Source organism: Streptopelia decaocto (genome assembly GCF_964273445.1).
Source record: "Streptopelia decaocto genome assembly, chromosome: 1".
NCBI lineage: Eukaryota > Metazoa > Chordata > Aves > Columbiformes > Columbidae > Streptopelia > Streptopelia decaocto.
This window is the reverse complement of record NC_138663.1, coordinates 105,556,255-105,700,433: the sequence shown is the minus strand read 5'-3', so window position 1 is coordinate 105,700,433 and position 144,179 is coordinate 105,556,255. Positions and strand designations below refer to the sequence as shown.

Genomic DNA, 144,179 nt, shown 5'->3' with positions numbered 1-144,179 from the left:
CAGGAACATTCTTTACCCTGTGTGTTGCTACACTGCCTGGCCTGTCCATCATACATAGTTTAGATTCTTGGACACTGACGCACTATAAAGTGTCGTAGGAGTGTGTAAAATTACATAATATGCTGGAAAAGCTTCAATGTTACAGAGGACCCAATGATTGCAGCAACTGAAAGCATACTGAAAAATGGTGTATGCCTGTGAGCAACAGTGACTTACTGAGCTATTCCAAATCTAATGTGGATTGTGTTTCTGGTGTTTTATTCCACGATCCTTTCAGACTGAAACCTAGAACCCATTAAGCAATACCCTGTAACATCCCCAGTACCTCTTAGGTGTATACAGAGGTGTAATATTCATGACATAGCAGAAACAGTGTTGTCAAGGGAAGTGGGTTGTTGACCTAGTAAGATACAGAGAGCAAAACTTTGGTCCCTTTGGGAGTTTTGTCCTAGCTTTAAGAAGAATTGGGTTTCGTATGGTGTGGCAAATGTGTTTACATGTTTGGATTGTGTTATGAATTTAGAGCATATTATTTACAGGAGTTATTTATGTGTGTTGTACTTTACATGCTCACAGGCATTGCATGTTTGGCATTCAGTATTAGTATGGTGGCACTTCTTAACTATGCATAATCAGTTCTGCAAATGATCTGTTTTTTCATTGGCAAGATGAAAAATTCAGCGTATAAGTCTGTGTTTAAAAACCTAAACAAAACATCTGATTTTCCTAAGGTGTTTCCATCCTGCTTAATGCTTATATTTTCATTTCATTGTAGTTTACTTGAAACAAACTTTTTTTGCCCCCCAGAAATGGTATTTCTCTCTTTGTTCAAGAGATGTTAAGAAAATCCAGTGTAATTATCTGTGACCTTCTAACTTAATATTGTTCCATATTAGAATTTGATACAAGCTGTGCTCATGGGAAATGGTTCCATATGGTATGTAATTTTTTGCCATTCATATCAGAAACCAGTAAGTTACTAAAATAAAAAATAGCATTCCCATTCAGATACTGCACACACATTTCAGCCATGAGGAATTACAGGGCAAACAACTGATTTGTGTTAAACTTGTTCTTTCAAATAAAGAATGACTTAAGACAGAAGTGGAAAGGAGATAAGTTTTTTCTTTGTATACAGTGTATCTACAGTTGAAGGTTTCTTGTTTAATTGTAGATTTGGGAGTGCAAATGAATTCCACTTACTAAATTCCATGTTATTATTTTTTTCTTTTTTCTGGAAATAATTGATTTAAAGAAAGATCAGAGAGAGAGCAAAAACAGTTAGACTTGCAGAAGCCTTCAGTTCCTGCTATACCTCCGAAGAAACCTCGACCACCCAAAGCAAACTTTGTGAATAGACCTGGTACCTTGCCCCCAAGACGACCAGAAAGACCAGTTGTGCCTGTGACTCATACAAGGTATCGTTTTCCTCTGTGATGTGCTTTTGGGATTAGTGGAAAAAACAGACATTTAAATAATTTGGATTTTATAGTTAATGTCACAATTTATTTCACAGCAAACTCTATTTAAAGAAAAAAAAAAAAGGAAAAAAATGAAATCCTGTTAGTCATCTGAGTGGATCATAACTATCTTCTCAAGAATAACATTCTTAGACTGTTCATGACATGTTAATTTCTACTGATGAACACACTGTTACTGCAACATCATTTCACCTGCAGAATATGTGGGAAATATCTGCATCAGCATGTTGTTCTGTTGCTGACTTTCTTAGTTTACTTCAGATTATTCCAATTTAGCCAGGGCACTAAGTCAGTGCAAAAGCTTGGATCGTACTGAAGAGCAGCATTAGACAATGCACTTTCAAATACTGTCAGTTTTGTTTCAGTCTGTTTTCTTTGATCATTTTAGATCTATTTTTAGTCCTCACAGAATGTTCTTTAAGCTGGTGCCACTACAGAATACTGATGTCAAGTATTTATGCTGTAATGTTGGTCGTTACTCTGTAGTTACATGATGCTCTTTGTCAGAGGTAGTTACAGCCTTTGAGGAGCACTGAGAAATTTGACTTGCCAACACAGCTCCATTTAATATATGCTAGAGCTTGGAAAAGCATAGATTGCAGAAATCAAAGACCTCAGCTGTAGTCCTGATCGAGTCTAGGTGGCCACCTTGATCATCAACATTTGGGCTGTGCACTGTAGACTTCCTTTATGCATAGTGTATAGGTGAGAACCAGAAAAAAAGCAGTTGCCTAAAATGGGCAAGCTGCACATCTTGCAGAAATACAAGAATATAGGCATAGAAATATTTTTACTATTCTGCTGTTACAAAAATTAGCCATTGAACTGCCATTGAACTACTGATGTTCAGGTATCTTTTGTTGTATCCTTTGCCTGGAATATTTTAAACATATTATAAATATTTTAAACATTAATGTTGTGGAGCAGTGCTTTGTTGCTCATCTGTTCTCCTTTTCTCTAAGTACAAAATTGTATAAATAAACTATGCATTTTAAAGATATTTCAGTTTTCTTCTTAACAAAGTGAAAAAGCAGAACTAAACAGTAACTCTTTCGCATCCTTAATTATCCAAACTGTGCTGTCTAGCACCAAAAAAAATGCTTCATTATTTTTATCTAATAGCATTATATTTGAAAGAATTTTAGTTGTAACAGTAGTTAGATCGAAACATAGAAAGAAAGGTGATTTGTAGGGTGATGATGATGTGTGTTGATGATCATAATGCCAGCAGTTTCCCTATTAATTTCTTTAGCAGCTAATTCAAATTAATGGATTTGTCTCATATAGCGTTTCTTCCTGGTAAGTTCTAACTTGTAAGGCTGTTTAATAGGAAGAGGGCAGAAAGTTCATATAATGAAGTAATCCATGGAATAGACTTTTAATTACTTGAATAATTAAGAAATGTGAAACTTGAAATTGAAGCAGTCACTTGAATAAAGTTGTTTTGGTTTTAAATCAGTTCAGTTTAGTAAGATAGTCAATACTTTTAGGACCTGCTGGTATCCATTTCCCACATGTGAAAAACCTAAGACAATTAGAATAAAAATTGAACCGGCAGAATTTTTGCTGACCTGTTGTGGTTTAACCCTAGTGGGCAGCTCAGCCTCGAACAGCCACTCACTCGCTCCCCGCAGTGAGATGGGGGTGAGAATTGGAAGGGCAAAAGTGAGAAAACTCATGGGTTGAGATAAAGACAGTTAAACAGATAAAGCAAAAGCTGCACACACAAGCAAAGCAAAACTATGGATTCATTCACCACTTCCCATGGGCAGACAGGTGTTCAGCCATCTCCAGGAAAGCCAGGCTCCATCACTTGTCACGGTGACTTGGGAAGACAAACACCATCACTTTGAACATCTCCCCCTTCCTTCTTCTTCCCCCAGCTTTATGCTGTGGCACGATGTTATCTGGTATGCAATATCCCTTTGGTCAGTTGGGGTCAGCTGTCCCAGCTGTCTTCCCTCCAGTTTCTCGTGCACCCCCAGCCTCCTCTCTTGGGGCATGGTGTGAGAAGCAGAAAAGACTCTGTGAGAACCACTCAGCAATAAGGGAAACATCCTTGTATTATCAATACAGTTTTCAGTACAAATCCAAAACATAACACCATGTGGGCGGCTATAAAGTAAATTAACTCTATTCCAGCCAAAACCAGTACATGACCCTAGGAGGGGGAAATTGCTGTAGGTATAAAGTGAGTGTCATGATATTTCTGTGGCTGCTGCTGAGCAGAAGAGGCTTTTTTTTCTGTTCTGACTAAGTGGCTTGCATCTCATGCATCTCACTGTCTTTTTATGGTGATAATTGTCTTTCCATTTAAATAGAATCCTTATTCATTGGAGGCAGGTTAGAACTTCAAGGGCAATAGGAAAGACAAAAAGCATGAGGTACGGGGAATAGTTGTCAGTTTGCTCCAAAGGCTTCACAGTTTATTTAAACATACCTGTGATTATACAACTTATAGATGACTCAGTTCTCTGGAGTAGGCAAGCCATCAAGACCTACAGAAAGCACATTTTTACAGCTTATCTGAACCAATCTACATCCATGCTCCTGCTAATAGGGACAGGTTCCCTCTCCTGGCAGCCCGTTCCTGCAGCCTTCCTTCTGTTAGCACCAGCATTTGTGCAGCCGTTCAGCCATATGGGTCAGGGAGTTGCTCCAGATGGCTATTAATCAGTTTGCAGTGGTATTTCTATTAGTGGGGGGCTTCTTTCAGGCTGATCATCTGTCTGATCAAACTGACGGCCTGTCTGCTTGGACACGAGCAGAGGGAAGGAGATGTTGTAACCAGGAAGGGATGGTTCCACTCCTTTCACAACAATATGGATGTAGATTGGCATTTCACAACAGAGTTGGGTTTTTTTCGTGGGATTGTTGTCATATATCTTGGTATCTTTTGTAGTCAAATGGTAGATGTTGTGACTTTCGGCCCTAAATCACACCACTTGAAGAATCTCCTCCAAAACTGTACTCACACATTTCCTAGAGTGCTTCCAACTCACATGATCTTCTCAGTTTGCCGGGAAATATATGTGTGCAAAACAGAGTACACAGCCAGATGCTCATTTCCCTGTCAGCCAAGAAACTATGGTGCTTCTTATAGATTTACGAATATATAAGCGATTAAAACAAAAAAAGTCAGAGACCAAAAGATAAGAAAACTAAGTGATCACGTAGATCACTTGGAGAAGTGATCATCATCTCACCAATTAATACATCTTTCTGTGAATGTGCTAAATTTATTCTGTTGCCTTCCTGGTGCAGACTACCTGCCATAATTGATAGCTGCGTAGGACTAGTTTGTTTTTCAGGTCATAAACTGGTCTCTATCTTTTTTAGTTCATAGAATACTTATCCTACCACAGTGTTTAGCTGGATATATGTTAACTTAATCTGTGATTTCCTTCCTTTTTTAACACATCTTTTCGGGCTCTCTGTCACAGCCTTCTCAAAGTCCAAAATAGGGTTTCCAGCCACTTTGTGTTTTGCTCATAAACTGCTGCCATGAGTTGAGCTTCCGGCCATCTGTCATCAGCTTATGGCATCAAAGGCAGAGACAAATGAAAAAATCAAGATTCAGGAGCTTGCTATATATTTTAGTGTCAATGGCTAATTATAGAAATGCACATCTGTCTGGGTTGTTTCAGGGACAGATCTATAGTTTTACCCATAATTTGGGTAACTTACGTGCATCGTAATTGTTGCAGCACTATGCTGGGAATAGTCATTATGGAAAAACTATGGTATTTGTTAGGTGACCTGATAATGATGGTAAATACAATTTTTTGCATTAATTGAACAATTGTTGTCACAGTAAATGTCCCAGGGATTTGTCTGTGTGACCTGTGCAATGCCAAGCTACTGGCCTACCACTGGCCCTTTTAAAATTGATTGTTTCAATAATCAGATTATTTTAATAAACTTAAGTAGTTGTGGGATCGAAAATACTACAATGAAAGAATAATCATGTTGCTTATATTTGATCTCTTGTTTGATTTAAAATAGTTTCTCTGATTAAAGTATCACAACACTTGACACCTGCCTGTTCCAGATATGTCTCAGACAGACTAGGTTATCGTGGTTCTTTGGACCTGTGGAAACAATATTTGTAGTCTAATCTCATAGGCAACATGCAAAAATGTGGTGGAGGAGCTGCATTTATGAGTGAATACTAGGAACCACTGAAATACGTGATGTTAACTTGAGGTTCTCTCCCTTTCTGCAGTATTTTACATCATCCATCACTATAATTTATACAAGCCAATTAATTAGAAAAAATAACGAATAAGATGTTGAAGAATGTCCCTTTGCCCTTAGGTTTCTGTCATGTTGAGATGCTGTGAACATCTGAAGAATTATTCAGGACACTACAGTGTCTAAAATAGGCTTTTTTGACAGGTGTTAAGGAGAAATGAGATAAGGTTAATCCATACAGCATGTCTTCTTACTGGAGATTGCTCTCTCTGACAGACACATTGCTATTACTCTAGTGCTACAAAGGAAGAATATTCCACTCTCTCATTATTAATCGTAAGTTAGTTATCCGTTTACTCTAATCCACACAAAAACTCCAATAAAATATCTCCTCTTCTTGATCCAAATGCAGGAGTGATAGTCCAAAAGTGGAATTAGTGGGCAGTACAGTATCCGGCACTCTAGAGAAAGACTCCTCTGAAAGAAGCAATGACATCGGTAAGTTATAGTGCTCTTATTGTTTGCCTAAGAAATTTATGCTGTAAATTTCTGCTTTTTAGTGACTTTGTTATGATCCAAAAGGCAGATTGAGGATTTGGCAATTAATGTGAGTGCATATATACCAAATTTTAACTGTAGGATTAAAGGATCATTTCTACTTTACTTTAAAAGGTTATGTTGGGGTTCTCTGTTTAAAAAAAAAAATAAAAAAAATAAAAAAGGAAATATGAAATGGTGAGCTATTTTGAATAGGAGAGTTTTTGTTATTTCTGTTTAAAAGTTTGAAAACAGTAAGAGGGCCAAAAATAATAAGTCATGCTTGTTTAACAGATGTATTATTATATTAATGCTGCCGTATTTTTAATGCTGCAAAAGATAGGCATTTTGGTGCAGTTAGTAATCTTTACAATTTCTGATGCAAAGGAACAGAGACCCGATTCAGGCCAATTTGAATAAATTGTCCCGCAAACAGCAGTTAAAAGCAGTCTAAACTTCTCTTGAAAATAATAATTGGTGTTCTTGCAGCACAAACAGTTTAATTGGGAAATCACCTGGAAAGGAGTAACGGTGGGTTGTTTCTCTGTCTTCTCTCACCCTCTTTCCATCTCCAGTTGGCAGTGCAGGACAGATGTTTGCTGGGGAGGGTGCTGTGGTAAGTGGCACTGGGAAACAAGGTGCTTCCACCTTTGTCCCAGCACTGTAGGCACAAGCCGTGACGGCCATCTTCTACCTCTGCTTACAAATAAGCTGGTGACAGCTGCTGCCGTCGCTCTCCGCAGTCGCAGCTGTGCCGCCAGAGACCTGTTTTTGTACGAGGCAGAATCAGGGTACCCTGAATGTGTAAGCATTGCTACCCTTAGCTGGTGGTATTAAATGTTATTTTGGTGTGGTGATTTCTACCCAGACTGCTTTACTAGTACAACATTTCTGTAGAATTGTGTACTTTCAGCAGTCAAACCTGCCTTTTCTTCGGACTTGAAAGGGAAGCTTTAAGTTACAGGTGCATTTTGATTGCAGTGTAACAATAAAATGCTAAATTGATTTCACATAGGTTTATGAACTCTTCAGCATCCATGTCTGCTTTTTTTTTTAACCTTCTGCTGTTCCTATGGTTCATGATAGTAACATTCTTCTGGAGAAGCAAAAAGTATGTTTTTGCCCAATTCTCATTTGACATAAACATGGAAGGCTAGAACCTTGTGATATATTGCATGAATATTTTTATTGTAGAGATTAATAGAAAGGAATGTTATGGAAATGCAGTCAAATTCTACCATTTAGTGTTTGCAACCCGTATTTACAAATTTACTTCGAAGCATGCAAGCCTTTGCTTACTTGAAAGAGAAAGCTATTACTCCAAATAGCATATAGTGGTGTGACAGAAGTAAACTTTTTAAATCCTTGTGCTAGTTTCCTTGAAACCACTATCAGGTTAAAAGCTTAGGGTGTTTTGTATTTTTTTTATGGGTTTCGTTTATTGTTTTGTTTTTAAAACAACCTATAAAATGTTAGGAAGGAAATTTAATTTATAACAATTTTCGTTCATTTCCAGAACTTAGTTGGGGATTTTTTGTGTTTTGTTTTGTTTTTTAAATGCAGAATAGGAGCCAACCAGAGTCCATAAATCAAACCACCCACACAACATGTTGTAAAAGGTTTAGCTGATGACCTCTTGTTACCACTAACAAGGGGAACCTATTGAACCCAAGGATAAAATAGTGTGAATACTTAGATAAGTATAAATTGATAGGGTCAAACCAGAGTGGCATTTACAAGGGCAAATCATGTCATTCTAGCCTGTTAGGCAACTTGAGAAAATAAAAAAAATAAATAAATAATTATTTTGGAATGAGAGTGGACCCAAAGATCATACCTCCTATAAATTTTCAGGAGGCTTTTGATGGCTTCTGTCAAATATTGTTAAATAAACAGCCTTTTAAGAGAGGGTAGAGTAATAAATTAAAACTTAATAAACCAAAACAATTCACAGTGGATTAATGTCTTTTACTGTGAGGAGAGGTTTGGAGTTCAGGACAGTTTATGGGGCAATGTAATTGGAAAGATTTATGATAACTGTTACATTTTTTATTTATTTACAAAGAGAACAATGGCTTGGAGAAATCTTGTGGCTATATGAGTTATTATTGAAAATGATGGATGAGCAAGTGGAATTGTCCAGTGTATTCCAAAATACTAATGGATGGGGCAGTGTGAGCCCAGATATTATTTAACTGCGATATGTGCTACCGGTGTTGCCCCTGTGCCATGTACTCTGTGGGGAGGACAACCTCAGCTTCTTTGAGGTTCATCCTTCCAGTCAAAATGGATCTGATTAAATCTACCATTTGATGTCTTTTCAGTAATCCAAATTTACACAACGTATTAGAGTGGACCTTTGACAGACAAGTTGGGGCTTGGATCTAGCCTTTGAAGAAAATGGAAATTAAATGGCCTTTGCAGCAGCTCAGGTCTATGATTATTCTGGTTAATGGGCTCCTCTTTATTCCTCCATTAGCCCCAGTGCCATTCCTGGGCGCTGAGAGCTCTCAGGGAGGACAGAGGAAAAAGCAGCCGTCAGCCGCAAGTTGCCTCACCCTCTTTCATGTTCATGCTAGGTACTGATGGTGAATGGTGGACTGAAAATGAATACTCCAGAACTCTCCTGGCTTTTTTGCACTAGTGATGCTAACCGGGATAACAGCTGTTGCTTTCTCAGTCCTGTAACCAGCTCTTGTTCTCTCATTCAGAGCAGAGAGATGTACAAAAGTGCTGGAGGGACAGTTCTGGTTATAAAAGCAAACCATACTAAAGCTCGATGGAGGGTGCGAGACCTTTTTAAAGATTTCTGAGTTGGTTCCTTTTCTTTATCATGATGAGACCAAAACCTTTATGACAAGGGAGCAGAAAGTATAGAGTCCTTCGGTATGCCATCTCCCACAAACCAAACAAGTGATCAGCAACAAAAAAATCAGTAATTCCATCAACAATTGAGAAGCAATATTGGGGAATCCAGGTTCCAAACTTGTATTCTGTCTAGGTCCCCTGTTCTAGATCAGTATGTTAAGCATTGCTTGGTTTGGAAACGGCATTTTTCTGTTTTATTTGGTAAGTAATATTCCACCAGAACAGAAATCCCCGCAACTTTAAAAAAACCTTTAAATACGTTCTCACCCAACTTCACTGATCACTAAAGTCACAAATGCTTGAGCAAGGCTGAGGTCATGTGTAATACTGTGCATAATGTTCTCGCAGTTGCATATATAAAATGTTATTTTTATGTAGATGTTAGTGGATTACTTGATTTCAGTAGCGTGTTCTGCAGAGTTGTGAGTTGACATTTAAATTTTTTTATGATAATCCAGCACTGATTACAATTTTGCAATCTGTACTGACAAGAGCAAGTCCAGTTCAGCAACATCACTGATTATAATGGCAGCTATTACTACTGCTGTTCATGCCTTTGCTTCTTTCCACAAAACCACTGGAAAACTAGCCTTCAGAATGCATTATTTAAGAGGAACCATTCCCCATTCCTCCTCACTTCTTTTGTTTTCTTTTTCCCTGTTTTCAGTGATGCCTTTACTTTCCTTTCCACACATCTTTCATCCAACTTTTCCTATTTACATCTCTTTGCCATGGGTAACTTTTCTTCATGTCATAAGGGTAAGGCTCTTTTTTTTTTCCCTTTCTTTTCTGTCCTGTCTTTGCTTTACTTAACAATGCATAACAAAGAAATACAAAAAGAAGTATTTTTAGAACACCTAATGTATACATGGCTATTACCACTTTTTTTAAAAATTAAAAGTTCAAGTTGAGTGTACGGTGGCAGAAAATCTTGCACCGTAGCACTGAAATGAGAAATCAATATAGTTTCTTTTCTTGCATTATAAGAAATTTTAGTGACATTACACGTACTGTTTGCATGCACTGTTTGTCAATGCTGTGGTTTCATTAACCTGTTCTTACAGACAGATGGTGTCATCGCAAAGTTTAATGCATATGTTTACTTGTGATGTCCTTACCTGTTACAAAACAAAATGTTCAGCTACTTACTAGGATTGTTTTCTAGTCTGGAAAACAAAACAAACAAACAACAAAGAACAAAAAAAAACCCATAGAAATTTGAAGAGCACCTACTGACTGTTGGTAGAAAGTGCGCAGTCATGTCACCCAGGACTTCATCTCCAGCATTGTTGTGGTTATATCACAGTAGTTACATCTGTTGTAAAGTCGTATGTACCATCAGCTGTTCTGGATTGTCAGTGGCTTTCTGAGCTCAGTTTAAGATACTCCTAGAACAATATAAACTACACTGAAAGTTAGCCTTGTTTTACCAACAGAAGGGTGGTCCTTATGTAGAATTACATTGATTTCAGCAGCTTGAATTCAGGCCTTATTGCATAACTTGGCTTTTTTCTAGGTTATGCTTTTCTTTTTAATTCCAAAAAGAATGTTATATCTGAGGGCCAGGACAATGACAGAAACATCTAGCACATACAATAGCTTACTAGATCAAAACCTAATTCTTCCAGAAATCTACTGAATTGTTTCAATTAGTTATTGATATTGAGTTATTTCTGCAAGTCAGGATTAATCCTAAGTCTGTTAACTATATATATACACACTTCAGAATCCTGCAATCCTGAAACAAGTCTTGTCTATCTAAAATTGGTTTGCTTTGGAATCATCTAACACTTAAAGTCATTGTGGATTTAAGCCAAGTGATTTAAAGAATAAACAACAAAGAAATAAAAATAATATATCAACTATGGAAGTGCTCAGTTAATTCACACGAGAAGCAGTTTCTCTGCTTTGTAAAAAGACTGAGCTGCACAGGCGCTTCCCACACGGAGCCAAGCAGATAAGTCTTTCCAATATTTTTCCTGGCTCTTCACACATTTTGCATTGTATTTATGAAAGCAGTTAATAATCTTCATCAGTGCTAATGTAAGGCGCATATGCCTTAATTGATTCCTGCTGAAGCCTGTAGTTTTGGTATGAATTTTCTTCAGAGATTCCCTGAAAGCTGGTTAACCTGAGTCCATTTTTCAGCATATTTCTTCAGACTTTAATCTTCAGAGCATTTGCTAGTGAATCACGGAGCACTGGCCGAACCCACGTTATTAGCCATACTCTTGCTCTGTCCCTCCCTCCAAGGCTGGTGCTAACTTGCCTGGAAAGGTAGTTAAAAATACCCTACTTGAAAATACCTAATAAACAAACATTAAAAAAAAAATAATCCTCAGTATATCGTGTTTCCTTGACCTGTACTTGCAGTTCTAGAGCTGCAACGTGCTCATATTTGCTAGGTTAGGTGATTGCTGTGCCTCTGAGTGGAAGAAAAAGTGATCTAATAAGATTTGGCCCACAGAAGGGAAAAAGATGGAGAGTATTTCCAGTAAAAGGTTGTAGAATGGAGCAGGTTTGTCTTTAAATCATAGGCTGTTATACTGTGAGACATAATAATTATTTTGCCTGAAGACACAGAGTAAAAGTTGGAAGAAAGAAAATACTGGTAAATATAAGGGTTGGATAACAAAATGTGACTCATATAATGAAGACTGAAATCTGCCTAAGCCAGTTATTTCTTTCTATGCTGCTGTTCATAATCATTTTAATATAGTGAAACAAAGGAGCAGAATTACCCAACCGGGTTAAGTAGTAATGTTTGCGTCAGTGAATCAAAACCACCCATAGACATAGTTGTAAATCGTAAATATTGTAATCAGGGATATTTTAATGGTCCATTACATAAATTCATTAGGTCTCTTGCCCTGGAGGGTCCAGAAAAAGTCAGTGAACCAGAAATTTAAATCGTTCTCCAAGTGTGACAAATTGAGGTGCCTAAAAACAGCATATCCATTTCTTCTAGCTCAGTTTTCTTGACCTTTCAGTTCTTTCTTGGCATCTTCTAAATCGTTAAAAATAAAATCCTTATGAGGGCACTGGCAAGTGGTTAGCAAAGCTCGTTATGGCAGCTTTCTACATTCAGCTATTAAAGCGATAAAAATCAGGGTTGAAATGGGAAAAGATAGTCATATACTTGAGGAAAGGTGGCTGTCCGGTGACTCCTAGGAAGCCTGGTGAGCTGAGCTGTTTCCTTCCAAAGCAAAGAACACATCACAGTTACACTGCTTACCACGGTAAGCCTGCAGCCAGGGAGTCCTCCTGCTTACAAGTGTGTTACCCAAATCTTTTAAGACTGTCTGCAATTCACTATGGGTGGGATTCTGCTGCCCTGACCCTGGCTAGGAGCACGGCTGTGTTCCTCAAAGTGTACGATGCTGTTCAGCATGGAGAGAGTAGCGGAATCTGGACACTTGAAGTAGTTAAAATAATTGTGGTCTTCTGAAAATTCTCAGTAATATTCAGCTTATTGTTTGAGTTGTTTTTTAATTAATGCTGTATATTGAATGGACACGAATGCAGAAGATTTTGTCTGCAGTATCTCCATCATATTTGATAGCTTTCAGGATTATTGTATTTAAACACAATATATTAATAGATAACATTTCACAAATCTATTGTCAACCTTTAAATGTATTGAAGATGATAATGAAATGAAATCCATCTCTCTGGCTTTTGTGACATTATCTTCTTCAAATGAATTGAATGCCACCTTCACTTCATTTCTTCCAGCCCTGCTGTATTTCTGTTCTGTGAAACCTCACCATTAGCATTTTGAATGTCTTGATTCTCCTATTATCCACCACTTTCCATTGCTAATTCAAAAAGCTTTCTGTGTTCATTATGTGTAAATTACTTTGCCCAATGACTAAAAAACCTAAACATAAAATTAAAGCTAAGACCTACGAACATTTTATGCTAGAGTAAAAAATGCAGGGGGTAAAAGGGGTAAGGAAGGAAGCATAAGCATTTAACTTTTTCTTTCTCTGTTTTTGTGTTGTTTGGGGTTTATTTTTTGTGTGTGGGAGGAGTTGAAGGGTATTTTCCAGGAAGCTCAAAGTCTAATGAGCTGGCTATTTTTTTACAAACATCATCATCATGCTTTAAATAACCATGTCTACAAATGGACATAGCAATGGGGGTAAATATCCTATTCTTAATTGCCTTGGAAGAATACCAGGGAATAATTCTTGTACAGCTAACATTTTTCATGTTCATTAAATATGTTTGCTCAGTAAGCCAGACATTTTATTATGTGTACTACACTAGTATATTAGAATTACTCTGATGTCTGTCTTCCCATCTCATGAATTACTTAATGAATTACTACTGTGATCAGTGAGACAGTAGTAATGATGAATGCATCTTTTTATTTGTGGAACAAGTATCAACTGTTTTTTTAACCAGGGAGTGGCACTGTTAATTGATGGGTGCCCTCTATGTTCTATGTGTTCGACAGAACCTTCCTTGCTGTTTGTTGTTGCTGGACATAGAGAAAGCCAGACTGGTGCAGGGTTCAGGTCTGTTGGGTGCTGATGCTGCCTTACTGGCAATTAACAGGGCTGTGAATACAGTAGCCCATACTTTATTTTTAATGACATCCCATTTGGTCCAGCTCAGGAAGGTTCTACATTTTGTTTAGTATATAAATTTAAGCTCCTAATTTCTGATAGGTACAGAAATACAAACTAAAATCAAACCTCTGCATTTAATGACCTCGGCGAGTATAATACAGTCACACCCATATAACCTTGCTTTCCATCAGCAAAAAATAATCAAATAACCAGTATAAATGAACTAAATACTGAGTCTACAGTGTAAAGGACAGTAAAGCAGAGGTCTCTTGAGTGGTTCTGTGCCTCATTTTTACTAGTTACCAGTTTACTAGATGGGAATTTTTCTGAATGAATACCTCATAGGAGATGGCTGTGGAAAGTCGTAATAACCTTAGATGCAGAGTGGATTTGGGAGTGAGAACCACATCTAAATAAGGAGAACAAGCAGGGGGAATAAAGGGCATATGAAAGTACTGGAAATGGATGTACTATTTTAGCATTGTACAGAGTGTTGTCCCTTACACTTAAATAGGATTTCATTTATAGTATCAGCTGAATGGCTGTGATTTCACTAGTTGGGCAGCAGATTCTACCTATGGAGCCTTTCCAACTTCTGCCAACTTCTACTGTGCTCTTTCTTTAAAATTAGGTGCAGGTATAGGCCGCTTTAGTTTATTTTTCAAGCTAGCAGAAATGCATTCAAACATAGAAAAAAAAAAGAAGAATTCCCAGTATTTCGTGCTAATAGAAGCTTTGCACATAAATGTTCATCTTTGATGGTATTCATAAAATGCATGGGGCAGATTTTATCTGCCAGTGCTCATTTCGTGACCTACCTTTGGACGTAGGTTGCAACAGTCAATAAAAAAGCAATGAGAGAAATACCAAGTAGAGGACAGTGGGGTCACCGGTTATATATAGAAAGAGTTGGTCCAAAAATAGAGTAGTATTTGGAGGTGAATAACCTTAGACTATTTTAGGGCTATTGAAGGTCTCTTTCTTGCTTCTTTTTTTATCTCCCAGAGATGGAAGAATATTGCTGAATAAGGAATGTCCTATTCCATTTACTTCCTAGTTGCCAAATCATGAGTTCTTTGAATCAGTTTAAGTGTCCTTCAGTGCATATAATTTATTGCACAGGTGCATTAATTCATTTGTTTTCCCATTGTGTAATTTTGTGCAATGGTTATAATGTAGCAACAAAGCTGTATCTTCAGAGATTCATTGTTCTGTAACAGGTCTGAAAATTAAGTATCCAGTACATATAACTATTAACTTAAAAGCTATTTCTTCCTACCTGTGTACAATGAAAAATAGTCTTTGAATAATGAATATCATTCCAGTATTTGATTCATGCCTGAAAGTAATTTTACACAATTTGCATTTATCTTAAGTACCTCTTGTATGTTTTCTGACTCATTTCTGTTTAACATTTGCAGTAGGGCATTTTGAAATGGAGTGAAACTGATATAAGCCATAAAAATAGATGAATGGTGTTAAGCCATTTGATTCAGGCATGTAATCACGAGCTGTGGTATTCCTTCAGCCCTCATATCGTTCTCTCATGTGAACATGCTACCATGTGGCTGAATTCAGTAAACCCTTCCCCAGTGCATTTCACAGACCATAGACTGTCGATGCTGCGTTCGAGCAGACCTGCTTTTCCTGGGCTTTGTACAGTTTCAGGAGCCTGTCAGAGTTTTTACTTACCATAACCTCTGCATTACTGAAGGGAGATATTCCTCTCACCTACAGCTACTGGAAACTGTTCTGCCTCCAGCTGCAGGTGTCTGGGAACCTGCAGATTACTTCAGCTCCATCATTCTCACTCTGTGCTCCCTTAAGCAATTGCTGCAGATGCAGCACTGACAGTACAGTTCTTGAGACAACGTGTGTACTGTCTTATTATTCAGGAAAAGATTACTAACCCCATTTAATGTTGGAAATTTTGAGATTGTTTATTCCATGCCAGAGGACCCACACTGTCATTTAGCTTTCACTATGCTGAAAACCAAGCCAAAGGCTCCTCTACACATTCCCCCTCTGCTTTATTGTGTTTGAGATGGAAGGGCAATTCTGCTTGGCAATGATGACTGGATTACGGCTGCCTTTGACTTCCAGGTTTTTTTAGTGCCATCGTGATGGCTAAACATGTGTGGAACACTGTGATACAATGGGGAAAATGGGACTTGTTTTCTTGGAAATGAGATAAAAAGTTGTAATTTTTTCCCTTTGAGGACAATTGCCAGAAGATCAAATCAATTCTATTTTATTTTTAAGACTTGGAAGGTTTTGACTCTGTAATACCAATTGCTGAGAAGCTTAATCATCCAACTACAACCAGACCAAAAGCTACTGGCAGGCGACCACCCTCCCAGTCTCTCACATCTGTAAGTTAATTTTCCTTTTCTTTTAAAAATATATTTTTTAAACTTTTTTTTTTTTTTTCTGATTCCATCCTCCCCCTTCTATTTGTGTTCCTGGTGTTTTTACTACGTTAACACAGACATTGCTTCACACATACAGTGAGGCAGAGAGATGCAGTTCAGGAAAATTAGTGTCAAAAGGCTGCCAGTGTTTTGAATACTGATGTTTAAAACATTCCCTCCCTTATAAGATTTGCACCCCTTTATTTGGGTGCTGCCAAGTACTCCTTGCCAGCCATGACTGAGGCCAGAAAAATCCTTTATAAAAAACTTTGGAATAGACTAGTTTGTGCTAAGTATTAAGGATTTTGATAATGTTTCCCAAAAGAAGCATTTCCCTTGGTTTCTCTAGGACCTTTACAGATTTTGAGGACAAACAGACCATTTCAGCCTTCAACAGCTCTACTTCGAGCCATCATGTGTTTCTTCTTGTTTGTAGTGTAATGGTGATTTAAATTTAACTCTCTAATATCTATCTTTAGACAAGTTGGTCTCGTAAACTATATTTTGGAAACTACTGTTTAGTTTTTCAGTGTCTTTTGCTTTGGGGTTTGGGGCTTATTTGTTTCCATGCTTTTTTGCATTCTGGAATATCAGAATGAGAGCAACTACAGATGGTTACCGGTGTTTGTGTTGCTGAAGAAAAAACTAATTGGAGGGAAGCAATAAGGACTATTGTGAAACTCATAGAACACAAAAAAGAAAGCTTTCAAAGTTGACTATGTACATAAATATAGAAACAGAAAAGAGAAATAAAAAGGTTTATCTTGCCCTGTCAAATCTGTGGGGAAAGGAACAAGGGGTGAAAAGAACCTTCCCAGTTTGCACTTTTACCAAGAGGCTGAGCAGGAGGCAGCCGAGCGGTGCCTGCAGGGGCAGCGGCAGCATCGCGGGGCAGAGCTGGTGCCTGCAGCACGGGGCGCAGCCTCCCAGCCAAGTCAGGTACTGCTCTTCCTGCGGATAGCACGGTGCTTTTTCTTATCTAAAGCAATGCACAGATGTAAATTAATGTTGAATTCTACTCTTCAGTATTATTTCATGAATGCTTTGAAACCATTCTGGCCTTAAAAATATGATGTAAAAAAAGGAGATGAGGAAAGGAATAGCCCTGACTTTAAGTATTCTTGCTTTGAAAATGATAATTAAAAAAAAAGTCACCACAGAAATGCTTTTTTTCCTCCTTTAAATTCTGGTACAATAAACATACCTGCACCTCTTTTTTTTTCTCTCTTGTGATATGTGTGTGTTTGTCTACACAGTCATCACTTTCAAGCCCTGATTTCTTTGACTCACCAAGTCCTGAAGATGAGAAGGAGGAACATGCTTCCATTACTCACAAAGCTATGGAAGCATCAAGGAAAGCAAGGACTGTTACAATATCACAAGTAAGTTAATCAGAATACCTCTGTGTAACCATATCGTGGAATCATAGAATGTTCTGAGTTGAAAGTGACCCGCAAGGATCATCAAGTCCAACTCCTATTATCATGTGTGTCTTGATTTTTAAAAACAGTATTCAGATATTTGGTTTTCAAATTTAATTGAACAGTCACCTGGTAACTAGCCCTTTAAAGAAGCTGAAAATTGTAAAGGTTACTAAAGATTGTTCTGTGTTTGAAATGCAAGTCTGAAGTGAATTGCACAGTTAAAATGTCTTCATAACCATACTGTGAAAAAAATCCTTCTAGTGTAAATCCATTTCACAGAATCAGAGAAGCTAGGGAAATACATTTTAGAAACAAAAGCCCTTTTTTTGCAACTGTAAACTGAGTTTACATTAGAAGAGTCTGTAGGCAGGGAAAAGACAACTCTTTGACCTGCTCTAATAGTATATGAATTTGAATTTGCAAGTATAATCACTTTTTATACTGGTATAATTGTATTCATTTTATAGCTTTGTGCCATTCTTAGTGTATATTGGTAGAAAACTATAGAATAATTGAATATTACAGGAGGAATGTGTAGATCAGGCTTTAGAGATTAAAGCTTTTTTTTAGTATGTAAAAATATCTTTAATGATACAAATATTGCAGTCTAATCGTATAACAAAAGTATTTGAAAGATGAAGTCATCATGCACTTCTGTGACCAAGTTTAAGGATAATGTCTTGCTATGTAGCTCCCTCTTCTGGGAGCACTTGCTTTAAGGAATGCTCTTTGGGCCAATATTCATAAGTTCTATGTTGGTTATGTCAAGGATGTGGATGACATTCCTGTAGAACAAGATGACTGCTATCAGAAAGTATCTGCTTGAGGCTTTAGTGTTGATAGCGAGTTGAGCTCTGGAACTAAGTATTCAGTGTGGATGACTCCAGTTGTGCCTTGCTCACTTGCTCCAGGTTTTAACTCAGCTGACATCTCGTTTCAGTCCAAAGGAAACTTATATCTACCAATATTGTATTGGATTATTATCCGTGAAGGATCCATTTATAGGTAGACATTAGTCACACATGCACACACACACATATATATGTGTATAAAATGTTAAAAGGATATTATTAAGGTCATGAAGCTAAGCATTCAAGCCACTGGAGTGATTCAGCTTTCTTGTGATTATAATGCCATTTTTATTTCTATTATCATAGTGTTTTTCTGCAGAACACTTTTTTGATGTGGTGCTTGCCCAGGACAGGTTCTGTGCTCAGTCACGCTTATGTAGTGGAGAAGACTGGTTTTTTGCAGGACTTGATGGATCTTATTCTCTCCTCCCCATCAGACTTTCTCTCAATTTTCATCTGACCATTAACTTTTCTCTGAGTTACCTTATCCAGCCAGTGCCACTGCCCCGGTCCCCAAGTCCTCACTTACAGTGTTTCCTTTCATCTCCATACAATTTTTTTCTTAATATCTTACCCTATTTGCCATTGAACCTCAATAGCTCTTTTTCAAAGATAGAGTTGGAGAGTTGCCTAGTGCTTTTTCCTATTCTTGGCCAAATCAGATTTTCACACACTCTTGGTTTACTGTTGTATAATGCACACATTAGTATTGTCAGTTCACAATATGATAAATAATTAAGACTCACCTTACTTGCCATTGTGATAACTGTATTTGTATACTGTTCTGTGCATGCAATGAAGTAGCTGGTCATGTACATTAGGTGGACTTAAGATTTTCTATACCTTGTCTAATAAGTAAAGCAATGGATTGAAATTCCAGAAGCATGGGATCCTTCTGAAATACCCACATAGTTCCAGGGCAACTAGGTTAATGCTGCAGTTTTCTGTTAAGTTCCTCGAGGAATAAAGAGTCATTGTTAGTTATGGGGATTCACAGAAGCTTAAGTTAACATAGGACAGTACCTTTATTTCCTGTTAATATATTATAATCTTGAAGCCATGGGATTTTGTTTTTCTTTTTATATCATAGCAACAAGCAAACTTAAGAAATATTTTACAATTTTAGTAACTGATTTTTTAATTTTTAATAAATGTTGGGTGTTGAAGATTCCTTCAATGGTTAGTTGAAAAATTGTAAATTTAATCTGCAAAAAAAATCCAACTTGGATTCTTGGCCACACAGTTTGGTACTCTGCGGGAGACATCAATGGAGATAGGTATGTTCTCACAAACTTGTGAGAGAAACACTAAGCATCTTTCTTGGGTTCATTTCACTTCTAAGTTTAAGAGCTTGGAAATGCTTGTTGCTGACTGGTGGTAGCAACTGTGGAAAGTCTTACTGAAGCTGTCTGAACTTCAGCATCCCAGGTAGACCCCCTCTGATGTACATGTACAAAGATAATGACTAATTCTTACATTTGTCATGCACTGGCCAAAACTGTCCGTATTTTACTATGAACCGTGTTTGGTAGAGGTCTGTTGTGGTTTAACCCCAGCTGGCAACTAAGCCCCACGCAGCCACTCACTCACTCGCTCCCCCAGTGTGATGGGGGAGAGAATTGGAAGCGTAAATGTGAGAAAACTTGTTGGTTGAGATAAAGACAGTTTAATAGGTAAAGCAAAAACCACACATGCAAGCAAAGCAAAACAAGGGATTCATTCACCACTTCCCATGGGCAGGCAGGTGTTCAGCCATCTCCAGGAAAGCCGGGCTCCATCACAGGTAATGTTTACTTGGGAAGACAAATGCCATCACTTTGAATGTGTCCCCCCCTTCCTTCTTCCCCTATCTTTTTTTGCTGAGCATGAGGTCATATGGTATGGGATATTGCTTTGGTCAGTCAGGGTCAGCTGTCCCAGCTGTGTCCCCCCTCCCAGCTTCTTCTTGTGCCATGCCAGCTGCACAAGCTGAAAAGTCCTTGACTACTTAGCAGCAACTAAATCATCAGTGTATTATCAGCATCATTCTCATTCTAAATCTAAAACCCAACACTATACCAGCTACTAGGAAGAAAATTAACTCTATCCCAGCTGAAACCAGGACAAGGTCTGATTTTCATAAAGCTTTCTCCAGACATTAAATGTTATTGGTTTTGTTGCAGGTGTCTGATAATAAAACTTCTTTGCCTCCAAAACCAGGAGGTTTGGCTAGTGGCAGTAGTGTGCAACCATCACTATCCCCCTCACCATCACCTGGATTTCACTCAATTGCTATGGGAACAACAGGCCACAGGTCAAATTCCCCATCCCTGTTCGGTACTGAAGGAAAGCCAAAGACTGAGCACTTGAGCCAAGGTCAGACTGCCCTGGAGGAGCTGAGAACACAAATTAAGGAGCTAAGAACCATTATTGAAACCATGAAAGACCAGCAAAAGTAAGTAATGTAAATCACAACTGTAGGTGGGATGCATCCGTTCATGTGTAGGGGAAGCAGTTTCTTCCTGAGCTTGCTCTCCTCTGTGTTACTCTGCACAGTTTGCCTTTGTGACTGATTTTCATCTGCTTTCCTGACAGAACATGTTCAGGGGTAAGAAGCTCAGGAAAAAAGACTGACAGTATCCATCTGTAACAGCTCCTTTTTCCTCTGTTATGACATAAGCAGATGTTTATGGGGTATTAAAGTTGAATTACAAGCTATAAGCAGTGAAAAAGTTTCTTATGTTGCTTAATTTGCCAATAACTATTTTGGAACTCTCATGTTTTAATAAGGGGTGCATTTGTTCCAGTTGTAGTAAAAATTACTACAAGTTCCTAAAATTATAAAATCAGTTTGTTGTTTGACTGTTAGCACATTTTCCCAGGAAGCTTTTATTACAAAAGAAGGAATCAAATTGTGATTAGGACATTTGAAGACCTTTGTGTTTGTGACCCTGAATCTTAATATTTTAGTGCTGGGTATCTTTATTTTCTTCGTGCTGCTCATTTCCTAGAAGAAACTGGTGCTGGTGTGCAGCTTTTGCTATTCCTGAGAATATTTAATGTTTTGGAAGCTAAACTTTCACCGACCTTGTCAGTTGTGTGTAGCCCAGGCAAGAAAAAGAAAAGGGGAAGCAGCGTGCAGAGACTGTGGCAGAACAGAGGTGTGGCGGGAGTCTCGGAGAAGATGGGGAGGGCACAGTTCCTGTTGGATCCAGCAGTGAGCCCCATGGCTTCGCCTCTTTGGCTGCCAGTTGCTCCTCTGTTCTCCTTGGCCCTTCCTGCACGGGCTGCTTCCACCTACTGGTTTCTGTCTTAAGGTGAGATCACTCAGTGGGAACATGAAAAGGTGTCTGCTCCCTATAGCTGTTTTCTGCTTCCTGACAAAGAAGGATGACAGCAAATTGATATTTGGGATCATTAAGTCTTATAAATGAAATGGAATGTTACATTGTATTGCTGCAATAAACAGCATTTAAGTGGCTTAGAGTACATGATAGCATGGGCAGGACTTGTGTTACCAGTTCCTGTAACTCACCAACAGCCGATCTATCTACATTTTGTATGGAGAAAAGGACACTGGGTGCTGATAGAGTGTTGATACAGCAAGTGCAGAGCAAAACCTGTGGATGCGGGGCTGTCGGGAGGAAATGTGTTATTCATTAGCCAGATGGGGTGTGGGGGGTGCTCTACTTTTTTTATAGTCTTTCTTCTCTGTAGTACAGCGTATAGTATACAAGAGTGTACTGACTTTAAATAGTTGTTCAGAGGAAAAAAGGTGACTAGTGAAACAGGAAAAAGATGTCTCCAAGAGGTGCTCCTTTTTATTTTACTACTTCAGTCATTTCATTCCAAGATTTTTTTGCATTCTTTTAACAGAAAAGAGATTAAACAATTGCTGTCTGAGTTGGATGAAGAAAAGAAGATCCGTCTACGATTGCAGGTACTTAAATTATTTATAATGTTATGGAAGTATTGGCAGGTTTGACTTAGCCTCAGGAATGAGACATTCAGCTCTGCTAAGATACTTAAATTCCAGTGAAATAAAAACTACTAACATTTCTGAAAGGGATATACCTGTTCCTTTCATGGTGTTGCCAGTCTGTGTCATATACCTTGCAATACTGGGTTCTTACTGAAATGCCTGTTAGTTATCTAAAAATTTATCAGCATGAGTGGACAAATTTTAAAAAATAAACACAATATAGTATTCAAACTATATTTTTTAGTCTCAGTGTTAATGGTTTGATTTTGTCGCAAGTGATACCTTGTATTTTTTAATGGTTCACTGTCTTCCAGAGCTTTGTATTTTATAGTGGGCTTGTTTCAGTGTTGCTATGCTTGGAATATTATTTCATATAGTCGGATTTTTATGTTTGTTACAGACTGTACTCAGGTTGTCTTTACTAAAGCATCCCAAACAATATAAAAGAAGGTGCTCTGAATAAGAGCCCAGTGGCTGCTACCATGGTTTGCAGAGTACCTGAGCTCTAGGTGTTGTCATGCTGGCTTAGTCATTTGCCAGGTAGCACCTGCCCTGCCCGTGTGAGAGTGATGGAACTGGGCCTTTGTTGGCATCATTGGCTGGGCTGCTTCAAAATGGAATGTGGCTGAAACTGCTTTTCTGGATTTCAGAGAGTGATGTACTTGATCAGTGATTTAGTATTGATTATATTTTATACTTTTATGGTTCAAGTCAACTGCTCTCTTTCTTTGTGCTAGAGAGAGAAAACTGAATTGTAATTTCACTGGGCTGTTCCTGCTCAATAAAGCGCTTGGGAACGTGGCAAAGGGAACTGGTGGAACTGGAGACTTCAATGTCTGTTCTCCAGGGCTGCCTAAAGGACTTCATTCATGCAGCCACATAGGAGTATGGCTTCTAGCAACATGCAATTCATATTACTCTAAAATTTAAATTTATTCAGATAAAATCAATGAACATTTTTAATAGCTGCTCTTGATTTCGTATAGCAGGCCAGACTATTCAGAGGTCTGGACTCTACCTCCTAAGATGGTTTTATCTCTTTATACAGAGACCTGCATTGATGGTTTTTAAATTATGATACTATAACTTTATGCTTTTACTTCAGTTCAAATGTTGCTTATATTGGTAAATGTTCAGATGCTAGACAAGGAGGCATAATTAGCTGTACATGAAGATGAGAGTCCAAAAAAAAAAATAAAACAAACCACAAACTTGCATTAGTTTTAGAGTGTTCTGCTAGTCACAAAGTGCAGCTCTCAGTCCATGTATTAAAGACAACAGCCTCAATGATATGGTGCAGCTGAGCACTGAGGTGTGTCTCAGTACATCTAATACCCCTAGCTCAGGGTTTCCAGTGTCTGTCTGAGTGGTCAAGTGTACAACAAGGGGTGATGATGGCTTCAGCCACCTCCTTTTGATTCCACAGCTGCACCTCAATCAGAGCCCTTAAGGTGCCTGGATGTAGCCTGGTGTGTGTAGAAGGCAACTGCCGTCCCTGCAATAAAAACCATCCCTACAGGAGAGAGGCAGTAGTTTTTGCTCCTCAGCTACCAGTGTTCGTTGTCAGCAGTTCAGTTTACTTGTGCAGCAGCTGCTGCACGGACAGAGTGCTCATTCTGCAAGTAATTCATGGCAGTAAGCTGCATAGCTTCTAAAAGTTGTGACTTAAAGAGTTTGAAAGGTCTTGTGGTGCATTCAATGACTATACCTGTCAAGCTCTGAGGGGAGGAAGCCATGAGTGGTCATCTTATACAGCTGAGAAGGTCACCCCAGTTCATGAAATCTGGGGAAATAAGGGTAGTATAAAACTGGACATCTGTGGACAAGATGGAAAATGTGCTTTTCAGGCAGAATCAGCTGTGTCTCAGTTTGTAAAAGCAGCTAATCTCATCACAATTTTTTTTTCTTTCAGATGGAAGTAAATGACATAAAGAAAGCTCTTCAATCCAAGTGAATACTTGATAGGTGGAATGTTGCATTATTCTTCATGACTGAGACTCAAATTTATGCCCCAGCCAAAATAACTTTGTGCCAAATGATTTAAGAATTGCCTCAACATCCCTTTGTTTGAAGGATTAGCACAACAGTTTTTGATAGCACAACAGAAATACCAACAGCGAAGACAGAATTTCCACCTGAAGCAGTGCTGTGCAGCACTAGTTGTGACTGAAATTGATCTTCTTGTGCTAAAGGCTCTCTACTTCAAGATCCTAGGTGAAATGAAAACTCAGGCAGTTTAGTCCATAGTGGTACTATTTTGATGATATTTTTCCATAAATAAAATGTATTTCAGATTATCTGTTTACAAGCTTTATGATTTTGACTTTTGGTTTTTAATTGTCTTTTGTCACAGATTTTAAAATGTTTGTACTGCATATAGCCAGGAATGAATGTTAACATTGGGACTGGAGGGATTATTTTTGCTTTGAGATAGAACAGCCTACTCTTTGTTATGGTTTTAAGTTCTGATAAATATGCAATTTTATGTCCCCAGGCCCTCTACAATTTAAACTTAGGTTGTGTACAGTAATGTATTTACAAGAAGGAAACAAACCAACAGAAATCTGGTCTTTGCAATGATTTGTGCCTTTCTCTGCCACACACTGACTGGAGCCAGTTGCAAGCCAGGTCTCCCTAATGTAGCTACCACCACCAGGAGGACTAGCGTCCCCGGTGCCCGGCGGAGGGCAGCTTCTCAGTGTCCAGCTGCTCAGTCAGTAGAGCCAGGTTTGTGCAAGGTGGCAGGACAAAAGGGCGCAGCTGAGAGCAGCTTAGTCTTGAGCAGCTGTGGCTTTTTAGCTTTCCTGGTTTTGATAGGCCTCTCCCTCAACTGGAATGTTCATCTCCGCTTGATTTTCATTAGACCATTTAAACACCCGCCTCTGTCCCCAATTTTGCACAGAGTGAACAGAATATGCATTATTAAAGCAAAAATAAATAAAAGTAATTATAAAACGTGAATAAAATGTTGTATTATTTCATGCACAAGGTTCTCTATTGTGCGACATTGTTTCATTTGCTGGTTTTATGTGGTACTCTTTGCTACATTATGTTTTATGCTTATGGACCGATACGCTTTATAGTCCTGTTTTTGCAGCAGGACTTTCTTTTCATCATTTTACTGAAATGGATGCTTACTTCATTTCTTCCAGTTTCTCTGTTTGCTTTCATCCTTTCAAAATAAGGTCTCTCATTTTTCTGTTTGTGGTTCCATGTGTTCTTTAATAGCTGCGGAGTATCTCATACCTTGTCAGCAATCTCTGTTAAAGCATTTAAATAATGGATATTTTTGCACAGCGTGGATTGAGTGAGTGAGTGATACTGGTGATGCTTCGGAGTGACAAATCCCTCCCCCCCCGCAAAGAAACTACTTGTCATCTCATCAAATGGTAGAGCTGGCCCCAGCCAGCATATCCTGTATCACAGTTCTCACCACCCTGCCTGCCAGCGACTGGGTGAGATGTAGCATTCAGTTGGCTGCTCACGTTCACACGTGGTTGGCAGAGTTCCCATAATCTTTGTGATATGCCATAGATATATCAAATACACACTCCACCATACCCACATTTTGCTTTATGGGTCTCAACTGGTAATACAGAACCTCACTGTTGGGATGATTTCCTCTGCCATAGCATGTGCTGTTGTAACAGTGGTGTTTGAGATTGAAAGATCGGGTAATGAAACTTGAGAATTTTTTTTAAAGTCCCAATACATTGCTCAATGTACTCAAACAGAAGCACTAATAAAATATTTTATCACTAAAATGGTCTTATTTAACATTTCTAAATAACTGCATTAAAATATTTTTATACAAAGGATGATAGTCCCATCATCGCTTTCCAGCAATAAGGATTTCTAGATTACTTCCATATTTTTACTGAAGTTAGTAGCAGAGTTAGGAGAACAGGGGGAAATGAGGCATAAGGAATGAGAATTCTGTTTGGATTTGTAGTCATACATTTGCAACATGCACCCAGAAACGAACACTTCTGGCTTCCTAATTGCATCCCTGGAAAGCAATAAACTATTGCGTCTGTGTTAAGTATTGATTCCTGAGATGTACCTGAGAAATATAAGAAGCATCTCATAAATGTTCAATTTTTTGCAAATGGAAGTCTGAATTCGGCACCGAGTTTCCTTTAATCACATTACATTCATTTTTTCTTCATCCTGATTAGATGATAACTTGTCATTTTTATAAATCCAAGTTAGAAGTCCAGCATGTCATGCTTTGTAAAGGAAGATTAAATAAGGTTTTGTGAAAATGCTTTTGTTCTGGAAGTTTATTATTCTGGGAGAATGGAGTTTGTAGAGATACAAGCTCTTCTTGCTGAATTTCATTGTAATAATACAAAGCATTTCACACAGCACCTGGATTGTTCCTTTTTAAGGAGGATTAGTTATGCATTAAACCTGTGGATATAAACTACAGGTTTAAAAAATATTTGGGTTTCTATTTAAAGAAAACCAGAAAATGCTGGTGAGCTACAAAGTGATTTTGATATGAAATTGATAAAATATTTTTGTTTGAAGAGTTGTGTAAAATGACTTTTCATTAATATGCACACACCAGTCTTGTGGTAGACTCTGTTTATGAGTAGAAGTCAGGCCTGAAACACCAGGCTCATACCTTTGGATGATAATATTCAGATTCTTGATTTGGTAAAATGTTATTAAGAAAACACTTTAATGTTAATTTAATGTTCTTTTTTGAGCTCTAAAAGGTTCAAGTATTTCTTTACGTGGGATCATAGCAGTCAGCATTTTTAAAAGTTCTGTGTGGAAATAAGATGGTAAATAGTCAAAGTGTTTATTGAGTTCTGTTACCTAAATTTCACCTTCTGTATTTTTCTTATTAACAATCCGTTGATAAATGAGGAAAAGTGTTAAATGCTGTGTTACAGGTCAAAGGATTGAACACAACTACATGCATTAAATTTTTGTTTCTAGGCATATGATAACCAACCGCCCAGTAAATGTTGTGAGCTGCTTTGTGTATGAAATGTCCACAGGAGTGCCGTGCTCTGCGACAGCCAGGACTGAAATTCACACCTGTGAAAGTGAGGTGAGAGAGTGCTGTGAAACAACACCCTCAGAAATTCCCGTTTTGCTGAAGTTACAGAACCATTTCACTCATCTTGCAGAGTTGACTGAGGCATGCACAGGCCCCGGCCCCGCCCTGCTCCCCTCCGCACCGGCTGTCCGGCTGCAGGGGCGGCTGCCCTGGGGCTGCAGCGTTACCAGCTCCTCTGCTCCTCTGCTGCGGGGTTGGCATGGCGTGAAAACACCTGGGGTTCCTGTGAATTCCTTGGTTGTGACAACTCTCACACTCGTAGCCTGGGTTTGGGGCTTTTGTGCTCCTGCGGACCTGCCTGGGGAGTGAAGGGACGCTAGGGTCAGGGGCGCTGCAGTTTGTCGGTCTCACAAATACTTAAGTGCCAGAAGGCAACGAGAGAGGGCAGCTGGGTGCGGGTGATGCACAGCGCTCCCACGCATGGGCACGGCCGGTCAGCAGTCCCACCTGCTGGGCAAGGCGGGAAGAGGCGTGAGGTCTCTGGTGTCTGCTCTGGAGAAAGCACCCTGGGACTGGAAATAGGAGAGAGGCACATTGATGGGGGAAGTGGGAAAGCTGGTTAGAGAGAAGATAGCTTTCACACAGGCGAGCTGTGGTTCAAAAGGCAGGTGGGAATACTGCTTTAAAGTAGAAACAACCAACCACTCCACAACTTCTGCACTGAGGAGGTTTTTCAACCATGCAGGGCTGGCAGCTGCTGGGCAGCTGCCGGTTCCCATCAGCTTTGGCGAGGAGAGGGTCCTCCAAGCACTGGCTTCTGTTCAGGGCAATCCTTACCCTAAAAAGAGCCAGAGGAGGTGGAGCTGAACTCCCTACACTCAACATCGGGTACTTGTATCCATGGTTATTAATACCCTTCAGACAGAAATTACATTTCACTTGGCACCTTTGGCCTCAGCTGACTCTTGAGCTGGCCTAGGAATTAGCAGCTGGTTGTGAACACCCAGGCCCAGTCACCCCCCTGCTTCCTGCAGCTGCTTCCCTCCTCCTGCCACAGCCCCTCTGCTCCTGCTGTTCCCTGCCTTTGGAAAAGAACCAACTTCCTTAGGTCATCAACCCTGAAGGTGAGGGGCTGCCAGAGCTTCCCAGACTGGGACAGAGCAGCTGAGGAAGCAAAAGACATTTTTTAAATGTCTGCAGGAAGCTGTGGTGCTGTGGGTGCTGCTGGGGGATGGCAGCAGGCCCCTCTGCTTTCTACTCAGGGTAAAGAAGGTTGTTGAACACCCTCAACATACTGTTTGGTGTTGGCTCTTTTAATTAATATGATTTCCAATCCTGTGCAGACACAAACTTTTACAGGTAGCTAGTGTAAACCACTGGCAGCCTCAGGAACAGATATTTGAGAGACTTTGTGCTGCCACAGTCAGGCTTTTCTTGAACTGGCAATGCAGCTGTTTCCCTGTTCAGCACTCACAGTCCCACTGTTAGACAGAGTAGGGTTTGCAGTGCAAATACCTAAACTGACAAAATGACTTGATGCTCTCATGCATTACAGAAAAAAAAAACAAAACAAAACAAAACTGAAAGTATTGGAAATTCAAGTGTGTTTTTAAATGTGCTGGTACTATAGGATGAAAAAATTAGGATGTAAAGTAATTTTGTTGCAATTGTTACCCTACAAATTGTAGGGTATCTTACTGTATTTTAGCAAGTGATTTAACTGTAACTCTGGACAAGTCTCTAGAACCATGAGAATAATTGTTCTGACACATTGCAAAGGTTAAGATACGGAGGCAGGGCCTACCGTACTGGTCTCTCTCTTAGCCCGTCACGTAAGTAGGTTTCATACTCTCTTCCTTTTTTATGTAGGAAAATGTAGCTGATAGTCACATGAAAACATAACTGACTGTTATCAGGACAATCTCAAAAGTTGTAATAGGCTGTTTCTCTTGGAGAAGAAAACTCGAACATTAAAATGACAAAGCAAATAAGATAAGAATGATGCAGCTTCACAAGCAATTTTGAATATCAGGACACTGAAGAAGCATCTGTTTTCAAAACTTTCTCTGGTAAAACCTGTTCACTGCACCCAGACCCAACAATTTCATGTGCTGTGGGAGATCATTTTCCTAAATACAAGAAGCTCTTCCCTGAGCGCTTCATACTAGCCAGTGACCCATCAGGCTGCCCTTCCCCTCCTTGGAGCACAGCAACAAAAAGTTTAAGATTTTGTGGGAGTGCTTTTTGGGAGGGAGGGAAAATTAAGCTGGGCAGCTGTCCCTGATACAGGATGACCTGTCACTTGGTTTTACCCCCTTCTGGGGATGGTTTTCTTTGTGAAGGACACAAGAAGTGCAGGAGATAGCACAGGTCGTACCATCTGTGCACCATGTACTTTCTCTCAACACAAAGCACCAAAAAGCAGAACAGCAGCTAAGAAAGGATAAGTATAAAAGTAGATGCACTTGTGTGGAAATTGCTTCTACTAGATAATTTGTCTTCTCAATTCAAAGAGCCGAATTTACTCAGCCCAGCTGGAAGTACAGGTGTAGCCATTGAGCCAATAAAAGCACAAGGCAGGGAGAAATGGGGCAAGCCCGAGTTCTCCCACCCACATTTTCACTCACCCTCTAGGTCCCCTGACTCAGGCCTCATGCTTCCTTGGCCTTCTTCTGCATAGTTATAAATGGCAGCAATCTCGGACTCTAAACCTCCGCTTGCCTTGAATCTGCTGCCTTCACGCTCTAGAAACGTCTGTCCTAACATCCCTGTGACACACAGGAGGGGAACTGCCTGCCTAAGGATGCAGCCCACCACCTCTGCCCAGGCGAAGGTGCTGATGCTGCAGCTTGGGTAAGGTAGTTGCCTTCTGCAGGCTCTGCCTGGTGTCTCTTTGCAAGCTGGACCAAGACATTGCTGTGCCTCTGTTAAACAGAAAACAAATGGGATGCTCCACAAGTTGGTTTCATGGTGCAGCAGTGTGTGCATGCCATGTGGAGATCTGTACCTCATTGATCTTCTCATTTAGGGATGTAAGAAAGGTTATCTGACTTTTATCCTATGTGCATGTGTGTGCCAAATATATTTTACTACTTTGTTGCTGTGTGAACAGTTAAGGGCACTCTAGAGCAATACTGAAGTCATTCACAGTTCTCCAAGTGGATTTAAACTTCTAGAGAAAACAAGGCTGTCAGGTAACACAAAGGATTACATTTTACTACTGCTTCTGGAAATCTTACTGCTACCGTCAGCTCAACTCTTGTTCAAAGAGCTGTTATTTCAAATTTCACAGATCAAAAAAAGAGGTAGATGTTTCTATTATAAGGCTATTAGCAAAGCATGTGTTGGTTCCAGTGAAAAGGTCAAGAATGCTCTGTGTTTTCTAAGTGTCTTGGATTTGGACAGGAAGTGAGTTATTATTTAACTTGTTTTTCACTGCAAAGTGCAGGAAGAAACTCTTCATTACTTTGACAGAAATGCAATTTGACACAATGATGGGCTGAAGGTCTCACTTATAGCATTATAAAACTTTTCTGGAATGATTCCTGTCATGCTGGCAGAGAGATGCCTGAAAACGGACTGCATTTGAGTGACAACATATCTGGACATAAAATTTTCTACCCATACAAGAATGGCGAGTTATTTGGCAGTGGCTTTAATAGCCTCAAGCATGTGACACTGCTCTAGCAAAGAATAAATCTAATCGAAGTAGATGAGGCAGAGAAAATGAAGTGTCTGTCATTGCATCTTGTCTCACTGTAACCCAGAGAGCTTCAGGACTAGTTGCAGATCGGTGTGCAGTATTAGGTACATTCAGGTCCCATCATTACAAGTACTGAGAACTGCACCTTGCCAGACCCAAATATTAAAATCAAACCCAATGCTAATAAGCTCACACTGACAAAGCAAGGGAATCATGCAAGCAGAGAAAATAGTTGCCAGGGGTTTTGAGAAAGGCTAATATTGCTTTCTCTCTCACCAGGTGCCTTAGCTGTGCTCCTACCAATTATTGCCTACTTCTCACATTGCTAGTTCATAAATGTGAATTACTTAATGGTTTTTTTTAAGCCCCTATTTTGGACATTGGTAGACTTCTTTCTTCACATATAAAGCTGGTATTTAATACATGATGCAATTTCTTGGCTGCCTCAACAAAAAGAAAATGCGGGTGCAATTTAAGGATTCTTGTTGAAGTAGTACTAAATTTCCACATTTGCCTAAATATATGAAGTTTTCATTAGCACCTATTACAAAAGCGAGTATTGACGTAACAGATGAGCTTTTTTTTATTTGTCACCTAGAAGAAATTCTTGCCTCTTCAGGATTTCTTTACTTTTCACAGTCCCAACTGGCAATACCAAAACCATTGTGATTACAAATATTTAAAATGCTTTTAAGCAGCATTGACACCTTTGCTTTTGCTAATCTTCTAAGCCTCATGTATCCTCACGCATCTGACGTCTACAGCAATATAAAGATCACCTAAATGTGAATAAAAATGAACCACGTATTCTAGTCCTCTCCATCATTTGTGCAGCATGTGTGCATAACCATGTTGTGCTCCCTGTCACAGTCACAATTTTGCTGGGCTTTTGTTAATCAGTAGACAGATGAAGCCTGTTTAACTGAAATAACATGAAGACTCAGGTGACCTTTATCATGAGTATTTCTTCAGTGAGAAATAACTTCAAAAAGGCTAAAAGTGAGAATCTTGTCTTAAAAGAGTATGTAAAAACAATGGCAATGAAAGCACTGAACTATGACATGGAAAGAAGTCAAAGATACTTCGACCAAGTTGAAAACGGGAAAATTAATCAGGCCCAGTAAGAATATTTAATCTTCTGCCCATGCAAACATTTTAAATCAGACCTCTTGAAGCTGTGTCTTGTCCCTCAAGGAAATGTGTATTTCTTACCCCTGGGACCTGCCTAATGAAACCTAACACAAGGAGCAAACTGTTAGGTTTAGGACTGCAAAAGAGAAAATATTCTTCATATCAAGATGCTGTACGTGTGAAGAAATCTAGGCCCAATACTGTTAAAGTATTAATAATTAGTACTTGAATACTAAAAGTCAGAATGCTGTTGACAGTCAGCTCCATCTTCCAAAGTTGAAAATGTTCTCTTTCCCCAGGTTTTCTCAAGGTTTTCTCTAGCATTTCTTGTCTTAGTGGGGGTTCAGATATTCCCCAGTCTAAGGGAAGTCTTACTGGATGGGAGCCTGGTTTGGTTTTATCCCATCTGAAATGTGAACCAGCAGTTATTTGAAATGTGTTGAAAACTGGAGAGAAGTGATTTTCTGTTTGACTAATCAATTAAAGATTGTATTTTGGAGAACTGTAGGTAATGTCTGGCTTTAAGCTGGTTGTTCCCTGAACTGGGTGAGGAAGGCTGGAGAGCCACAGGTACTTACACCAGAACAAAGTTTTTAACCAAACACACATGCCTGAGTCTTGTGCAGTTGATCTGATTTACCTGTCTGATAGAGAGAAATAGTGTGAATAATGCCAACTATCAGCCACAGAGAAAGTGTGAGCTCTCTGCATTGATAGAGATTCAGCAAGCATTGGGATTATTTTTTTTAATCCTTCTCTTTGCTACTTTATTTACTGGTGGGTGGTTGTGGGTTATTTTGGTTGTTGTTGGTTGGTTGCATGGTTTGTTTGTTAGGGGCTTGTTTATGGTTTGGTTTGGGTTTTGGTTTTCTAATGCACTCTGTCATCTGTAAGTGAAATTCTGGCTTTGTGGAAGCTATTGAGAAGACCTGCATAATTTCTTCACTGCCAGCCTGCACTCTTCAATCATTCATGCTCCCAAAGACTTGCCCAATAACTACTCAAAATCCAAAGGCAAGAACTTTTGATTAGAGTGACAGATATGCTGGAAACTAATGGAGATGAGGAACTTGGAATAAAAGCCGATTTTGAAACTGATTACATTTTGCTCTGCTTACTTGTGAGTGTTCAGAGCATATGGATGTGTAGCATTATCATTCTTCAAGGAAGGCAGAGAGGAAATTAAGAGAAAGGTCACCCTTGTATTTCATACAAGATGTCACCGTCCTTCATTTGCAAGGGGTGATGATGTGCAAATGCTGTGTGCAACATGCTTCCCTGTGCAAAACAGTGGATTGGAATAGAAAGCTGTGCTACGGATTATAGTCTGTGACCCAGCAATCATTTTATTTGCCTTTATTCTTTGCCAGTAGGTCAAATGAGCTTGTGACACCTCATGCTCTGCAGTGAAAGAAAAGTAAGAGGAACCTCTGAGATCTCTGAACCCAATTCCAATGTTGATTTGGTGGCCAAGGTGTTTTGACTTCACTCTGAGACACCCAAGTTTCCCCTTGCAACAGAGGTGTGCTTTGCTGCAAGTCAGCTTTTAAAGCCTGTAGCATTTTTAGGCCTCTCCGTGAAGCGTTTCTTCAAGAATGACCTGTATTGTTTAGCTTCTGTTGTACAGCCTTAATATTTTGAATCTAACTTTTGGAAAAAAAAAACCCAAGCAGTTCATTAGAATTCTTAGGGAGCATTTCATTTAAACTCTAGTAAAGTTTCTACATAATGACCATGAAAAAGAAAAGATCTTTTGGTTGAATCCATACTTAAAAAAAAAAAAAATCTTATTTTCCCATTCAATCAAAAAATTAATTGTTTTCCTCCTCATCCACATGACAGCAGTATCTCTGTGGTTACCTGGAGACCTGCTCACTGTGAATGAAAATAAGTGGGGCAACACACTAGAAACAGTCATACCAGTAAGTCCATTAACAAAATGTTTGCATGGAGTAGTTCAAACACCATTATCTTGTGGAAGGCTGGTACAGTGGCTTCCCAGAAAAGAATTTGAACATCAAAATATTTTCCAAGTGTCTGATCTTCACAGTACAGAAAAAATTATTGCACCTGGGATTCAGGCTCTCTGGACACATGTCCATGTGAGATGGCTGTCACGCTGCCAGTGTTTCCTGGGGGGAAGCCTGTGCAGGATGCTGCTGCTTGGCAGTGAGGGAGATGTAGTTTTGACTGAGGATGCACCTGTGTGTGGGGCTGGTCAGGGCCAGGTGCCCCTGGATGGACTCCTGGGCAACTCGCCACCGCGTGTGATGGATACCTGGGACACCAAGCTGGTGAGCCGGCTTCAGGTATCGCTGCCAGGGCACGGGCAGGTGGATGGATTTGCACTTTGGAAGAACAGCTGAACCCTGCAGATTCTCCGCAGACCTGGGTGTGTTCTGGTTAACTTGGTGCCTACCTGAACCAAGAGATCTTGGCTTTCCCCAACCCTGGGTAAAAAGGGAGGAGCCCTCTTTATACCTGAAAATGTCAATGTGCAATGAAATTGCAGCCTGACATTTATGACACCAGTTCCAGCCTGTGCTTTCTTAAAAAAAAATATCAGGAAGCTAAGGTATGCTGCAGCTGCATGTGCACCAGGGAGAAAGGTGGCACATCTGCCTGTGGAGTCAAATTCGGTATGCAGCTTTACTGTTTGAACATTTTTTAAAGTTTGTAGCCCTGAGGGAAAGAAAAGGAAGGACTCGCTCCCCATTAGACCAGCTATGTCTAGAGAAACAACTGCTGCTTAGAGATTTGCAAAATGGTAAAAACCAACCAACCAACCAACACCAAAGCAAAAACCAAACTGGTTTCAAGGACATCTATTTTCTTTGGAGCACTTGCTGTCTTTGTGAATTGCAGTGAACATATTGTTCCTGGTGTCTAAGTGGCAATGAATATTCTGCAATAAGTGGATTTGAGGTGCAAAGCAGTGCTTGAGAAAATTGTGGCAACAGCTTTATGTTACTATGTAAGAGCAAATGTTGACTTTTCAAGTTTCAGCTTGGTTTTGTTAGGCTGGGTTCTGTGCAAGGGCAAAAGGCCTCAGAAATTATATGAAAGCTGGATGTTCCCTTCTGGCCTGGACCTTTGAATAGGCAACTCTGGGGATAGAGTGGCTCTTTTTATAACCTTGATACTGGACCACATTTCCAAAAGAGGAAAGTGTGTTGTATGACTTACCTCTTTTCTTCTAGATTTAACATTTTTTGGTTCGTGCAGAAACAGTTCAAATATCCCCAAACCTGAATCTCCCATTTGTTCTCACTCAGGTTACTTGCAGAGACTGAAGAGACTGTTGCTCAGTGGAAATGTCAGGCATACCAGTGCTGAACCACAGCTCCTGAAGACTCGGTTACAGTATATAAAATGAAGCTTCTTCCTTTAAAAATGCTCCTTGTTTTTTAGCTTCCAAAAAAGCACACAAACTCTGAACAAATTGCACCAGGTTAAGCTGCTGGAAATAGATATCGAGAATGTGACAGCTTGTTAGGAAAAATTCTCAAGGAATAGTGAGGATACTGTTTGGAAGATGAGTGAATATAATTAAGAAAAGGGGAAAATATCCCTTAATTGTATTCACATAGAGTAGCTACTAAGAGACACCATCACTGTTTCAAGACCAAGCAACAGACCTCTCGGCTAGCAATTTAGAATGGTACCAAATGTTAAAAACCTGCATAATGAAACCCAAATGTGCATCTTAGATCTACAAAAAACTAAATTTTGGTAATATCTACAAGGCAGAAAAGGCTTATTTATTATGTCTCAGTGGCATCCCACTAAGCAATTCCAGCCTGCATATTTGTTCTAAATTGACACTTCAACAATTTTCACAATTACAGAAAGCACCACACCATGCATCTGTTGTTATGAACCCATTAAATTGCAGATTGGTTTTGCATGTTAGTTGCTGAAAGCCCAAGAATGTTCTTGAGGAAGATAAATGCTTTCCTGTGCAAATAATCCCTTAACTTTGCCAGTACTGTGTTTTTTCATTTCAAGTTTTAATACCAGCCATTCAACCAAACTTTCTTATAATGCAAAAAATACGAAGTAGGATTTGCATTGGGGAGGATCATAAATGTACGTGCTAGTGCATTTTGCTGGTCAAAGGCTCCAACATGCACCCTGAATATCTTCTAAATGCAGGTTTCCATTTTTCTCCTGTTACATCAGCTACTTGGTGCATTACTGGATCAAGGCTAATAGAGTTTTTATAGGAAAAGTCTCGCTCTTGCCTAAAGAGGAAAGCTGCCAGGAATGACTAGCATCTCTGGTGGTCATCGTATCATTCTTCCAAAATCTCACGTACTTGTGCTTTTGTAAAAAAAAAAACACGCACAACCTGTGGACCAAATCAAACCTTTTACTTGCCCCAAACTTCAAAATGAGAAAAAGGTTTACCTCTTAAATTATTTCCCCACATTTTGTCTAAAATCCTTATGAGGCACTAAGCAAACATAAATGCTGCACAGCATTATGCTGTGCTCATGGGGGAGAGTTCCTCAAAAAAACTGCATACTGCAATTCTAATATACAGCCACCAAAACACGGTGCCAGACACCTAAAGAGGAAAATACTGTGCTGGAAGTCTTTGGTTGTTGTTTTTGTTGTGTTACAGAATATGGTAAATATGTTAAGCTCTGATAGGCACAAGGAGCCACGCTGCAGCAAAAGGTGAACATGCTGTTTAAACCCTCGTCTGTCACAGTGAGTGAAACGACATGAGAAAGCTTTCTAGGCAGGTTTTCTAGGCAGGTGTCCTGCTTCAAAGGATGGCAGTTTTACACTGCTCCTTCTATCACTGGGGTGATCTCCGTGGGGTGTATGTATCCTTTTGGCAGCTGGGGTGCAAGGCTGAGACACAAAGTTATCCACACACAGCCTGCTTCTCACGTTCTCTTGCTGCACAAACCAGCAACTCGCCCAACCCTTGTGCCAAAGCTGAGACTGCCATTACCAATTTAGCTAGTTAGCAAAATGTGTTAGGAAATGGGATGTTCAAAATTAATTTTGCTCTTGTGAGGAAGCCAGGAGTCGCCACAGAGTTTATAGGAGCTGATTGTACCATCGTTGTGGGAGTTCTTCGAGAAAAGAGAAGCAATTGAAGGATGAACTGTTATCCAAACTTCTGATAGAGTTGTCTGTGGTCAAAGTCTCTTAAATAATAGCTCAAAGAAGAACCACAGAATGTTAGGGATTGGAAGGGACCTCAAAAGATCACCTAGTCCAATCCCCCCGCTGGAGCAGGAACACTTAGATGAGGGCACACAGGAAGGTGTCCAGGCGGGTTTTGAATGTCTCCAGAGGAGGAGACTCCACAACCCCCCTGGGCAGCCTGTTCCAGTGCTCCATCAGCCTCACCATGTAGAAGTTTCTTCTCAAATTTAAGTGGAACCTCTTGTGTTCCAGTTTGTACCCATTACCCCTTGTCCTGTCATTGGTTGTCACCAAGAAGAGCCTGGCTCCATCCTCGTGACACTCATCCTTTACATATTTATAAACATTAATGAGGTCACCCCTCAGTCTCCTCCAAGCTAAAGAGACCCAGCTCCTTCAGCCTTTCTTCATAAGGGAGATGCTCCACTCCCTTAATCATCTTTGGTGCCCTGTGCTGGACTCTCTCCAGCAGTTCCCTGCCCTTCTGGAACTGAGGGGCCCAGAACTGGACACAATATTCCAGATGTGATCTCACCAGGGCGGAGTAGAGGGGGAGGAGAATTTCTCTGGACCTAAGAATCAGTGGGGGGAAAGCCGTGGTAGTGCGAGTCGAGAGAAGAAAAAAGCAGTAGCAGGTGCCTTAGCTTCTAAAGAAACGGGGCGGCTCTGGGGTGCCAGCAGCGGCCAGACCCCCGCCTCCCGAGGGCTGCCCTTGCTCCCGCGGCCCGGGGGCAGCAGCGCCCTGGGGAGGACGGGCAGCCCCGCCGGGACTCCGCCGGCTCCTCAGGGCTGGCAGCGGCTCAACGGTTCCGTTGGGCTCAACGGTTCCGTTGGGCCACGCTCGCGGGGAAAGGCTCCTCGCGGCAGCCCAGGGCAAGGGGTAACAGCCCGAGGCGCGGCTCGGGCGCTGCAGCCCGCTGACCTTGACCGAGCCCTTGTCACCTTCGGAGAAACCCGAGAGGGGCGCACGGTGCCACCGTGTGAAGTAACAACAGCCCCGGCTCTAACAGCAGAGCGGCGGGCGGTGCGCGGAGCCGCTGCCCGCACAGCGAGGGGCGGGGAAGGGGAGTAATAAACGAGGCGCGGTCGCCCCGCCGGTGTTTCCTCCCTCTCAGTACCGCGGAGGGTAGCGGGGTGTGTTCCCCGGGAAGGCACGGCGAGGCCGTGCCGCTGTGTGCTGAAGGGGCAGCTGCCCCAGGTTGTTCTGTCCCGTCCCGGGAGGGCGGTGCCGAGCTCCGCTCCACGCCGGCTGCCTTCACCTTGCCCCACCTCGCCTCCGTGCCCGCCCGCCGGGGCGCGGTGCCGCCCAGGCGCGGAGGCGAGGGGAGCAGCGCGGCCGGGAGCCGCCTCACTCTGCGCCCCCGGAGTTTGCCCAACTCCTTGCGATGGGGCGCGGTCCTGCCTGAGCACCTGCCGGCAGGCACCGGCTCCCCACAGCCCTCGACGCCGCTATGGAGAACCTCGCGAGCGGCAGCGGGGCGGCGGAGCCGGCGCACCCCTGCGCGGAGCCGGAGCTGCCGGCCGCTGGCCCGGCGGAGGCGGCGAGCGGTGGGGAGGCGGCGGAGGCCGGCGCGGCAGCCCCGCGGCCGCGCTGCCTGCGGGCCGTGTACGTGCTGAACGACCCTCCCAAGGGGGGCGCCGGGGCGCGGAGCCCCGAGGCCGGGGCGCGGCAGTGCCTGCTGCGGGCCTGCGAGGCCGAGGGGGCCCAACTCGGCACAGTCAACTTCGGGGAGCTGGACTTCGGGGAGACGACGGTGCTGGACGCCTTCTACGACGCGGGTGAGCTGGCTGGGCTGAGGCGGGGCGGCGGGGCGGGGTCTCAGGCTTGCCCCTGCCCGGTGCCACCTTGCCGAGTTGTTTGGGGTCACGGCCGTCCGAACTGGGAAAGGCTCAATGAAGGTGGTGCTGCGTAGACCAGAGAAGAGGGAAAAGGGGGCAAATGTGAGGCTGTGAGGGAGGTCTTGAGAAGAAGTTTGGAGACAGGAAAAAAGGTGCAAGGGGAACCTCATCTAAAGGGAACAAAAGCCTGCTTTTCAGGAGCATCATGCATATGGAGGAGGTATGAGAAAAAATTCAGGCCCTTACACCAGCTCTTCTAGTCACCACAGTGTGTTGCCCCAGCAGGGCTGTGTATCCTATGGTACCCACCAAGCCTTAAGGAGTAGCAAACTTCTTGCTAGTGTGATTTGCTAAGAACCCTCTTCCAGCTGCTAGCCTGGCTGGGAGCTCAGAGCAAGACAGAGTATGAAGATGGGCCAGGCAGAAGCCTCTGAGGTGGCATGAGCAGATGGTTCATGTTCTCGAACTCCAGACCTGGACAGTCAAACTGGCTTGCACATAGCCAGGCACAGAGCGATCCAGGATTGCTCTGAACAAGAGTGTAGAAACTTACCCCAAGGAAGAAGACTTGTGAGTGTTGCCCATCCCGTCTGGGCTCCAGTTGGTGTCTGGTCTCTGATGGTTCAAAAGTAAGCTGCTGTCCCTTCTCCACTCAAAACACCTGTCTGGTTGGGCAGCGTGGAAGAGAATCATGAGCTTTGTGATCCAGCAGAGGAAGCCCCTGAGTCAATAGGTATGATTAAAACTAGTCAAGGTGAGTAGGCGGACATGGTGCAGATATACTTTTTCTTATATCTGTATGAGCAGGCAGTACTGTTGAGTCCATGTTGATGACTATTACAGAAGGAGACCTTTGTTTTGCTCATGAGATGTGTTAAAGAATACTTCTTGAAACTTCAGTCTTATTTTAAATTCTCATATGATTATGAGTTCCTTTCATACCCTTATAAGTCACCCAAATATTGAGGAATGTCCCATCTGCTGTTGCTTTTTAACTTCTCAGTCAGGGGGTTCTGTTATATCTCTACTTGCAAGGTTGAAAAGTGTATAAGAAATATATTCTTTGTGTGTCCTAGTACACAACCGTGAACTACCAGTTTCTTTGTGTATCTCCGGTATTTTTGTAGCACTTTTGAAGGTAAGTGTAACAGTGTAATTATAGTCTCATCAATGCAAAATGATTTCTCTGTTCCTACTAATAGTCCTGTTAATATGTTATGCACTCATCTATGCTGCATTGTACTGAGAGCTTGAGGCAGTTATTTAAAATGTTTTCTTAAGCTGCTGCATTCTGAAGTGGGTGTCTCTTGTCTGAGAGTGTGGGCCTACCTTTGCAGACTTTTGCATTCAGGTAATCTTGTAGAACCAAGATAATTTTATTGGTGATTAACATTACTTTGTTATAGTAAAGCACCTTGTTACTGGATACTACTGTAACACACTGATGTCCAGGTTTATTTGGCAGATACTTCATATTGTTTTAAATGTCCATTAAAAACTCATTGAATAGGGCTGAACTAGGAGTTGTTCCAAAGGAGACTGTTCAAAATAGTCTTTGTGTGGGTTTCTTTCCAGTACTAAAATTCTGAGATGAGCCAGAGGGACAACTTTTTAATCTGTGCAATGTATACCTTTATTTTGTAAGCATTTTGTCAAAGCATCCTTTCAGGTCAAGTTACCTGTATTAAAAGAAACTCAAGTGTATTGACATGAGTCACTTCTGTCAACCAGACCTGCAAGCTGTGAAGAAGCAGAGATTTATGTCTGTATATACTCTTTTTGAAAACCACTCTGAATGTGTTAGCTGTATTTTAGCATTACTTTATTGTCAAGGGCCCCAAATTAACTGCAACCATCCTTAATTTAAAATAATACTGTTGCGTATAAACCATCATTTTAATGGAGTATTTCTTTTGCTCTTCTGTTATTTTAATATTTTAATAAGTAGTTCTTGTAACGTTAACATTCTTAATAGGTTTTCTGTTCTTGCATTGCTACAGTTACTGTCTGAACATATGTGACATATCCATACTTCTCTTTAGTCTTTTTTTTTTTTCCAATAGTTGTGCTGTACTGACATTTGCCCCATCCTTTGGAGTTTTCACAGTTCCTATGCTGTGTCTAAAATCAGTGTTTAGAGAAGTCCTCAGTGAGAACCTTTACACTTCTAAAATTTAAACTTATAAAATTATGCTGGCACATTGAAATATAATGTCTTAGTACTTGCTGTTTCATTTCCTCCTCCCACATGCTGCGGATGGGGAAATTTTTTGTTCTTTTAAGAGTGTCATATGGAGTAGTTGCTTCATTCTGCAAAAGGGCCAAAAAGTGTCTGTTACACTTTTCATTTTTTGTTTTGCTTTCCTTTTTTTTTTCCCCTCCCCCCCTTTTTTTTTTCTTTTTGGTATCAGCTAGCAGTGGGCCTAAACTCCTTATTGGATTTTTCATTACCATAGATTTTAAAGTGTTGCATCTACAGTTCTCAATTTATGTACAAAGATCTGTCATTGTTTCTTGAGAACTTTTGTTATGTCCTTCTTGTTTTCTTGCTCTGTGTTGTTTATTGGTGAGTTCTCCCCAGCTCGTGTTTTTGAATACATATCAAGCTGTTATCCAAAAATGCTGAATCTTAACATTGCTCATTTACATACAACAGTCTTAATCTGCTGCCCTGCAATTTCTTTGGTCTTTGAAAAATCAGCCCTTTAAGTCTTTATATTTTATAGATACAGTCCATTGTTGCTGCATTCTCTTTCCAGAATATGTGTTGGATTGGGATTGTTGGCAATTCAGTGCTTAATGAAGAACAACATTAAGAATGAGTTTTAATATGAGCAATCTTATGTCTCATAATGAACTTCCTGTGTTAGGAAATTACTCCGTGTTTACTTAAAAAACAAAAAACAACAAATAACAACCTAAAGAAGCTTTATTAATGCTTGTGTAAGATACCGAACAGATGTTTCCTGTACTGAAGATATCTATTAAAACGTATATTTACATTCTGTACACCATGGGCAGAACCTTGATAAGTAGTTTCTCTTGCTCTGTTATGAGAGTGGGAGTTCTAAAAGATACTTGCCCATTGCCATCTCTTGGTTTGATAGTTGGAACCTTAACCAGTAAGTATCTACTAATGATTAAAGACTGAGCAGTGAGATCCATCTCATCGTGAATAGCAGTGACAGGGTCTTTGTCAAAAGTGCTAGTTGTTGTCCCCTTTTCCCCACTCTGCTGGAAATTGTAGCCATTTACTTAGAGTCATAAGACACGCCTCCTCCCCAGCAAGCTTATCTGTCTTATTTAGTATAAATCTATAATGTAATGATTCTTGGAATTGGTACCTTGCTGGTTTTGACATCAAAACTTTAAGGACAGACTAAAGAAAAAGATCAACAGATCAAATCTGTCTGCAGGCAGATTTTCTAGTAGATGATTTTTCAGTAAACCACTAAGAAGAATGCTGCACCTGTGTACACCTGTATTCCATAATAAAAGTATTATGTCTCTTTTCTCCTTGAGTATACTCATTACTGACTTCCCATCATTTGAAATCTTATAATGAATGGAAGTGTGACTTAAGGCATAACTTATTAACAGTTATTGCAGACTGGTAGGCAATGCAGGATGACCCTGACCTTAAGAAATCACTAAACTTTCTAAGATGCTTTGCTAAAGGGGACCTACAGCACTTGCAAGACCAAACCAAACTGTAGAATAAGGGCTTTTGATAACAGAAAGATGAGGTCTCTTTGCTCAGTCTGTGCTAGAAACAAGCTGTCAACAGACTAATTCATGTTATGCAGAAGTGGGTGATGGAAATAGAGATCTACTCTAGGTGAACATCCTTTAGCAGGTGGGTTGGACTAGATGATATCCAGAGGTCTCTTCTAACCCAAACCATTCTGTGTGATTCTGTGTAATAAGGATGCTTGCATACATTGACTGTATCTCTGGGAAGAAAGAGACAAAATCTTTTTATATTGAAAGCCACAGATCCTGGGCATTGGTGTGAAGCTTTTTTTGCACAACATCAAAGCAATTTTACACAGAAACAGTGACTCTAGGAGCTAACTGAAGATTTTAAAAATTCTTCAGGATTATCCCATGCAAAAAATCAAACTACAGGCACTATAGTGCATTCATAAATAGCTTAAGAGACATAGTAAAAAGGTGAGTGTGGCTTCGTGATGTTACAGTCATTCAGCCTCTTTGTGCTCTTACTATAGCTGCAAAGGATCTTTCTGTTCTGCATTTACTATGAAAGCAAATATGATGTCAGAGTTACATGTCTAATCTGTACCAGTGGAAGGATGATGCTAGGTAGAATGAGAAGTGGCTTTTACTTGTCTACCTGAAACTCTATCAAGGCTTATTGCCTCAAGTGCCACAGTATTTGGCTACAGTGCTGAGTAAAGGAGTGGCCTCTACAGTTGTATGAGTTTTAGATGTTTCCATTTTGGTTCTGTGAAATCCTATTTCTGTAGTTAATAATCCTTTTACCTCATGAGGGATGTGCAGCAATCTGTTCTGAGGCTTGGAATATTTCTTTGGCCACTTGACCACAGCATTTAGAGATGGCTGCCATCACCGAAGTCAGCAGGATGAGTTGACTGAAAGGAAGACAAGCGAGAGAGTCTCGAGTCCTGAGGAATAAAGCTAGAAGTTTGCCCAAGAAAAATGAGTGTTTCTCTGAAAATCCAAGAAATTATTGTCAGATCATTTGTGAGAACAGTGGAATATTTTGAAGTTTGCTTCTGTTGTTTTGCTAAGTATGAACTTCTCTGACCAATGATAAGACAGCCTCAAAATGCATTGTTTGATACCTGTCTCTGCAGCCACATCTTCACTCAGAGCCAGTGTCAGACTTGGGAAAGGGCCCAGACGGAGCCTGAAACAGGGGTCCTTCTCTACTTCTGTACCGTAGTTTAACCACCCTTAACCCTGATTTCTTGTCCATGAAGCTCTTCATGTTACACCATGAGAAGGAGAAAATACATGTTCTGGATCCTGATTTTCAGGCTCTGGCAGCCACTGAAGGAATTACTGCTGCCTGTACCCAGCTGCCAGCCCTGAAGCCCTCTACAGCCCAGTATCCCCACTTCAGAATTGACAGGGATGCTTCAATGTCTTCAGCCCAAAGGCTAGTATGTCAGCGTACAGTAAACATTTGTCACTAGTTTAAGCTAATATATGGCAGGGTAAGTAGTGTAGCTGATCTGGAGGCATATGCTTGTCTTGCTGACTCTGCCACAGCGATTGTAATCTCTAACAGGAAGGTAAGAATGACAGCTGAGGGCAATAACTTCTTAGATAAACTTTGACAAACCTTCCTGCTGCAATTTATCTTTGTCCCTGGGTGTGACAGTGAACAGTGCCTACCTCAGCAGGCAGAGTTTACTGTTTTTCTGAGGAATACTTAATGTTTGTTCTTTCCATTCTTTTTCCCTGCAAGTGGCTCAATGTCTAGTAATGCATTTACTTTAAATCTCAGGAGATGTATATACACTAGAATACAGAAACATGAAGAGAAGCGAACCATCCATTTTCAGAATGAGAAGGTGGTGACTGAGAGGCTGGGGCCAACTAGGCTGGATATTGTGCTGCTTTAATACAGAGCAGAGCTATTGGGACCTGATCTTTTGTCTCTGCATGGTACTGCACACCTAGAGTGACGACAGATGTTGCCAGAAAAGCTCTGCATTGTGCCATTGAACCAGATTTTGCTGATAACAAGACCTTGTAATATGCCAGTAATGTAATCCTTTTATATCCAAGTGTGCGAGGTGACTTTTAAATAACAGTAAGAAGCCTGATGCAATCCATCAAGTCTGTATGTTACTATGTTACGATACATCTCAGGTGCTGTAACACATGTGGTACATTCAAGAGGTGTATTTTCCTTTAATGATACTAGTTGAGGTCAGTTGAAGTCTTCTTGCAGAAATGCTTATTTGCACTCAGAGATTTGCATGCTTTAGCTCAACTGTGGAGAACGTTATTTTCTATCTGTCACCTGTGAAAAAGTCTTTGTATCAACTCTGTTGCTTTTTCTGTGTGTAACCGTAAAAGCTTCACTTTAGTTCAACTTGTGTGTGTTCTACGAAATAGCTCCTTTAATGTCAATTGAACAAGCTTAGAAACATGTAAGTAAATAATCATATATTGGTTATGCAAATAAATAATCATAAATAGCTTATGTGGAATTCATTAACTCTTCTTTGGTATATTGCCATGGGTCAAATGCACGATCAGAACTGTGTTCGGAAAATGATGGAGATGTTAAAAAGAAGAAATATATTTGATTCTCTAATGGAGAGAGATTCTGGTTTATTACTTCTGCTTTTGGACCAACATCTCTTTTATTTGTAATGAGTAATACGGAAAGAAATACTGACAATCCAAAACCCAGTATGAGTCCTACCTTTTAATGAAGCTTTGAATGAAGTTTTTTGGACATCTAAAAATCTGGTGCTAACCATACAAAATTTGGACTTTTTTAATTGTTCCAAGGTGAGAGTATGTACACATGCATGCACTGTCTCTCTGAAGTGACTCATTTCTGTGCCATGACTTTTGGATAACCGAAAAAAGTTAGGCATGCATTTTTTTTTTTTTCCCCCTTTCCTCTGCTTCAAATTCACTTGCCTGAAAAAAAGCAACAACAAAACCAAAAAATAACCCAACCTACAACTTTCAGTTTTCTCTGCTTGCCTTCCTCTCCTCCTGAGCTTAAATATTAAATCTGAGACCTCTTCCCGAGGCTGACTGTGAACCCTGTGTCACTGGATTTTGTAGCTGGGAGCACTACAGGTGTTTCTAGGTGTTGAATCAGCTGGGAAGGAATCTTCTCCCTGAATATAATACAAATTGTGTGTTCCTGTTTTAATTTACTCTGCAAGTAAGAATTTTCACCCTATTATTAAAAGTCTTATTGATTCTCACTAAATAGACTTAGACAGAAGCTTTTATGCCCATTACAACCATTATGAATGATGTAGAAAATCTGAACATTTCAGGTTATTCTGAATTACTGCATCTATCTTGAGCTGCAATTGATCTGAAGACCCATTGTCACACAGCCCTGAAAACCACAGTAATTAGGGTGGTTTTTGTTTTGTTTACTTAAATGTTTTTTGCTTGTTGGGTTTTTTTTGTTTGTGGGGTTTTGTTTTTTGTTTTCTAATGAAACACTTCTGGAATTCTTCATGTAAGTAAATGTTGTTCTGCTTACTGACAGGAGAAAAACAAAGTGTTGACTCTGCCTACCAGTCAGTGAATTCTAAAGGTTACCTTTATTTTATTTAGTTTAAAAATCGTATACAAACATTTTAAAATATAGTTCCTAAGTTATTGTGGAGGAACCTGCCGTGCCGTTTGACCATGAGATGTTTGCAAGCAGATATCTTGCAAGCAAATCCCTTGCTGCATTTCAAGTTGACTTTGAGTGATACCAGAGAGGTCCTGAAAAGAAACTCTACATGAGGCTGACAGGCTTGAGTCAACCAGGGTGGGCATGAGGCTGCTTTTGTAGGTTCCTGCTGGTTCCTGGCCACTCATCTTCTTTGCAGTGATTACATGCTTTTTCAGTCTTGCTGTGCTGTGTGTAGCATATTCTTCATAGGTTTAAGAATCTTTTCTGTGAGGCCTGAGGTCACAAAATTAAGTTGTTTTTTTTTTTTTAAAAAAGAGAAATATTTACTTATGTGTGAGTTAATTACATTGCTTTAATTTCTATCTTTCCATAAAACAGATGAGTTATGATATGCAGTAGCTTATTTTATGTTCTGCAGTCATGTCCTGCTTTTATCAGTGTAATCATACATGGCTTTTTTAATGATTAAATTGCATGTTAACAGAAGTTGATGTATTCTCTAGTTAAAAAGTAACTAATGTTCCTGGCTTGTAGGAATAGAAGCTTGAGGTAAAGCTCTTCTGATGTGTAAGGAATTTGTGCAGAACTTGGACAAGAACTCCAGACGTTTTCTCTTCCTCTATATTCTGCTTATCAGATGGTCTCAAGTTCAGACTATCTGGCTGCAGACCTGTGTTCAACTAACAATCCAGACAAACCGCTGCTTTCATGCACACGGAGGAGCAGCCCCAGTGGTGGTTGCTTGGTCCAGCTGCTGCCTCTTTTCACACTGCAGTGATGTTACATAGAATCATAGAGGTCTTTTCCAACCAAAATTATTCTAAGATCACCAAGTCCAACAGTTAACCTAACACTGCCAAGTCTACCACTAAACCATGTCCCTAAGCACCACATGTACGTGTTCCTGCTCCAGCAGGGGGATTGGACTAGATGATCTTTTGAGGTCCCTTCCAATCCCAAACATACTGTGATACGTGTCTTTTAAACACCTCCAGGGATGGTGACTCCACCACTTCCCTAGGCAGCCTGTTCCAATGCCTGACAACCCTTTCTGTGAAGAAATTTTTCCTCATATCCAATCTGAACCTCCCTTGGAGCAACTTGAGGCTGCTTCCTCTTGTCCTAAATCTGAAAGTTAGGCAGTCAAGATAGATGTAGGGTCTGTTTTAGGAGAACTTCAACGTAGTTTGCCACTTGCAGATGAAATTGATGAGCTTGGTAGTCTCTGCCTTGCTCTTCAGCAGGATGTGAATTGCTTTAGCCTCAGGCTACCTTTGAGCAGTGATGTGGGTGCCTGAGATGAGCCAAGAGAGGGAGTGCAGCTGTTGCTTTGCGCTGCTCCCTGGCACAGCCTTGCTATAAACAGCATAACTTCAGTCTCTGCAGAAGTCAGTGCGATCCAGCTGGCAGCTGATGGCCCAAACATGTCCCACAATATGACTGCACCTTCTTTCTCTCAGAGGTGCTGCTACTACCTTCACCTTTTCCTGGGAGATTGGGGTAGAGGCACACCAGGAGCAAAAGCTGCATCACTGTAGCCTGCAAGGAGGGAACCAAAGCTGGGATGTGAACTCTGATGCTTAGAAGTATTGGATCCCTGTGTCATGATAAACTGTGCTTGCTCTTTTTATTCCTTTGTAATATTTAGCCTGGCAAGGTAAAAGATTCTGCTGTGGTGTTTAAGGTGGTAGAACTGAAACTTCTTAAATATTCTCTGGTAAAGCTTCTGAGCACTTAAACTTTGGTCTAAGTCAGTAGTTCAACAACAGTTATGCCTTGGAGCTTAAAGCCAAATGGGATTCACAGCTTTAAAAAATGTACCTCAGCTTTTATTGCATTGCAAGTGTGTGATCCCGCCTTGGTAAGCATGATTTTTCATTAACTGAAGTGGGCTCTGGTGACAGGCAGAAATCCAAACCAGTAATGACACTGTTAGGATTACATACCTAGCTTTCTGTTGATCTGGGATGGCACAACTAAATCCAGTATTAAGGGAAGTACTCTAGTTTGTCATAGCTGAACTTGTACACATATAGTCATCTCTACTGTAGCATATACTACTTTTTGCTTAAATTATGTTTAAAAATTCTTCATTATCTCTTTAAAGTAAGAAACAAAAGGTAGTTTTAAATAGAATTATCTTGAAGGGCTTTTTAACCCTGTTTTGCTCAGTGCAATCTTTTCTGTTTCATTTTGCATCAAGTTACAGAAGAAAATGTCTGGAGTCTGCTGTTCGTTTCTTCTTCTGCCATTAAGGAAAATACACCTTCATGCAGAGAATTGTAACTCAACCACTGGTCATTGGCTTCTCAACAATTTGAGAAATGTTGTTCACATAGTATCTAAAGCTTTTGAAATCTAAGTGCAAACGAAATTAGTTCTGGAAAGCAAACAAACTCCCATGTAAATCAGCATGATAATGAGATTTCCCTAAAATTCTTCAGTTTCCTAGTGGTATCAGAAGTGCTTTCCATGAGTTGTGGTATTCCATTGCCTACAAGCCTGTCAAAAAGAGAGTTGTGGATTCATGAAATGGTGGTGAAAATAACAGGGGAGTTACTTGGCTTACGCTTGGGAGAATTGTTTATTTGCCACTTGATTGCTGTCCTCTCTCCTTCCCCCACCTTTAAATTTGTTACAAATATTTAGTAGCTAGCTCAACCAGGATAAATTGTATTGAATCAAGCATCTTTGCCTTGCCAATCACAGAAAGGCTGTAGGTTTTGTCTAATGCAGAAAAATCTATTTCTGTTATAATTTCACTCAAGTGCAACTAGCTGCACTAACCCTCCTGTTACCGTCTTTCACTCACAGCAGCTGGAGAAAGAAAAAAGATTATTATTGTTTTAAAAACTCTACCGATTTGTGTATGTGTTGAGGGGAGAGATTTATTGTTAGTTTTGTGTTTGCTCTGAGAGTGACAAGACGAAACTGGAGCTGGGAACTGGTAAATTAAAACAGTCCCAAGCCTGTATTCTGTGTGTTACTTTCCAATGCTGCTAGACCAGTCATCTCTGCTGCTCTGATCTGAGTTGATAATAAAAATTTGCAGGAGAAAAACAAATGTTTGCAATGTTGTAACTGCTTGACACTCAGCTTCCTTAGCAGGGCTTCTGTGTTTGCAGTCCTGTTTAACAGAGTATAAGCATCTGTCTTTTGTGGAACTGAGTTGTTTTAGATATTTTCTTTGTAAATGGATGCTTGACATACTTCAGTCTCTTTAAACAGAGTTTGAGAAAAGGACATGATTACCAAATCTCAAAGCCTGTTCCTACTAGTGTTATTCATGGTCCTTAAGACAACTGACAAATTATGGGTTGTTGTCAGGTGGAGAAAGTGTCCAAATCAGAATGAAAGAAAGTCTGAAAATGGTTGAGATGGATTTTTCTTGTTTGTTTCAATGATAATTAAGTTTTGGACTTGGGAATCTTCTCTTTTTGCTTATTGTAATAGCCACAGAACAAAACCAGGTAAGTCTTCCTATTGTTTGTGGAAAACCAGAAACTGCTTTGACTTTGTCTTGCAATCAAGGCAGAAGAGAATGCTCAATTATTTATTAATTTTTACCCTTTAATACCTCTGCAGATTCCTTGTTTTGCAGTAATGATTGCCTCTGAGAAGTTATAGTACAACTGAGAAGAATAACAAGTTAATTTTCTTAATGTTTGGTATTTTGGACAATTCTAAAGTTGAACATTCAGGATTTAGAATCTTAAATCTAAACTTTCTTGCATATTCTCACCATGACACATTCACAAGGCACAGATCAGCAGTGCGCTGCTCATCCTTTTCATTCAATATGACTTCAAATTTGAGTTTCCACCTGAAAGAGGTGGTGGTTGCTATTCTATCCTGTCTGTTTAATGAATCTGTGGGGCCTTGGATCTGACCGTGGTAGTTGCTCAACCCGACTTTGACTTGTGTTTTATCTGATAAAGCTTTAAGGATTAATGAAAAATGCAATGTGTCAAATAGATCCCTTCCTCCTTTTGGAGCATATGCTGCTCTTTATGAAAATATTCACTGTTGTGATACTCTGTGAACACTTTTAACTAATCCTTTGAAACATATGCTGATTTAGCTTTGTCTTGAAAATTTAATACTTAATTTCAGCTAGCGAACAGCAGCCAGACTCTAATTCCAAAGGAAAAAGCCATAAATGCCCACTTTCAACAGCATTTGGCATCATCCAATAGTCAAACTGCAGTGCAGAACACAGTAAAAAAGATGATTCTAAAGGTGCAGTGGCAGCCTTGTGTCTGGCCTGGACACAGGTAAGAACTATGCACAGATCTGGTTTTCTGTTTTGGTCCATAACTATGTGACAGTCTGTTAGAGCACTGACTCCATATGCTTTGGCAACGTTCTGTGAATGTGACTGGTAATGTCCTTTCTTTGGAGACAGCGTAACACAGGGAACTACATTCTGTCTTCTCTTGTATCTTTCAGGCTGGTAATGAGATAATCATGGTATGGATTCAGCAATAACATCCCGGTGATGCTTATTTCTTACATATAGTCTATCACAGTTAATATCGTTGCTCTGATTATGGTAACTTAATCTTTGAATTAAAGCTACTTTAGTCAAGTAAAATCAGGCAGTATCAGAAGTAGTAGGAAGATTCCACTGCCGTATGCTGAAAGTACAGAGTCCATGCGCATCAAAAATGCCTGGATGACCTGATAACACAAATTTCCAAAACATTTTATTAGAAACTGCTTGCCATCTGAAAACCTCACTGCACTAGTCAGTGTATTTATTTTTTCCTCATTGCACCTGAAACTGCCAGTAAAACAAGCATGCATACTCTAGTGGTATAAAATTCAGTGTTCTCCCTGCTCCATGGCTCAAACCTTATTTCCAGGCTCGAACGTTAGGTACAGGCACAGGCCTGTAAGTTCTTCCAGTCATGTGCAATTGCCTTTTTTTGCCAGTTTAGTGTTGTAAACTAATTTTCAGATTGGTGAATGCAACAAGCATTAGGGTTTTTTGTTTTTTTTTTTTTCACTGCTGAAGTTCAGTCTGTGAACTATACACTACACTGTGATCACTGGGGCAATGCGGAGAAGTAGACCTAGGGAGAATATGCACAAATCTGGGATAGGGCAATCTTAGTTTTATGGCTTGGCACCCATCCTCTCTACACAAGGTGTGATACACAGAATTCAGAAATCTTCAAAAGCAAAAATTTACTTAATAGAAAAACTTGCACATTAATAAAGATGCTCACTGCTTCTGCAGCCTTGGGTTTTTTTAGTTTTGTTTTTAGTTTTCTTTGGTCATCATCCCCAAATCTGACTATAGTCTTTACCCAAAAGAAGAAGAAAAGGATGCTCCAGCAAGAAGTGCCAGAGATTTCATGAGGTCTGTTTGGGACTTTGGACAATGCAAGTACTCATAGATTGCTGATTTGAACAACAGTGTAAAAACTTCAGCTGTGTGATAAATACAATGTTGCAAGAAATCAACCTCAAAACAATATTTGTAGGGTTAAAAAAACCACACCATTGAGTACTTAATCTTAGATTGTCAGCATCCATGCTGGGATTCATCTTGTGACAACTTTATGTATATGTATATTTTGGGGCAAACCATGCTAGACTACATTTAATAAATGCTGGACACCATGTTTGGAGGCTGCTTATAAAATCACAATTTTGTGTGATTCATTGTATCTGATGAATCACAATTTACAAGTACTAGTGTTCCTCTGACTCTAGAGAGATCCTATGATGATTAGCTTTGTGTATCTTACTTTTAGTTATAATTTTAGTTAAAGTAGGGAAATCTAGAATGGATGTGCTGTGATAACAAATCAGCTGTGTTCATGTTTAATGTTCCTTGCCTACAAGCAGTGTACTGTATTTATGTGATAGGTAAATGTTAGGAAGATAGTGGTTGTGACTTGATTTGGAAAGGACAGCTTCTGCTGAAATTCTAGATTTTATTGATCACTACTTAATGCCTTGAAATAGATTTTCCTCTTTTTTTTTTAAGGATGTTGCCTGTTTTTGAAATCACACTGTACAGGAGTGCCTAGGGATTTTTTCATTAGTGCATGCAGTCTCTTAGGCTGGCACATAAAGCTTGTACTGCTCGCAGGAAAGCTAAATATAGCAGACTGAATCCATATCTGCTCAGCATCCAGAATATTAAATCGAGAACTCTGTATCTATATGTGAGTGCCAAGTCTCTTGGCTCATGGAGGATGCTGTGGCTTTATGTAAACTTTCTTTTGATTTGCACTTCAATATTACTGCCTTTTCTCAGTTAGCGTTTTCCCTGTGCATAATTTATTGTGCTTTTATGTGAGTCCTAAATGAAAGTCTGGGAATCTACCAGTATAAATGGGAAATCTATAATCTAGTTATGAGATGGGATACCTCAGTTTGGTACATGCAAGTTCCCAGTGCTCTTGATGTTTGTTTTGAAAGAAATATTTAGGAAAAAAAGATTCAGAGTAGGAAATTCTCATTTATCTGCATATGCTATATTTTTAATTCTTAAAGAAAAGAATAACGGTTTTAGCTTAACCCAGACTTATGAACTTTAGTGTACTGAAATATTTTTTCTTTCAATTTCAGTGTCTTTTATTTTGATTATTTTTCTTATCTCTTACATCGCTTTGGGCAGAAGATAGTTTTTGGTATAGGATGTTGGCCAGTGTTTGACCTCTTGGAGATGTGCAGATTTGGCAGGTATTTTGTTCTTTCCAGCCAAGATATTTAACATTAAATGATGGGTGACTCTCAAGTGGCTTAGTTTGGATAAATATCTGAAGCTTTGGAGCTTATCTAAATCTCCTTGGCCTAGAAGTTGATTTGCCTGCAGTCAGAGAGGAGGAAACAGCCTTTTTTGTTGAATTTCATACTCAAGAATTCTTAATGTCTCTTAGGCCAGATTATCCCATAAGCAATCTTTTTTTTTTGATACTTCATTCCCTTTTACTGCCTTTTATGACCCAGTGAAGGCAGTGCAGGGGTGCAGGAAAAGTTAAATAAAGTTCACCTTTCTCATTTTTCTCCCCAAACTACAGGCCAGATTCAAATTAGATTCAGGGTTAGGGTGTTTTTTCTGTATGCTCGCTCAACTGGCTCGCTCAGCTCTAGTAAACATCGCAGTGGAAATACTCTCATGTGACGCTTGGCACACGTATAGTACTGCGGACAAGTGTGAAGCACCTGGCTTTAATTTACTCCACTGTTTCTTTGCTTCTCTGCTTTTAAATGAGGCAGAGAAAATCCAGATTCTGTAGAATTAGTAGGCTTTTTGGCTTGCAGAGAAATTTTAGGAAGTAATGTTATTCTTAATGACCTGGCATAGTGAAAAGTATGTATGATGTGAGACATCTACTCATTATAACTGTCTAGCATCTCTGTCAGATTTTTCAGTATGCTAACAATACACAAACAGGGAAAATAACTGAACAGGTATCTTCCTCAGATTATCTGTGATGAGTAAGTATTTTCATAGTGTCCTGGATATGTAGATTTGGAAGCCTTTTTCAATGGGTGATAATGAATTTGGTAGAAAGTGAGAAGGAACTGACTTCTGAAATCTTCATTTGCCTAGTGTATGTGAATAACAAAAAGGGAAACAAATGTAGATTATTTAAATACTCTTTGAGAAGTCTTGAATGGTGCTTTGTTAGTATTCATTTAAGTATGAAGATTGAATGAACACATGAGAAGTGCAAATATCTGTCTTTTTGAGGTAGGATTCAGGCATATTAATTGCTCTGTAGATGCTTATCTGTTTCACCAATGGAAGACTGCAGGTGCTAAATCAGAAACTATATGAGCTGTAACTCATGCTGAGGTACAACTGGATGATAAAATGGACTAGCTTAGGTAAAATATTAGGAATTTTCTTCCATCTAAAGGCATTTGGTTTGTTACAAACTACCTTTAAAATGAGGACTCTGTTTTTCAAAGCCACTTTTTGGGTTCCAGTGGGGCGTTTTGATTTTTCCTTCCCCCGACCCCCCCTGCGAAAATCAGAATCCTAATAACTATGGTCACCAAGTCCATCTCTGAAATCTCAGTTTATTTGACGAGGGTAGCATCATGCAGCAGCTATGGGGCAGAAAAAATCAGGAATGGAATTCAGTTTTGCAGGCATTCAGCTGCCGAAGCCTTGATACTGCCCTGCAATCTTGCCAGTCTCTGTCACCGTGTGTCTGCTCATCTTCTGCAGCCGCTGAGGCCATTGGGATCTGCTTTGTTCACCACACACCCCCTAGTCACTTGTCTGCTATGAGCTGTGGTGTTTAAAAAAATTTCTCAGAATGTTGAGATTCTTCAGCGTATTTCAACAATAATTAGGTAGTGAATATAGAGTATTGCACACTATGTGTTGGCTTTTAAAAGGAAGGATTATTTTTCCTGGAACTTGCAGTGATTAATGGTTGTTGTTTTTTTCATGATACGTAGTCAAATGATGGATGCCAACTGCAGCAGCAAATTTATTTAATTTGCCTTTAAAAAACAAAGCAAAACAAAAAAACCCCAACTTGTATTTGGTGCATGCTTACACGGTTTAAATAACAGCCAGTGTAAATTTAAGTACTTTGTTTTGGCACTCAAGAAATATGATTATACAACAGTGTGGATGACTATTATTTAAGAGGTGTTTGTGTGTGTATTATCTCAGCCCAGAGTATTTTCCACTACTTACAGAATCTAATGCAACTGTGTTATATTGTATGATATGTAAAAGGTGTGTTTTCTTGAAATTAAGTTTTTAATCTTAATTTCTTTCCGTTGTTGTAAAGTTTCTTAAAGTGCTTTTCCAGGAGGCTAGCGGGAAGCCCGGTAGCCGGTACCACTCACAGGACTGATAAACTGCAGTGATGGAGCTTCTAGCTGCTGCTTGCTAGCACTAAGGCAGAAACTATCAAGTTAAATATTGATTGAAGGATAAGAGGAGGGTAGAATGGGAAGAGAGAAGCAGAGGCTGTGGGTCATGGGAAAGCAGCAGGAGTTGCAGGCAGGCATAAGCATTCATCTGCCTCTGTCTCAATTTCTAATCCAGGAGCTTGAAGGCTCTAATTTTACAAAGAAATGGTATAAATATTGATCTCTTGTGCATATCACAACTTTCGGAATTCATATATTAGCTGTGTGCAGACCTTGGCAAGACTCATCTGATGTGATTGTGGTTGGTAACTAAAGATCAGTGACTATGATTGTGGTCCAGTGTGGGTAAATTTTTACAACCCTTCCTCAAGGAAGGGTGGATGTGCAAAGGGGTGTGAACTGGGTGAGTTTCCAGTGACAGTGTGTGCGGACACTGGGTTTTTTTTGTTTTGTTTTGTTTTTTTTTAACTGTGATCCCTCATACCACTGTGAGTTAGCTCCCTCAGACTTGAGTCTATGTTGTTGTCAGAAGCTCACAAGCTATGGTATGGAAACAAACAAACAAACAAAAAGGTGAAGTCTGTTACTAGCTTTACAATGAATGTCATTGCCTTACAGAGAAATGTAATGCTTACATTTGGCTTAAAGGTAGTTTTACTGATAATTTGAGTATAAACTTAATCTACTGGCCAGGAGATTGTAGTCAATGTTTCAATGTAACTAAACAATTAGATTATATGAGTAGCAGAAAAGACTCTAGGCTGAGGTAGTACATACAAAAACACCTCTTAAAGAATAGTCATCCACACTGTTGTACAATCATATTTCTTGAGTGCCAAAACAAACAATGTCGTAAGCTGGGATTCACAAATGAGGTCTCAATTTATGAAAAACTCAAGAAAGAGTTGGGTGTTTCGGAGGCTTCTTTGGAAATCTTATCTGAGGGTTTTCATTGTGACAGTCCTTCCTTTGCCTTCACAGAGGCAGAGAAACTGTGAGTATAGCGTTGATGAGAAAGAGCTGTAATCCTCTTCTGTTGGCCACCAATTTGTTGGTCAGCTGGTGGGAACATCTGCAGGGAAATATTTGCTGAGATGATCTCATTCTTGACTGAAATGCCCTAATGGTTAATAAAATTCTTCAAAGCAGAGCTGTGAGGCTCTGTGGAGGAGTTTCATAGCACTGAACGCCTTCAGTGTTGGTATCTGCATTTGGGTTTGAGTCCCTTGGTAGTTAGTGGAGAGAACGGGCACCTCTGGGCTGCAATTCATTTAATCCTAAAGTGGACTTCTGACAGATCAGATGAATGGTGCTTTAAAAGTGATTTTCCTCTCTCTGCTTTGGCAATGAAGTGAGTGAGGACTGGCTCATCTGAGACCAAATATCTCCCCTGTGACTTTGACCAACTCACTGCTGAAATCTTAGCTTTGGTATGAGCATCATTTCATGAGACTAACAAGAATACTTCCCGCCAGCCTGCCTCATCTGACAAATTTATTTTTTGGTGCTTGGAAGCATTAAGGCTTCTTAATTTCTAAGCTTAGCCATATGCTCTTTACAGTGAATTATATATTTCCTAACTTCTGCAATTCAATGGTGCAAGAAAAGTTCTTTGAGGATTAGTTCTGTGTTTCCTTCTTTCCCCAAACTGCCAACTGTAAAAAACAAACAAACAAACAAAGTTTTCTGCTGTCTTCTGAATGACAAGTTATTTTTAGGTATGTCACTATTTCAATCCTACAATATTTTTCTCCTTCATACTAGTGCAAAACCATTAAAATGCATTCTAAGTGTAGGTGCTTTAACTGCATTACTTTTCTTCCCACGCCACTTCTTGTGGGTGTTGGTTGCATTCTGTTTTGGCAGAGTCCAAGAGACTTTCTTGAAGAAGATCAATTAAGGAAATAATTAGCACATGCATGCTCTCGACACAGTTTTTGCTTTTCTGGATCAGTAGAGCTGCATTCTTATTTTAATGCAGTGCTTTGCCTTGATTGAAACTTAGTTTTACTGTGAATTTATTTAAGAAATACCTGAATGTTTCTTAAAGCTTTTGTTTTTGGTATCGAAGGCTTTTGTAAGGATCCTTGCTTCCATTTAAGAAAAAGCTTCCTAATATGCAATCGCAGAGGAAACAATTGAAGGCTTCACGTGATGTATCTAATGAATAAGGAAACCCCCAAACATAAAAATAAATGAGAACTCGGGTTACAAATCAACCCTTAGAACTGGCAGTGTTGCTCACCTGCTGTAATTTGTTCTGTTCCTTTCAACTAAAGTGCAATTCCTTGAGTGATTTAATTTTTGGAACAAATGGTTATTTTGATATTAAGGAGTATACATCGATTATAAATATGGCACAAATACTTTGTCATAGTTTAGAAAAAGGAATAGTTTTAGATACTAGGTTCTCTTGAATTGCAATAAATGCTACTGGAGCATGAAAAATATGTTCTAGTTCTATTTTTAATGTGTATTCTGTGTACCAGAGGACAGATGACAGATGCAGTATCTGAGTACAAGTGGAAAGTAACACCACAGTGCTAACATGATTAGTGGCTGTGGTGTTTGGATCTGAATGTAACCCTGTTGTGGAGTCTGTGACACGAAATGGGTACTCATACAGAATTATGAAAGCCAGAGATCAACATTGGCCCCTCAGTCTTGTCTGTGCTGTTGTTTTGGATGTTAGTCTGATTTTTGCAGTATCCTGAAGGTTGATTTTGCTGGATGGGAATTGCCAATTAATATTGTGATGTCATATGTTGGGAAAATAGCCTAAGACTAAAATTTTCAAATGTTGTTGCCAAAAGCAAGTATTTGAAATTGAAGGAACAAAAGATTACAGGTGAGAACGGATCTCATGAACAAGAAATTTCTTTCTGGTTATGACTAAACTAAATACAGTGTTTGTATTCCTTACATTAAAATGCTTTCAGGCTCTGTGCACATGTTGCTGTGCTGGTTGCATTCATTACTGACTTCAGCTGCTGGTGCCTCTGTGTCTTTCGCACTGGATTAGTCTGTTGGCTCCTTTGGACTTCACATGTCACCTCCTGCAGGACAGCTATCCAAAAAGCGCTTGCTCCTGTACCATTGCAGGCTGCTGGGGGTTCTCCCAGTGGTTTGAATTTAAGACTTATGAGGCACTTTTGTGATCTATATGTGAAAAAATAGTGTGCCAGCTTCCTTATCTCCACTTTCAGAGTGTAATCCAGCTTGAGTTTGAGTGCCCCAAATATTTTAGATGTGTAGGAAGGAGGAGATGCCTTGCAAGGCTACGTGAAAGGACTCTCCAGCATGCACCCAAATGCTGTGGTTAGAAAGAAACTTGGATGCCTGCTTTTCTTCCTCCTCCTTGTCCTTCTATGTGGATGTGCCTGCTTTCCAAGCAAAGGCGGTGGGTCAGCTGAATCCAGCCTGTGAAGTGCCAGTTGGATGACTTTGCTTAACACAGTTGTTCCCAGATGTGTCTCTGGAGGTGGGGTGCTGCCAGTTTTGGTGCGTTTGTGTGTGAAGTGGAGCAAAGCAATTGTCCTAATTGTTGCACTTAGTAATGCTGACATATAGTGGAAAGGCTCATCTGAAAAGTAAAGTTTTGGAGTTTCCTAGCAATAGCAAGGCTCTGGATTTGCCTGGTCCTTTCAGGAAGTTATTTAACAGCTGAATTTCCTTAGCCAAGAATGCTGCTTCTGCTCAGCTAATACATAGTTAAAATTACTTCTTCAGCACTCACAGTATTCACATTCACAGAGTAGAACAACTTCATGGGGAAGGATGTGAAAACTGCTTTCCGGAGCAAGATTTCACACAGAGGAAGGAAGAAATGCAAAAGAAAGGTCTGACTTTCCCCGTTGTGTTTGCCGTTCTGATAATTCTGGCTAGTCTAAGGGCCATTCCATTTTGCTAGGTGAGAGAAGCAGAACTGATGCATTTTGGTGTGTGATGCAACTTTCTCAGCAGTAGATCATTTTGCAGCATAAAGCCTGTGGCAGATGAAGGTAAGATTAAAGCCACAAGTGAGTAAAAGGCAAATAACAAGCTCAGTATGAGAACATAAATTAGAGGTGTTGCACTGTTTTTGATAAAATGTGTGCCTGAAATTGCCACTTTACAACTGTCTTTTTTTTTTTCCTGAGCAGACAGACAAATGATGGATGAGCACATTTCAGAACCTTTGCCATTTGATGCCTGGGTTTTCAAAATTCCTAAAACACTTAAGAAATCTATTAGAGCTGTAAAAAGTGAGCTGTATCTGTTTAGATTTTACTTCATTTTTTAATCAGAGTGGCTGTGGATAGATAATACACCAGAATCTGAATCTAATTTTCTCTGTGGTCTTCCCAATATAATTATAGTTTTTTAAAAACATGAATTAAAAATTATTTGCCCAATATTAAAGCTGTCTTCTTTCCCCAATTTGTGGTTGATGTCATTAATAAAACCCCCAAATCTCACTCTTTTCTTCAGTGCTTACTATATGTGAACAGAAATAAATCTTCTTTTTTCCCAAATTAATATGAGTATTCATATCTAACTTAAATCTTACATTTCCTGTCCTTTGAGTTCTCAGTTCCTTTGGCCTGTGAGCTATATGCTCTTTCCAAAGGAAGTGCCCTTGCTATGTCAAAAAGTGTCAGACCTCCACAGTGCATGTTTGTGTTTCCTTTTCTGAAGTAGGAAGTTGGCTGAAACTTTTTGTCAGGCTGCAGCTGCCACTGAATTCTTGTGCACAAGTTGATTGCAGCTTATAAGAAAAATCTTCCTTCTTATAGTTACTTTGTGAGCAATTTCTAAACCATTACAGTGAATTTTAGTTTTAGTATTTACATAAAAGTGCAGCACTTGCTGTTAATCTACAAGAAGTTAAGCCTAGTCTGAAATACACAAAATGTTTGGTTGTTTTTTTTTTTTTTAATGGTATTTAATGTGATTATATCTACAAATCTGTATTGCAGGATAAATCATTGCTGCCTAGTTTTTTTTTTTGTTTTTTTTTTTTTTTTTTTGTGACCAATTCTGGCCCTATAACAAACCACTGAAATTAGCAAAGTTCATACTACAATATTACAAACTTGATGAGGTTGAATTGAAATACTCTTGGTTTCAACCAGAAAGACTTCAATTGAGAGAAAAGTTGCATGCTTGTCTCATGAGACTTTTATATTCTAAGGTAACTTCTGTTTTTTTTTTTTTTTAATTTTTCTATGTGATTGTGATTGGAAGATTTTTTAAAAATAAAACTAAGCAGATTATTACAGAATAGCATGATTTTAGAGCAGTGAGATTTTAATAAAACTCGATGCATTGTGAGAGCCATGGATATCGACAGTGGGTGGTTTTACACTAAAACGGGCTTGGGTTTAGGATCTAATGGAAGGCACTCAGAGTTTGCTGGTATAACAAACTGTGCTGGAAAACTACCTTAACAATTCTGTTTGTAGTTACTACTATACTTTATTGCCTTGAGCTGTTCCCTCTCCCAGTTTCTGGGAGTACAGTGTATGTTAAAGTCGAGAGTATTGTGCATTTTGTTTTAGCCTAAGGGAAAGCTTCAAAGGCTTCCTAGTTTTCACATACACTTCAAATTTTACCATGAATGTTTCCTTATGGAAACTTTGGTGTTATTTCCTATAAAGGACCATGCATTTATGCAGAAAAAACAAAAACAAAACCCCTCCAAACAACAACAAACAACAACACAACAATGTGTATCCTTAAATTATCCTTAAATTATAGATTCTTGAAGATAGTTATGAGGATTTTGTCTTCTGAAGAATAACTTGGACAGTTTCCTCCAGTGGATTTTGTGGATAACACATGTTTATTTACTCACTATGGAGGACACTGATGCAAATAGCCAGTAATCTGAAACAACAGTGACCTAAAGGTTCATAATTTAGCAGGATGCTTGTGAATAACAATGGGCAGGGTTCTGCATTTTGCTCCAGTACAGACTTTTTGTGGCTCTTTCATCTGTTAGGCCTTCTAGATTCCATTTAACTTTCAGCATATTTCAGTCTATTTCTTAATTTTCTCTTGTTTACTGCTTTTAACTTAAAAATCCCAAAATCTGGTGCCAAAATTTACTTTTGTTAGCTATGCCATAAATCATACAACAGTCACATGAAGACTTGTGATTTGCTTAGATCATGAAATTATATGATGCCTTCAGGTTCATTCCAGATTGATAAATAAGTCATCTGGTTTTAACCTATGTAATAATGTTGTTTCTGTTGAATTAGTGATTAGTTTCATAGTCTCCTGTTTAACCACAGGTAATGATCTCTGATCTTCAATTGTCATAGCTATTTCTCTCTATACTGTCTGGTCTTTAAAGGCAAGCTAGTGTTAAAATATGTAAACTATAGTATAAGAAATTAATTATGTGTTATCTGCTGTAACAATGCAGACACCTATCAAGATTGTGCTATAACAATAACACTGATAAATTACCTTAATACACTAAAAAATATTCACAGAGCATAACTGTTTTGCAACAGGAAGAAAAGCTCAGACAAATGAACTGCAATCAGATACTTAATAAAGTGAGACCCTTTTAGGGTTTGTAACAGAAGTATTTTCAGAATGAAAATAGCTTCATGCACAACTATGAGAGAACAAAAAGTTGAAAAGACCTCTTATGTTTAAGAAGAAATGAGGAAGGACCCATTTTTATGAGTATGTTCTTTTGAGTGCTGAGAAATGAAACAATAAGTTTAAATGTTCTGTTCCAGAAACATCCAAAATTGGTCATGTGCGACATTAAGCACATCCCAGCGTTATAAAGATCTTTGCACTTCACTTGGAAACCTGTCTTTATGGAGGGGCTCTACCTTCCCTTGCTCTCTTCCTTTCTGAACAGAGGAAACCATATCCGTTGGTCTTTTAGACCTATGTGACATGTTTCATTATTGCATAAAATTTCTCCTACATTAAAAGATTTGATCAAAGCAGGCATTAGCTCTTGCTTCACACTTGTCTGTTGAACCTAAATTTGGAAGGGGAAGCCCAGAAGTTATGTTTGACTGAACAGGCTCTCCTGATATGGAGGATGGAAGTTGAGGATTGACGTATGTTTCTATTAATAAATCAAGCTTTGCAAAGCAGATACTAGTGTTGTAGTATTTCTTTTATCTGTCTCAGGAAGTTCAAGGGAATTCTTATCTCTTTCTTATCAGCCATATTAAGTGTGTGGTTGAAGTACAGGGCCCTATGTTTAAAGACCCGTAGATGAAATATTTTAGTATAAATCATAAGAAAATACAGGAAAACTGAAACAGAAATATTTGTGGTGTCACATATTAGCATTATTCATTGAGAGATTCACAGAACTGCCTACACCGAGAAGAGATGTAACCCCGAAAGCAGTAGTATTATAGTGGGGGGCGTGCTTAGACTCAGTGGTCAGGGCCACTGAACACTTTCCTCTCAGCACCCTGTCCATGGGATAAGTCTCAGGGTTCTGCTTCTTTAATAAGTACTTGTTGTTGGTCATCTGTTCTCCACCCGAATTTGTATTAATTTCTTGAGCTCACTGGACTCAAGCTACATTTCAGTAGCATGTTAGTAAAGCTGGTTTGTAAGTAGATCTCTTTCCTCCCTGGCCCGAGCCTGCTGCTGTTCCTGCTGGAGGGTCTTGGGGAGCTTCCTGGGAACGCAGCTTCTCATTACTGCTCTAGTCCACAGCCACCAGCACTTCTGATGCTCTACTTCTGTCTGCCATCATTTGCTTCTGTGTCATCCCTTGATTCCTGAGATCTGATTGGATCCATTCAGTTATCTTCCTCAGGCTTTTTTTCACTTGCATGAATGTTTTTATGATACCATCTTCATCTCCTCTGCTAGCTTTCAATTTTTTAAATTTTGATTATTTATTTTTATTATCTACTCATGTATGTGTTCATGAGGTGTGAATAAACAAGAAAAACTGGCTCTCCTAAGTCTCCTTTTGTCAGTGTGAATGAATATCCAAGTGATGAATAATCACCCTTTTTAATGCAGATGCTTACTTCTGTTCTTATGTCCATTTAATGTGTTTCTGATGCTGCTTACATTGTTACCTGGCAGCAGTCAATAGAAGACAAATTTCAGTTGTAGACTACTACATGTGGTAATGAACTGTGTATAGCCTTGTTTCAATAAACTCTGTTATGGATCATTGCTCACATTGTATTATAAAATGCAATATCTATGTGCTATGTAAATACATTGTCTAAATTCTTTTACCAGGATGGTGATTTTGATCTCACAAAAGCAGTTTATACAAGTGCTAAAAGCAGTCCAAGCTCTTAGACTTTTTTTTTCCTAGATGGTATTTGATTCTATGTCTGCTTGTTAGTTTGTTGTAACTTTTGTTTTATAGATTATTTATGTTTTCCAAAATGATTTTGTAATATTGAGGCCATCTAGATTTGGATGTGTGTACAGAGCTGGGATTTACTGCTTCAAGCCCACTCAGTTTGTGTGATCCTGCAGTGTGCAGTATAGTAAGAATTTTGTCCATGCTGCAGAGAGCTGGCTGAACTGGCAAGATCATCAGTGGATGGTGTGGGATTTGAGGTTCCACAGGAATATGAGGATTTTCTCATGTTGCCATGATTTTATGATTGGTGGAGGGTTATTTTTTTTTCTTTTTTTCTTTTGATGGGGAGAGGATTGTGTTTAGATTTTTGTGGCATTTTGTTTTTGTGTTTGGGTTTTGTGTTTTGTTTTTTTTGTTTTTTTTTTTTTTTTCTTCCTCTTATTGAATGGTGATGTTTTGGTCTTAAGGCAGGTCATTGTCTTTGGACTTAAAACGTTTCTTGTGCTTTAGCAGGGAGTCTGCTAGTAACCAGAGGGACTGGCTGACCCCAGTGTGGTGAGTTAGCATAGCCTGATGGAATTATACAGGAGAGTGTATTCATTGCAGGCTTTTCCAAGAACTTGCATACTAAGTATGAGGTGTTGATTCTTGTAATGTGTAACCTCAGTGAAGCTCGGGTATACTGGCTGCTGTGTTTGGATCTTACACATCAGATCTGCTTTTAGATTTCTTGTTTACTAGTAGCTCACCCTTGTCTGTCATTCCCTGTGGGTACAGACCCCTTCAGAGATGTAGGATTTACTGCACAGCTGCACTGGGTTTCTGGAATCTGTTTTCACCTCAGATTCCCCTGTAGTTTCAATGCCAATGCTCTAGTCTTATGAATACTTTGGGTTTAAATTCATCCATCTGTCCCATAGTGGCGAAAGCAGACAGACATATAGATACAGACCTTTAAAAAGCTTTAAAACAAAATTTTCTTAGGTAGCATAGAGGATATAAGGAACAAGGAAAAACCTCAGTTAAATGTCTTCCAGTTCCCTCTTGTCTCTGTACTGGCCTTCAGGTGCATATGAAAACTGAATTATGAACTCAGAATCTTTTACCTGTATCTCAGCTGTTCTGCATAATATGGGATTTTTCTCCTTAGCATTCTGTATAGGTCATCTTCCACTGACATACTTTTTTACTTCCTTTTCTGACCGGAATGCTACCTAAAAGCAGTGGAAGTCTTGCTCTGGCTACTTGTGGTTGAATCCCCTCATTTCTGCACCCCACATCTTGTTTGTCGCTTTTGAGAGTCAGCTTTCACAGTAATTTCTTTTTCTCCTGTTTAGCGATTTCCTGTTCCTCAAACCCCAGCCTCTTAAGATAAACTTGATCTTGTAGTTTTCCCTAATTTTCTGGTACGTTATTGTTCTTGGAAGTTCCACCTGAAGGTTTGGAGCCTTCCATTGTATAGGGCAATCAGGCTGTCAGACATGGCTCAGAGAACAAATATAGAACTGCTTCTTTACCTGAGATATTCCCGATGCAATGATTTCAAAACAGCAAGCAGAATTCTTACGCTGTCTCCCAATTAGTGTAACACTGATAATTTCCTGAGGAGGTTCTTCATATGACTGGTAAAGTTTACTTCTACCATGGCAAAATGATCCTTGTTTGAATATATTGACTTCGTCTGTCCAAATGTATGTGTAATTTCAGGATTTATTTTAAGTCTTGTGTTAGAATAAAATTGGTTTCAAGATCATTATTTTTTTAGCACTTTTCCCCCTCCCTTTCTCATTTCAGATGTTGCAGTTGTGGACATGAGTGATATTTCCAAGCAGCCATCACTGTTCTACCACCTTGGTGTGCGTGAAAGCTTTGACATGGCTAACAATGTTATACTCTACCATGACACTGATGCTGACACTGCTCAGTCTCTCAAAGTAAGGTTCTCAAAATCTACTTCTGAAATATCTTTACACACCTGATTCTGCAAATGTTTATGTTTTTCTGAAACTTCAGTTGAATGTGATTTCCTCATGGCTACATAACAAAATCATGCTAAGGAAAAAACAGCTTCTAGCAAAACCAGTAATTATTAGAATAGTACAAAATCTTGCTTATAAGAGAAGAACCATAGTGTGGTACTGATTTTACTTCAGATGGTTAGACTTGGAAGTGAGAATGCAGATCTGATTTATTTTTTTTCCTTACTTTCCCACTTTTAATTAGAGTACATGTAAAAAAAAAAATATGAGCTGTGTAACAACAAGACTTGAACAAGGGCTGTGTTGCAACTTTCTCCTCCTATTGAAATACTTCTGTCAAACAAAGCTTGTATCTTCTAGGTGCTGAGTAGCTAAGACTACAGGAATTTCCTTTTTATTACTGTTTTGGAAAAAAAAAAAATCCTCACCTATAAAAATCCTTTTTATAGGCCTGCTGTTCATTTTTTAGTAGGATAATACATGCTATACACTAAAGTCTTGCAATTGCTGTTCTGGGTGCTAGTCATATATTGCAGATGTTTCTGTCTTTATCAGTGGAGGTTCTATTTAGTTTAGCTTACATTCTACTTTTATCATCTGTGTCATCACCTACTGCTGCTTTTAATAACATACATTTTCTTGCTGCCTTCACTGAGAGCAGTGTTGTTTGTGCTTTGTGTTTGTTGTTTTGTTTTGTTTTGTTTTTTTTCCTTATTTTAAGTTATTGCCCCTAACTACTTTGTTTTTCACACCACCAATGACCAAAAATCCTTTTTGGAATTCTCCAGCCTCTTGATCCTATAATAATATTAAGTTTAATCTTAATTTGCTATGTTTCCTCCTCTTTTCCCAGAAAAGCTCTGTTGTGCCGCAGCTGCTTTTTCCTCTTTTCTCCACTCAATATCATTGATTTTACCCTGATGTGCTTACTGACCCATATGTCCTTTTTTCAGCTGGTGGTCCACATACACATTCCGTGTGACCTGGAGTCACAAGAATGCAGTGTTCGAGTAGCTTATGATCTTTGCTCGAAGAGGTTATCCATGCAGATACGTGCTAAGACATACTTGCATGCCCTTCATTCTTCTAGCTAATCTGAGTGGGCAGATATGCAGCTTGTCATCCTGCATTGTTAATATACCTGACTGCAAAGAGATCTTTCATTTTTATTTTTCATTAACACATTTTCACCTTTCTTTTATGCTGTCAGTCAGATGTTCTGGGCAATCCATGGGTTGGATCTTCAGATAGCTTGGTGCCAGAAATTGCAAGTCTTTGCAGTGCCAGTTCTGGGGCTTTTTTCCCAGGAATGTAAAGCTCAAGAACAAGTCTGTGGACCTGGGAACACTGGAGCATGACTGGGTCATGTATAGCTAGAAAAGTTATTACCTGCTTTTATCTCTTGTATTTTAGGAACTCTGTCAGCATCACTGATCTCTTCCTCATCTCCCAGTTGTTTGCATAACCTCCTTGGCCTATATAGGCCCCAGCATATCGTACTATGGGATCAGAAGGCTTTATTTAAGTTGCTGGAACCAAGTAGAGGAGATCTTCAGGGCCAAGTGCTACAGTAGTTTAAGCAGGGCACTGGGACGTGGTTCAGTCCTACCCTGATGTCCCTGATAGCCTTTCTGCAATTGAGCTCCACTTAAGTGTTGGATACCATTCAAATATGCTAATATACCTTTCTTAGGAATGCTTCAGAAGGTAGATAGGAATTGTTCTTGGGGTCTTTCAGTGAAGAACAGTTCATGATGCATTTCATGGCTTAGGTGCTGCATAGTTCTCAGAAAAGTTCATTTCTCCCTGCTGAGAAAGATCTTTATCTGCAGTAGATAAAGCTCTACTGGAGATACTTGCTCAGCCAGACAGACAAATCAATTTTCAGATATATGATATTTCAGATGCCTAAGCCTTCCATTCCTTTTGTTCAGAGGTATTTTATTAGGCTTAAGGAGTTTAAGTGAATCAGTAATTCTGTTTAGGTTTTGGTACCTTAATATGTATTTTTGACTATCTGCTGGTGTTTCTTTATTCTCAGGTTTATGACTAAATTGGTCAGGAGTTTTTCCTTCCCTTCAGGAATTTATTACTTGGATTCAGTTTGCTGTGCATGCCTCTTAAGAGTGGCTAGCCTAAGTGTTATAAAGATCATGCTCATGACTGTTGTTACTTCTACTGGGAAGATTTGTGAAGTTCAGGCACCCTGACTTAGTATACCTTATTTCTTAGGACCTATCCTGAAATTGTCCCAAGAGCTGTGTCTTCCATTTCACCAATGTTCTTTCCAAAACAACCTAGTTCCAAGCATACAAAAGACTGTATAATCCAGATTTCAAGAGCGTCATAGTTGCGGAACTAAACCTTTTAGATGGTCCCTGATATGTTGGCTGTTGTTGAGGAAACAGGCATGATCATTTTTATACAGTGGTTGTCCAAGTGAATTTCAGGCTCTCAGATATGAATTTGCTTAAGCAGAATCATCTTAGGTTGTCAGAGCACATACAATTAAATTGTATGCATAATCGTGCTTAGAAACAAGTCTATATATAACATTCGTAGTGTGACTTACCTGGAGATCTCTTTAGTTTCATCAGGCAGTGTTCATTGGACATGTAGGTCATCACTAGAAGGAGGATGAGGTTACTTACCAGCAACTGAAAGTCTTTGTGGTCTGATTTACATGCCTATTAGTTCATCATCTGCCTCGTAGTTTCAATATCTCTCTTTAGACTTTAAGGTGAGAAGAATCAGAGCATAGGAGGAATGTGTTGGCCTGTGCCCATCCAGGCAGGAAGGGGGCCTAGGTATCTTAAGGGTACACTTTCAGAGAAAAAAAGTCTCCAGCTTTGAATGATTTTGTCTCACAAATGCCCGATGTGTGACTGTGTATGTGGAGTGTTCAGCCTGAGAAACTCCAATTACTGGCAAGTACAACTTTCTTCATCTTCTGAGCACTTCTTTAAATAGGTTTCTTCTTTGAATCATTAATTTTTTTCCAATCCTGAACTACTAAGACTTTTCTTAATGTTGTTCTGTCCCTTTACTTGGAATTTGCCATGGCAGGAAATATGGATTATGCTGTGAAGAGTGCATCTGTATGTGTTAATATATTTATATGTATACGAGTTATTTTTATTGGAAATAATAATTCACAGTAAAAATGAATGAGCATTTTTAATATATTTGTTTTGTTTTGTTTTTTTCCTCAGGATATGGTATCTCAGAAAAACACAGTAAGTATTAAATCCCCATTCGTTTGAAAACACAAAATGAGGCAACTTTAATAACAAAACTGTCAAGCATATATATGCTCTATATGATTGAAGGAAATCTGTTTAACCTATACACAATTCCAAGCAGTGGAAATCTTGTTGACTTCCTTTCCAAAGTGAAGCTAGATTAAAAAATTACTTTTCTTTACAAATTCCTTTTTAAGTTCTAGAAGAGTGCTAGTAGATATATGTTATATATGTAGGCTGATAGATCAAAAAGTATATTCAGATATTCAGTCTTTTTCTCCTTCTACCACATTCACCCACTTGTGCAAATGTATGTGTGTGATGATGCCTTAATAGAGCTTACTCTTGTATCTCAAAGAGCTTTGGGTGCTGTATACCCATCCTCTTCCTCACAAGTCCACGTATTTTACTTAGAAATGCAAAATCTTATTTCCCAAATTAGAAATATTCTTACCCTAATTCAAGGAAAACCAAACAAGTAAGGACGCCTGAACCAAGATAAAATTGAGTGGTTATTTTAGGTTTATTGCAATATGCCACAATATTTTGTTATATTTCACATCATGCCAGTGGTTATTTTCCTTAAACACTCTACACTATTATTTCAGGTACTACTGAATGTGCAAAAATCTTAAACTTCCATTTATTCCTTTCCATTTCCCCACATTCAACATATACTTCTGTTTTCTTCTGGAGAATACAGAGTAGGACTAAAATAATCAAATGTTCTTAGAGTTTGCTAATAATTTAAAACACAACTAGAAGAGATAATGTATTGGTCACAGCAGTTAGCATGTGGGCTAAAGACAGATCAGGTTGAGCACATGAGTAAATCCCGGTTATTTTCCTGTCTATCTTGGTGATCATTGAACTAGTTTCACCTGTAGGGTGTGAACTGCATTTACTGGTCTGTAGCTCTGTGGAAGGGGGCCTCAGAACAAGGCAGATTTGCTTGCAACTGTTACTGTCTGTCAACTGATGTATGATCAAAATGTCACAAGCATGTGTCTTCCCCTCCAGAGCAAGCGGGAGAATTGTGACTGAGCTATTTGGTGGTAATTCCAGAGATGGAATAAAGGCAAAGAAGACGATAGGAAGTTCAGCCTTGTAAGATCAGATTAGCAGCCTGGAAACTTTTATTTTGGCAGATTCTTTCTCCCACAGATGAAGAAAATGGATTTTTTTTTTCATTTTTTTCATTATAAAGAAAACATTATTCTAATTCAGCATCAAGGAGGAGGCAAGAGTGAGGAAAAAGCTGAAAACAAAGAATAGAAAAAAAGGTCAGCAATTCATTTGAGATTTGGCCTGAGTACAGCTGACCTAACAGTGAAAATTATACAGCAGCATGCTGTGGTGGTGTTACTCGGAGAGATTTAATAGCTTGGTCTCTGAAATAAGAACGTAAGAGTAGGAAAACTTCCTTCCCTCCACCATCCAGGAATGACATTTTGAGGGTTAAGATGGGGAATGTGATTTGGTTCTACTTGGCTCCCCCAGACAAGCAATTAAAATTCTATATTGATAATTTATTGCATACTTGGATACAAAAGGAAAGAATTATTGGCTGTGGGAGTTCAGTTCCCAAGAAAGAATTGCCCTGGAATGAAATTCAAGGTCAAGATTCTGTGTCCCATCAGTTAGGTTTCCTTCTGTAAGCTTCTCTTTGAGGACTATTTTCTGCTAATTTTACTGAGGGTATGTGCACAGCTTCCTAGTTTCTGTCAAAATTATAATTGAGAAAATAAATTACAAATATGCAGTCTTTCAGAACAGTTTATTTCCTGTGTCATTGTGGAAAAATCAAGGTTTGAGAGCACAGTGCATGCTACTGAACCGTAGAGTGCAGGAAAATAAATCCAGGGAAAATGGGTTTGTGCTTTAGAGTTTCTTTAGATGTCAGATGAACCTTATTTTACTGAAGAAATGAAATTTCAAGGATTTTTGAAAGCAAAAAATGCTTAAAAAATAATCTTGCCCCAAACCAATGTAATAGACAAAATTCACAGGAAAGGTGTTCTATTTTGATGCAACATTTTGTTGCTATCCTTGTTTGTTTGTTTTCAATAGGGACATTTCCTCTTACTCTACAGAATTTTAAGGAATTTAAAAAGTCCAAGATTGAGTGAAGAAAATAGTGCACAAGGTGCTTTTTAAAAACTACTGTAGCCAGGAAGCTAAATGTACAGTCCTTCTGGCAGTAGTTCTAGCATTTCTTGCACATAGTTTTAAAAACATACTCAACCCATTCAGTTTACTTGAATGTGGCATTGAAAATATAAACTAGAACTTTTCACTCTGGCAAAAAAATACTATGGCAAGTAGAGAAAATAAGGAGAAATAATTAATAGTTAATTTTTCTTCAGTTCATGGTATGCCTGAAGAAATTTGAATAGCCCTGTTAATTGCTTTTGGAGAAGGTATTTAAAGGAAAGTACATTGACTATTAAACCAAAAGGTTTATTATAGTGTACTTAGGCCTGTGGGCCTGATGAAGTATTTTTGAGATTTAAATTTTAAATTCTGTAGCAAGTCTTATAGTAAGCAAAGAATAATATCTGGGCCATGGAGAAGTCATTAGCAAAAGTTCTTGATCTAAAGGGAACAGGATTGCAATTTATTCTTGCCACAAGGAATGTTTATGTTGAAAAATCACTTTTTATTGTAATTGGAAGAAAGTATCTTCAGAGTTTCAGTAGCTATATAATTTAGACTGTTTCAAGGCAATGAACACTTAAGAAAAGTAAATATAAAGATTTTGGCACTTAGACTCTTATTCTCCAATTTAGTATCCCAAATGGATTGAAATGAGAGCCAAGATTCTAAAGTATGATTACATTATATTAATTTAATAATCTGAAGAAGTAGTATTGCAGAGTAGCTTTCTATTTTTTATTTTGATTATTTTTTACAATATATAAAAGTTTGTGTGAAATGGTCATTTAACGATATATTTCTAAAAAGGCCTGAGGCAGCAGAAGTATTAAAAGAGTTTGCACAAAGGCACAGAATGCAAGAGGAGTAGAAACATCTTAAATACAAAAAATCATTTTTCCTTTTGAGGGGAGAATAGTACAAAGGCAATGAACAACCCAGTAAATATTACTTTTGATGCTTTTAATTATGAAATATGCCACTGTTACTACTGATACAGTGAAAACTAAGGCTTTAAAAATTTATTTATGAAAATGAGTTTTTATGGAAATACTACTATCTCAAGGGATGCATAATTGTCGTGGATGGATTACAGCTAACTAATCAGACAATGAATCTGATAGGTTCATAAAAGTAAGGCTTGAAAGCATCTTAACGATGACACAAGGAGATGCGTAGACAAATAAATCATCTAGACAGAGAAATCTTACAGTCTGGGTGGCAAAGTACTGGGCTGTTCTTGGTCTTGTAAATATGGACTTGCTAGAAATATCTACATTCATTTTCTGTTGTTGCTTTCTTTAATAATTTCTCTATTCATGTGTCATGTCTGTCTTTTTGATTGTTTTGCTGTTTTGTGGTGGTGTTTTCCTCTTTGTTCTTGTATTTCAATTTGGAGTAGGTTGCCAACCACAAAACTTTTCTTCGGGTTCAAGTACCTCCTGAATACTGCAGTGGTAATCTGATAGGCAAAGTATGTATCACTTTAAATCTGCTTTCTATTGAATAGATATACCGTCTTTTTACTGTGTTTCTAGGCATTTAAAAATGTCTAAGGACACTTTAAGAATAGTCCTTGGCATGTTCTTTCCTTCATAGTAACTGTAATCTTGGAGCATTTGTGCCTTGCAAACTAGATCCAAAGCATTTAGAATATTTGGCTTGTGATAATCTCTCTTCACAGTCTTTACGTAACAATACTGCATATATTCAGCTTTAGAAGAGGAAGTATTTTTTAAAGTTTATAATACATGAGTCACCTGTATCGCAAGATGGACAGGAATGTGATGTCACAGACAATTACTGTGAAAAACCTTAATTCTTAAGACAACAGTCAATTAAACTCCCTGAACACTCAAAAGTTTGGATGACTTCGAGTGAACGCAGTTCATTTTTTGTTATCCTACGTGCTTTACTTCTAACTACTTTGTAAGACAGGGTAAGTGCTCCTATACTTTTGATGCTTGAGTAAGTGGCTGCATGGCTCAAGTAAAATAATTGTGCTATTAATTGTGCAGGCATAATTACCTCTCCAAAAACACAGGGATTTTACTCAACATTATTTATTTGAAAAAATATCCCTTTTAATTCTAGTGTAGCATCTGTCACAAAATTACCGTTGCACCAGAATAACTGTAGCAGTACAACTAAAAAAAACCCTGTTTATGTTATTAAGATGAAAAGTTTACTTTTAGCAGCATTAGCAAAATGTTTAGAGGAGCATTTCAAGACAAAAATCACTCTGCCTTTGGCCTGTCTTGCCTAGAGCCTAAAAATGGCCTATGTGGGCCTGACTCTTTCAGCCCTTCAGCAAAGGTGTGGCTCTATGCGTAATTCCTTTAACTATGTTCCCCTAAAGAACAGATCCCTCTCTCAACTTACTTGGATTTACTTCCAGTGTTTTTTATGTTCCTAAACTTTTCTGGTAGATTTTAAAGTGTTGTGACTGAGTACAAAAGTTTCATTTCTAGCATACTGGCTATACATTTTTTGCTGGAAGATGAGCTATTGAGAGCTTTTTTTTCTTGTCTGCTTTTTTTTTTATTTTTAACTTTAAAATTTCTCAAAATAAGACAATAAAAAAGCTTAACTACTAATCCTGAAATAAACCAACTCAGCATACAGTCTTTATAAGGTATAAAGTTATAATTATAGTACAATTACATGCCATAATTTATAGATTACATATATTTGCTGCTAGAATTGGTATATGTGTTACTTCATACATACCTGTGCCATTTATTTATTGTCTTAAAAAGCAATAGTTGGTGTATGACATGACAGTAATTTTCACAATAATTAGTTTTTTGTGTCAGATACCAGCATCCTGAGTAGATGATCAGAAGAAGCAAGGATTATATTTTCAGCCATCTCTCACCCTTGATAGCATAAGAAAAGTAGATGGACCAAACTGTTTCTTTTATGTAATGAAGATAAGAAAGACGCTCTTAGGCCACAGGCTCAAATTTGTGCTCACATATGTGCAGGGTTCCTGATTTCTGCACACAAAAATGTGTCTTTCGGGGATCAAAATTTTGTTTTTAATTGCATAGTTCTCACTATACAAAAAGAGACAGGAACTCTTAAGTCAAATAGATGAGATGTTGGCCAAACAAGAGTAACAGAGTGTTTCACAGGTGTCATTTAACTTTTTTTTTTCTGAAAATTACTTTGATTTTTCAGTAGATAACTGCAACTTTCTTTGCGTCACAAAATACATCATACTTTCAAATTGTTGCGGGTTTTTGTTGTTGTTTTGTTTTGATTTTTTTTTTTTTCCCCATTATGGGAAGAGCTAATTCACTGTTACAGTTTTAAGCATAGAATTTATGCACAAGCATCTTTTGTGTTCCACTGAACTCAGTGTTTATTTGAATAAACTTGTGACTAAATTGTTTACACTTGAGACTAAATAGTTTTAACATCCTGGTGCTTTGTGTTGCAATTTTTCTGACTTTTTTAGTAGGAAGATGGCATTGCAACAGATAATTATGTTGTTACAACAGAGATACTGTACTGTAGGGTTTATGAGGAAGGAATGTGGTTTGATCTTCATCTGTTGGAAATAATTTGAAATTCTTAATCCTTACAGACTCAGATCAGCAGTAGGATGTACTGATACAGTTTTTTTCCATCTGTATTTTTAGTAACTGCATGCCCTACATTGTTACTTCCTGTGAACAGTTTATTTCTATTGTCTAGTTTATTAATGCATATAAAAATGTGCCATCTTCATATCCATTCTTTCCATCATCTCAGCATTCTCCCATTGTTCAAGGTGACTTTAAATGGCTACAGCTTTACTGCAGGCTTAGATGATATGAAAAAAAATGAAAGGTATGATTTTGCTGTATGTGTTTGATGCCTTGATATCCCCAAGGTGGCAGTTAAAGGATATTTAGTGGTAGCTGATTGTGTTAGATACTGACCATGCTTCAGTGCTTCTATATAGTTAAACTGAAATGTGAAGTCTGCTTTTCTTTTAAACAGCAGAGAATTGTTGCAGCTCAAAATGGGATACCGGTGCTTCTCATAGCTGTGGAAAACTTCACAGTTGTCTGGTTTTTGGGGTCTTGATCAGGAGCTGAAGACTCTGAACTTACTGGGTTTGGGCTCTGAAGGGCATTTCCTCTCCCCTTTCAGTGCCTCAATCATGTTTGCACTTTTTATGTGGCATATTGAGGATTTTTTGGTTTTTACTTCTAGAATTTGATGTTAAAGGTCCAAAGTTTGGTTGGTTGGTTTGGTGTTTGGCAGCATGCAGCAGATGTTTTGTAGGCTTCTGTGGATTAAACATCTCCCAATGCCTGTGGTTCTGTATTTCTTGCTCTCTTTGTGGGGAGCTCTGCCTCATATCCTTCATAGCACAGGGTGAGCCTGGAGGATGCAAGTACACCTCTGACCCCAAAAATCTGGGAGCAGAAGGTTAGCTTGTGACTGTCAGACCCTAGGGTCCATGCATCACCAAAAAAATGAACAGTTTTGTTGTATTGTTGCTTAACAGATCTGGATAATTGTTAATATTTGTAATTCTTCTATAGAACATTCCTTCAATTTAATGCTTGCAAATCTTGTGTTAAACAGTGCATTAAGGCTCGAGGGTGCACTAGCTTTATTCTAGCTGTTATTTTCTGACAGTAAAAGATTCTGTGCATAAACAATTGTATTTCTACTTTCATTTGTTTTCTAAACTATGTCTGTTTTTCCCTTAGGCTTCCAGTGGCAATTATTATTTTATTCCATACATTGTCACTCCTTCTGCTGACTACTTTTGCTGTGAAAGTGATGCCCAACGAAGAGCTTCTGAGTATATGCAACCCAGCTGGGACAATATCCTGGGGCCGCTTTGTGTCCCACTGGTGGACAAGTTTATCAGCCTTCTCAAGGATGTTCATGTTACATCATGGTAATTTTACAGCACATATACCTCCAGAACCTTTGATAGTCTCTTTTTAAGGTTATGAAAAAAGATGCAAAAATCTCTAGTAGCATTGATTTTTTTTGTTTGTCTGTTTTTCACTGCACTTAATATAGTGTTAAAAGAAGCTGGTAACTTTACTGCTTTGTGTATTGATGTCCTGCAGCTGTTGTGGTTAATGCTGTGTTATGCTAGAAAATGATTTATGTTTACTTTCCAAAATAACAGTAAGCAAAAGCAGTCCATATATCCATGGTAAAGTGCTTAAGTATAAATTACAGTGCTTAAGTATAAATTACAGTGCATAAAGTCGGAATAGGAAATGAGACCACAGCCTCTTCATAGAGCTCAAACCCAAAGACTGTCATTTTCTGTCACCAAATAAGTGTATATGTATAAGGTAACAATGGACAATCAAATGTAACTTCTGTGGTTGGTTTTTGTTTGATAATATTAGCCATCTGATACCACCTAATAAACGTGATACTGTTCAGCCACTTCTGTGAGGGACTGTTGGGGTTTTGAGAATTTGGGCTGGAGATGGAAGTCACTCCTTCTCAAGTGCTCACCCTGTACTCTGCAGCTAGTTTGATTTTGTTTGTATTTCTGAAAAACACTGGGGGAGACTGAGTACTTTTCCAATAGTGCTTATGGTGACCTTCCTGCTTTACATTACAAACATATGTTAGATGGCCTATGTAAGATGTAATGTGTATTAGACAGAAAAATTAGTTTTCTTTCCTATATGTAGTAGGACTTATGCTAAGCAATGTTGAATACTTTGCAATACTCATTTGTAAACAAAAAGGGCATTCTGTGCAGTGGAGTACCTGTCAGGTGACATCTGCTAACTTCCAAACTGTAGACTCCTTAAGCTGCTCCAGATAAAGTTACCTCTAAGTAGCCCATCCAGGTCATTTATAACTGTCATACTGAATATATATGATTTTTATATTCTACAAAACCTCTGTTGCACTGTGCACTGATGTTAGTGTAAAGAAAATGCACTTAGTGTATCCTGCCCACATTATGTATTATGTTCATCAAACAGATTGCAACTAAATCAACTTTTGGTGGCTTGTTTTTTGTTCAGTTTCTTTATTTGAAAGCCTTTTCACTGCTTTCATGATATATCTCTTCTTTACATCACACCGATCTTTCTTCTCTGTGTCACTTTATTATCCCATTTGCTGCCTTCTTGAGGATGCAAATTACCACATTCATCACAGGCTTGTAGCAAAGAAATGCCCCAGTTTTACTGTGTTGATAAAATTATCACAAACCTGGTTGTAAACATATCGATACATAGCCCCACAGCCTGAGGTGAGGCAAGGTGGAATATGTATAATGAGTTAATGAAAAAATGTGGAAACACTTGATATGCATCTCACTCTGAGGAAGTGGTACTTTTTAGGATAAATTATGTTTTTATTAGAAATATAATCATGTTTCATAAGAAATATAATCATATTTCAAAAGAAATAACTAACAGTCTTCTTCCCGCATGTCTATCTTTTATTTCTTCAGTGCCTATTATAAAGAAACTCTGCTAAATGATATTAGAAAAGCTAGAGAGAAATATCAAGGAGATGAACTGGCTAAGGAACTGGCCAGGATTAAGCTTCGTATGGATAATACTGAAGTGCTGACTTCTGACATTGTCATAAACCTGCTTCTTTCTTATAGAGATATTCAGGTATGTTCCAAAAGACTAAGAAAGATTATTTTATCATGGGATTTTGGCTCTTGCTTGTTCCCTACACTTCATTGTTTGTTAAACAGTGATTCAAAGGTGACGGTAAATTCTTACATTGTTTAACAGTTTGATTTGTCTTGTGGCCAACTTAAGAGGCTTTAGACTCTTCTTTATTTTTCCTATGAAGAAGAGACAGATCAGGTGCCTTCCTGAGGTCTCCTCCTTTTTTTAGTCATTTTAACCCCATTAAAGAGAATTAAAAGAAAAAAATCCCCTACTGAGCAAGATGTTTACTTTTCCCTTCCTTCCCTTTTCTTCCCTGCCCCCAAAGTCAAATATATTTAGAAGTGAAGAAAAAGCAATTGTTGTGACCATTTTATTGGCCAGAGGTGCCCAAGTTGAGAACTAGAATTCAAATAAACCTTTATTTGTTTTTAAAATACAACTGCACCTTTTTTTCTTGATTTTGTTTTTTAAACAAGTTTTACTTTTGCTAAAACACTGCCTGCATACTCTATTTCCAAACTGCCTGTCTGTGTGTTTGACATCCCTTTTAAAATACACTTCCAGCCATGGAAAATTTTTTTCCATCAGAAGCTAAATTCATTATTTCATAAGTACAAATGGCTTGTGAGAGCAGTAGGTGACAACATCATCCTGCATTTTTGTTGCCTCTGCTGATCATTTGCATGCTTTTGAAAGGTGATCTTCCTTGAGAAATGTAATCATCTGGAAACCTGTTTTGAACAAACAAATTAAGTGATGTGAGGCCACTTGTGATGTCAGTAAACTGTCCTCTCCAGCAATGTATATGTGGGTCACCCCTGAGAAATCAAAATGAATGCACAGCCAGCTGGCATCCTGCAGAATGAACTGTGCTCGAGTCTGCGGTGACCTGATGAACTGTCATTCATCAGAAGTCCTTAACAAGGCCTGAAAGAGCCAGACTCATCACTGCTCCTTCCTGGTGCTGGGAGCGTAATTGATCAAACTGGCCAGAGGGATTCAGTAATCTGAGCCGTAGCACAGAGGTGAGGAAGAACCATGTACTGACATGGATAGAAAAAAAATCCCTGTTTAATTCCTTACACAGAGTTTGTGTCTGTTTCACTGATTCTTCTAGGACCGGTCAGTTGAGATACTATCTAGCAGTCATGATACAGTTTAGTTTAGCGATGCTTTCCTCTGCTTTCAGGTTCTTTTATTTTCTTTCTTTTTTTCCTTTTTTCTTAATTCATACCAGGACTATGACGCCATGGTGAAGCTGGTGGAAACACTAGAAATGCTTCCTACTTGTGATCTGGCTGATCAACACAACATTAAATTTCATTATGCTTTTGCGTTGAATCGGTAAGGATGATCGGTTGAAGTTGTTTCATTTTATTGCTGTTCTATATGGGTTGATATATAAATTTATAGTGCAGATAATATCAAATCATTTTCCCTTTCTGCATACACTAATATTCTTCACAGTCATCTTTCCTTAGTCCCATACTTCCTGAACACCAGGAGAGCTTTTATCTTTTGAAATCATAATTTTCCAACGACCATCATTTTGTCAACAAGCTGACAGAATGGATCTGTTCCAAAGGCCACCTGAGTAATTGTGAAATACTACAGTGATACCATTGGGTTCTTAGGCAGGCTGAGATTGTTTATTCTGAGTCACTGATTTTTCTGAACTTCTTGAGAAGTTTAGCATAATAGAGTTACGGGTGAGTTGTTAAAGTAATAGGTAACAAGCACTGCTTGATCCATGAATACACATTCAGGCTACCTCTTCCTTGAAAGGCTGAAAGGTGATCTGGACCTACAGGCATGTTGCTAGACTAGGAAGCACAGAAATATTATTGAATTCTTTTAGTTAGTTACAGATTTCTGGAGAATTTATATTAAGATTATACTGCAGAAAATAGAACTTACACAAATGAAATCACATGTAATAATAAAAGTAACTGGTTACATGCAATCCACGTGCTATTAAAAATTGTGACCTGCGATCTACCTAAAAAGTAGCACTAGGCAGTGTCAGGATGGCATATGTCAAAGGGATAAGAACCTAATAATAGATCTAGAAAAGCAGTTCCTGTGGCATTTTATGGAAAGTGTAATAAGTCTGGTGCCATTTGACAGTTCCGTCAGACTTACGAGTCAATGCAAAATCATTGCTCAGAAAAATACTGGATATCACTACATCAGTTCTGTGTCAAAGAACAGTCTTTTTGCAGCATTTTATAGACTGTTCTCTAAAAAAAAAATAAAAATAATTCTTATGCAACCATGTACAAGGTCATACACATAGTAACAAAGAATGAAGTCCATGCCAACAGGAAAGCTAATAGAAAACAGGATTATTGAAAAGGATCTGGTGGTTTGTTAACAGGTTGAGTGATCATCTGAATCACGCAGTGGCAAGCAGCTTGAAGTGATCTTTGAAAGAACGTAGGAGTGAATAATATAGAATATATACAGGACTCAGCACAGGCGTGACTGATACTGTGTGTAATTCTAATGCCTATGTTTTTATGACAGCTAGCTATAGAGGTGGTTTTGACAGGTGGAATTAAACCTGTTTAAAATGCCTTTTTAATTGTTTTTGTTTTTGGTTTTTTATAAATAGAGAGAAACAATAAGGTTTGAGACAGTTATTATTGTTATTCTTGGATTGTATGGTTTTCTAGCTTTTTTTCCCCAACCCCTAAAAATTGCAGGCTTGATCCTTTAAAGCTTCTGAAATTCAATTCCCCTTAAGATAGCACACTAATGTCTTGAGAAATTGTTTCAGTAAAAAGGATTTAGCCCTATTTTTTCAGAAGTTTGTCCATTTTTTAGTTATTTCAGGAATTGGACTCAAGACGTTTAAATTTGCCAGTTAGAATAATGCTAGGGCAGTGCCTTGTCCTTAGGAAAATATCCTGATTTGATGAGTTTTTAAAACTTTTTCATTCACATGTGCACAATAAAATTGGTGAGCTGCTTTATTCTCTCTGTCTTCAAATTTGTTGTATTTTGAGCAGCATCTGAACCTCATGCTGTTAAATCTTCTGGTTTGGCAATGCCGGTAGTGCTGTTGTGAGACGAGACAAGACAAAATGAATTGCTCATGAACTTGCTCTCCCCATCAACAAGTTTCATTGAATCAATCACTAGCCTGAACCAGTCTGACTCCTTGTGTTCTTCTGGGAACAATTTTAACATTTATATGGAAAAGTTTTTTTTCAGAAATAAATGACCAGTTTTCCATCAGTAGGAATGCAAATTTAACTTCTACAGATGTTTTTGCCTTCTTAAAACAAAACGATGGACAAAATTCAGAGGTTAAGACTTGAGCTTTTTCAGAACAAGTCCGTGTAATTCCAAATGACCCCTAAGGTGTTGCTCTTAGCATCTTATTTCTGTGGAGTTTTTTTGTTTTTTTTTTTTTTTTTTTTAAATTAGTTCCGTCAGAACCTGTTTATAAAAATACAGAACAATGTTTTCACTTTCTGTTAATTTCAGCATATAGAACAGTATTAATGTTGCTCAGTACAACTAGGAACAAAATACTTCGTAAGCAACACAGAATTAGCAGCTGTGAGAATATCTGACCCTGCAGAAGTTAGTTTGCTTAGTTTTGTTATGAGTGCGTACCAGAATGGTGATCACAATCAACAAAGTAATTCATTGATTTGCTCTTGGCCTCTGTAACTGAATTCTGTTGGCAATTATTTTCCCTTAGTATTTTCAAGTCAGTGTTATTTGAGTGCTGCACAGAGCTGGTGATGTAGCATGCAAGTGGTCGAGGATTGTTTCTGGGGACCTCAGGTCTTTGCTGGTACGTCATGTAGACACAAGCCCAACCCGAACCACAGTTGTGTGCAGCTCTGGGTGCAAGCTGTGCTAAGGGAAGGGACAGGGATATTTTACTTTAGACTCAGTACCGTTCCAGCCTAGCTGTGCGTTTTCTGGGTCAGAGCCAGCCTGGGTCTGACCTGGCTCGGATCAGGAGCAACACAAGCCTGGGCCTGCCTGCAGGGTGCTGTGCAGAAATGTGCTAAAGACCTTACTGTTATCATATGTAGGGGAGACAGACATTTTCATGCTGATACCTGGTATCTTGATTCACATAGCAGGTTTTGAATCACAGCCCCTCTCCTGAATCAGTCTTCCTCCTTGGTTTCGATTTCAGAGCAGACCATTAAGAGCATCCGAGATTTGTCACATCTTATGTCTAATAGCAGAGGCTAATAATGGATGTATGCAATGGCATGCTTGTGGGCTGTCTGCAGAGGTCACCCTCCTGGCTGTTTGTTTAGAAGTCCTAGGGAGCAAAAGACCATTCCTCTATCTGTGTCTTAAGCGAATTAGTTTTGACTTCACACACAAGCAGAGCAGAGAGGGCTCTCTTTTATACAGACGTGGGTTGATTTAAGACATTGTTCCTTGTTGCTTCCCAGTTGAGATTTAAGTCTGCTTGTATCTTAATTTAGGCACAGAATGGAAGGTATCTTTAGGCATAAGTTCAGACCAAATGTGCAACATGAATGTTTTCAGTATTTGTATTCACAGCTTCGGTATGAAGTAAGATACTGTCTGATTGAGGGCTGGGTGTCTCAGGTGTAGATGGCTATTTGCTTCAGTCCATGGGTATACCTGGCCTGGGAGACAACCACTGTGTGAGGAGAAGATGCGTTATGGAAGCTGCTGTGTTAAAGAATGTTCTCATACTTCCAGGTTCTTGAAAGCCTAGAAGTTTCTGAATGAAGGTTGCCATTTCATTTTCTCCATTTTAAATGTGTGTCTAATTGAAGGCTGCCTGATTTATTGCCTTGAGAGCTTTGCCTGGGGTGGTGCACTGGAGCAGCTGAAGGTCAGCTGGTCAGTATCTTGTATTTTATGTTGATCTGTTTGTTAAAGATGCAAGAGTTCCGTATGATAAACTAATACACATTTATTATATGGCACAGATCTCCACCCCACACATGAAGTATCATTAGTTCCTTATGGGTCCTTCCATGTTTGTTGTAATACCTGGGTAGTTTATAGCCACATCGTGGAGAAACAGAAGAATGCTGTTTACTTACATTTGCAGATGTGGAACTAACACACAGATACACAAAGTCCAGTAATTAGAGGCTCTTAGCTTGAGATGTCTTTTGAAGTATAAAGCATGATGAATCATATTTAAAAATGCTGTTGTCTTCTGCAGTAAATGCAAATGCACCTTTATTAATTAGCCTTCAGGCTCTCAAGCTAACACTCCTATAAAATAAGGACTGCATATTTCTTTGGCGAGCCTTTAGGTGAAGGGACCTGTGTGAAGCTGGCAGAGAGTCATGCAGGATGGCCTCCAGCTGCCTCAGGTGCACAGTTGGCCTTTCTCCTCGATCTCCCAGCCTCTACCTGCATCCCAACTCCTGAGGCAGGGGCCTCAAAACTGTTAGTGAATGCAAGGCCATGGCAGAACCTCACAGTAAAAGCAGCTCTCATATGAGATTACCAGTGGTCATGTTTCCTTTAAATAACAAAAAACCCCCAAACAAATAAAACGAAACCCCTGTCCCGTTCCCCGCCCCTGGCTTGTATCACACACTTTAATTTTATCAAATATGGAGCCTGCATTTACATTGTAACGATGACCTGAATTTCTGTTTTTTTCCTGAAACTCTGAGGGTTTCGCAGTTTTAAAGAGGGCTCCCGTGTATTGTGCTGTGGTTTGCATGTCACTATGTTTGTCACTTTTGTCCATTCTGCTTTCCTGTGTGAGTTACAGCTATAGTTCATGGCATTGGCTCAGGTTAATACTGCTGGTGTTAGGACCTGGCTTTTGCCACATGAGCTCTTTCACGTACTACTCCTATAGCTGAGGTCTGCCAAGTACTTTTATTGATTAATTTCTAGATTCACACACAGAGAAGCTGGTCAATATTTTTTGTGTATGTGTGTAAGCTTTCACCCTGGGATTTGATGTCTTACAGAATCTGGATGTGTGAACACATCCAGCTCCCTCTCCAATAAGTAATTTTTCTTACTGTCTAGTGCAATGGTGGTCTTTATTAATGAAGAGAAGGTAGAAATACTACATGCATGTATGACGTAGTGTCAAAACTGGTTCTCTAGTATTACAGCTCTCTTTCTTCCCTTTTTTTAAATGAAAAACATCAGGATTCTTCTCAAGGGAGATTGATATATAAAGTGATTTCATATGCTTTATTAATGTATTATGTATATATTTGTGCCTTTTGTGTTTGGCATCACAATATTTCAATGCTTTAAAGTATCACGTGGATTAATTATAAGCAACAGTTAAACTTTTGATCTATCTGGGGGAAAAAAAGCCAGACCAAACCAAACAAAGCACCACCACCACCAAAACACGCACACAAAAAACCCAACAAAACAAACAGTAAAAGAAGATACTTAAGATTTTTTTAAAAAGTACTCTTTTATTCTAGCAAGTCTTTTGTAGAAAGGAATAATTGTAATATTGCATTAAAAAGTCTATAGAATATTTTCTGTTATTTAATAATTTTAGAATAAAATTAACCGTTTCCTATTCTGTGTTTTATATTGCATCAAATTATCTAAATGTATTGAGCAAGTCACATGAGCAATACAAATCATGATCAAAGCCAATGGGACAGGAAAGATTTGCAATCCGTTTCTGTGAATTTTACTTGCTTGTAATCAGATTAAGAGAGGATACTAGTTTGTTCCTTATGGTTTTATTTTCTGTTGCCGTAGTATATATAGTACATTGATAAAGTACAGATATTTATGGTTCATTCAAGTGCTAAGTGTTCTTGTCAGCTGTCTGCTTTCTTAGGATCTACTTCACTAATCTAGGTCTGCATAGAAAAGTTTTTGATGATTCACAACGCACTTATGTTTGTGTATTTCCATTTGGCCTTATTTACCAGGACTGGAGTTACCAAGATCCAGAAGAGGCCAAAAGGTATGCCAGATTCTGTGCAAAGCAGGGTAGACTTTAAAATCAAACCCAGCCCTGGTATGAAGCCAGACCTGTGTAAACTTCAGTCTCTTTCCAAGGCAGTTCTATCTTCACTTACATTAAAGATGAGGGCAGCTGCAGGTGCTATTACTTAACTCAGCATGCTGTGTTTTAACAAGCAGCATATTCCAATACAGTATTAAAAAAGGGCATTAGCAAGTGAAGGGCATAACAGGGTGCAAGTAGAAAATCACTAGTAATTGTGAATAATAGTAGCCATAAGAAATTATTCCCATTAAAAAAACATTGGGTTGTTTAAAATGTTCTATTCTGTGATTACTCAGATTTAGTGAAAAACACATCACGGGGTTCTTCATTTTATATGAGTGGCTTCCATGAAGCACCTGAAGTGTATATGAGGGGGGAAAAAAGCTGTTTTTTTCATTGTCATATCTAACTGGAGACTCACAAATTTAGGTCCAGTCTCAAAGCCCAATTTAGGGTCTTGTTTTCCTCATTCACTGTTTCAAATATTGAAGGTTCTACAACCAAATTGCATCCTCAGTGAAGTGTGTTTTAATTCACAAATTAGTTTATTGTTTTAAGCAAGAGTGCAAGGGTAATAACTCTGATTCAAATTAGTTATTGTATTCCTCAGTGATTAAGTTGTTGTGTTTTGGTTTTAATTTTTGTTGGGTTTTGTTTTGTTTTTTCTGTAGATTTCTGAATAGTTAGCGGCAGTTCAGATCATCTGCAACGGAGTCATTAAGGCTTACTTAACTGTGTCCTATTTTTATACAAGAAAATTCAAAATACATATTTTTTATTAATTACATGTTACTGTAAGCAAAGATATTGTACATGATAATAAATGAGCACAGTATTGTAACTGAAGAACAGTTATTTTATGAATGATTGCATTTATACTAACTGATTAAGTTGTCTCACTGACATTTCTTCTGCAATGTGACAGTGAGATCAGATGTTTTTATTAATCACAATATGTGCAGTAAACTATTGATAGCTACTTCAAGGCTGAAATCAGAAGAGAAACAAGATTCACACAGGAATAGAATGGAAAAAATAAGTTACTATTTTTGAACGTACTTTTCTCTGGGGAATGTTTTCAGAATTCTTTGAAATGGTTTGATTTATTCCCCTGTGTATTGCTCTTTAAGAAATCTGTTTCTTTATAGAGGCCTTAAAATAACAAGAGAAGATCAACTCAATAAGTCAATATGAAATATAAAGGAAACTAAAGGTAGATTCCCTTGAGTGACTTACTTTTCACTGGCATATGGGTTTCTGTAGCTAGATAAATGGAAATAATCCATACATGGGAAGATGTGAACAAAAAGCTGAAAGACAAAGATTATATCAGCTGTTACTTACAGAGCGAGCTCATTCTTGTCCCAGTGAAATCCATGCTGTTCCTGTTAACTTTGTTAACAGGCTTCATTCACTAGAGTGTAGTTCTGGCTCCTTAGCCACACCAGTGCTTTAAAGCTAATAAAACCAGCCTGTGAAGCAGGAAGAATTTTAGTTTTAGGGATATTTAAAAGTAGGACTCCCTATAATGACTGCAGTGGAGAAACGGATTCAGAGAAGAGAATGGATTTGAGGAGGAAGGTAGCAACCATGGACTCAAAAAGAGAGAGAGAAAAAAAGGAGAATTTGTGGTTGTTTTTTGGTGGTGGTGGTTGGGTTTTTTTGGGGGGGAATGTTTGTTTGTTTGGCGGTTATTGTTGTTGTTTTTTCTGTATGGTAGTGTTATTCCAGGTGAGAGGCTGTGGTAGAAAATGATATCTGGATGATTCTCACAAGGTAGGGGAGAGAAGTAGCATAAGGATGGCCACACTGGCTCAGGGCATCTTTCCTTCTAGCCTAGATTTCCCATATCTGGGAATATAGCATATTCCTGGAGAAGAGAGTGAAGATAGGAAAACGCATGGTGATACATGTCCGTAAATATTCCCACTGCTTCCACCAACTTGTGGCTCAGGGACTTGCTGAGGTAGTGGTGGTAATTTTTGTTTGTCAAGTAAATTTGGAAATGGAAAAGGAGGGTAGATTTGTAAAGAGATTCTGCTTTCTGCAAATGATGATTGATTCCTGGTTTTTGTAACATCTCCATTACTGCAAACTCAGAGAAAACTTGAACAAACTGAAGCAAACCTCAACAAATTATTCTTGCACTTTAGAGCAGGAGAGGCCTAGAGAACTGTGGGGGTGATGGAAGGGGACAGGGCTGATTTGTGGAGGGGGTGTTTCTGCTGCCATTAGCAGTTTGCTTATTTTAGTCTGAGAATATCTCAGGTCCCTGAAATATTAATAGCTGAAGAGGATGCTGTGAGTACACCACAAGGAGAGAGCATGAGCGTGTCCTTTAGGGCTTGGTGGTGTAGTTGTTCCCCCACTGAAACAAACAAACATGTCTCAGCAGCATCAAGCACCTCTGGGCTTCTAAATCCAAGCCACAATTCTGGTGGCTGAAGTTGCCAAGTTATGGAACAGCAGCTTCTTTCTGAGAGGGAGAGTGTGGAGAAGTGGGGATGGGATGTGGAAGGACAGAAAAAATCCTATCATAGCTTAGTAGCAGAAATTTTTTGAACATGTCATGCTTTTTAGAAGAAGCAATATTGCTTAATTTTGCAACATGTGCCTTGGCTTCAGGAGAAAGTGTTTGAGTTGAGTATCTTTATGAATAAGAATGTCCAATTCCAACCCTGGGTTAAGAGAAAATATGAAAGCAAGATGGAGTGGAGAGCAACAAATTAGAACATGATACAAAACTGATGTTGCACTGTAACTTGATCATATCTTAATTCTTTTAGTTCAGAACACGTTTATATGCAGGTGCTTAAAAAAATATTTTTCTTATGTGCTAAGCTGTTTCCATCAGGTTTGTAGCCCTACAGAGTGATTCAGAGGGGTAAAGGAGGAGTGGGTAGTTGAGCAGGACAGGGAGATAGATAAGAGGCTTGTGTAGACAGGGCAGTGAGAAGCTTCTGTGATTAAAGAAACATGATAGACTGTGGCAACACTGCAAGGAGCAAATTAGCAAACTGGCAAACAAAACATTGAGCAGTTTCTGGAGGATGCAAAACTAAACTGGCAACAGAACATTAAGACTAATTTAGAGGAAGTGATTAGAGACTATAAAGTCCTACAGGACAACTTCTTTTTAGGAAAAAAAAAAACTCTATACAGCCATTTCTGCCTGAAAAGCCTTAGTTTATTCAAGCTTTCTTCATGCAGAAATCATTCTATACTATTGATTGTTCTTCATTCCCTTTGATTTTGTTTTTCCTAATCCTAATAGTTTAGTTTCTTTTTTTCAAATACAGCCTAAAGCTGTACACAGTACTGAAGATTAGTGTGCTGGGTATTTGTAAAAATGCATCCTGGTGTTTTAAATTTTCACTCTCTGTCCATTTCCTTTTAATTCCTAGAATTTTGCTTGTGTTAGGATCTTGGCAGTGTTTTACTGAGCACTAGGATATTTTCATAATTGCCCTAGTATTTAGAAGTAACTTGAAGATCTCTTTCCTCACTGGCTGTAGCTCTTGCAGTTATTGTGTTCACATAATTTAGACTGATTTTCTCTGTTTGGTTTCTGTGCAAAATTTTGCGAGGCAGGGTTTGTAAGGAGAGAACTAAAATGTGCTAACAAAGAAACCAGTGGGGAAAAAATAGTGTTATTAACAGCTCTACCAAGGCATATGCTTTGTTTTAATATAGTTTCTAAATGAATTGGAGTAGTATTCTTTTTTCTAGCTCGTTTACCATTAAAATATATTTTGTAAAGGTAAAAGAATTGAAAGAATTTTCATATCATGATTAGTGATTTTCAAAACTGCTCCCTCCAAACAAGGAAGAATAACTAATTTTACCTTCATGTGTGTGCAGGCTTGTGTGAGGTAGGATGCATCTTATTCCAGATGTGAAAAAGCTGATGGATTGTATGTTGAAGAGTGCCAATGAAAAATACCTATTTCAAAATTGTATTTCATTTGCAAAGCGACTTTGTGTGATACCGTGAGGGACATCTGTATTTCAGTGCAAGCTGGCCTCTACCAAGGAGCAGTAAAATGAACTGGTAGGGTCCTTTCTGCAGTAGCCTGTTAGGATTCTTCTCTGGCTTATAAAACTTCAAATTCAGGGGATTTGCTTTGCAGAATCAGTCTCACCTAGTGTACCAATTTACTCCCTGAAGAGAACATTTCTGCCTTCTTCCTCATGACTGTACACCGTAACATACAGTACTTTAGCTTTCCCTGTTCCAAGAGGCTGTGGCATCTCTGTCTTCAGAGGTTTAACATATTCAGCTTTTCAGGCAAAGCCAAGGCTGCCATGGTCTGGTGTTGGGAGATGGGCCTGCTCTGAGGAGATTCTATTACACAACATTCAGAAGTCCCTTCCAACCTGCATCTTTGTGATTTGCTCTAGTGTGGCTTTAAATGGGGCCTAGGGAGGGTGTGGAAGCCAATATATTTGATATTGGGTAAGAAAAATAGAAGCTGGTGCTACAGCTTCAAGTGAGTAAGGTAAACTCTTTTGTTGTATTGGTTAACACTACAGACCTGTTTCAAGACACCTTGAAACAAATTTTAAGCTGTCAGACATGCAGATCTGGCAAAGTGTGGGGTATGAAAAAGGAGATGAAATCTGTCTTGGTCCAGCATAACAGGTTCTGCATATTATCCAAGAGTATATTTTCATATTGATTGAGCGAAGCTGCTTGTAGCCTAAATTATGTGATTCTTCTGTTTGGTGGTGTGTGGTTTTTGTTTGTTTGTTGGGTTTTTTTGTTTGATTGGGTTTGTTTTTTGTTGGGATTCTTCTGTTTGCTTGGGTGTTCTGTGTTGTTTTTCTCCTTCTTGTTTGGGGGTTGCTTTAGAAGGCGATAACTGTTCCCAAATTTGTAGATTATTATGACTGGTATGTTGGGTTTGTATTGCCCAGTGGGAATCACATTCTGCTGCTGTGAGAAACAGAGTTTAATATTAAGCTATATAACTCGATTTTTGTTTAATAATATCCTGTTAGATTATTGTATAGTTGCCAAGTGCTAAATTTTGTTTAATAGATTCCCCCCCCCCCCCTCCTTATAAGAGATAGAAACCTTTACTTTTACTTTGAGTCCTCTAGTACACTGTTTGTTTAGGGTTTGGTGCTTTGAAATGCTCCTGGTATTCTATTTGATGTGTACAGGTTCATCCTTTGATGTCCAGAGCGTTAATCTGCACAGTGTCCTATTTTAAGCCGTTTTGCTTTATGCTTTTGCAATCAGTACATAGCACTTCTTTATATTATCATTAATGTTTAACCTGTTTTGAAACAAGGCAGAGTTGAGTCAAAGTTTGTCTTGTCTGGGAAGCAACAATTTTTTTACATTTTCTTTTTCCATGCCAAAGTGCTGTAAGTTACGTATTAGTCGTGCATTTCTTGTGTTTTCAGCAGAAGCTTGAACTCATTACAACTTCTGTGACCTCGTTACATGTGACCTGGGAGCTGTTTGACTTATATTTAGGGTCTAATTTTGTTCTAAGCTCTGACTGAACTTTCTCTGTGTTCATATTGACAACAGAGAAACTTGGGTACTATTACTGAGATAATCTGGTTAGCTCAGAACAGGTTTGGATAGAGCATGCTGACTTGTGTAATGAACTTACCCTCACACTTTTAAACTTCTATTTATTTCTTGTAAAACTGAAAAAGAGAAAACCAGTATTAACTTCAGAATAACAGTCAATCTGAAGAAAAAATGCTTTTTAAAATATGCAAGTACTTGCTGTGAAAGTTTACACTCTGCCAGTGACATCAAAGGCAGGATAAAGCCTGCACAACTAGCTACAAATCTCTTTAATCTTATTAGGTGTTCTCTGTCACCTAATGTGCACAGAAGCCTGCATTTTGCTACAGATATGTTGTAATTGGTCTTATTGCATCAGCTGGTTACCTAAGGAACTAAACCGCTTTGCAGTAAATATTAATCCTTTCGGAGCATGCAAATAATAAATTTACCAGAAACCGTTGTCTGCTACTGGTACTGCTGACAAAGTAATCACAGTATGTGTAAGCCGGTTCCTGGATACCTAGGTAGGGATCAAAAAATGGTAAACAGATCTGAAAAGGGGTTGGTAAATATTTTAAATCTCTCCAATGATTAAAAATTGTCTTGAAGAAGCTATTAAACTCCTAAGCTGTGTTTGAATTACTCTTGCAAATAAACATTTTTGTTTGTTCAAAGTGACTTTTCACAGTAAATAGGGAATTCTAAACTTACAAAAACAACAAGGTAAAAGGAGGCAAAACTTCAACTGTGTTTAATAATAAGGAACTGAAATGTTACTTAAGTACAGGGGTTTTTTTGCTTGTTTGTTTTTTTTTTGTTTTGTTTTGTTTTTTTTAACTGATACGGTCATTAAATATTTGGCAAAAGAATCTTTATGACAATTGTTCGTTCAAATTTTTCTCTAATATGAAGAATTTTAACTAAGAAATAAGTACAGTTTGGTTTTGCCCTTTTGTTCTTGTTGTAGTTCAAAGGTCTCATATATTGAACTCCATCCTTCTTTGGCCAAAATAAGATTGACCTAGCTTCTTCTGTACTTAGTCAGTACTGCCTGGTATTGGCTCTGGATCCTCTGGGTTCCAGATTACAAATCTTGGGCATAGTTGAATGAGCTGTCATTTGAATGCTGAAAATGGCCAGTTTGGTATAAGTATTGTCAGGAATGAACACCAAACAAGCACTTTCTCATTGCAGGATGTGCAGAGTCTGTCTGCTTATACAGGGAGAAATCGAGTGAGATGACAGATTTTTTTTCATAGAGGAGCTGTGAGGCTTAAATCAGCTCTTATATGAGCCCAGAGGCACAGTCCCGTGACAGGAGAATGTATTTGTTTTTTATCAATCAACCAACAATCAGATGCCAGTGTAAATAAAATGAATTCTGGTTTTAGTTATGATGGATGGGTTGTGGGATAGGTGGGGGATAATGTTATTCCACCATTTTGCAGTTACTGTTTCAGATCTGAACTCATTTATTTTATTCTCTGTATTTGATTTCAGAAGAAATAATGCAGGTGACAGGGAGAAGGCACTACAAGTTATGCTTCAAGTCCTGCAGACATGCGATCACCCTGCTCCAGATATGTTTTGCTTATGTGGGAGGATCTACAAGGATATGTTTCTTGATTCTGACTGTAAAGACACCAATAGTCGAGATCATGCCATTGAATGGTAACAGAAAACAGCAACAAAAATCTCTATTTAAAAACTTTTTCAGTCTTTCACTCTGCTTATGAAAATCAGGGCTGTGAGATCTAGGAAATCAAATGTTCTACTTGTTCTTTTTTTCAGGGTCCTGTTTGTGTAATTGGTTTACTGAGCAGAAAGTCTTTGGATATGTGTTTCCTTGCTTTATAGACTATCATAAATATGGAATGATATACATAGTTTATTGGGGGAGACACCCACCTCTTTGTAGAGAAAATAAACAGTTTATCTGCTTCAAGGCCAAAATGAAGTGTAAGTCAGGTCATAGGAGTTACATTGGTGCTCTGTGCAAGGATAGTTTCCCCTTTTGATTCCTGGGAAATGCAATGGTCTACTGTATATAAGAAAAAATATTGATAAATTGCATTATGAATCTTCTTAAGACAGTAAGGCATGCACATGCATGCAGGCTCTCTCTGACATACAGTTCACACATGTATTTTTGTGTAATTATACAAAATAGTGCGGCAATGTGTGGCTTGTATTGTAACTGTTAAAATACCTCTCTCTATCTCTCTCATCTTTCTGATTTTTTTCCCCCCAAATTACCTCAACATGGGCAGTGCAACGTGAGTAGCAGGGAACTTACAGGTTTCTTTATTCTGCTCCAGCTAGTGGCACACATGCAGCCTTTGTCAGCTGTGTCTCAGTTACCTTTAATGAATGTGAAGCTTTACAACAAAGGGCTTAGATTGGATCCTATCTGTAAAACTTGCACTAAAGGCCAATATTTTCATTGCTTCTCTCATGTAAATAATACATCAAAATTATGTTCTATTGCATTTAAGAGTTTTGCGGTATCCAGTTTGAGTTGTGTTTTCACAAAACTACGTTAAGGTTTTGCAGTTGTTTATCTTTGTAAGATAAAAAGCTACTTTCTTTCAAGTGCTCTTTGCAAAGAGTGCCATTGGTACCAACTAGCTATAGTAGTCTTTAGTGTAAATTAATAGCTTAAACACCTAGCAAAATCTTTCAGTATTTCAGTTCTTTTATACAGCAAAATGTGAACTCTTGACTCTTCTCTGCAGGTATCGGAAAGGATTTGAACTACAGTCAACTCTGTATTCTGGAATTAACCTTGCAGTTTTGCTGCTTGTTGCAGGACAACAGTTTGAAAGCTCAATGGAACTGCGAAAAATAGGTAAATATCCACACACAGTGCCACAGGCAAGTTTTTTTGTCTGTCTCTCTATGAAGAAATCAAAATTCTTATAGTGTTGGGTTGCATAGACAGAAAGGTGGTTCAGGGTTTTCAGCTGACAGGTCCTGGGTGGCGGTCTAAAACACAGGGATCTTGAAGAACCATTTCTCTCCTTGTTGCCTCAGAGGAGCTTTCTAGTAACTTGGCCCAACTAAAGGATCCCAGAGATGGGAGAGGAACAAGGAAGGACTGACCAGCATAGTCTGTAAACTGCCTTTACTGCACCACAGAGATTATCCCATTGCATCGCCAACAGGGGACAAAGGCAGAAGTGACATGGTGGTCCAGCCCTCCTCAGGGATGCCAGGGAGGGATCCACAGGGTTTCTGTTGTTCCTGAACTGAGAGATCCACAGGAAGTATTGCCTGGAAGGATCTAGCAGGACAATAACTGGTTGTCTACCTAGATTGACATCTTCCATGTAGATGCTAACTAAACCCTGCCACTGTACATCTATAAAGAAATAGTATGATAGAAGCAGATATACAGTTCTTCCTAGAAAGATAATAGTTGAAAATTATATTTGGACTCAGATCCTGTCTGAAACACATATTTGAACCTTAACGGGGAAGAATGCAAAGGTGTTTCTAAATCATTCCACTGCCCTCTCTCTGAGGTGGACTTGTGTAAGCTCTAGCCATTGATCTCTTCCAGTAGATGCAGATCTTGAGGACACAGACGTGTGCAATTTATGCTGAGCATCAGGATGCAGATAGCCCAGACAGATAGTACAAGAGTTTTTTTCAATACTGTGTGTGATAGTTCTGACTGTCTGAACTGTATAGAGGATGTTATTTGCAGACCCAGCCATTGTGCTGGGCAATATTTTTTCTGTGGAAAAATTGCTCCCTCTAGTTTTATCAGTTATGCTTAATCAAGTCTTATTAGTCTTCTACTGATAAACTTACCCATAAAAAAACCACTTACTAGTGCTTTACTGATAGAAAATTGTGATTTTTATTTGAAATTTTACAGGTGTACGGTTAAACAGTTTATTGGGAAGAAAAGGAAGCCTAGAAAAAATGAACAATTACTGGGATGTGGGACAGTTCTTCAGTGTGAGCATGCTGGCTAATGATATTGGTAAAGCAGTACAAGCAGCAGAGAAACTTTTTAAGCTGAAACCTCCAGTATGGTATGTGATAGAAGACTGTAGCTCAAGTACCCAACAATGGTGAAATACATAACTGGAGAAAATCTTGTAGGCACTTGGATAACTTAACTGGATTTTTCCGTTTTAGATTATTTGTAACTCTGAGTTTACAGTCTGTTTATTTTGGGAAGGGAGGGAGAAGGTAAGAAATTAAGTTACCCATTTTTACTGGGTTTAAATCCCATTGAAACACATGTTTTCTAGGAAAGAATTTGGAAATTAGTGATGATTCCTTGTGAAACAATTGTGAAAAGATTGTGAAAACATCATTTTCTGGGTTTAGATAGCTGCTACTTCCCTCTCCCACCATCTACTAGCTCATAATATCCTGTCTAACCACCATGTAACTACCATGTAACTATACCCATTAGCAAAAAAGACGTTGTTCATGAACATCCATGTAACTTGTGATTTAAGGTTTTAACTAAACTTGCTGTTCTTTTCAGAAATCTCTAAAAATCAACAGAATCATTTCCATTATGGTAGCTTTAAAAATACATTTAATTTTGCAGTGAGTTTTTTTAATGTATAAGTCAGTTAAGTGCTTTTAGAATCTGGTCAAATTTTGTTTTCTCTCTGTTAACTCACTAATTCAATACATTCTAGGTACTTGAAATCATTAGTTCAGAATCTGATGTTAATTCAGCGTTTCAAGAAACTCACCATAGAACATTCTCCTAGACAAGAAAGATTGACTTTCTGGCTAGATATAATTTTTGAGGCAACGAAAGAAAGAACTAATGGACTGAGATTTCCAGTAAGATGTTATATTCAAACAAGTTTTGTATGTCTTATGTTTCTGGATAGGATATAACAAGAATCGGAAGACTAAACACAATACTTACATACTTACCTGCTTGTTATTTCATTGCATGCATCAAGCTCCTGTATTTTGCTAATCTTTGCTCTAAAGAACATGTAACCCACCACCCTAAAAGCATTATAAGAAATACTTTAAAATCTCCTACAACAAATTATGATAACGCTGTTTTGTTGTATGTAGGAAAACAGCTTCTTCCTGCCTTGTCTTGCCTTGCTCTCTCCCCCTGGAAATTATTTAGGCCTTGATTGTCTGTGTCAGAGCATCTGAAGATACTATTGTGTATTAGCTGCTGGTTTATTACGGAAAAATGTTCTCTCTCTTCAGGTTTTGGTGATAGAACCAACTAAAGTCTATCAGCCTGCATATGTTTCAATCAACAATGAAGCAGATGAGAGGTCTCTCTCTTTGTGGCATGTCTCTCCCACTGAAATGGTAAAACTGTCAGCAGATGTATTTCATGTATTCTAATTTGTTGTGCTTAAAGTTACCTTTTTACATGGAGATTTTGGAGCACTTTAAGATAATTTAAAGTTAGCTATATTTCTGTGAAGCACAAGCCTCAATATCTCTGTCGTGCATTTATGAAAGTTGACTTTTTACAGAGAAAGTAAAAAGAGCAACTATGATTAGAACTCAAGTGTTTTTGACCTCTTGTTGACATTTCACTTATCCTGACCGTGTCTCTTAGAAGTGCTTGAGTTATTTCATCTGCCCATAATAGTTCTCATTATAATTGTGTGATTTTTACTAAGATGCAGCTCAAAGATAGATAAAAGCTGAAGATAAAGCTCAGTATTGTGTTTAATGTTTTAGAAATTTTGAAGTTTTACAATTATAACATTAGAAACTGGGAAAAAAAAGGCAGCCTGTGACAAATAAGTGTCAAGTAATTAAATATTTGGTGTCTTGTATTATTGGATGAGGCACAGGAGATTAGGAAAGGAGTAGGCACAGTTTATGGACAGTGTAATCTCTTAAAAGTGAGAGTTAGTTTCAGTTTCACATTGAAAGAGTTGAACTCTGGAATGTATTTTATCACCCCTTTTTAATATCAGAACAATACAGGTGGAGAATAGACTCAAAATGTAGGGAGGCCAAGTCTGGAAAAGAAGCATTTTCCAGGACAACGTTCACTGCTTCAGGTGAATGTGTCTGACACAGGTTTGCTTTATGGAGTAACTTCTTGTTGCATATCTGGCAGTGCTAAATAAGATCCAGCTATTAGCTAGAGGTTTATGGAAGTCTACAGTCCTAGGCACAGGCTGTCCTACCTCTGTTTTGCCTCCAGTGTGCTCCCTGGGCCAAAGCTGTTGGCTCAGTACCTCTTAGGAAGATGTATGAAGTTTCCTTTCCCTTTGTGCTGGTTTGGGCTGAGACAGAGTTAATTTTCTTCATAGTAGCTAGTATGTGTCTGTGTTTTGGATTTGTGCTGGAAACGGTGTAGATAACACAGGGATGTTTCGTTATTGCTGAGCAGCGCTTGCACAGGGTCAAGGCCTTTTCTGCTTCTCACACCACCCCACCAGCGAGTAGGCTGTGGGTGCACAAAACATTGGGAGGAGACACAGCAGGGACAGTTGACTCCAACTGAGCAAAGGGATATTCAATACCATATGACATCATGCTCAGCAATAAAACTAAAATGCTCAGGGACTGGCTGGGCATCAGTTGGTTGGTGGTGAGCAGTTGTTTTCATTTACATCACTTGTCTTTCTTGGGTTTTATTTCTCTCTCTTTGTTATTTTCCTTTTCATTACAATTTTATTATTGTTGTTGTTATTATTACTATTACTATTATTATTATATTTCTATTATTAAACGGTTCTTATCTCAGCCCACGAGTTTTCACACTTTTACCCTTCTGATTCTCTCCCCCATCCCACTGGGGACAGTGAGTGAGCAGCTGTGTGGCTTAGTTGCCAGCTGGGATTAAACCACAACACCCTTTGAGTCCAAATAACAGTATGGCATAGTCTGCTCCATGATTAATATGAAATATTGATGTCTTGAGTCAAAACATAATATTTGTTAAGTTGTGCTTTAAGATTTATTCTTCAAATCTAATTTTACATGAGGAAATGTAGCCTTTACTTCCACCCTGTGCCATTTATATTCCTTTTTCCTCAAAGGAGTAAAATGGCAATGTATGGGCTTTCTTTACATATATAGCAATCTTATTTGAAATTGGTGGGGGGGACGCAGAAGAAAGAGAGAAGAAAACAGACAGAGAAAGAAATAGAGAAAGAGGAAGGAAGGAAGGAAGGAAGGAAGGAAGGAAGGAAGGAAGGAAGGAAGGAAGGAAGGAAGGAAGGAAGGAAGGAAGGAAGGAAGGAAGGAAGGAAGGAAGGAAGGAAGGAAGGAAGGAAGGAAGGAAGGAAGACATATTTTTGAAAAACTTTATTTTGCTTACCATGCTGTGACTTTGTTTTCAATAGTAAGTCAAGGTTAAATGGTGGTTGATTACAGGTCTTTGTTCTTTCAGAAACAGATTCATGAATGGAATTTTACAGCTTCTTCCATTAGGGGAATAAGGTTAGTATATCAGAAAACAGTTAAGTGGATTTTTGTTTATACTTTATAGCTCCCTTAAGTGGGAAATCTGGATTCTGCCTTAAATCTCTGCTCTGCATTGCCTATAATAAAAGCTTGTTCTGCCCAACCTGCCTTGAAATGTCAACACAGAAGACTTTACCTTTGCACATATGGGCAAAGCTGTACATTTCTCATAGGAATACTCATCTAACGGGGGTGTGTGTATTCTCTGACTTCCCTGTTTCCAATTGTGTACTTGCTTTTTATATGTTTTTCTGAATTTTTCAATGAAGTTATTGCCATTTCTGTATTTAAAAATATGGAGGGCAGAAGTAAAGAAGAGCCCTTAGCTCTTCTTGTTTCCATAAGCAAAAGAACCATTTGTCTGTTTTCCTTTAAGAAAAAGAAACCATGGTATCTATTTTCTGTTTGGAATTCAGAAATGCTTCTGATATGGCTCTATCTAAAAATCTACTAGGTAAAACCTTGGTTTGTTAGAAAAATATTAAATGAGGCAAGGACGTAGTTTATACTAAGGAAAGATTTCTTCAGCTGGAAGGAGAGTGCTGGTGGAGTTTCCCAAGGACTAGCCTTTAAATAGGTAAAGTAGTTCTGTTTTGTGATACTTAGATTAATGGAAACACCAGTGACAAGTAAATGGGTCCAAATATTAAATAGCATGAAAGAAGATCAGAATAATATAGAGAAAGAACTGGTTTGTTCTGAGAACTGAAAGGATGGAAAAGAATCACATTATGTATTAACAACTGCAAAATGCATGACTACATCTAGAATCTACCTTATATATCTCAAGTTGGGCTACTTTCCTGCCAGAAAGGTGAGAGACAAGGCACCAGGAGAGAAAACAAAATGAAATATGTCTGTAGAGCCCTGTGTGTCTGTGGTGTTCCTGGTCTCTGCATTATGCAGGCTGGAGCTGAGAACCAGAGGAGCTGTGAGCACAGGGAATGTGTGTTCTGCCTTCTCTCTGAGCTTGTGAGACACCACGTTGGTGGATCCTGCCTTTCTAGGGACACAGATGGCTGGGGCCACTTGAGTGAGTGCTTAAGCTTAAGTGCTTGAAAAACTTTCTGATTCAAGTACAAGCATAAATTCAGATACCTAATGACTTCTGTAATTCTCAAAGCAGAGAGTTTCTGGGCAGTGGAGCTGACTGAGCAGAACTCAGCATAATGTTTCTGAAACATATGAATTACCATCAGTCAATCTATTGCACAGAAATTAATCTTTGAGAAAGGTAACTTTTAATTAAATATAAGCAAGCAATTAATTTGCTTTGATTCTTCATAACTTCTGGGAATTACAAAGCTCAAAGGGCAATCTTTTTAAACTTAGTAGCATTAGATGTTTGCTATGTATGTGACAGCTGCTGTACTTTTGAAATTGCATTAGTTTTAGTGAAAAACAAAACAAAACAAAAAAACCCAAAATCAACACCAAAACCGTATGTGTCAATTGCTGCACTTTTGCATTAGTTTTAGTGGAGAAACAAACAAACAAAAACCCAAACCAAACCAAACCAACAAAAATAACAAAAACAAAACCCCAAACACCCCATAACAAAACAGTGGTCTCAGTTAACTTATACTCTGTCAAAACCCTTAAACTGCATTTATGCTAACCAGTTCATCTTATATACCACATGTGTTACACTGTTTACAATACGGTATTGTTATTTTGATACTGTCTTCTCTATCCTATATTTGCTTCTGGAGGAATCATCTTGCTTTGTTGCTCAGTTCTTGTGTCAAGGTTAATCTACCTTTGCTACACTAGAAATCGCCATACCAGAACCAAGCTACAGATTGATGTAGTGTGTTTTCCTATATTTCTGAAAAAATCTTCTGACAAAATTCTGAGTTTTTGGAACGTTTGTCCATGTAGCCCTTAATGATGCTACAGCAAGTTGGTCTTCTAACATTCTGCAACTTTACTGTAGTCCGTTGTCATTTATTTTAACTAACTGGCTCAACAGAGGCTAAGCAAAATCTGAGAGTTTTGAGTAAACAGATCAGGCAAGAATCTAATACATTTTATTATTATAATTTAATGCACAAAAATAATGGCAATACCTTCACAAGCATAACAACTTGGCATTTATGTAGAATAATACTGAAGTACAAGTGTTTGGAATGATAAGAGATGGATTCCTAGGTTTACTTTCATATTGATGTGTTTTATGGCCTCTTCACTTTTTCACTTCAGTGCCTTTAGATGGAATATATATGACACTGGCAAGACATAATATGCAATAAATAATCACTTTGTCAGAATTATTGCTGTAGTTTGGAGTAAATATTGGTGTCCTGAGACTTGTTTATCAGTTATAGAAAGTATGTTTTGTAAGACTTTATCAGTGGAGTAAGTTTATGAGTTTTGTAAGAGTCTATAAGTGTAGCAGTATTATTTATCAAACATTTATAAACATGATAATAAACAACATTTATCAAACTGGAGATAGGATTATAGAATATATAAACAAACTCAAAGCTTCTAGTTGTAAGGAAGAGAAATATAATTGCATTCTGCCTCTCTGAGTTAATTAACGGTGAAAAAGATGTTTGCTAAGTGTTCATAATTAAAAAAAAAACAAAAACCAAACCTACTTCTTATTCTATTTCTTCTAATACTTACATCCAAAATAATCTTTTCTTAATATGAATTTTACAGCATTTCCAAATTTGATGAACGGTGTTGTTTTCTTTATGTCCATGACAACTCTGATGACTTTCAAATCTACTTTTCTACAGAAAACCAGTGCAGTAGGTGAGTTCAGTTTGTGTGGGTATTTCATGTGAGATCTATGTCCCAAATATAATTTATTTAGTAAAGATTGAAAGCTGATCTTTTTGTTTGAGAAATTAATTAGTTAATTATTTCCTCACTTCTCTTTGCTCGAGGAAGAAGCAATGACCTAAACTCAGTGATATTGAAGGTGATGAGAGCAATGTCCCATTACAGTTGTTGGCTGGTTCTGATCAGTTTACTGACAAGTCATTAGGTCTGAGAAAAGGCTTAAGTAGCTTGTTCTAACGTATAGCTATTATCTTAATTTTCATTGTGTTGGCCATGTCATGTAAGGTACTCTGTTTTAGATTCCCTTATGTACCTGTTCAGTTTGATTTAAGTAGGAGCAACTAGATGTAATAGAAATTTCTAGCTTATATTTTGTTACAGATATCTGTTACTGTCTGAGCCTGTATTCCATTATTTCCTGATGATATGTTGCCTCTAAACAGTAAGCATGCTAACTGAATTTCATGCCTAAATCTTTACAGAGCTAATTCTTCTTGGGGAGTGCTATTTGGCATATGAACCTTCTGAATTAAGTAGGAGTGGTTTGTTAATACACTTAATATTGGGGGTTGGATGGTATATTTATTTTTCTTGCAATAATTAATATTTATGTGTTACATGGAATAAAGTCAGATTGAAGAAAATTACTAGCTTGGTAGAGTGCAGCGTGTAAATGATAGAAAACACCAACATTAATATTACCTGCTCAGCCTTAATTTGGCATTGCAATTAGTGTTATGAAACATTGTCACATTTTTTATGCCTTATTCAGTGCAGAACAGGAGTCCATTACAAAGATGTGTCTCTATTATTCGTTGAAAGAGATGTAAATATTTTATAATAACTTTTAATAATTGTCAACCATTTGTTATGGAATTTGGAAAAAGCAAGTGGTTCAGGCAGGGGTCTACATGAGAAGATGGTCTTGTACTTAAGGATTTCCATCCCAGAGAACTAGATGAAAAGAGTCAAAGCTCTGTTCTTCAAAACGTTACTACTTTTTATATTCTTGGCTTCTGGATGCCTGACTAGAAACCACAATATCTGGTTTTCAGAAATACTGAGTAATCACAATTGTAACCAAACTCCATAGGAACATTTAAATTAAACTGAAGGTAATATTAATAAAGTTCTCATTGCTAGACAGAAGGAGAACCACCCAGTGTGATGTCACAAATTTAGCACTACTTACTTGAACCACTGAAAATCAATGCTTGATTTTTTTAATATTTCAACTTATTTTTATATTTGTAAAGTCAAAGCCATACTAAGCACTTTCAATCAAATAGTACAACAAAAATATTTGAGTTTAATCTACCAAGATTTTACTTTGCAATTTCAATAACAAGCGTTTGGTCCTGCTACAGCAAATAAAGTAATTTTATAAATAATTAGGCTTTTCAGTGTGCGTTTGATGTTCTTCCTCATTTAAGACTGGATAAATATGGAGAAAGTAAGTAATGAAAAAAACCATGAACATGCTAGTCAGTTTATTAGCTTGAAAGCAGAGCCCACCTTGTGAAGAATCTGTTTAATCTCCTTCCAAAAGGATGTTTTTCTTTGATCCTGTGCTATTTATTGTTTTTTTAGATTCTGTGGGTTGGTGAAAGGAATTTTGTCTGATGCTGTTGGCAGTACTTTGGAATTAGAAGGAGAAATAGATGGAGACACATTGGAGGTATGTCAAGGATAAAAGATCCAAAACTGAAATTTGTCCTCCGTCCTTCCTGCACTTTCATGTCAGTATACTAGAAAGATAAACAGCATTTAAACTTCTTAATTGTATATGAAATTTCAACTCTTACATAACAATTTGTACACAAGAGTTTCATTCATTTAAAACTCCACATTTTTAATGAAGTGAGCCTGTCACTACTATAAACTGCATAAATCCCTAAAGAAGGGTGTTACTGATCTTGTATTTATGTTGCAAACAATCTACAAGTGAGAATCATCTGATATCAGTTGGCTTAAGTAGATAAAAAATATAAGATATTAAATAAATTCTAGGAAAAAGCCATTTAGCAAAAGTACTTTGTTTTTCTAGTTGGTATCTGGTGCTATTACTTCTCCAAGTAATTTCATTTGACAGGCTTCTTCTTTCACAGAGTTTTGCAGATGTTTGTGATCAGATTAATTCATTGCTCTTTTGGCTCTTTTGGCTTATCACTGAAACATCCTTGTTAGGAACCTAGTGGCTGTAGGCTGTATTTATAATAAGTATACAGAAGGGACAGGAAAAAAAAAACCACAACAAACAAAAACAACACCCCCCAAAAAAACCAAAAACAAAAAAAACCCAACAACAACAACAACCAAACAAAAAACACAAACAAACCCCACAACAACAGCAGAAAAACAAAACAAAAAAACCCACCAAACACAAAACACCACCAGAAACCAAACAAAAACACACGAAAAACCCCGCAATTGTACAGGGTTATTGACATTTTATGTGGGCTCAGGTTAGGGCAGGTGAATCCATGTGTTCATAAGACACACTGTCTCGTGGCAAATGTCCAGATTCATGGCACTAAGTACATACCCTGTGCTTCTGTTCATTTGTTTTGAAAAGCCATCATAAAAAGCAGGTTGTAACTTTTATTTGTGGTTGAGCAAATTCAGTCAATCTGTTTAATGTGTGTAAGAGCCCTATTATGGTTTGTTTGAGCTGGGTATCTTTCTGACTGTCTCATTCCAGCAATTCTCTTAGGCTTATGATTCAGAGCATCTCTTTATGACAGTGAACCTTTTATGGTACCTGGGGCTTCAGCAGAGGGTTAAGAAAGTAGAAGACGCTCTACTGCACTGTTGAATGTAATTGTGTGTGGGGGGAAAGATGAGGTTTTGCACAGAAGTTTATGCATAGTGGCCACAGAATTCTCAAGTGAAAAGGCCAAGATATGCACACCTATTAAACCCTGCTTAACACATACATCTGTGGTCTTGGCCTAGGATCAGGGTTCTGCCTTGGCAGAGTATTATCTATAGCTGCTGATTTGACATTGCATGCTTCTGTAATTAGCTAATAGCGGGACAATCTCCAAACAACGCAGTCTGTTCAGTGGTATGACAGTCTCTCAGAGGAAGTGAGCTCACCGTGGCTTGAGCCTTTTAAAAACCGCGCTGAAATAGTCACTTGAGATTGCACAGGAAGAAACAATCCTGCATGCATCAATGGAGAAATTACTACAGAAATTAAAATTTTAAATCTTTAAGCTTTATCATTCTACATATCTTAAAGTCTTCACAATTATCACTTTGTACTTACTGTCTTGTGTCAGGACATTAATGAAAGAAATCAAGGGACAGAAGGGGAGGATTAATTTGTTTAGCTTATAAATGAGCTAAGACGATTCATGTCTTTCTGCAGCCTGAGATCTTACATTTAAGAGACAACATGGAAAATGCAGCTTTGTATGGTCTTGATGGGCTTGACAAGCACAGAGAAAGCCAAAATTCTTAATGTTGTTATAATAAAACAACTGGTTATATGTGAGGAAGAGAAAGAAATAACCTTGAGCACATTTTGCGGGAAGAAAATATTTCAGTCAGAATTCTTATGAGAATGTTGCCCCAAGGGGTTGTACAGTTTTGATTGCAATATAGTTTAGCAAGTACAGTTTAGTTTTACAGCTGACTATGATTTGGAAGGAGAGTGAGCTTGGCATTCCTTTCAAACTTAGGGTATTTGCTTCTGGATATTGATGTTGAAGAAGTTCCTGTCACTTTAAGAGTACCTGCTGTACCCTGGATAGAATGCCCTAGAGATCAGACTCTGCCCCACCACATTCATACAGAAGGTCAGCTATGAACACTTGTTTACTCATACCTAACGGTTTAATTGCACGTCCAGTGGATCACATATTCAGACCTTTGGCAACCAACAGTGATTTATTCAATCTTTGTAGCTGTTGGAAGGAGATGGGGCAAATGTGAGCTGGCATCAAGTATATACAAGTCTATTAAACTGTCTACTAACTAGCACTGAACTATAAATCTCAACGATTTTCATGTATCATGGGACACAGACTAGAGAACATAGGTTTCTCCACAGTAATTATAGAGTTGGCTAAGGATCAGTCTGTTGCAGATAGGGTTGCTGTCAATCTTAAATTCTGCAATGTGACTGCTGTCTTTTTTTTGCACAGTTTTGTGTCATATGATAACTGTGAAAGCTGGATATCCTCCTGCCAAAGAACCTGACAAGTTTTACATATGGCGTTTTAGGTCAGTTATGCCTATCATACAACAAGATTATGTTATGAACCATGAAGTGCTGAAACATGGAAAATGAAACTGTAGTAAAGCTGCACTAACTGAAGTTTAGTTCCACTGAGCAGAATATGCTGTTAGGATAAACGACAGATGTTTTTTCTTTAGTACCCTCCATACAGCAGCATGAAACTTGCCATCTTTGCGGAGATGAATGATGGGGAGTGTCAGTGACACATGGACATTGCAATACCAGAGCTGCAATATGAGCTGGGAAGACACCGCAAAGAAATACATCTCAAGGCTGCATTCTGTATGAGAGCGTCTGTCTTATTGGATGAAGCAGAAAAAGTGGTGATTGACAGAAATGTCAATAGTTATGGCCATTGTAAAAAGGTGGTGTTGTTTGGTGGGGTTTGTTTGTTTGGTTTGGTTTGCTGTTATTGGTGCATTTGTTTGTTTTTTAATATAGAATTCATATGAAGCCACAAAGACTACCCTGCAGTTTTCCCATATGGGACATCCTATTGGATTTGGGAAGATACTAGGGGAGGTCTGTGTACTCCTGATAATATCTGAGGCTATGAAACTGTCCAATTCCTCTAACTCTTTGCAGAAGTGCTTTTCCAATGTCCTGCATCACTTTCCTGATTTGAATCAGGTGTGTGCTGCGTAACCCAACTTCCATGAGAAATTTGGTGTCTGGGACATACTTTGGTTAAGCATCATTCATCAATAGGCTTTTCACTGACCTTTATAGTAGGAGAGCTCTATGATAAGATCACCATATGGGACAAGACCATGAGGTGGTTTAAATTAGTGTAGTTTTACTGAAGCCAGTGAACCAGCAGTGACTTATGCATCTGGCAATATGACCCTGCATGGTTTCAGCAGCAGTGGAAACCACCACTTCAAATATTTCATCATCCTTGGAGAACATGAGCATTTTTTTTTGACTTTTGGAAAAGCTTGTGATGAGGGGAATATGTCAGAAATTAATTTTGCTGTGGTGAAGCTCGAATGAGAGTTTGGGGTCTTAAAATACTGTCCACCCACTGTAATGAGAATATCACTTTTATGTCTTTATTAAACCATTGGTTTCAAAATTGTAGGTTATGTTCCATACATTTATGTATTCTGAAGGATCTGTCAGCAATTCTTAGAGATAATACCTGAATGTGTTCTTCTGACAGCACTGTTTCATTTAATTTGGTTTAATGCTGAGTTCCTTTTTTTTGGGTGAATGCATTTGGAAGCTGCTTAGGGAAAGTTGTTTTGTAAAGCAAGTAGCATGGAAATTTTACAAGCTGTAAAATGCACCAGGCTGGTGGGAAACCTACTGTACTGCAGCTGTACTGCAGTAGCTACTCTGTGTAGTACATAACTGTTGTTAAAGCTCTCTGTAATGTCCAATGTTACTGATAACAATTTCTGTGCTGCTGTGTTCATCTTTTCTGCTTGCAGTATGAGTATGATTACGATGAGAACGGTGACAGGGTGGTTCTAGGGAAAGGTACTTACGGAATAGTTTATGCTGGAAGAGACCTTAGCAATCAGGTCCGAATAGCCATCAAAGAAATACCTGAGAGAGACAGCAGGTAAGACCTAGTTTATTGTTATAAATACATTGCTAAAGAAACTGCAGTTGTTTGCTGAAAATTTTTCTCTTCTTAGCATGTATTTCTATAGGGTTACCTTAGAAAATCCCAGTATACTAAAATTCAATTATTTCCTCCATTTGTCAACAGTACCCTTTTGGTACCCTTTTGAGAATAAGGATTTTTTTTTTCTTTTTGGAAAATATATGATATATATAATAAATAATGCAGTTGGATAATTATATGTATATCATGAATTCTAGAATAGGACATATTTTGGGGTTTAAGCTGCAGCTGTATCTCATTTGTATTCTTTTTGGGAAGGGGGAAAAGCATAAAAGGAGTTTTGGAGGCAAAGACAGTACTATGTAATGATACAGAAGAAAGGCATGTATAAATTCTTTGAGGCCATGTTTCTCCTTTGGGGTTTCTCTGAGTTCTATCTCTGTACTTTTTCTGAATAGGCAGCCAGTCACACTGCATTTTGAAGGTCATGGACAAGATGTTTGCTGAGAATTGGATCAGTATCCCTAAAATCCATTCTGTTTGCAAACTGGCATTTAAGCATAATGAAGAACCTTTTCCTGCATGATGAGATACTCCTCTTTTTTTTTTTTTTTTTTTTTCCCTAATAGGTATTCTCAACCTCTTCATGAAGAAATAGCACTGCATAAATATTTAAAGCATCGAAACATTGTCCAGTATCTTGGATCTGTTTCAGAAAATGGATACATTAAGATTTTTATGGAGCAGGTACCAGGAGGTTTGTATCATTCTGAGCTTAGTCTCTCAAAGGATTTGAGAGCAGTCAGGACTCTAAACTTAATGAAAGCAAATAGTTGTGCATTTAATATGCTTGTGCACTGTATATGGCTTTTCTGTTCAGACATTAACTACAGGTGGTATGCTTCTGATATAAAGAATAGATCTGAAGTGTACAGGTCCCAGTATCCTCTCCCCTTTCTGTAATAATTATAACTGTAGAAAAAAGTCATTAGAAGTATTTGGTGTCAAATACTCATGTGTTATAAAATAGTGGAGTTAGAGCTGTATAGTGCATTTAGCCTGACATCTGAATGATGACTGGACTTCTAGGATAAGTTTCTGTTGAACAGTAACACCGACTGAGCAATTGAGTATTATTTTGTGACTGCTATATACAAAGCACTGTTGTTTTCTAGGTGGATTAGAGATAAAAGTTATATGCTTCCCTTGCTCATAAGTTCCAGCTTTGCTTCTCTAGCCTTCTCCACATTTTAAGATGCGAAGTCCCTCTACATCTTCTCCAGGTTGTATTTCCATCTCCCTTCTGGTGTTTGTTCTTCAGTGTCAAGTATGTGTCAGAATGAATGTTAAATCATTGCAAGAATATAATTTGCAAAATAAAAACAGAAATAAGCAAAACAGGGAAAAAAGTTCAGGTTTTCTAGGGAAGGTCCAGACACAAACATTCAAGGTGTAATTAAATACATCTGGAGCATAGGGAAGTTCTTTATTTTTTCAATTCCTGTGACCTTCTCACCTGAAAGCTGAGACACTCTGACATGCAGATGCAAGCTTCCACCTCTTTTCCTGCACTTGCTAAAAGTGTCAACTGATGTTGTTTACCTACCTTTCTTTTCCTGACCATACACACAGAGTAGCGTGTGCAGTGATTAGTCATTAATACCAAGATATTATTGAACCAATTCAGATATTTTAAACTCTGCAGCCAGTCTTAAAAAGGAACTGGCTGTTCAGGTTACGCAAAATTATTTGAGGAAACTAAACTTTAGAAAGCTGTTGATGTTGACTGAAAACCCCTTTAAGCTGAATTTGTCTGGCATTGAGACCCACTATGGTTAGTTTATTACAAACAGAAAAAGCAAAACTGTCTTTATTTTGATTAATGATGAAAATATTTGTGTTTTTTTTTTTTTTAAAAAAAAGGATAGATTTATTACAACTAGGGGAAGTGTGGATAACCTATCTCCTACTCTGAACATCCATTACTTGATTTTTTTCAGGAGCTTTCTTTCCTCTGTCTCTGAATATTTGCAGGAGATAATCCCATATCTGCATGGAAAATACTCTTTCTGTTTTGCTTCTCCCCTGCCTGCCTCAAGTAAATCAGCTCCTCTTTGCCCATGCATGTGGTTCATGAAGTGTAGTGTATAACATCATACAGTGTTATCTGGTCTTTATATCATGAAAGGCTAAATGGTTGCTAGTCCTAGTCTCAACAGTTGTTAGACTGATGTGGGGGAGATGCATCCAGCCCTGTCATAACACTTATTCCTGTCATGGGGGTAAGAGCTGAGCTGGCAAGAAAGGAATAGCCAGTCAAAAGTAGCATCAAATTATTTGCTTTGAGGGATCTAGGAAGAATTTGGCTTAATTATAGGTACTGCATTTCTCTTGTATTAGGATATTGAACAAAGGCTTAATCCAGATGTAAAGGTTTCATGTTAATTTGTAGATTTTTCTATCTTGATGCACTTCCTTAACTCTTTTAGGCAGCCTCTCAGCTCTCCTAAGATCTAAATGGGGCCCAATGAAAGAACCTACCATTAAATTTTACACCAAGCAGATTCTGGAAGGTCTCAAGTATCTCCATGAGAACCAGATTGTACACAGAGATATAAAGGTAAATTTTCTTTCAGTGTGTCTTGAGTGATTTGCTTTTGATCTTATTTATTTCAGTTAGGTTTACTCTAACCTGAAGCAGAAATTTTAATAGGATTTCATGGAAGCTTAAGACAAAAGGAATGAATAAAACAACCCCTTCTCCACAGTGCTCCTGGAAAATTCGTTTGTAGGAAGGTATATTAAAAAATAACTGTGAACTTGAAGGAGTACTGAGATTGGGATTTGGAATCTACTCATCTGTCTCCTCTCCCTGTTCCCTCTCTCTCTCTCATCCAAACCACAGGGTGATAATGTTTTGGTGAACACCTACAGTGGCGTGGTAAAGATATCTGATTTTGGTACTTCCAAAAGGCTGGCAGGAATTAATCCATGCACCGAAACATTTACAGGTAAGACTAATTTAGCAGAGTTTGTGAGGGTTTTGATGATAGATTTAGAAGTAGAGCCAATGGACTCTTTGGATTTGTGATGAAAACATGATTAGGTCTCTATTTTCAAGGAAGAGTGAATGGGAGTGTGGTCGACATAAACACAGTCTTGCTATCTCCTTTTTTTTTTTTTAAATAATTTTCTTCCTTTTTTTTGTTTTTTTTTTGTTTTTTAGACTTCTTCAATGTGGTGGCATAATAGTTTTTCTTCTAAGAGTTTTTCATTAAGTAGCAATTAATTTGTTGCAATTACATCTGCAAATACTTGAATACAGCAACTTTTTTATTTAATAATTTTGATAACAGTAACTCATGCATGCACACTTTATTGAAGTATGTCTGGAAGTGCAGAAAACCAAACAAACTTATAAATACAGTAAGGTAAAAGATGAAGTGATGGTCGAAGATCCTTTTGTGGCTGTTTAATGTGATAGTCCAAAATTTAATTTTGTCCTAGAAAGTCACTATTACAGCTGATCACTATTATGTCTGAAACAGATATTAGAGGAAAACCACTCTGCCTGTGTGGCTTGAGCTTTTGTTCTACATCAATCATATTTAATGAATATAGTAATATCCAATCCCTTTTATCTTCAACACATGTCCTTTATAGTTCACAGCTTTACCATGGTGTAATTTTATTGCATTCTTAAGAAGAAAAATAATTTAATTTAAAGATGTCAGAACTGGTAGGAATTCTTGTGGAGAAAGTACTGTAGTGTTTAAAACACTCAGAACATCTATAGGTTTCTGTCACTGGTATGGACTGTCGTCCTGTAAAGACCTCTTGCTAGCTCTGTTAGTATATGATTGAAAATCAGTGATTCCAAATTGACCATCTTTTATTTCACTTCTACTGTTCTTTTTATCAGCATTATAACTAATATTGAAATAAAATTATCTACAGGCAAACTTTAGAGACATTCAGATTTATTTGTTAAAAGCCAACTGTAGGCTTAGGCAGGATCTTATATTTTGCCAAGACATATAGCTTTAGAAGTTTCAATAGTTTTGTGTTTTCTTTTTTGGTGACCTTGGATGTCAGAAATCCTAAGGACATCCAAAAAAACTTCCTGGAATTGCAATATATAGTGGACTCCCTTATTTTTTAGTTATTGTATGATTGATTTACCTTGATTACAACCTTGATTGTTTTTGTGTAAACCTTGAATTTTTTTTTAAACATTCTTTATTATCTATTTTTAATAAAAATAGCTTATTTTCAGACTAACTTTTTGAAATTCTGTCACTAGTGTTCTCATTGTAGGAGTAAACATGAAAAATTATTCTCATTAAGACTATCTGTCACTTTGCAGGTTTTCATCATCTCTTACATGCACAATCTTTACAATTTAGTGTCTGCAAAAATTGTCTGATAATTTTTGACATTCTAAGGAAGCATTTGGGATTATGTGGTGAATATACTTTGGGCAGTTTGAAGCCTTGTATCAGAATGAGGAGGAAACATTTATAGAAAAGATGTTAAAACATAAGTCTCTGTGTAGTATTCAGCACTGAGATGGGAAATCAAATATTTTGGCTATACAGGTTGCATTGGACAATTTTTAGCTTGCACAGTTGTGTGTTAATTCTCTTTAAGAAGAATGAAGTCTGTAACACTTGGCTGTTCTTCTATCCTGACTAGGAACCTTGCAGTACATGGCTCCAGAAATCATCGATAAAGGGCCACGAGGATACGGTGCTCCAGCTGATATCTGGTCACTGGGCTGTACCATTATTGAAATGGCAACAGGCAAACCTCCATTTCATGAACTAGGGGAACCTCAAGCCGCAATGTTTAAAGTAAGTGCAGCTTTTTTGCTATAGAGTTTATGAATTTGCAAATACTAACTTAATTTTCTAATATTAATTTAATTGGCAGTAACCTTTTGTTAAATGGGTTATTTTGCACAAAGCCGCAGTCTGACCTGTGTTCTTAACTCTCACTGAGTGATTCTTCCGTGCTCAAAGCTGTATTGCTCTAGGATGTAATCATTTATTTTTGTGCTGGAAATAGGTCATGACTCAGAGCAGCAACCTGAAAAATGAGTGAAGTCTTATGAAAACCAATATTCTCTACCCTAAGACTTGTATCATCTCCTGCTCTTGTTTTATGATTTCCTTCTTGGCAACCAGTCTCAAAAATGACAACTAAGTTATTTCTGCTCCTTTAAGTCTTTATTTTTTGTAAGCCTCCCTCCCAGAGTATCTGTTTGCCTTGTCTTTCAAAGGTCCAGTCTCTGCAACATGGCACCAAGCTATGGTAGAAGGGGAGTGGAGGGCTCACTTTCAAGGATTTTTATTATGTACTGAAGGAGTAAAATAATCTGTATTTTACATCCTAAATCCTTTGGATCACAGTTACCTCCTTGGTAAACTCTTGCCTCTATTTCTTTATTTCTCTTAGTGTATCTGTTTTCAAATGCTCAAATTAATACTTGAGAAGAGAATTCTTCAGATAGTTTTAATAATAAATGTATTTGAAAAAATTACTTATTCTAACTCTAAAACTAACAGTAGTGTAAAAGCTATGATGTGCTAATGTGTCAGATATGCAGACTGAAAATTTTTGGTTCTTCCATTGGCTTGCAGTAGACCTTTAGTAAAGTACTTAAGTTTTCACTCATGCTTCAGAGTCCTTGTTCTTATAATGAGGAAAATACCACAGCCATAACACATCAAACTGCTTTAAATTATCAATATTGTTAATTTATTCGTGTATGTCACACATCAGTATAATTATTACTGGAACCATGGTAGCAAAATCAGATATTTATCAATAAGTATAGTTAGCTGGGCTGCAATTCAGCATGGCACATAATGCCGTGTGACTTACTAGGCCTGAGAGTTTTCCCATGCGCCACAGCTAAAAGGCAAAGAAAGGGATGGTTATGGGTTTTGATGTAGCTATTTCAACAGTATAATGTGTCACCTTGGTGCTGTCGACTTGTGACACTATGTCAAAAGAAGCTGCGTGGGTGACCATGGTTTGGTTCACTAAAGCTTTCCTGAGGGACCTGTGGAAAGAGACTTTTTTCCACATCACTGTAAATGTCAGATACGGTTGTGTTGGCAGATGCCTTTTCATCTTATGGATCTGGCACACAGTTGAACTGTGCAGTGAGCTACATGTCTTATTTTTCAGTGGAGTTTACTGAACTGTCGGGAAGTGCTGCTTCAGTTCTGGGTGCTCAATGGGATCTGCACAGGCTCATGATGTGAGCTCTGGCAGGATTGTGCACGTCCTGCCCAAAAGCACTTCCAGGCCATAGAGCTGTGTTCTGAAGTCTCAGAACTGGTATATTTAAAATACATTTCTTGCACTTCTTTCTTCAAGGACGTGTCAGAGTTTTTTAGTGTTGTTATTGCAAAATGTGCTACAGTCAGGCATTTGTTTTTGTTCTCTGTTTCTTGGCTTTGCTGGGACCTGCTTGAAACTGCTTCTTGCTGGGCACCAAAAATTGCAAACTGTGGTTTCTTTTTGCTGTACAACAGAAGTAAGCAAGCTGGAAGCTAGATTTGAAGCCAGGAATGAAACAGGTCAACTGGGCAGGCATGTAAAAAGAACAGAAGAGCCTGGAAAACTTAGGATATGGAAAATTTGAGGTCCCCACCTCCACATTTACACTGTGTTGTACATAAGGCAGGTGAGGAGAAGGAAGGTCTGAGTCTGGGTGTGCAGTCACTATAGAAATTGCAAATCACCAAAGAATTGGACAAAGTAGAGAAAAAGGGCTAGAGTGAAACCAAGAACTGGAAATAATTCCTGTCTGAGTATACATTGTGTGGTGTTCCATCTGTGAGCATAGTGTGTGTGCATCTGGTTCTGTGTGAAAGGAACAAACGAGAGAGAAAGTAAACTAACGCTTCCACAGAGTTTCTGGATGCCTCTGACAGAGCTTATTCCCCTTGAGCCACAGAGATTAAGATAAGAGATGCGTTCATATTTCCTGGTCCTGGTTTGAACTGTCCTGGGTTTTGTTTAGTGCACAAAGGTACAGCCTGGCATCCCAGGGCTGTCAGCCTGTCACACTGACCCAGCTGGCGCTGGCTGGGGGATCCTGTCCCCAGGATGCACAAGGAGCAATGGGCTGACCACAGGGACGGGCATGTCAAGAGCAGTTGTCAGAGCACAGTAGGCAGGGGGCTGTCTTCTCTCTCTGCTCCAAAGCAAAAATCTTGCCAGGCTGATGTTTTGAAGTGGCGAAATTGTATACCCCATTTATAAAACACTGTATAAAATATGCATGGAAATTTACAAATCAGTTAAAGATGCTCCATCAGACAAGGTAAATATATAGAAGTTGTAACCTGCCAGCAGGACATGACATCAATTTATTTATGTATTTATTCAATTACTCTATTAAATACATAAATTTAATTGCAGAGATTAGCAAAATGCATGTATTAAAAATGTAACACACAGGAAATACTGAGTTTTGAATGTGTGTAGAGCCATGGTTTGGAAGGGCTTAATGCATTATTAGCATTTCACATTCTACACTGTCATTCAAACAGAAGTACAACTGCTCAGCATTTTTTGCTTCAGCTCGCATTGAAGCTGAACTGCTATTGTGAGTGCCTAATGGTGCCAGAGTATGTTAATGCAACTATATAATGAGATTATTTAAACAACTCTTCATTTTAGCGAGCAGCTGGCACTTGTTTAACTGCTGGGCTACTATCTCCCTTGTGGCCACTATCTGTCTGCTTGTTCTCCAGAGCCCTTTATACGCAAAAATGCAGAGACCTACCAGTCATAATCTTGCCAGATATATGCCATACAGCGCACACGTGTTACACAACTCTCGCTTCAAAATATATATGCCAGATTGGCGTTAGAGAATAAGACGACCATGAAGGAGCTGGAAAAATCACTAGGGAGCAACCTGTAGAAGTGCATTTTCATTGCTTTAAAGAAAGTGGAAGCTCTTGTTAAACCTTTAGGTGTCATGTGATTTTTCAGTTAAATACCACTGAAAGGTGAGGGAAGACATCCGGCCTGAGTGCCAGGGGTGGTGACAAGGTCTGGCAAGGTCATCATGAGCATTTGAACATAGAAATTTGGCAGCGGCAGGAGCAGAACAGGTGCAGGCCCTAGGCAGCAGGTGCTGGAGGAGGAAGTTATTCCTGTTCTGGACACAAATGTGCTGGAGAGGAGTCAGCAACAGAGAGACACAGAGCGGGGCAGGGGTGATGGGAAGCATATGCAGTAGCTGGAGGGATTTGTGGCTGGTAGGAGACGCAGCATTTGAAGCACTTGGTGTGGATAATGTCCAGATCCCAAGACTACCTGAAGGCAGATGGTTGGATACATCGATAACTTCACATTTGTGTAATACCACATGGACATTCATGCCATGCTTACGATGAAGTAAAATAGATTCAGAGCCTTGTTGTCACTTCACTGCTTTGTGTGGGTACCTGGAGTGCCCCTTTTCCATGAGAGTCAGCGAGAGTGTGAGAGATCACACTAAGAAAGCTTTAGCCCATGATCTCCTTGCAGTTGTTCAGTAAAACTAATTTGTATTTGTGTTTTACTTGCAGGTTGGGATGTTTAAGATTCATCCTGAAATTCCAGAATCACTGTCTGCTGAAACAAGGGCATTTATTTTGCTGTGTTTTGAACCTGATTCTAGCAAACGTGTTACAGCATCTGATTTGCTCAGAGATGCCTTCCTGAAACAAGTAAACAAGGGCAAGAAAAGTAGAATTGCATTCAAGCCTTCAGGTAAGGAATTACCAGCCAAATGCAAGTCAACATCATCATTAAGTGTTATATAAAAGATTACCATCATTAAGCACTCTCTTTTACTAAGGATGTTCCTCGTGCCAGGAAAGCAGCAGGAACTCAACTGTTGAAAGTGCCTGTGATTTGTAATTAGGTATATTTTAATTTAACAATTCCCACAAAATATGGTGACATGCTTATTTTGTGTTTTGGTTGCTGAAGTCTCCCAACCCTGCTTTTCCCCTCGCCCAAATAAGTGCCTCATTTATAGTAAATTAAAATTAGAAAAATTACATCCTGTGCATCATAGAATGGTTTGGGTTGGAAGGGACCTTAAGGAACATCTAGTTCCAAACCCCCTGCCTTGGACAGGGACATCTTCCACTAGACCAGGTTGCCCAAGCGTAATCCAGCTTGGCCTTGAACACTTCCAGGGATGAGGCAACTTCTCTGGGTAACCTGTCCCAGTGCCTCACCACACACATAGTAAAGAATTGCTCCCTTATATCTAATCCAAATCTCCCCTCTTTCAGTTTAAAGTGATTACTGCTTGTCCTATTACTACATGCCATTGTAAAAAGTCTTTCTTCAGCTTTCTTAGAGGCCCTCTCTAGGTACTGAAAGGTCGCAATAAGGTCTCCCTGGAGCCTTCTCTTCTCCAGGCTGAACAACCCCAACTCTCTCAGCCTGTCCTCACAGCAGAGCTGTTCCAGCCCTCTGATCATCTTTGTGGCCTCCTCTGGACCCTCTCCAACAGGTCCATGTCTTTCCTGTACTGGAGGCTGGATGCACCACTCCAGGTAGGCTCTCACCAGAGTGGAGTAGAGGCAGAATCACCTCTCTTGACCTGCTGGTCACACTTCTTTTGATGCAGCACAGGACATGGTTGGCTTTCTGGGCTGCAAGCACACATTCCTGGGTCATGTTGAGCTTCTCATCAACCAGCATCCCCAAATCTTTCTCCTCAGGGCTGCTCTCCATCCATTCTCTGCCCAGCCTGTATTTGTGTTTGGGACTGTCCCAACCCATGTGCAGGACCTTGCACTTGGCCTTGTTTAACTTAATGAGGTTTGCACAGGCCCACCTCTCAAGTCTGTAAAGGTCCCTCTGGATGGTGTCCCATCCCTCCAGCATTCACATTCCACCCCAGCCCCTCCTTGCTGGTGAGAACAAGGTCCAGCATAGCACCTCTCCTTGTTGACTCCTCTGTCCCTTGGAGATGGAAGTTATCACCAATGCATTCTAGGAACCTCCTGGTTTGCTTATGCCCTCCCATGTTGTCCCTCCAACAGGTATTGGGGTGGTTAAAGTCCCCCGTGAGAACCAGGGCTTGTAAATGTGAAGTTGTTCCCATCTGTCTACAGAGGGACTTTCCAAAGCAATTTTGGATTTTAGAGTCATAATTACATACACTTCAGAGATTTGAGTTTTATAGAGTAGGTGCTCTGCACCTGAAAATGTGGGTCTATTAAGTGTTTGGATCTACAAGGGTCAGCATTTTCAAACTTCATATGTAACTTGGAAATTTGGCACGTAGGTGCCAAAGCAGCTGTTTAGCGGGTTGTTGTGTTTTATCTGCCTAGCGTGCTCTTCCACCCCCCTTAGGCACTTTCACAAGGATAAGATTACAAATCTTAATATAGACTCACCAAATAAATAATTAGTGTTTGAAGGCACTGTCTATTTAAAACAAGCAAAGCCATTCATTTTGCTGCTTCTTTCAACTGTCTGCACACACACGCACACACACACTCCCCATGCAAATTGAATTGCTTCCCTTTTTGAGCTTTTTTTTTTTTCCCCTAGGAGGAAACATTTGAAAGAAAGGGAACAGAATTGTAATGGGGAAGAAAAATAGCAAAGAATTTATAACATCTAGCTGAGCTGGTTTCAGCAAGGAAATGGGCATCATCACTTGACCTGAGGGGCACTGAGAGCTGCCACCTCTGCAGTCACACCTGGGCAGCAGGAGAGCTCACACTGCTCAGCCGAGGCAGTGACAGGCAGGAGCTATCAGCAGCCTGCAGCCTTCTGCCCCACGGCAAGAACATGCCCTTGTGGCCTTTTCAGCCCTTGGCTGAGGATGTTTTCCTGGAGGAACTGCATGGCATTAGAAAGGATGGACCTTGCCTTGTTAGCTGCCTTGGGAGCAATGGGATCTTTGTCAAATATCGGGGAAAGTGGAGCTGTCTTCTGCCTTCCTCCCTTCTTCTCTTCTCCCACTCATTGATGTGGTTATGGGGCTCCTTCAGACAGCAAAAGAATCTGGTGCTGCAAAGTTAAGCACTGGGCTGCAGCAAGAAGCAAGCTCAGGAGAAGAGGAGACTGAGGGGAGACCTCATGGTGGCTATAGCTGCCTTACAAGGGGAGGAGCGGCAGGCACTGATGACCAATGACAGAACCCGAGGGAATGGCAGGAAGATGTGCCGGGGGGGTTTAGGTTGGACATGAGGAAACGGTTCTTCCCCCAGAGGGTGGTGGAGCACTGGAACAGGCTCCCCAGGGAGGTGTCACGGCCCCAAGCCTGACAGTGTTCAAGAAGAGACTGGACAACACCCTCAGACACATGGTGTGAACTGTGGGGTTGCCCTGTGCGGGGACAGGAGTTGGACTCCATGATCCTTGTGGGTCCCTTCCAGCTCGGGATATTCTATGATTCTATGATTCTCAGTGCTGGCCACAGACATGAGCAGAGTGGGCAAGTGTTATGAGCATTGTCTATTGGGAGAGGGGAGGGAAAGGCAACACAGCTGCAGACAAGTGTGCGCTTTGCTGCCCTGGAGCTGGGGAACGCTGTGCTGGCTGCCGCAGCCATCACCAAAGGGAGTTTGGGGTCTAAGGTGAGTCCTGGCCCAGCAGTTGCCACAGTCTCAGCTGCAGCAGTTCACTGTTTCCTCCCTCTGCTGTTTCCCTCAGCGCCAGTTTCCTCAGCTTTGTCATCATCTTTCCATCCTGTCTCTATCCCTTTTTTCTTTCCAATAATAAAGGCAGCCCAGAGCAAATCTCAGCCCTTACTCCTGAGACAGCAACTTTCAATTTTCTGTACTGCTGAGATACCTTGAACCAATTATCACAAGGTGACACATACTGTTTCATTTCTGTGACTGTTTAAACCTCAGCCATTGGAACATCAGTCATGTACCACGGAGTATGTCAGAGCTTTCTGAACAACTTTTAACTTCTAGGTCCCTTCCTCCCCTGCCTCCACAGAATTTGTAGTGACAACCATGAAAAACTTTTGTGATATTTTAGCTCCATGGATATGTGCCCTCTGAGTTGACAGAACTTCCTTATCTTTCCTATGACGCAGCTCCAAACTGGCAATGAGGATGACAGCAAGCTCTCAATATCTGTTACTTTTTATTTCTTCTTACTTTCAAGATGAACTGGAAAGGGACAAGAGATTTCCTTCAGGCCAGTGCTGAGAGAGAGAGCACCCTTACTGAGGACAAGGGGGCATGAGAGCGAGGCAGATGCCTCTAGTGTCAGAGAGAGAACAAATATATATCAGTCAACTCAGGCAGAGGCGAGGAGGGCAGGTAGCAGACTGCTCTCTGCTTAGAGATATGGCTGTGATGGCACAGCTGCTGACAACCTCTTGGTTTGATTCAGGCTCTTTAAACAGCTGTATATCCAGTTGTACCACTTTGTGAGACCAGCATCAAGGGGGAGTGTGTGTGTGTGCACGCGCAAGCAAAGGTACCAAAATGGCATTTCATATGAGTATCTAGCTGCTTTGCTGTCTTTGGGTTCAGCTGTTAGCTCGTTCACACCTTTTATTGCTTATGCATATTATGATTTTCAGTTGCATTGCTGCTTTCTATCAACAAGGTTACTTCTCCCTCAACCATTTTGCAAAATGAGGCCTTGATACCACTGATCACAGCTGTTTAGAGCACATTACTGTTTCCTGCCTAGCTCTGTTACATGTTTTACAATGTCTGTTCATAGATTATAATCGTAATATATCCCTCCCACTGCCAATCCATGGAGAACAGGCAGGCAGTAGCAGCAGCGAGCATGGCTCTGTTTCACCAGACTCTGATGTACAGCATGACATGCTTTTCGAAAGGCCAAAGAGATCCATTTCAGAGATTCAGACAAAGCATCCCATCTCCCATTTACTAAGGTAAAGCATTTGCTTGTTGCTTGACACCCACAAGGGATTACGTGGATTTAATTCACATTTTATTTTATGAGGGCAATTTTTTCACATAATTACTAGATAAGCAGATATGTTAAGCAGCAAGCGAGTTACATAGGCAAGTTACTAGTTAATTTAAGTATTGTCTGTATACATTATCTTCATTAATTATGAACAATGATTCTTTCTCCTTAAGGTTTCCGTATATTTAGATACTTTTCCACTCCCAGCAAAGAAATGTCAGTTGTCTCATTGACTGAATGGATATGGATTCAGGAGTTAGCAGAAGGGTTGATCCTTCCATGTACACATGAAAAAATGTGGGAAAGAGGCAGCAGAAGGACAGTTTTGCTGCTCAAAGATCACAAAACAATACTTTGAAATTAGTATGTTACTGTATGTATGTATACTGTATGTGTGTATAGTTATCTCAGTCCAGAGTTTTCAGCTTTCCTCCCCAAGAGTGAACCAGTGCTGGGTGACATTAATGCCAGCTTCTTAGCTGGATGAAATCAGCCTCGTGCTTTTGGCTTTTTTTGCCAGCTGAGGATCTGAGCCATCTTCTGTCTCAGAACGAGTGTTGAACAGTCTGATCAATCCACTGCTGTAGTGCAACTCACTTTTTAACCTCTGAAGCATCCCAACTCGCTTCTGACAGTACTGCCATGTTGCTAACGCTGAGGTCTCTCTTGTGTGTGCACCTGGTTGCTGACCCAGTGTACCCGATGAGGGCTCAGCCTCGGAGGACAGGAGCGCCTCTTGTTCCCTTGAGGATAAGGATTCTGGTCTGTTTCTGCTGCGGAAGGACAGTGAACGCCGAGCGATCCTCTATAAAATCCTTAAGGAAGAACAGAATAAAGTTGCTTCCAATTTGCAGGACTGTATTGCACAGGTAATTTCACTTCCTTCTGAATATCTTTGATCTCTGAGCCCGGTGTGTGATCCCTTTGCTGTTCTGAATGCATAGCTAACTCCGCCTTTTGCTTGCTGCTGGGCTCTTGTTTTTTTTTTTCTGAGGGGGGAGGTTTGGGGCATGTGATGTGGGGTTGGGGGCCTGAGGTTGGTGGGTTGGGTGGTTTTTATGTTGTGATTTGTTGTGGCTTTCAAGGACATGGAAATGGAACACCAGGTAGTAAGAGATACTATTTGCTTTAAGGGTAGGGAACTGATTAACAGTTTTAAATTCAAAGCATATGTAAACTAGGAGGCAAGAACACAGTACATGAATCTTAGAAAAATCTATGGTAGATTTCTGTGGAGGGAAGGATTGAGAGAAAAATTGTGCATTTGGTTAACCCATAGCCAAACAATGCCTCACACCAGTAACGACTGCTTAGCCTTTTCTTCTTGATGTCTGCTTTTAATGTTCCACTGACATTATCTGTTCTTACCAAACCCGTGTTTTTTCCCCTGAACCACATGTACATGAAGGGGAGGCTGCTGTCTCTTGTGATGCCCCAGCCAGCCCTTGCTTGGGGCACAGAGGCACTTGCAGCACCGCCGCTGGGTCCTGCTGCTCCCGGGGCAGCTCCAGCCGAGCCCAGCGTGAGCAGCGGCTCCGCACAGTGCAGGGTTTGCTGCTCCCCAAGACTTGCTGCCCCTGCGAGGCTGCCCTGGGGTGCAGGTCGGCTCAGCCCACACCCCAGGGGCTCCTGTCGAGCTTTGCAAACCCACAGGCTCCAGATGCGGAGGCAACTGGGGTAAATTTCTGCTCTGAGCTTAAACTGCAAAATAGCTTATAGCTTTACTGAGGACTAGAAGTCATATGTGAGATCTTAGTCGGAAATAACCAAGGCTCTAAATATTTTCCAGGATAAAGAAGGATCATTTAGTAACAGCAAGCCCTACCTCAATCTCCAGCTGTTTTGCAGCACTGCTGTAACCATCTCTTTTCCATAATTTCTGTAATACTTCTCCCTTTAATTACACAGGTTGTTGTTCTTACAGGCACTTGGATGGCTTTAACTGTGGGGCTTGTAGACTACAAATCATAGAATGAACACTTGAATCCTATCACTGTGTAACCTTAGACCTTTTTCTGACTTAGGCTAAATGTATATATAAACATATTTTTTTGCCCAATGAAATAAAATGTCTGCATTATTAGATATAAGTCCAGATTCAGCATATCGAAAGGATAGCATCTAAAAAAATGTGTTTCTCTTACTGATTCTGCTGTTTTAATGGAGGAGAGCTGCCCTCTGCAGTACATTGTAGATATGTGTGTTATCTGGACCACCTTCCTTTCCTTTGTGACAGCCACAATAGCAGCAGACTTAATTTATTTTTTGGAAAATATGAATTACTAATACAAAATTGTAGTTAGAAAAAGGTAGAAAATAAAGGCTTTCCAGAAACAAAAGTTCTGTGATTTCTGTGCATCACTGTAAAACATACATAGTCAAAGCTATAAATTGTGACCCTAAAAAATAGTAGTGTGACCGTTAGATGATTAACGACTCTGGGATTAACTTGTTATACATTTGTTATATTTTCTCCAGAGCTCTGAAGAACTGCAGCTTTCAGTGGCCCACATCAAGCAAATTATTGGGATTTTAAGGGACTTCATACGCTCTCCAGAACAGAGAGTGATGGCTTCTACCATTTCCAAGTTGAAAATGGATTTGGACTTCGACAGCGCTTCCATCAATCAGATTCATCTGGTGCTGTTTGGATTTCAGGATGCGGTGAGTCCCTTGCCTAGAGCAGGGGGAGAGGGGAATTCTTCCTGGGCAGCTCCTCTGTTCTTCCTCACCCTTCTTTTTTACCCTGTTCGTGCTGAGCAGCCATTTTCTCCCCAGTTCTTCAGAAGCACCTGTGCTTGCTGGGGAAGGTGGGAGGATGTGGGTAGTATGGAGCAGACAAAGCCCTGGTGACTGATCGTATGGAAGACTAAGAAAAGACTGAAGGTGTTTGAAGGTCAGGTTTTGCCTGGCAACCTGTGGACCAGTGTTGAAAGTTCCCTCACTCTAGGAGGAACCCTGGGGTGTGGCCATAGACATTAGCCGAGCTCTTCAGAGGGGCAGATGGGGCTGGACACAGAGCCCTGATGTGCTGGCACCTCAGTGAGCTTCAGGTGGGCACTCCCAGACAGGCCTTACAAGGGAAGTGGTGCTTGACGGGCTGCCCATGTACTCACTGCAAGCTCTAGTGTTTGTTCTGGATCTCACCTTTATTTACTGTGCTGTCCCTCCTTGTACTGTTGAGGGGCTTGAATGTCACAGTCTGGGTACGGTTTGAAAGCTCTAGCCTAAAATCGGTTGCATAGACTTTCAAAGGTCTTAGTGACCTTTAAAAGGTTTTAGTGACCCATGCAGGTGTTACTTCATAAAATTCCATCTGGCTGTTGAAAAACAAGATTATCTCTCATAAGGTGTATGCAATAGTTGTTTGCTGCTCTTTCACTTGCTTATTTATTTACAGGTGAACAAAGTATTAAGAAATCATTTAATAAGGCCCCATTGGATGTTTGCAATGGATAACATAATTCGCCGTGCAGTCCAAGCAGCAGTCACTATTCTTATTCCAGGTAAATCAAAGCAGCTGGAGAAGGTGTCTGCTTTTTACAAGAAGGTGTCTGTTCACATATCAAAGAGTTACAGCGATTGGAACAGTTTAGGCATTTAATCTGTCAGCATGCCATTAACTGCATCCCATGTGCCACTATATCAAAGGCACAGGGTCAGAATGTTGTACAGAAAGAAGTGTTGATCTGGAGGATTAATGCAGCACTTGCAGTACAAAAGCAGATAATGAGGAGATAACCAGTGATGCTGCACCACTGGTGTGGTCCAACCATGACAAAACAAGGGCAGATTAAATTCAGTCTGGGCTGGAGCTTTTTTGGTAAGAAAGAAAATGATTGTATAACATTTTAATGAAATCCAAGGTGGATAACACTGCACAGGTCTGGTTTTGTGTTCTGAAAAAGGATTACTGAGCCATGGAACAGATGCAGAGAAGAGAGTGCATTAATATGAGGAGTATGATTTTGGCCTACAGATTGGTAGTAGGAAAAATCACCAGCCCAAGAAGGACAAACAGCTAAGAACTGTCTAGGAATACATATAACTCTTTGAGGTGCTGAGCACCCCATCCAGTATGAGAATGTTCTGAGAGCACTTATTGATGGTGAGCCCCTTCGGTCCAAAGTCGCTTTAGCTTTCAAGCCAAATCAACCAAATTTTAAAGATTTTTTTAGGACTTTGTAGGAGAAGAATGCTAGCTATTCTTTGCTGGGAAGGGTGGCCACCTGCAGCAAGTTCTGAGAGAAGTTAGAGGTTAGAAATTCTACCTGAAAAAGAGAAAGGTTTCATAAATTCTTTGGTTCACAGCATTGGGGGGAAAAAACCTTTTTTAAAAAAATTTTTACTTCTTTTTAGAAAAAGCAAGCTTTCAAGTTTTTCTCATTAAATTAATTACAAGATCTTTAATAAAATGCATTAATCATAAATGTATTTTTCATCTCTATAGCTGTAATCTACAGCTACCTACCTGTACTGGTGTGCCATGGCTGTGCTGTTACAGTGCCACTCATTTTTCAGTTGACGCCAGAGAATATGTGGTCCAGCTCACGTCATCCTTTGCTACTCCCCTGCTCAGTATTGTGAAAGCACATTGTGCAGCCAGGACACGTCCTCAGCTGAAGCTCCCCCACCCACAGGACTAAAAAACAAACTGTAGTACCCCTGAAGGCAGACTTCATTCTTACACTGTTTAATTTTGCCAGAGCTTCGAGCTCACTTTGAGCCAGCATCAGAAACTGAAGGTGGGGACAAGGATGGCGAGGAAGCAGAGGACAGTTACCAGCCCACTGAACAAAACGGGGCTGAGGATCTCACCGCCGTCACGTCAGGAGACAGCACCCTTAGTTCGGTGGTGTCACATGAGGTTCAGCAGCAGCTCAGCCTGGAGCTGGGCAGACTTCAACAAGAGACCTTAAGGTAACCCTCCTACAGAGACTGTGGATTTTAGGTTCAGGTGGTCTTTGAAAAGTTCTCAGATGTTGCTTTCTATAGTGACATGTACATACATAACATACATACTGCTCACCTGGTTTTACTGCCATCTGATAAAGCAGGCCTTCTAAGAATACCAGTGCATTCAGAATATGCTGGTAGCACTGGTTTGACAACTCATCAGCCTTCAGCACATTTTTTTTTTCCGTGTAATTAATTATTAATTACAGAATGTCATGTTGGATTTCTCTGTTAAGTAATTAGACTTGTGCAACTCTGCCCATTTCCTTCCTACTTCCTTAGCTCCTTGGATGCCACCTGACCCAGTGGCAGTGTCCTCCAGGCTGTTCCTGCAAGGAAGGGCCAGAAGCTGCTCTGTCCTGCTGCCCACAAATTAGCATAAGCAGAGCCCATCCCGTCTCTCATGGGTTACATTTGTAGGCTGCTGCCAGTGTGTAAACACCTGAAGCTCCCATTCTTTATGGATTTGGTGTAAATCTGTACTCAGGAAGTCCCTGCTAGAACATCAGCGTGACACTGTTCAGCAGTAAATTACAGTATAAAGGTAGCAGCTCTGCCCAGGGAGGCTGTGAGACAATAGGCACAGAATTTACAAGCTGCCTACTAAATTCTGCATAGATGAAAGCCTTGAAATGCCTCCACTAAACTGGGTCTCAGACAACCGAAATGAAATGTGTAAACCATAAAATATGTTACTTAAGACTATCTCTCAAGTGTTTCTGTCCTTTAGTAGTCGCTAAAAATGATAAATACTTTTTTCCTGCTAGATTTATTCACAGTAGGGTTGTGTTTGATTTCTCTCATGCTAACAGGCTTTTGGAAAACCTTATTCAGAAGGAGAAAGAGTATCAGACCCTCTTACGACAATCTTTGGAACAAAAAAATCAGGAATTACACTGGCTTCGATTAAAACTTAAACCTGAAGGTATGAGATGCTGCATACTTTGACAGTTGTACACAAATGTATTGGATCATATGCTTGTTTAAAGGATAAAGGATGGTCTATTTTAAGCTTCAGTAGTCTGAAAAATCACTTTTGCCCTAGTTTTGATGTGTATTAACCCATACTTCTGTATTCTATTAAAGGTTCCCAACAGTCTGCAGCAACTTCTAAAAAGAATGCAGACCCTGAGCTCATGAACTGGCTGACACAACACGGAGCAGACTTGGATGCCATCAAGAGGGTAATTAAAAACAAACAAACAAACAAAGAAACAACTTTTTTTTTTTTAAAAAAGGTCATTGTTGTCACAATTAGCAATTTGGTTTCAAAGAAGGAATATTAATTTAAGAATAAATTTGCCTTCCAGTTTGCTGAGGAAGATTATACACTAAGTGCTGTCCTTAATGATATCACTAAAGATGATTTGCGGTATCTTCAACTCCGGTAAGGACGGACTTTTAAATTCATTCTTAAGAGCTTAATTAAAGGTAGCTTGGAAAAAAAACCCACATTTTTAGAAGTTTTTCAGATAGGTCAGTGGCAACTGCTGTGAATTTCATCCCTGATTTTCTGTTAAAAGTTTTTCACATCTTAACTGACACAGCGCAACTACTCCACCTCAGGTACTTCAAGCCATCTACGTTTTGGCATTTATCAAGGCTGGGAGCTATTTCGGCACCATTCAGGATGATGTTATCACATGGAAAACAGGCTAAAGAACTTATTTTTCTTAGCCCTTGGTTCAAGGCCTTTCGTTGTCATTCTGCTAACCCAGAAGGCATTTTAGCTATAGCCTTAAGGAAGTGTAGTGTTTTGTTTTTCATGTCCTGTCATAACTGGTATATCCTTGGCATTTCTAGAATTTACTTCTTGCTCACTTTTAAGTAATGGAGATGAGGGAGTCCTCCCTAACTGTTCTCTATTGTTCTTCATACAGGGGTGGTCTCCTCTGCCGAATTTGGAATGCAATATTAAACCACCGGCAAACATCTGGGACGACCTCAGTGCAGAAGTTTAATACTTTGGAAGGAGAACATGTAATGGGAATAAACAAATGAAAGATACATTCCTACCACATAAATTATTAGATGTATATATTTATGTATAGTGGCCTTGCAGGTTTTGCACAGTTATGTAGCTTGTTTGACCATCAGCATAATACAGACTGAATAGTAACAGCTTTTAAGCCAGTGTCACTGCACTTAAATGACTTATGATATACTACTGCAGAAGTCAACTGCCTGTCAATGTCATAAAAAGCATTAGCTGAGAAAAAAACCCTTTTCTGCAAAACAGGTACCACACATCTGAATTGGCTTCAGCATTGTGAAAACTGTGAACTTAAGATGCCTTACAGTTCTGCTAGCTAATGGTTGGAGCACGGAGGGGGCTATGGTAGAGCATGTGTCACCTCTTCAGAGGTGAATGTACATAGCTTTTTGTATTAAAGCTACTCTCACTGAACTACTGTGTGTGCTGGTGTGATGTTTACATCTAGTAACTGGTGGTTTTTGGAAACTGGGTCATCGAGAAACAAAGCAAACAGACCACTAGATAAATCTTGTTAAACTTTATTTATTTTTTTTCACTGTACAGAACACATACAGCAATCCAAAGAAAAGTCAGCAAAAAGTCAGCAAACATATAGCACTTAAAATAAACCACTGTTTTCTCTTAATTTAGCTCCTTCTGAAACAACATTCAGCACATTTAAGAAAATCCATACTGAGACAGATTTCCCTACACATTTCCTTTTTGGAAAGAACTTTTAAATAAGCTTAAGGTTTGTTTCTCAGTCCTTGTGTTTCCTGTAAATGCATTCACTTATTCTTATGAATGTTATGCCAACAAAAAGGCCTTTAGTTGACAGACTTGTACCTTATCCACTGGTTTGGACCACGCACTTCAAAGGGTGGCTCATTGTAGTAGATGTGGTGACCTAGTTCTTCCAGTGGTGGCTCCGGGTCAGTGGTAGCAAACTGAGCAGCTTCCTCGATCTCCTTCCTTACTGCCACATCAATTTCCTAAACGAAAAATGGATGATTATTAGAAGGCAGCTCAGAAAAAGCAGCACAGTTTTGAATTTAAATGCAGTGATTAAGTATTGGTCAGAATTAGCATTAACACTGTCTATAAACATTAAAAAAAACCTGTTAAACCTTACTTCCTACTACACATTTGTCCCTTACTGCCTTTTGTAATTCACTGCCAGTGGAACATAACGCCACTGAACCTCTACGTTTTTGATTCTGATTCTGTGAAAGTTTTGGGTTTTTTTTAAACAACCATTGATGAAAATATCTACAACACTTGCTTAGAAAGCTCCTGACTCCTGCACTAGGATTTTTCACTATCAATCACTTCCCTTTCAGAGACTTAACCCCTTCCTAGGTAGACAAGAAAGCCTGGGTAGTTTTGATTTCTACATGTTTGTTAGTATATGACAAGAGCTGTACTTGAAACACTAACAGTCATACATACACACAGCCTTGCACTGCTGAGTTACACTCAGCACCCAAAAGCAGAATGTTGCGGGCAACTTGATTAGCTGGTCTGCAACAAAACTTCACCTTCACCAATAAAAGTGATGTTAAAACAAACTTGAAAGAACAAGTGATGCACACTGCCCTATGATGAGCATTCCCACACTAATGAGCTCTGGAAAGCACAAGAGCTTGCTTAAACAGCAACTAAAAGCCATACCTTTAATTCCTCAACACTAGCAAGGTTGTTGTTTACCATCCTGTCCTTTAGCATGGTAATGGGATCACTTTTGCTTCTCACTTCTTGAATTTCTTCTCTAGTACGATAGCTAGGAGCAAGACAAGCAAAGACATGAACTTCTTCAGGGGTACCCTTGAATAGAGGTGAGGTTCTGGACACAGCTCACTTTTAGAGAAAGGTGTAACCCAAGGATTGTCAGGGATGCAACAAAAATACACTGACATTTATCACTCACAGGGTGGCACACTTACATCTAAAACTCTGCTTACAGCTCTAAGTGACAACCGAGCTGAAGCAGCTGCAAACTCAAATATAAAGTAGGTGGGGAAAGGGGAGCAATCCCAGCCTGAGACAGCCACTACAAGGGACTATCCTGCCTCTTTCCAACCTCCCCTTACTGGGGTTCTAGGTGACTTGCTGCACACTTCCACTCCAGGTTTCTAGCCAAACGTAGGGATACACCTCTACTTCATGTAGATAAATTTGGATTTGTCAGTTGGTGCAATGCCCAAGTCTTTTTGGCACCTGTGTATTTGTATTTTTGAGAAGTGTTCTACTTGACTGGGCAGTCCAAACTGTTCCTATGATTTTAGCTTGCAGGATTTTAAATACACTAAAAAAAAAAAAAACAAACCACACTGCTTTTCAGTTCAAGCTGTTTGAACACACAATAAAGTTGCACTGAAAGCAGAATTCATTACCAGAAAGCACACAAATTTAACTGACATTGTGCTTGTTCTAAAACTCTTAATACTGCAAGTAAAACAAGTATTTTACAGGACCACAGATTATCAGCTGAGCAATGAAATGAGTGATCAGACTGGTCATAACCTTTATACGGACTTCAGTGGATTGAAACAGTGAATCCATGACAGTTTCAGGATTTTGGCCATCAATACTTATTTGTGTTCAGAGAATGCCAAGAAAGAATGTCACTGTACCTGATTCCAGGGTCACTCATACTGTGGCCATGATAACGGTATGTCTGCAGCTCCATCACAATAGGACCCTTAAAAAGAAAAACAACACAGAGAGTGTTACCACCTTGAGTGACCAATTTGTTGTTACAGCAGCAAGTATTTGGTGTAGGCGAATTGCACCAGTGGTGAATGACTTTAATTCAATTTTTTTTCCTCAGTTTAATTTACATAACATTATAACAACTAGTAAAATTAAACTTAATTTTCAAATGAAAGCATATGTTGATATTGTAGGCATTTATTCTCCTGTTCTTATTGAGCAGCACTATACAATGTCTTCCCTTCCAATGACACTCCACCATTACTCAGAATATTTCAAATTGCCTGTTGTTTCCCTCTAAGATTTTAACTCACAGTTATTCTTCTCTATGAACTTTTTTCCTTTTCTATGTTCCCAGCACAAACATTATTTCACCAAATACTAAAAATCTTCTAAAAATCTTGGGTGACAGACAATAATGCTGACTGACAAATTTTTACTTCATTTTCCATTTGTTGTAAATATAGGATGATTACTACTTTATTTAATACTTCCCTAATTAACCTCTTCACAAAGAACACAACTGCCCGACAGAACGCCTTTCACAACAGAAATTAACTGGGGTAGAAATGAGGAAAAAGATGACAGAGTATGAGGACATATATATTTTTTTAAATGCTTGGTTAATACTAATTGCATGTTAATAAATTCTAACAAAATTAAAGAACCACTCAATTGCTTACAGGTTCAACACTGTGGAGAGAAAAAGGAAATAAAGGTCAAGTAAAGTTTCAACAGTGACTGGAGAAACTGAGCTAGATGAATAACTTTTTATGCAGCAATAATCTGGCTAAGAATTTCACCTCTGGAAAAGAAATTATGATTAGTGACTTACTTTTCCAGATCTACAGTGCTCAGCTGCAAACTTCACTGCTTCTCGAACACAGAGGACATCCATGCCATCCACCTGATAAAAAGAAACTACAAGGTAAAAAAATGCCAAACCCTAAACTTCCAGTTACACTACTTCCACAAGTACAAAAGGAATTAAGTTTCAAATTTTCCTATAGTTAAAAAATAATTATAAATACATTTATAAATAAAGGAAATACATACGTATGTATTGTGTGGGTGTGTGCTTACGCATCCCCCTACTTCCAACCCTCCAAAAAAAGCTGGGGTTGTCCTCACCCTGAGTCCTGGAATGTAGTCTCCTCTTTTGTAGTAGTCAGTGCTGGCTGCAGCTCTTTCAACCGAAGTTCCCATTCCATACCGATTGTTCTCACAGATAAAAATACAAGGCAACTTCCATAAGGCAGCCATATTGTACGTTTCAAATATCTGGCCCTGAAAGAAAAGGAGCAAGTTACATCTAGACCGAGAGCTCAGCCTTCAAGCAGTAGGCTCTACTGAAAGTCATTCAGTTGCAGAGGTCTAGTTAGGAGAAACTGTAATACTAAAAGCGATCTGAAACCAGCCCCTTGTGGCAGCTCAGCAGGACTGAAAGAGAAGCTACACTATACAAGGTAATTGCCATCTCAACGAATAGTTTGTAGAACTTAATTTTTAAACCTCTATCAGTATCTGTGTTAGGGTAGCACAAAACTTTCAGCTTTACGTGAAGTATTTCAGCAACAGTCATAAAAACCTTCACATTTGATTAATGTGGCAGAATGCTGCTACAGCAAAGTAAAGTTTGACCACAGTGCCAGCATCAGCCTTGCTATTCTAAGTCAAAGACAGGGAAAACCAAGAACTGATATCTCCACCTGTGTTTTGAAAGTGGGAAATTATATCAACAGCACACTCTAAACCACCATTTTCTTATCTGGCTTAATGTCTCTGCTGATAACATGAAGAGACTGGCCAGAATACCAAAAGAGCTCTGCAAGATGCTCTGTCTTCTCCTCCATCTTCAGAAATCTAAGTTACATGTTTCTCCCCATTTGGCAGCACTGTCATTGTCACTGCCATCCTTCAGAGCTCTCCTTACAGCACAGAGACTTCAGGGTGTTATGCTTAAGCGAACCACGCGTAATAGGAAAGAGGATAACAAGAGTAACTGGAAACCCCTCCTCCCATGACTCATGCAGTGTTCACATAATTAACCATTAGCCTTACTCCCTGAGTATCCAAAGCACTGCAGGGCTGAGCAGCTTTCCCTCTGCTCCAGCAACAAGGGCAGAGTTCAAAACAGAGGGTGGGAAAAGACAGAATTTTCCACAGGTCCAAAACTTGATAAAAAAATCCAAGGTCATACTACATTCCTGATACATAAAGAGAATCTAGCAGTCAACTTTTTAACTGTTGATCTGAATCACCCCTCTGAAGACTACACAGTACTTGAAACACGCTCCTCCTCAAATGCCTAGGACAACACAAATAAGAGGTGCTAGTGTCCAAAATTCGCAAGATGCCCAGCCACCTAAATGAAGTTTGTCTCAGTGAACAGCACTTCACAACAAAAGGCTAAAAAAAACTGCAGTGGGCTGCAGGACAAAGGGTGTACCTTGGCTCTTCTCCCCAGGACTGATTTTTCAGCACCAGTGGCCTTCAATAAAGCATCCTCACTGCACGAAGCCCAATACAACCACCTCAGCCTAAGTTGCATGTCAGCCATTGCCTGGGTTGCAGGTACTACACAGGCAGCGTGAAAAGGGCTCTCCCACCACGTGGTGGAGATGCAGAGCTGACAGCCCCCAGAAGGAAAATTGATTACCCACAGTCACACTCCTCCTCACAGAGCCACACTAGACAAAGCTTGTTTACCTGATTGGCTGCACCATCCCCATATAAAGCCAAACAGATTTCGTTTCTACCGAAGTATTTACAGGCCAGCGCAATCCCAGCTCCAAGAGGAACCTATGACAGAGTACAGGACAAACCAACATCTCAGAACAATGTTTAAAGGAGTTGGAGACAGGTGGCTTATGAACTGTAAAGTGACAGTTACACTGCTGGAGATCTGCTCAACAAACAAGTTGTTAGCAACCCACTTAGATTAGTTCCAATCTGTATTACAGCCAAAATCTAAACATTAACTATATTCTCAATTTTATTTTTTTTTTGCTACAGTTCACAAAACTGTGAGCAAACCAGAATAAAGACATAACAGATTTAATAGCCACAGAGTAACAGTATCTGCATACAAGCTCACACAACAAAAAACAAGAGGAAACCACTGGCACTGGACAAAAGCCAAATTCAGCTTGTGCTTTAAAGTAGAAGTTATGTATATACCTGAGCACCAACAATACCATTGCCACCATAGAAGTTTTTGGTATACATATGCATTGATCCTCCTTTTCCCTTTGCACATCCTCCTTTTCGACCTGAAACATGAAGAACAAGCAATTTATTTTTCTCCCCGGAGGAAAAAATACTCTGCAAATGGGAACATCTGATTCAATTCCTAAAGGTAATAACACTAAGACCATGTTGTTGCTATTAGATCTGTGTGCAGTTAAGGCACAATGGCCTCTCCCAAATGAGTTTACAGTTAAATATATCACAAAACAATTAAGAGATGGGGGAAAAACAGAATGATAATGAAAACATAATTCAGGAAATACAGAATGAGATTTAGAAGAACTTTTAAAACCAACCAAGAATTTTCAGTGTCCTACTATACAAAAGCACTTTCTGATAAACGTATGGGTTTTTTTTAATAGCCAACATGTGTAGTGGCAGAGTACCCCCCCAACCCCAGGGGGATGGGGTTGTCACCAGCCTGGCTGAGAGGTGAAGCCAGAGACAAAAGAAACAAAAGGAGCCCCATTAGAAGGTAACAATGAATGAGCAATCGCCGGACACATGCGTGCAGAGCGCGTGCACAGTACATGCAGCCTATCACTTTATTGTATAGTACGTGTTACAACCAATCACATTGTTGCAAGGCGTTGCTATAAAGCTAGCCCAGTCCGATAATAAAGTGAACTCTGTGAACATCACACTGGTGTGTCAGGTTCCGTCTCTCGCATGGAAAAAGCAACAAACATGGTCTATGCTTCTCATATAAGTTATCTGTAAAAAGCAGTATTTACAGTCCTTATTACTTTTGGCTTCTGCAAGAAAGATATGAACACTGTTCCAAATTAGTTGTAATAATCTACACTTGACTCCCCTGTGACAATAACCAGAAGTAAAAATTACAGATACGCAAAACCAAACCAACAACTCCCCACCCTGCCCCATCATAAACATCAAAAAGTCACATTTATTCAAGCTGTAGTTTGAAGAAAACTGGTGGTCCACAAAGCATTACAAACAACCCTATTAAATGAGCTGATCTAAAAACGTAAAATTTCTCATCAACCCACTCTATTTCTCATTCTAATCTGTCTTGTTAATAGCCACAGAGGTTTCTATTTTATTTCTAATAAGCACAGCTTGTTTGGTTGTTTTTTTCTGCCTTTGCTTTTTAGAAGATGTATGCTTGACCTCCTTCAGGAATTTGTACTTCTCTTTCTCATAGTGGATTATTTTTTATTATTGGTGTTTCTTTTACCTTTCATATGCTTATGAATTGGCTTCATGTGAGCTTTTATGGATCCTGTCAGCTAGAGCCAAAGTAAAGCAAAAATAATAATAATAAGAAATGATAATCTAATTTTAATCAGAAGACTGTTTCTCTTAACTGTAATTAAACTACAGTAATCTCCCTCCATTTTTTGTACAATCCTTTCTTGTATTTTAGCTAAGAACTCCTGGTTTTACCAATGTCACTTTCTGCTATACTTTCTACTCTTCTTAGAACAATCTGCCTTGACATCCACAAAACTGCTTGTCAATGAATCATCAATTCTCCATAAAAGTCCTTTTTTATAGTTTGTTTCCTTTAGGATTGTATCCACTAGTCTTTGGGTGACTCTGCTTCCTGCTCCTTCAAAGACATTTGAATTCTGTAATTTTATGGTCATTAGAACTCAGGCTGTCTTTCAGTTTGGCATGTTCAGTGAAGATATTTGTTGGCAAAAATCAGCTCTAGCAGCACTCCCTCCCTAGAAACTTGCCCCAAGTGTTGTTACTTGGAACAGCAGTCTCTGTACTGCAGACGATCTTTCCCAATTAAAAGAACTCCACTAAAACCAAACACAATGCTACAGAAGATAATGCATGTTGTGAAAAGAAATAAATTATTATCATCACTGATGTTTGTAGTTTCAGTGCCGACAGCAGACTTGAGTCATGACAATCTCCTTGCATACTCTCTTCTCAGTATTAAGTGACACCTGGAAAGTCAATCATTCACTAGAATCTGGGCTTCCACATACATTATTAACATGCATTCTTAACACACACTTACATTCTTAGTATATGAAACCATATCTCTTCTCTACCTTCAAAATGTGTTTTCCTGTATTAACATTCCAAGAATGCCAACTCTAGGATCAAGACGTTATTTAGACCAACGATTCACAAAGGCCTTCAAACTCCTTGTTCATTTTTCACTTCTGGCACCCTTTCACAGACCTCTAAGAGTTCAAGAGGCTGATCCACTCCTCTCTTCCTTGCTCCATATGACCCTATTGTGAAGAAATCTCTCTCCAAAAAATCTTAGCTCTGTCTAGATCACCATCTAACACTCTTGTTACAGTCAAATTTTCCAGAACAATTCAGTTTATCATTACAGACAGTGTTTACCAGTCTTCCTAAGACTTCAGCAGTTTAACTCTGAAAACCCAAGCCTGTCTCCTAGGGAAGGTAATGCCCTGTCCTATTGAGAATAAACATCGACCACTAGCAAGCGTCATCTACCCAAGCTGCCGTAGCACAACAAATACAGCATATGGTATCAAGAAAAATTTTCAAAAGTTGTGCTTTAGAAGTACCAGCACATTCTGTGACTTATGTTTTACAATAAAAAGTGGATGCAGCATAAAATTATGAAATCAATTTATTCTACATCACTAAACTGCTTCTAAAGACACACCTTACTTCATGCACCAACATAACTGAATTTGAATTAAAAATTCTGACACAAGTACAGCAGCATGTGAATCCTCACTTTACCAAGCACAAACCTGTCAGTTCTGCAAGAATTTCTCGAACAGGCACTCCTCGTGTATAGGTAAAGCCATGAGCTCTGTAAGCTGTTATCAAATGGTCTGTAGGCTTTATGGCAGCTTCGATCCCTACACAGCAAGCCTCCTGTTACAAAGAAATGAAGAAAAACACACGATTTCCACAGTCAGCAGCGTGGCAAGGCTAGCTATGGTCTCAAATACTTCAAATATCAGCAGAAACCAGGAAGAGCACAGAGACAGGAGACTGCCTCAAATCCCAAGGTGTGGCAGGCCTGTGTTCGCATAACCTGGAGCCACAACAGCCTTGGGCTCTACATTCCAACTTGTCCTGATTTCAACTAACAAAAGCAGCCAGGAGGGGAATAGAAGCTGCAAAGATCCATGGAATTTTTCTACACCCATCTCCCAAATGAAACATCTAAATAACTGCAATTCAAAAACAGAAGGAGGGAATGGACAGATAGCAAAGTTTCACCAAATTCATGAAGCTCCTTCTCTTGGCTATTGCTTTTTAGTGGGCAAGTGGCCTATGAGACACTGGAACAAAAAAATATCAATGAAGCTTGAGGAGGAGGATGTGGGCCTCCAAATGTGTTGAACTTAATATGTTGCTTATTCCTCACCTTCAGCTGATCTTCAACTGCACCTTGCCTCTCTCTCTTCCTATTGCTGTCTCAAGACCTCAGGGATTCCCTTGTGTACAAATCATGGATCCAGTTACAACTTCAGACATTTTACATAGATACTTTGTTCTGATTTATTCTCCACTCTATTCAAGTCCCTAAATTAAGAAAGCTAAGGCAATATAAAACCTCTTGGAAAAAAAATTCTTACCTGACCATCATATAAGTGGCAGAAGCCACGAATAATCTTCTGCTTGTACAGCTGGTCAGACTTCAGCTCCATGCGTCGTATGGTCTGCATTGTCTTGTAGTACTGGAGCCCCTCATCTCGGGTCATCACTGCTGTGGTACTAGGGCCTTCTTCCAGGCGATGGAGGTCACATTTCTGCCAAGTTGAACAAGCAGTCATTTCTTGAAAGTAATTTATCCTATTTACGAATATCACTTTTTTTTTTTATGTGCCATTTTAAAATTCTGCTTTTAATATCTTTTAAAAAGCCAGCAAAACCTAAATTCATGGGTCAAAATAACTGTCAAGTTTGTGCACTATTTCCAAATTCAGGGAACTGAAAGCTTTACTTTTTAATAACAACAGATTTCCATTCATTAAATGAAGCCTTGCAGTTCATACTAGCAGATGAACTAAAGTCCTGACGAAATACTGGAAATGTACATTTGCACAGTTGCTGCATGCCAAATACTTGGTAAGAGCCAAGTTAGTGGCTTAGTGAATGCTTAGTGAAGAGAGAAGACAGTTTCCTTCATGAAACAGCTTGTACGATCTGGTCCTAAGACTGGACTTCACCTCTTTTAGTACCACTTCTAACAAGCAGTGATAAACCACTGTTGCACCAGCCACCCTGCCAATCAAACAATCACGTACCCAGTACAACTTCATCCCCAAACCATGGACTTAGAGTTGCACAAGAGGGCTGATTTAGGTACCCACACAAAACAAAAATTAAAAATCAGCTGAGTTCAGTGGAATAGAACAAACAAATCACTCTGTCAGAGCAGATTAAATGGCCAAAATACTGCTATAGAGATTAGATGGTTTATATTAAGCAAAGTCTCTCCAGAGCAAATCCACTGACACCTAGATGAATTTGATATAACATGTGGACACTACTCTTGGGACAGCTCTGCTTCAGAGTTCACGTAACAACAGAAACTTAGGAGTCTTGTAATCAACACAGGACCAAACATTAAACCTTGTATCTACTCAGAAAAGATCTTTCATATAAACTTATTTTCCCTCCCTTCTGCCTGTGAAACAATTTTAATACTTTACAGGCACGGACAAACACAGAGTGGATAAAAGTTTCTTTCAGAATTTATAAATTCATGAATGAAAAGTCAGCACAAAAGCTACTGTCAATAGAAGCATTGCTTTTTCCTAAGACATAGGCAATGCGGAAAGCCAACAGAATATAATGCACATTTTTTAAGCAACACCAAGTTAAGCATTAAAATTATGTCACATTTTTTCCTCCAAAACCTATATGGAACTCAATCAGCTGTACATGTGGGATCAGCACCCATGACTCCATAAACAAAAGGGAGATGGAAAGAAGGGTAGGCAGGAAAGAGCAACTATTTGTTTTAAAAGCAGTAAGAAAACATTAATACTCTTCCCTTCAGAACAAAAAAGGTTCTTCGGCTCTTTTGTGACCTCATTCTCACAGCTGCATTGCAGCATCACAGCTGCAAAGAATCACAACTTCACATTTTTAAGAAACAAGTAACGTTACTACATACTGCCTAGCACAGTACTTCCAGCTACATTTAGGATCAGGTGAAATAGTGAGGGGTTTGGTTCCAGAAATTCAAACAGTATTTTTCTAATTGAAAAGACAAAGGGGCAATTCCATCATGCCAAGGTCTACAAGCACTTACACAGAATGTCAGTATTAAGCGTTCAGCTGCTTTACCTTAACTTCAAACGTAGCTTCACTTGCAAAGTCTGCATAGTTACGTGATGATGCTACCATCACTCGAGATGCCTTTAAAAAAAGACAAAACCAAAACATGAGAAATATTTAATTATCAAGCAAAAGTGGGTAAATTCTCAAATAATTTCTAACAGTACTCCCAAATTATGTGTGAATTAAAGTCACCGGTGACACGTCCTTATAATACTAGAGAACTTCTATTTTATATGTGTGTGCTAGAAGTTCGTTAAAACACAGTATTTAAAATTAAGATTAGAAAAGAGAACAGAATTTTAAATTTGTAGTACCCTTAATTGTCTAGAATTAAACCAAGAAATTTCAAAAGATTACGAAGAGCATCAAAGCCACAAAAATAATTATTTTTCCCTTCATCTGCCAGATTGTCTATACAAGTAGAGACAGCCAATGCAGATTTTGATGGCTCTGTGCTGACTGGAATTTGCCTTATTAAAAAAACCAACCCCAAACAAACACAAGCCAAACAAAACCAAACAAAAAGCAGATTTCTGGAATGTGAACTACTCTCACTCTTTCTTTTTAAGACGCATGGCAATAACAACAGAGAGTATCACTTAAGTGGGTAACAGCATGGCCACTACTTAAAAATTACCTACAAACATAAAAGGTGACACACCCGAGTATACATGAAATACAGAACAGAAAAGGTGGCATGGTAGGGAAGAGATAAGAGGGACATTTAAAAATACATTACTGTTCTGTCTTAAAGAATAAGCACAAGCTATTGACTAATGAACATCTGGTGTTTTTAGATAATTTCACAAAGTTTCACTGCAGCATCATATTTGATGCTCATCTGTCCCTGCATGCACTGTGGTCCTAGTGTAAAGAACAGACTACGTCTTTAGTGGTAAAATCGTATTGCTAATTAAGTTACACATAAATTTCAGGAGCTCATTCAACCATGGAATTTACATACATTTAACTGAAGGTTCATTATTTCAAAAGTCTGAGAATCTCTGGGTCACTGTCTCCAAACCAGATCTGATTGATAGGTAGAAAGCTTGGAAAAAAGTCAGGACAAATTTCTCAATCCATCCTAGTTACCTACTTTGTTGCATATTTGATTTAGCAATCCTGATCCCCGCCTCCCCCTGCTCCATTATCAGATTAAACAAAGTTTTAAATATAAACCAAGTTTCTACACTGTTTACCACAATGCATCAGTATTATCAGTGAAAAAAAAACTATTTGACTTCTAGAGTTGGAAGTAAATCAAGAGTTTGGGAATCACAGAATGGCTGAGGCTGGAAGGGACCTTTGTGGGCAACCTGCTCCAACTCCCCCACCCCCCATCCTGCACATGACATAAAAGCAAAAGTTCTAAATAGATGGCCAATACACATGTCAAAAACAAATCTCTACATAACTAATTCAAGCCTTACCTCACTAACAGCTCCCTAGGTTAGCAGCATTTTGAAGGGGGGGGAAAAAAAGAAAAAAAAGAGACAAGAATAAGTGACTGCAACAATTAGGAAAGAAGTCAGCCAATGATTAGCCAACTAGAACACTATAAGAGGTAGTTTCTTTACAGGTAAGCTCTGCATCATGGAAATCCGTTTTTATGCTTTGCAATATGCTCAAAGTAGCTATAAAATACTACTTTATGGATTAAGACTGCTTCTATTTATTTGCTAATTTACACTTTCAATATAAATGCACAGGAACAATTCAAGACAAATATTTATATATTTGGTAGTCCCTAGGATCCAAAAATCTGTGTTAAGATATCCAAACCAAATCTAGTTTTGACTTCCAGGAAAACGCAGATGTCAGGAGCCAGCCAAGTACTTGCAGCGAGGAACTAATTTTAGGCATCCATGTTTGAAAATTTTAACATAGATGTTTTATTTGTAAATTAGTAAATAGTTTCAGATACATATTCTACATAGTCTCAATACACATAGAAAGATCTTTTCCACACAAGAGATAACACACAACAAATTATATGCTAACACCAGAAAAAAAAGAAAAAAATGAAAGAAAATTTAGGAAAATATGAAAAGAGACCATTGCTTAAACAAAGAAAGGTGAAGTGGCTTTAAAAAGGTCAGATGGCTGAATTTCAAATGGAACAAGAAGAGTATGTTCACCCCCTGTTTAGGATCTGACCTGTGCTGACAGCCAAAATACAAATAAATAAAATAACTCTATGCAGAGTGCCGGGAAAAGCGTTTCAGAAATCAAAACATTTTTTTAGTGCACTAAAGAGGAAGACAGCAAAGAGGTGGCTGCGCACAGAAGCAGCAGAGTGTCTCCAGCCAGGGCGGCTGCAGCCGCCTCTTCCCAGCGGCCCGTGCTCCGGCCGGCGCCGCCGCGGGAACGCTCTGCCCTCCCGCCACAACGCCGGGGCTGCTGGAGGCACGTTCGTCCCCCATTTCCCCTCAGGAACCCCACGCGTGGGCAGCGGCATCGGCCGCGGCGCTTGGAAAGCACTGCGTACCGGGCACTTGTGACGGGCGGTTATGCAGTGAGATCCTGCACACAGCAACCGTTTTATTTTCACGCAGTATTTTACACTGAGTGAAAAATAAATAAACAGCTTTAATTTTTTAAAAAAAATTATTTTATTTTGCCGCCGGAACCAAGTAACCGGTCTGGCTCCGGTCACCCCCGTGCTGCCAGCCCTCACGCCAGCGTTACTTCCAAAGGACAAACCCACGACCCCACCGCAGCAGCCGTGCGGTACCAGCAGGCGGAGCCCAGCGCGGCCGCTCCCCGCCAGCCCTGGCCCGGCCTCCGAGGGCCCGGACACGCCGTGACCGGGCAGGGCCTGCGGCAGCCCAGGTGCCGGGCGAGTGACGGCGAGCGACACGCCAACGGCTGAGGCGGTACCGGCCGCCCTGGCCCGGCCCCGCCGACAGCGCCCCCCCCCGCGCGTCTCGCTCACCCCACACAGGGAAGCGCGCGACAGCCACGGCCCGCCCCGCCGCGCCCGTTGGGGCCGTTGGTCTCCCCCGCCCCGTTCTGTGGCCGGGCAGGCAACGGCCGCACTCACCGTCCTCCCGGCGGCCGCGGCCGTGGCGGCGGCCGGACCCTGCAGCACCCGGGAGAACGCGGCCAGCAGCATCTTGCGCATGGAGCGACAGCGCCTGGAGCGGCACCCCAGTCCTCGAGTCTCCTTCAGCCGCCGCCCCTGCTACCACCGCCAACTGCCCGCCTCCCCGGCCAACCAACAGCCTCCCGGAGACTAGCTCCCGAGCAGTGGGCCGACCGGCGCCTTTCCCTGCGTTCCTCCTCGACGGCGCGCATGCGCGGGGCCTGGCGGCGTCGCGGCAGCTGATTGGCGCGGTGCGGAGCTGGGACACGGCGGGCGGTGGCGGGCCGACACAGGCTCCTGCGTGGGGATTTGGGGCGAGTGTGTAGGCTGTGGAGTGTGTGGGTGATGCGGAGGGCCAGTGGGATCCCCCATAGGCGAGAGGGCCTCACGCGCCGGTCACAGAATCACGAAATCACAGAGTAGTATGGGTTGGAAGGGACCTTGAAAGGTCATCTAGTCCACCCCCCTGCAATGAGCAGGGACATCTTCAACTAGATCAGGTTGCTCAGAGCCCCGTCCAGCCTGGCCTGGAATGTCTCCAGGGTTGGGGCATCTACCACCTCTCTGGGCAACCTGGACCAGTGTTTCACCACCCTCTTTGTAAAAAATGTCTTTCTTATGTCTGGCCTGAATCTCCCCTCCTTTAGTTTAAAACCATTACCCATTGTCCTATTGTAACAGGCCTTGCTAAAAAGTCTGTTTCCGTATTTCTTGCTAGCCTCTTTTAAGCACTGAAAGGCCCCATCATTAAACACAGAAAAGATCAATTTGTTCAAAACCCTTGGAGTCTAGCAAGTGCACCTGGATTAAGGCTGTCTTTGGCCAGCTGGACATGAAAAGGAATGTTTTGAACATTCCCCCTCTTCCCCAGCCCTGCCACTTCCCCAGCTCTGCCTGGTGCCTGGCACAGCCCCTCCAGCATATTGGTCTTCGTAAAGAGCATTCCCTAACTCATTTTTACGTGCATTAAGTAACTAAAGTGTTATTATACAACAGTACCTTTTAATTTCATAGGCATCCCACCCCTGGGAAGTGTGCAACAGTTAAGTTTTAACTAAATGTTGAAGAGTCCTCTCGTCAGATCACATCTGCTGACCTCTCCAGCCAGCCTCCCCTTCCCACCCACTGACAGGTTCACGCTGCGGTTCCACACTGGGTTGCAGAAGAGTGCCCAAACCAGGTTAACCGCTCCTCACGCCATCCTGGCTCCACATCTGGCTGTTGGCTCCTGCCCCTGCTCCACTTCCCTTAGCAGGGCTGACATCAGCACCCGCATAACCCTGTAGCTGAGCACTGAACTGATCCAGCTAAAAGGTAGCAACACTACCCCTGTCCCCTCCCACCCCCCCAAAAATGCTTGTGTTTGCTGAGTCCTGAGGGTTGCACAGACCTCAGCACATTTGCAGCACTACTGATAAATGCTTAAAGCACAGTTAGCACTGAAAATATGTTCCTGAAACTAACTACACCTCAGCCTCTATCAGAGGACAGAAAGCAGACATCTGTTTCCAAAACATAGCTTAATCTGGATCCCCACTGCATTGTTCACCTCCTTCCTTGGCTGCTTACTTGTTCTGTTGCACAGGATGCCAGTGGCCAATGTGATTCTTTCCTCATCTTCTCCATAACGCAAAGTAGGAAGAGGTGAGGAAGACGGGTAGCCATCTCTGCAGACGTATTAAAAAGAAGCCTAACTCTTTATGTATTTGGTTAGTTGTTGGTTAGAAAAGCAAGCCCAGAGTTGGCACCAGCATGCTGGAAGACAGAAAATTACCAGACTTTCTTCAGCTTCAGGTGACAATACAGAGCACTGGCAGTGCTCAGCATCCTACCTTTGTGCTGCTACCCTGCAGGTACTCCAAGTTACGCTATGCATTAGCACAGGGTGAAATGTATAAAAGAAGCAATTTCAGGCTGCCTCTTTTCACATCGAAGGGTTTAAACCTTAAAATATCTGAAAATAATGTCACTTGCTATAATGAAATCCACCTGTGAGTAGACAAGTAGTGCTGTTTTCTGTTCTCTCTAAGGACAAAGTTCTAACACACTGCTAAAGGCAAGCCTACACAGGTGCTTCTTCTTGAGTAATTTTTGGTATGCAACTTATAAGAAGCTTGAATTTTTCAAGTTAGTTCTGCACTACCCAGCAGCTTTAGATGTCGTTCATGAAGCAGCAAGAGCAACAACAGCAGCTGGCCTCCAAGAGAACAAAATGCTGGGTAAAAACATTGATAAGTTGTTTCAGAAGGCATTTTTCCTGGAGTATCTTTAATCTGTAGCACTTCCCTTCTTGGAAAGCAAGCACAGACTTGCTAGAGATGATGTTCTGCAGGCAGGGAGTGGCCCTGCAGCTAGAGAAAGCATTACCCAGAAGGTCTGTGTGACGGTTCCCCAAGGTTGCCAAGGTATTGTGACAGCCAGAGGGTCCCAGGCTGCTTCTGAATGGTGTAGTTGTCTCTGTGTGAAAGTTCACAACCTCCACCTGTATCAACCAGTGTTGCACAGGACTGGAAAGATTACTGATGGATTCATGTGCACCAATAGTGGTCATGCACACACCAGTTATGTTGATGCGACTCATGAAACACAAATACTTCCACTGTCCTCCTGGCCTACTCAGGTTTACAGCGAGGCCAAAGGGCACCCAGGGTGGGATGACTTCTGCTGTCTGCAGGTGGCAGGATTCCTTAGCAGACTGTGTCACCAACCTGCCAGGGACGGAGTCAGGAGATGGGCAGGGGGAAGCAGAGGCTTTGAGGTCACCTCATGGTAACACTGCTCCACCTGGCTGGTAACAACAGCTTCCTGACACCCCTCACTGAAGATGCTGCATTTTGGGAGAGATATGCAGAAAAAATCATCTATTTGAAGAATGCAAAGGGGCCCAAATCCCCAGCAGCAACAGTAGCACCTCTCTTCTTTCCCTGGTGCTTTCCTGTAAAGAGGGAAAATTGACCAACCAGGAGAAGGAGCACCTCTGAACATGATGCTTTGTATGTATGGCTGAATCTTCCTGCTGCTCACTCCCTCTCTTCAGGCCTTGTTCAGCTTCCTTATATATTTTCCCTACTGAAACCAAAATTCTCTGCTTCCTCTCCTCGTGACTCCCAGTGCTGTTTCTTCCCTCTTTGTCATTTTGAACAAGCTGTTCCTTGTCCTGCCTTCTCCATTGCACTAACTCCGTGTAACATTTCCTCCCCTCCTCCCATATCCTTCGTACCCAGCTTTTTTACTTGCTAATACATATTTTTTTTAGCACATCTCATTTGGAAAACTGGCCTCTGGTCAGAGCTGGAGAGATGTGCAGCAAAGGTAGCTTGCACTGGTGAGGGTGGTAAGGCTATCAGAATTTCCTGCAATACATGTCAGAACAATGATTCACCACTTTATTCTGCAGTTTTATCATTCTATAGTTGAGGCTTATCTGCTTTAGCCCAAGAGAATGAAGCACATAGGTATCTGTACATGAGATAGAAAGCTTGTGGTAAACTCATGTGCCACTTCTTCACTAAGCAACAACATGAAGTAAATTTTTCAAGAGATCTGTGAACAATTAACTGTGGACATCATCCTGCTTAAAGGAAAAATTATTATTATTATTATTATTACAAAAGAGTGCAGTTCTATATCATCTACCCATTCCTTCTCCATGTGGAAGAAAAAAGCGGAGCACTTTTTATAATCATGCATTTATAGATTGATACATTTCTAACACTTCTAGTAGCCATAGGAAATAGTTATTT

General features: G+C 39.4%; 3 protein-coding genes across 13 annotated transcripts in view; 2 read left to right on the top strand and 1 right to left on the bottom strand.

The window, feature by feature from the left end:
* Positions 1–24,601, top strand: part of SH3KBP1 (SH3 domain containing kinase binding protein 1) — a 228,542-nt gene extending 203,941 nt beyond the window's left edge. For all 6 annotated transcript variants that reach the window (XM_082054547.1, XM_082054543.1, XM_082054542.1 and 3 more), the window contains 7 exons: positions 1,256–1,418; positions 6,088–6,173; positions 15,920–16,029; positions 17,325–17,450; positions 20,506–20,777; positions 22,199–22,262; positions 24,217–24,601. In XM_082054547.1, coding sequence (XP_081910673.1) covers positions 1,256–1,418; positions 6,088–6,173; positions 15,920–16,029; positions 17,325–17,450; positions 20,506–20,777; positions 22,199–22,262; positions 24,217–24,258 — 863 coding nt within the window. In that variant the 3' untranslated portion in view covers positions 24,259–24,601. The remainder of the gene's footprint in view (positions 1–1,255; positions 1,419–6,087; positions 6,174–15,919; positions 16,030–17,324; positions 17,451–20,505; positions 20,778–22,198; positions 22,263–24,216) is intronic.
* A 13,836-nt stretch (positions 24,602–38,437) lies between these two features.
* MAP3K15 (mitogen-activated protein kinase kinase kinase 15) lies at positions 38,438–126,575 on the top strand. 5 transcript variants are annotated; one of them, XM_082058564.1, is made up of 31 exons: positions 38,438–39,097; positions 65,491–65,630; positions 68,888–68,911; positions 72,474–72,545; positions 75,784–75,977; positions 77,517–77,685; positions 78,929–79,035; positions 91,695–91,865; positions 92,930–93,042; positions 94,078–94,237; positions 94,862–95,012; positions 95,403–95,510; positions 97,561–97,610; positions 100,302–100,397; positions 102,018–102,105; positions 105,115–105,303; positions 106,107–106,240; positions 106,876–107,003; positions 108,736–108,866; positions 109,152–109,257; positions 110,942–111,099; positions 114,844–115,027; positions 118,979–119,156; positions 119,889–120,063; positions 121,673–121,858; positions 122,595–122,700; positions 123,901–124,114; positions 124,963–125,075; positions 125,237–125,334; positions 125,461–125,537; positions 126,031–126,575. In XM_082058564.1, exons 1-31 carry the CDS (start codon positions 38,770–38,772, stop codon positions 126,149–126,151), a joined length of 4,269 nt encoding a protein of 1,422 aa, XP_081914690.1. In that variant the 5' UTR covers positions 38,438–38,769; the 3' UTR covers positions 126,152–126,575. The 5 variants fall into 5 exon arrangements, with proteins under 5 accessions (XP_081914690.1, XP_081914691.1, XP_081914694.1 ...); XM_082058566.1 differs by lacking the exon at positions 38,438–39,097 and adding an exon at positions 39,286–39,377; XM_082058565.1 differs by lacking the exon at positions 105,115–105,303.
* A 73-nt stretch (positions 126,576–126,648) lies between these two features.
* PDHA1 (pyruvate dehydrogenase E1 subunit alpha 1) lies at positions 126,649–140,631 on the bottom strand. 2 transcript variants are annotated; one of them, XM_082058622.1, is made up of 12 exons: positions 140,395–140,631; positions 138,782–138,796; positions 137,358–137,429; positions 135,638–135,811; positions 134,801–134,927; positions 132,018–132,109; positions 131,547–131,639; positions 129,969–130,124; positions 129,673–129,744; positions 128,759–128,826; positions 127,797–127,905; positions 126,649–127,117 (listed from the first exon to the last, which is right to left on the bottom strand). In XM_082058622.1, exons 1-12 carry the CDS (start codon positions 140,473–140,475, stop codon positions 126,953–126,955), a joined length of 1,224 nt encoding a protein of 407 aa, XP_081914748.1. In that variant the 5' UTR covers positions 140,476–140,631; the 3' UTR covers positions 126,649–126,952. The 2 variants fall into 2 exon arrangements, with proteins under 2 accessions (XP_081914748.1, XP_081914749.1); XM_082058623.1 differs by lacking the exon at positions 138,782–138,796.
* Between the last annotated feature and the right edge of the window lie 3,548 nt (positions 140,632–144,179).

Excerpts from the sequence above, each read along its gene's own strand:
- PDHA1 (XM_082058622.1), bottom strand. The coding sequence starts at position 140,475 with ATGCGCAAGATGCTGCTGGCCGCGTTCTCCCGGGTGCTGCAGGGTCCG. Across the intron at positions 131,640-132,017 it reads ATGGTATTGTTGGTGCTCAG|GTTCCTCTTGGAGCTGGGAT; the intron begins GTATATACATAA and ends ACTCTGTCATAG. Across the intron at positions 130,125-131,546 it reads GGGATGGTGCAGCCAATCAG|GGCCAGATATTTGAAACGTA; the intron begins GTAAACAAGCTT and ends CTTTTCTTTCAG.
- MAP3K15 (XM_082058564.1), top strand. The coding sequence starts at position 38,770 with ATGGAGAACCTCGCGAGCGGCAGCGGGGCGGCGGAGCCGGCGCACCCC. Across the intron at positions 79,036-91,694 it reads TATGCTTTTGCGTTGAATCG|AAGAAATAATGCAGGTGACA; the intron begins GTAAGGATGATC and ends ATTTGATTTCAG. Across the intron at positions 124,115-124,962 it reads CTTCAACAAGAGACCTTAAG|GCTTTTGGAAAACCTTATTC; the intron begins GTAACCCTCCTA and ends TCATGCTAACAG.